At 41.8% G+C, this 144179-nt stretch overlaps 1 protein-coding gene and 1 non-coding gene across 3 annotated transcripts; both read right to left on the bottom strand.

The window, feature by feature from the left end:
- Positions 1-13130: 13130 nt before the first annotated feature.
- On the bottom strand, positions 13131-13198 carry LOC148038003 (small nucleolar RNA SNORD36). Its single transcript, XR_015690461.1, has one exon. It is a non-coding gene; the product is annotated as a small nucleolar RNA SNORD36 (small nucleolar RNA).
- A 42749-nt stretch (positions 13199-55947) lies between these two features.
- Positions 55948-115890, bottom strand: LOC148038002 (uncharacterized). 2 transcript variants are annotated; one of them, XR_015688827.1, is made up of 4 exons: positions 115124-115890; positions 113602-114829; positions 113373-113459; positions 55948-56567 (listed from the first exon to the last, which is right to left on the bottom strand). XR_015688827.1 is itself a non-coding variant. In XM_087667849.1 (3 exons), exons 1-3 carry the CDS (start codon positions 115343-115345, stop codon positions 56551-56553), a joined length of 1467 nt encoding a protein of 488 aa, XP_087523975.1. In that variant the 5' UTR covers positions 115346-115890; the 3' UTR covers positions 55948-56550. The 2 variants fall into 2 exon arrangements, 1 of the variants encoding a protein (XP_087523975.1); XM_087667849.1 differs by lacking the exon at positions 113373-113459.
- Positions 115891-144179: the final 28289 nt, after the last annotated feature.

Genomic DNA, 144179 nt, shown 5'->3' with positions numbered 1-144179 from the left:
AATCACTTAACTCCGTTAGCAACACTTACAACCAAAACAGTCATTGATAAAAAAGTATATTTTATTCATATGGGCATAGCCCTTCTGATTACAATTATTTAGGAAGATGGAACAAGCTGATTGCAGCTACGGGAACTGAGTAATAATATGGATTGGGGTCATGGATTTTCAGGAATCGGTAGGTCATAGAAAGCTTAGGGTATCCTTTCCTTTGATACCCATTCTTCTCATAACGTCCCAACACCTTGATTCGGTCGGCAAGGATTATTCAAGTTACTTCCTCGTACACATACTCATTCTGCTTGACCTTTCGACCACCGACATGTAGGGTTGCATTTGCATGAGCCTCAACAAATATGAAAGCTTCATGATCTTTAAGTCCTCCATCCACTTGATTCTCTTCAAGTTGGTTCAAAGGTAAGCAAGTCGGTGGGCAGCTATGTAATAAATTCTTGAATCACCCGTCCATCTCCGTTCCACGTACAGGGGTGAAGGATTGTAAATGTGGTCTAGGATATTCATCATACCTAGCTTTCTGAAGCACGCATTGCAGTCATAAACATAACCTGGAATACCAAGGATTTGTTCCATGCTTCGCGACTCTGCAGGCCACCATCGATAAATAAGTAAGTAAATATTCTTAACATCAACATTTGCTCTAATTCTCCCCAATAAGATTTCTTGTAAATATTAGATCCATTGGTTCGCTCTGATACCGACTATAACGTGTCCCCCTATCCACTTGTAGGACACGTCTTAGCAGCCCATCGGGAAGAGAGTCCAGAAAGCACCACTCGGCACTCCCACGGAATGTCACGGGGTTTGCGATCTAGGTCTTCCGGAGTCTGCCACGAAGTGGAAGCATTCTGACCGTTCCCACTTAGGATCGACCTGAATCAGGGTTTCCCTAATGGTCAAGTTCCTCGGAGGTAACTAGCATCGAGCCCCAGACTAACTTCTTTACGTAGAAACATCAGGGTCGAAGCGCATTTATACTGCACTTGGTTCAAGGAGAATGGGAAACGAGAGGGATGCGAAGCTTGATCTCTCTGCCCGTAAGGCATAGTCCCATTCCATTCCCCTAAAACAGTATAAATCGGAACTCTAGCTCTCTAGATTCTAGGTCATCGTTACCTTGCTATCAATTTCATTGAGAAAAGTTCCCGGCCAGCTAGGACCACCCTTCTGCAAGACGGACCCATGGTCACATCCATCACACTTTCCTCAGTTTACTTTAGTTGTCTAATTACCTACCACATTTAATTTGACAAGCAAAAAACATCTTCCTTAATTAGCCAATTATCACTAGTTCCTTCACGTAACTTAAGCATTGACATAGAAAAACAATTTCAAACAAGTTCCTTTTCAACATTTGATCTTTATTTATTAGTCTTTGGAATACATCATATAATCCAGCCTGAAGGCTATTCCATAATCTGCCCGAAGGCTAATCCATAATCTGCCTGAAGGCAATTCCATAATCCTCAGGGATCGCTATTCCAAGTTTCCGCCTGTAGACTAGTATGCTGGCCTCGAGATCCCATCTCAAGTCACATCGGCCTCTTGTGCAGGACTCGGAGGCAAGGGATTTACGGGCAGAGCCCCCCCTTGCACCCAAGCATCCTCCTGCTCCAAGTAGCACCTACGAAAAGCCCTCTCGCGGTGGGTTTGGTACACGTACCCGGCGCGGCTAACAACCCCCTTGGATAGGGTCAGGCAAACAATCGGAGGTAACTGATGCTGCCTCTCCCTCCAGGCTTTCAACCTAAAGCATTAGTTATTTTCTAGCATTAGTTCCTTCAGCAAAGAAGTACAAACAATGCTCCTAAGTGTACAAACACAAGAATTCCAGTGGTCGTTTGTACGGCCAACTACTAAGGCATGAATCCTTTTCTCCGAATGCATCCAGCATTCGATCCGGGATCAATTGCGACTTGGCAAGATCCCAAGGGTTTCGTAAGCTAAGTTGCTTGTTTACCCTTTTATCCTTGGGTTAGGGTTTATACCTACTTAACCCAAATTGTTTCCACCTTACGTTTCTTAAAATTAAGGACAATAAATCCTAGGCAACCTCGTTGCCCTAACTTGATTGGTCCATTGCTTGCTAGGCAATTCATAATTACCCTAACTTGGCAAATCAGCCTCACAGAAGGGTGATGTAGCAAGATGTCTACTCATCCTCTAAAAAATTAGACTTGTACTTAGAACTCGCCAGTCCTTGTTCTAAGGAGTGGCAATACTATTTTGTGATTTAGATACAAAACCATGCAACGTTGCAACTTGTTGCATAGGTGTCGCACCTATCTTGTGGGATTATTTCTCCCATCACACGGTATTTCTTGGTCAAGAATACCTTTGGTCAAGATGTAGGATTTGGGAGTCCTCTTGACCCAATCCAACCCTAACCCTACTAGGCCAATAACGTCTTGGCCCTAGGGTTCCTAAATTCCTTGCGAAAATCTAGCATTTGTTCATCCGATCATTAGGGTGGGGACCCTAGATCGTTCTTGCATGGGCGTTTCGCTAACCCTAACATTTTGTGAATGTGTGTAGGATCTTTGGGGATCTAAAATATTAAGTTAGTTTCCCGAGTACGATACTAGGTAAAATTTTATCGCGGCTTAGCTCTACCTAGCGCATTGAGGTGATCATCATTTAAGTTACACCATTACAAGTGATTTACCTAATTGATCTAATTGTCTTGCGACAATACTTTTCCTAAAAGATGTAAATAATTGCAAGATATAACATTCCATGCAAATATGCGATTCATAGACTTTTTCCTTCTATGCACCTATAAGTTCTACTATGATCGTTACTTTTCCTTGCCTAAACTATAATGATTGACAATTCAGTGCTAACTCATATAAACCCTACATTGATTTACATCAAGAACTATGCCTATAAACCCTTCGTTTAATGCGTTGAATTCAAGCTTTAATATGAAAATGCATCCTTTCCAAAATACAAACTTCGGTAAAAGAACTCCATGCATGAGCGAATGCCATGAGACCATTAATGATTTAACCTGTCCTTTAGCACTTAACAAACCTAAAATGTAACCATCCTCGCATGCACTTTGCAAGTTCATAATTCCTTTCCATGCATTGCGACAATTTGGACGTCATTCAATGGGTGTTTAAGATTATCCTCTATATGAACCATGACCATGAATTTACTTCATAAGTGCATCATGCGACATAAGCTCTATCCTTCTTAGCAGGATATCATCTTCTAAGTTATGCATTATATGTTCAAGATGATTGCAACTTGACCATGCAAGTGCAAACAATTTCAAATGCACAACATGCAGCTAAATCTAGTAAATCGGGCAAGGAAATAGATTTCCCAATGTATTTTAACTTGCCTACGTGAATCAAAGTCATGCTTAAATGCATTCTTTTCATGCGAGACTATTAACGGAACCTGGGCATTAGGACTCCGGACGTTGTCCACTCGTGTGCTCGGGGTGGAAGCCACTTGTGCGCCTCGCGTCTTTAGCTTCGGAGCCATTTATGTAGTGTATTTTCTTGCAGCAACTCCCCTTGGGTCACTTCCGCGTATCGGATCCTCTCTGTCCAAGATCTTATCCCCCACACGGCAGGACAGGGCTCTTGCAGATATAGTTTTAAGTAAACTCAGGGAAGGCACGGGAGAACAGGACTTATGGAGGCTTTAATTTAGAAGCTTCCAAAGAAGTTTCCAAGCTTCTGTGACCTGACAGAAGACGTGGAAAGAGAAGATGGTGATTAGGAAAATGATGAGGATGGAGGGGAAGCCAATGACAACGATGATTATGATGATGACGGTGGTGAGGACGGAGGCGACAGCGTGGCACAGCAGCCGCAGCAGTTGGCGGCGCGATGGTAGCAGTGGCGGGCGGCAGCAATGGCACGGCAGCTCCTTCCCCCTCTCCTCCCCCCCTCAAGCTTAAGGGGGGTTCTTATAGGCCTTTAAGGGGGGGGATAGCCACACACGTGGCTTACTTGCATGCCTCCTCCCCCCATGCTCTTCAAACACCACACCCACTCCTCTCACACTCCCTCTCCCCCGCCATGTATCGGCTGAGCGGGAGGGGTTTATAATAAAAAAATTTGCCACAATTTTAACCATTATCCCCTTTTTCCCCCTTGAAGAGGTATTCCCGTGCGGGCTTGCAGTCTTCAAGCCACGGCCTCTTATGCACATCACGGAGCTGGGGTTTTGCTAATGCACGCAGAGTAAGTAGTTAGCCAAAGGTCTTTTGTTGTAGGAAGATTATTTTAAACTGCTTTTTGCACGGGGTGTGCAGGGTCTAGGGCCAATTAATATTTCATTGCGGAAATATTACAATCTCTATCAACTCTTCCATAATCATATTCAAAAAGTGAGTACCTTGGTCACTTACCAACTCTAAGGGACTCCCAAAGTGGGTGATAATATTCTCGTACAGGAATGAAGCCACACTCTTAGTGTCATCTCATTTGAGAGCATTGGCTTCACAACACTTCGTCACATAGTCCATACATACCAAGATATATCAGTTATGCTTCCTTCTAATTGGAGGGTCAATTGGGCCCACAAAGTCGATACCCCACTTCTCAAACAACCTTAGGGGAAGGATGGGCTGCAATGGCACAGCACTAGATTTGGTAGGCTTTCCAATTTGCTGACAAGCATCACAATGTAATAGTCGCAAACATCCTTGTGGAGGGTTGGCCACCAATAACCCATGAGAATATCCTTTCCAGTTGTTGTTGCTTCTCCTGCAAAGTGTCTACCCTAAGGCTTGTCATGGCATGTTTTTTATCACTATCCTGATCTCATCTCCTGCAACACATCTCCCTAGCACTTCATCTTTCTCTCACTTGTACAATGAGCCACCTAGCAAGGTATAGGGAGTTGATTCCAATAGAAGCTTTTTCTTCTCTCTCCTAGAGATGCCAAGGGGATACTGTTGTGTGGCCAATAGGTTTGCAATGTCTACATATAATGGGGTTATTGTTTTGACCAAAAACAAGGAAGCATTAGGGAGGTCTAGATCATCCTGCTCCTCTTCTTCAGCTTGAGGGATCTGCGATAGATGACCGGCCAAAACATGGGAGCAACCAGGCTTGGTAACCACTTCAAAGTCAAACTCTTGGAACAAGAGTAACCATCACATCATTATGTCTTGCACGTTTGCCTTATTCATCAAGAATGACAATGCCTCATGATCCACATAAAACTTGAAGTGCACTGACAATAGGTAGTGTTGAAACTTGTCAAAGGAAAACACCATTACAAGGTACTCTAACTCAATCTCACTATGTAGTTCCTTTTCCAATCAGTGACCTTATAGCTTACATAGTAGATGGGTTGATCCAACTTTGAGGAGCCTTTCTACCAAAAGATTGCACCTAAATCTTCTACAAATGTATCAGTATGCACATGGATTTCCTTTGTCCAATCAGGAGGTTGTAGGATGGGCACTTCAATCACGTACTACTTCAGAGTGTTAAAGGCTTCTTCATAATCATCTCTCCAAATAAACTCTACATATTTCCTTAGGAACTTACGCAATGAGCTTCCTTTGTTACAAAATGTGCGATGAACAGCCTGTAATAGCCTATATGGCCAAGAAATCCCCTCAACTATTTGAAGTCATGTAGACATACCCCAATGAAATCATACACGTGATTTTGGAATGTAGCCATCATCACTCTTTGAAAGGTAGCAGGGGTGTTATAGAGCCCAAAAATGACATCACTTTGTAGGAATAGGTATTCCATTCTATTGTAAAGGTTTTCTTAGATTGGTCCTCTTTTGCTATCTAAACTTGGTTATACCCGCTAAATCCATCCAAGAAGGAGTAAAGCTCATGTCTAGCCACGGTATCTAACATTTGCTTTGTGAAAGGAATAGAGAAATGACTTTTCTTTATTTTGGAGTTCAACTTGTGAAAGTTCACACATTTTCATAGCTTTCCATTCTTCTTGGGTACTATCACAATGGGTGAGTCCCATTCATTATTGGTCATTAGATAAATGCACTCAACTTTTAAGAGCTTCAACAACTCTACTTTCACCAAGGCTGTGTAATTTTGGATTCATGCATCTCTATCTTTGCCTTACAGGTTTGGAATTGGGCTCAAGGTCAATGTGATGTTGACACACTGCGGTTCCTTTTAGATACTATTCAAACATGTCCAAGTTCACCTTCATCAGTAGGTCATGCAAGACCAATAGCTCCTCTTCTGAAAGATTAGTACCCACCTTTAGGTGACGTTTAGTGCCATCTTCATCCACAAAAGTTGATTTCTTTTCACCTTCCACTTCATGGATGAAGGTTCCATAGATTGCTTCTAGGTATAGATTAGACTCCTTCAAGGGAGTGGTCTCCTCATCTGATGCTCCATTGGAACTTATTTGTTCCTTCAATTGTGGTTCATTTGGCTCCTTAGGATGGTGAAATGGTATCAACATTATTTTTGATTTTATTTGAGATTTAGTTACCTCTTGACTCGAAGACTCATCTTCTAAGGATGCATCTAAGAACGTCACATAACACGAACCATCTAAGTTATGTTCAAGCTGCAAGACTGGTGCTTGTTGGCAAGGTGCATCATCATCGTCATCTCTTGAGAAGGGTAAATTAGGGTGATAATATCCACTACTAAAGGAAGGATTATTTTTTTAAATCCATTTCTTATAAATCCTTTCCATATAATGATATCAATTTACTTGTCTGAAGGATACCAAAGTCATTCTCTCCCACTGTATGGGATCTTCCACTTCTGTAGCCTCTAAGACTTCCTCCCCATTTCTATCCTCTTCCAGTTGGATAGATTCTTGCACTTTTCTTTTAAAATATTCTTCTTTTCTTTCATCATTGTCCTCTTCAAGCTTTGTGTTTGCCTTTGTAGAGTTTTGTAAGAGGAGAACATGTTCTCTACTTCGTCTTTTGCTTCTATCTCTGGCTCTACTATGGCCATGTAATAGGGAAAGCAGTGCCTTCATGCTTCTATCTCATTGTTAGAAGTAATTTAGGAGTCATTTTACGTTTTGACAGAAGATATTTACCCATTGACAAGGACTTCACTTATTTTGGGAGTTGGCCTACAGTGCCCACTATAAGAGACTGTGTCTCTATTTTCTTAGGAAAGATCTGATTGACAACCTCTTCATCTATTGATGTACCATCTATAATAACTTCATTGGAGAAGTCTGGTAAGACTTTGATAGATGTGATTCCTTACCTTTTTGCAATCCATACAACTTCACTACCACCTTGTTGGGTTCTCTACCCAGAGTCAGGGCTCCCTTGAACCAATCTATTCGTGCTCTTGCTTCAAAAAGCCATGGTCTTCCTATTAATAAAGGATATGAGGTCCCGTGGGAATTTGGTTTCACCACTAGGTAGGTGAAGTAGTAGTCTCTTCCTGCCATGGTCATCTTCACATATGGGAGAATACCCAAACGCTTAATTCTACGTTGGTTTGCTAGTTCGATGTAGGTTGCATACCTTGCAAGCCTAGATCCTTCATTGTCATATATGTCATTATGTTCATTGATGAGCCTCCATCAATCAATGCATCTATAATAAAACATCCTTCAATCCAAATACCACAATCTCTAGGGTGCCCGGATCCAAGAAGGCATCAGCCACATCCACTTCTTTTACTAGCTCTGGGGCCTTATTGGACTTGGTGGCAATTGTGGGAGCAATCCTAAGGCCATGTCTCTTATCAATATGCTTTTAAATTTCTTTGCATAGATGGGGGACAGCATCAACAAATATCTGAATATTAGGTTTGGTTCGAAGGTGTCCAGATCCTTGACCAAGGCATACTTTTTAATAGGATCCACAGCCTTCTCCAACCGGTTAGGGAATGGTGCAACGCCCACTTTTATCTTTCCTCTTTCTTCTATAAGCAAAAACATCTAAACTTCTTCTATTATTGGAGGTACTTCTACATTGTCTACCTCCTTGGGGCAAAATTAGTACCAAAATCTCCAACCTTTGGGCCAATATCTTGGGTTGTCATCTTGGATTCTAGCAGATCAAATCTCGCTTCTTCGTCTTTCTTCCTTCTATCATGCATCTCCTTCAGAGAGCAGATGTCTTCTATATGATGATTCTTTGTCAGAAAATATGAATAATAGGCTCTTGGAATAATTGATTTTCGGGTACATTCAGTGGCTAAATGTCCCACCTGATGGCACTTTCCTCACCATGTATTAAATCACAGCATATGTCTTCCACCTCCTGCAGTACTGGATATACTAGTGGTATTCACTTTCAGTGTCTGGAGTTGTTCCATAATCACATCCATTAGCTCTTTCTTGATGCTGCATGCAAATGAATTGGACAAATATTCCTTCAAATTTTCTCCTCCTAGAGTACTCATAGTAGGGTTTTGGGAAGTCTCTGTAATCACTACATAGAGTGGTTTGTTTGATTCAAAGCTCCTATTGGGACTATTGGTTTCTACTAGTTCGAGTTGGTAGGGTTCCACGGTTTTTATTGAGTTGCCATTGGGAGAACAGTTTGAGGCCACTATTGTTGTGGTTAAAACATCATTTGAGGCACTGCTATCTACGGTCCCATTGTGGATTCGGTGCATTGTATTACAACATTGTTTGCATCTGAGGGTATGGGTAGGGAATAATCTCTGAGACTTCATTTGGTGGATATAACATCCCTAGCATGGAAGGAGGTAATACTCTTTTTCTTGAAGTCATCGACAGCCTTGCTTCAACTTCATCATGTAGTCTTGTACCTTCCACTATAGCTTGCAAGTTGATTGGTCTTCTTAGCTCCACAAACTTACAAACTTCTAGTTGTAGGCCTCTAGAAAAAACTCCCTTTTGGATTCCTTCATCCAAGTTATGATTGGTCCACCTCTTAAGTATGGATTCCATTCTAAAGACATGTACTTCCACGTGTTCTCCAAAGGACTAACTTAAGTTCATGAACTCCTCTCACATTTTCTTTTTAAAACCTTCATGCCTAAATTTGTGACAAAAGGCCATGTTCAGGTCATCCCATGTGCCAAAAGTTCATGTTGCTTGTCTCTCATACCATTGAAATGTTGTGCCTTCAAAAGTGGCGGGAAATATTTCCTGGGATTCTAGCGTTGTTGACTACGCACACTACCATGAACTCAACTACATGAAGATCGAGGTCTTCGTTGTACTCTCCCTTAAAAATTGGCAACATAATTATATTCGTTGGCCAATCATCCACATTTCCAAGATGGATCTAACTTGGAAGGGGACCTTGGGTTCCATTAGGACTTCTATAAAAAGTGTTGCAAGGGCATCAAAGGAGGCTTCTGCTACTAGCTAGTTCTCGGCTTTCATTTTTACCTTCTCTCTTTGCACATACCTCTAGATTCATTCTAGTGCTCGCCTCTTGATAGTGTTATTCACAAGGAATTGGCTCCACCTAGTTTTCCTATACTCAACAGAAGGGACTCAAAAGGGCTTCAATCTCTGAGGGACTCTTGTGCCAACATTTCTTCTATCTCCTCCTTTTCAATATCTTTGAATTCGGCTTTCATTCCACTATAAAGGGGAAGATATTTAGTTTTAAAGGTATCAAAATTCACTCTTATAAGGATCGCCATAGTGTCATTGTCCTGATATTACCAACTTCCAAGGGTTTCAATAGCATAGGTGGTGAAGAACACTTTGTCTACTAGCTTCCCATTGGGTTGCTAATTGAACAAACAAAAGGTTGTCATTGCACCAAGCATCCCACTTTACTACTATGAATACTATCCTTCTTATTATAACAATGGCCTACAATATGACATGTTGTTCCACAATAATGATAAATAGTGCTAGAATCTTTATTTTGCCATCCACCTCTTCCCCTAGAGGTCTCCTTGGTTTATCATTACCATGGCCTCTTGAAATCTATATGTCGCCAAACCAGTGATTTAACCTATTTTTTTAGTTACCACAAGTACAACCCATACCATGGCCTCTTGGAGAGGATTTACTATGTCCCCCTAAACTTGGGTGAAATTCTTAGACTAGTTCACCACCTCTTTTAGAAAAGTCACCCTCCATGTTGATCTCTTCAATAATCATAAGAGATACCAACTCATTAAAATATGGAAGTGACTTTCATGCATGCACAAAATAATAAAGGATTTCTAGGTCTTTTCATTATTAAGGCCACCCAAAGTAGATAAAACCAAATTACCGTTATGTGGCATTGCATCAATAGTTGCTAAGACATTTGCAATGCTCCTCACATTTAAAACATATTAATTTATAGATATATTTCATTTCTTCAAAGTATTCAACTCGAGTTGAATCTTTCGCTTTTTTGTGTTTACTAAAAACATATTGTCAAATGTTGTCTAAGCTACATTCAAATTCTCTACATTTTTTATATGCCCTAATATTGTGTTATCACAATGACTGTGGACAACCAATAAATTACTTTTTTGTTATTTGCATTCCATTTTTTCAATGCCTTTAATTCTTCCACAATCTCATACGATCACTTAGCTCTAGTTCTTTTTCTTCACGTGAAACAAACTCATAGAGGCCTTTTCTAATAAGGAAGTTTGTCACACAAAACTCCCATGATGGGTAGTTATTCTTATCTAGCTTCTCTACTATTCTCACTCATTATGATAAAACCGAGTACCAAAAAAACAAGCGAGTATCCTACAATCTTCCAAAGGATGTGCATAACAATAAACCAAGCAACCTTTTTTACTAATTTCTCAACAACGCATATCACATGTATGCAAATAAGCCTTGTATTTGCTTCCTGAAAAACATCTTAAAACTTAAGATTTGAAATTTGTGACGTGCCCTTGAGAACGATCAACACAACTAAAATTATAGTATGTTCCAAAATTTTTATATGTAACCTTGTAGAGCTAAAATGAGGCCCCAATGGCCCTAGATGGCCAAAAATGCAGCAAGAATATCCTAAAGGGTCATAATGTAGAATATACATTATTCTACTTACACACCAAATCTTACATCAACCAATGATTTTTTCTCTACCTTGCTTTTGGTGCCTCCACAAGCACTATCCAAGGAAGGGTCACATTGTTTCCATCGTCTTGCTTGAGACCTTTGACTTTGCACCACTTCATCACATATGATTAGTCCATACCAAGATGTATATGTTCTATATTAAAGGGTTGATGGACCCTACAAAGTCGATACCCCATTTCTCAAAGGGCTTCAAGGAAGGATGTATTGAAGTAGTGTGGCATTGGTCCTGGTCAGCTTTCTCATCCGTTGACATGCATCACAGCACTTGTAGTGCTCATTAGCAAATTATGCAGTGTAATCCACCAATAACCCAAGAGTAGAGCCTTCATGGCCATTGCTTCTTTAGTGATGTGTCCTTCACATCATTCAACCTTTCACATGGGCTCTGTTGTGATAAAAAATGAAAGGGCCTCATGATCTACATAAAACTTAAAATGGGTCGATAGTAGGTAGTGCCAAAACTTTGAAAATTCAAAGTACCACCTCTAACCACTCCAATTCGATCACTATGTAGTTCCATTCCCTATTAGTAACCTTATGGCTTGCATAGTAAATGGGCTAAACTAGCTTTGAGGAACCTTTCTGGCATAGGACTGCATCTAACTCTTTGAGGGATGCATCAATGTACACATGGAATTCCTTTGACCAATCAAGAGGTTGTAGGATAGGCACTACTTCAAGGTGTTGAATGAATGCATCAGTGTTCACATGGAATTCCTTTGATTGATTAAGAGGTTGTAGGATGGGCACTTTAATCAAGCACTGCATCAAGGTTGTAGGATAGGCACTTCAATCAAGCACAATTTCAAGGTATTGAAATCTTTTTCAAATTTAAGAGTCTATAAAATTTTGCATCCTTCTTGAGTAGGTTGTGCAATGGGACTTCATTTTTCATCACAAAGTACGCAATGAACCTTTGATAATAGTCCAATTTACCTAAAAATTCCAACAACTATTTAAGGTTGATATGTTGGAGCCCCGAGAGGAACACCAAGGAAAAAGGAATTCTCTTGCAAGAAAATCTATCTTGTAACATCAACAAGCTTGTTTTTCATATTTCATATGATCACAATGAAGAAAAGAACACCAGGCACAACAAATCTTCATGCAGCATCATGTAGATCTCCCACGGTTTTAATAGAATCAACCATATTCTTCAACATCTTCACAAAATCCATCAATGGAACAAAGAAAACAAAGGAATACACCATCTTTGAATGGAAATACATCACATAGTATTCATCTTCAATATCTTCATAGTCTTCTCTCTCAATCTCTCATATACAATCACTCTGTTTCAATAAAATTGGCTATCTCTGACTCTCTCTATCTCACTCCATCAATCATACATCATATCCTCACTACAATCTCTCAAAAATTACTCTCAATAATCACTCTTAGGTCGTGGATACCCCTCCCAACAGGTATATCTGATATGAAGGGTCACCAGAGCCACTACAGTGTCTCTTCACAGCTCACTACTGTCACTTCACTCTAGTCTTCACTTGAGTCTTCAGCAGCTACTTCTTCCACTTCCTTCAGCTCTTTTACACTTGTATTCACCTCTTTCCAAGGCTAGAAAAATTTCCCAAAAGTCACACATACATTCCACAGAACACTTACAGAAGCATACAGAACAGTCTACAGAACAGTACCAGAACAGCTACAGTACAGAACAGAACAGAGACAGAACAGAAGCAGAAGCTCTACAGAAGACCTACAGAAGGTTACAGAAGGTCATCAAAACTTCATAACTCACTCTCAAACCATTTCAAACTCTCACAAACCATTCAATAAACTTTCTCAAGCTCTCAATCTTCATCAATCAATACTCCTTCCCTCCTTATAGAAGACAATCAGAACAAAACAGACCAAAACAGAATAAAATAGAAGGTATACAGAACCAATCAGAACCTATCAGAACATCATAGAACCATCAACAAATATCATGAACTTCCAAAACACAATCAATATCATCCAAAACACTCTCAATCCACTTCCAAATCAACCAATCATCCCATAAAATCAATCATTCAGCTCTCAAAAACAACAAAGATCATCCAAAAAACAAGTCATTTCAACACTCAACATATCCCCACACTTAATAAGGAAGCGTCCTCGCGACCCAGGAAAAAGGGAATACAAGTTCAGGGAAAAGCTCAACTTTGATCTTCAATATCTTTTCAAAAATAATCCATCCACCACGACCCCAACTTATAACATGTTTCTGATATAGAAATACAAAGAAAGGAAAACTCTTTACACATTAACACCTCTGATCAAACTAAAAATCACCACAAATTTGTAAAGGATATAAGAGTTTGCTTCTTCTTCATCAGCATCAGCTTCAATTCTCCATCCACGACCCCATCTTTACAAATCTCCAAAACATAGCTCGTACACAAAATCCAATAGGAAACCACCACGTTCATTTGACATACATGAACTCACAACACAAACGCTAATACACAACACAACCATCTGAATGACTTCTTCAAAAAGAGAGTTGTTCATTAGAAAGCTTCCACCATACATTGGAAAGGTATCAATGAAGATGATCCCTCTTAAAAGATTGATGTTGTCGGAATCGATCCATAGATAAGGATTCATCTACAAAGTTTTTAGGAGGATTTTGAAAAAATTGGAGACAGCACATCCTTTCCAACAGGACCAAGTATCTGCTAGGCAAACAGAGGGCATGAAAATACAATATCTCCAGCTGTTGAGAATCAATGTTTACATTGACATTCATGCACAACTTTGGAATAGGCTTTGAATCAGTATGAGAGTGCCTATGCATATACGCCAGGTACCAAGCAAAGTGAGCAGTTAATCTCACTGAGGGATCTGCAGACTGTGAATATTGTTGGGCAAAATGAACATAGTTTTGATAAGCTTGACTAGAAGCTGTCCATTCTCCTGGAATTACTGGCCAATTAATCGGCGGTCCTGTAAGGCAATCATCCGAACTCCATCCCCTTCTTCTGGAAATCTGAGTATCAAAACCGTCACAGTCACTAACCAACTGAGGTGGTTGAGATATGGAAGTGTTAGGAGAGGGTAATGGAATAAGGGAAAGTGGATGAAGGGAAGGATAGGAAAAATCATAAAAGGAAGAAAAGGTTAAAGAAGGAGTGGCAGAAATTTGTAAGGAATCACTAAGGAACGGTGTTAACTGAAAAATAGGAAATGTGGAGGGTACATTTATGAGGGGTGAAGGACAGGGTGGAGAAGGGAAAAATACCCTATCCTCAATAAAGGAACAGTAAGTGAAAATAGGAATTTGAGGGAAAGATGAAGGTTGGAAAAGAAGGGGTAAAATTACTGTGGAATTAGTTTGACAAAGGGAAAAATATATAGCATAGTGGTGAGCCAATTGTTGGTAATAGAGGAGGGTAGGAACAGAAGGTCCTAAGAGAGATCGTCTATGATAGGCATCAAAGAAGGTAGCATCAAATGGATTATGTTTTAAAAGATAGGTTAAGAGATCCATCCTCAGTTGGTTAGTACTCTGGGCAAAGGTAGGAGCTGTGTTTTGTCTTTGATTGAGGACCACCGAATCAATCATGGGATGCCACGAATTATCCTGACAATCAGCTACTTTGGAGGAATAACTTTGAAACATATCAGCTATGCGCAACTCCAAATGATTGACATATAGAACAGCCTGTAAGACCACATCCCCCACATACCATACCATATCTACCTCATCTGGAATTAACAAATCTCCTCGGAGATACATGTATGACATCAACATGGTGTCTGGCATGACAGAATCTTCAAAGACCATTCTGACTACCTCTGTCAACAACTCAGCAGACCAAGCCCCACTCCAGCCATCCTCTGGAAAAGGTAAATCCATCGTGGAAAGCTTCATATAGAAAACCATCTTCTGTAAGTGGTAGTGGACAAAGAAAGAATGGTCTGGTAGGACATATTCCTGAAACTGTTCAAAGGTAGACCATAACAAGTCCATTCTGGACTACAATCTTTCCACTTTGTCTTGGAATAGAGGGCACAAAGTATCCTGTCTCTGTAGGGCAGCCAAGTCCTGCTGTGAAAGAGAAGGAATTAATGGAACAGGAGGGCTTGGAGGAACAGAGCGGGACTGTGCAAGCTGATCTTGCAACTGCTGGATTTGGGAGGCTTGGTTGGCCACTATGTCATTAGCCATCTGTAAAGCTGAAAGCTTGTCATCTAAAAGAACTTGGAATTCTTTTGCTTTGCTGGACATCCTCTCCTTCTCTGCTGAAAGGCTAGTAACCTGTGACTGAGCCTCGAATAACTGGGTCTTCAATGAAGAAATCTCATCGCGTTGAGTGGCAACCAGTTGGGTTTGCTGTTCCATTTGCTTAAATAGATCTGCTAGGGTATCCTTAGCAGAAGCTAACTCAGATGTTGCCTTATGCAACTGGTCTTTGGACTGCATGAGCTCCTCATAGAAAGATGCGTACAGCTGTTGAACACAGGCTGTCACTGACAACTCAATGGAACTTTGAATATCCTTGCAGAGGAAAGGAATGGCATCTCCTGAAACGAGACTGTTCAGGGAAGGAACTGAGATCTCCAAGGATACTTCTCGATGTGCTCGGAATAGGTTATTGCAAGTGAGATACCCAGGGAGTTCACTGCCAGAAGTAGCAGGGATAGGCACTGAGGGAAGTACTGAAGGGGCTTTATCCGCTACCCTCTTCAAGCGTTTACGTTGTATGACCAAGGGAGGCGGAGAATCATCATCCTCAATGTCAATAGGTGCTGACTCTTCTGAAGGTGGAGGAGGAGGTACTGGATCTAATGGAGGAGGTGGAGGTACAGTCTTCTGTAAACCTGAATAGGTCAAGAAGACAGACAAATATGATCCATAGGTAACATTGGTAACATTACCCCGGGTGACTTTAACAAAATGCTGATCCATTTTAGTAAGGAGGTATGTGCTCCAATCAATAGCAACGCCTTTCAGCACCATCCTGGAAGCTGTGAAAAGCTCTTTGGACAAATAGTGGGATGGCGTTTTGGCAGGCATAAACCTGTCCTGAAGGAACTGACACATCGTCTTCCATACGGGATCAGTGATCATAGAAAAAGAAACTCCTGAAGAGTTTATCACCTTCTTAACATCAAGGACTTCCCTTGTCTGCTTCTGCAACAGCTTGAGAATCTCTTCATTAGAGAAGAGCTGACGAGTGGTCACAAAAGGTTCTCCTTTGAAGGGTAAAGACAGAGCCTTCCCTAAGCCTCGAGATGTCAATGTCATAGACATTCCGTGGACTACGCCTGTCTTCTTGCTGTAAGAGGCCAGGAACTCATCACATAAGGACGGATCCTCTGGAAGTAATGGAAAAGAAGTGGCCACAAAAGTAGCAAGTCCCGCCTTCATGAGGGGCTCAAAAGTAAGTAGGGACGAGTAATCCCTATTAACTAGTGGGATGTACTGGATAGGGGGAGGAGCTTGAGAAGGCGCCATTCAGATGGTTACACACACACCACAAACACAGACAATCAAGGAGAATGCCTGCAAAGCAACAGACAAAAACCAAGGATAAGAGAATTACCAATCAAATGTGACTCAACCTACTAACCCCAAGCAAACCACATCCTAGAAAAAATTTGACATGACCTCGAGACAAATGCGACCGAAAGCTTCATGCGATGCATCAGACAAACACCCTGAACCCCGTATCAAGCAAAAAAAGAAAAAACTGCATACCGTACCCGTAACCGTAACAAAGACAGGAAACCAAAACCATACCATATCCGACACATATCAATACGACATCTGTGATAGAACCAAGACTGGACCATGAAAATAACTCTAAAAACTGCGCAAACCCATCCCACGAGACACTTCATTAAAAAGGGAATTAAGTGCAGTGAGGGGGAAATTAATTTAATGAAGGGTTGATTTTAATCAATTATTAAAAATGGGTGAATTTTTATGAGGTGATAAACCTTAGCAAGAAAACGGCGGTTCCTTATTATAAATTTAATTACCAATTATTAGGTTAAGCGGTGCAGTTATTCGATTCCCGGACTTTGATTCCCGACTGGGTCTCTAAATGCAATTCATTGATTATAATTTAAAGTGATGTGGAGCGCTTTTTTGCCAGCGCGTGCTCATGTGACGGCTGGTTTGTTTTAATTAAAAATTAAAGTGCCTCTTTAGCGCACGTAGCGCGTGCTAAGTGAACGGCTGGTGGATTTTAATTAAAAAGTATGTGTGTTTTAGCGCGAATGCGCGTGGAAACTGTGGGTGAATTAAAAGGTTCATTTTAACAATTAATTTGTGATTAAGGGGGAAAATAAAAATAAATAAAGCACATAAAATAAATACCTGGAAGGGGTGTGTATGTAATGCAGGAATGCGCACGGAAGAGTTCCAGTAAAGGAAAAGTAAAGAGCACTGATGAAACAACAATGACAACACCTTAGCAGATGTGTTGATTTGGTTTGTGGTAGTTTTTTTAGTTTTATTTATTTTTGTATTTTTAGTTGTGATTATTTATGGTTGAATAAATGGAAAATGAGCAAGGGAGGTGAGGGAAATTTTGGAGAATTTTTTAGAAATTTTTAGAATTTTTTACCATTTTTGAAATGAATTTTCTACATTTATTGGCAATTTAGGGGTAAATTTAGGAAATGTGGAATTTTCAGAAATTATAGGGTAGGCAATTTCCAGCAGACAAAGTCCCAAAAATTGACAAAAGGCAAAAGGAATTTTAAGAAATTTTTTTGAAATTTTTTTATGGAAAAATTAATGTAGTGATTAATTAAGTCACCTAAATCACATTAATCAGATAAGTCAATTAGGCATAAGTCAATTAAGTCTGGTTAGTGGGATAAGTCATGTTAGTCTACCTAAAGCAAGTCAGGTTAAGTTAGTCAGCTAGGTTAGTCAGGGTAGGTTAGTCAACCTAACTAAGGTTAGGTTAGGGTTAATGGGTGGGATTAGGTTAGTTAACCTAACTAAGGTTAGGTTAGCCTAGTTAGGTTAGTCAATTAACTAGGGTTAGTTTTAACCTAGTTAGATTAGTCAATTAACTAGGGTTAGTTACTAGCCTGAGGGAGGAGGTGGAAGAGGAAGAGGAGGAAGAAGGGGAGGTGCATCGGCGGCTGTGGCGGAGTCGGCGGCGGCATCAGCGAATTCGGCGGCGGCGTCGCGGTCGACAGGCGGCTGTCCGGGGGGCAACGAGGGCAGCGGCAGAAGGGGGAGGGAGGAGAAGGCGAGGAGACTCGCTGGGGGGGGGGCGCTGGGGGGCGAAGAGGGCGGCGCGCGGGGGGGAGAAACGCCGCCGAGGGAGAAGACGAAAGAGTGGGGGAGGGTGGCGCTGTGGGAGGGAGGCGAAAGAGTGGGGGAGGGTGGCGCTGTGGGAGGGAGGCGCTGGGGGAGAAGAAGGAGTGGGGGAGGGTGGCGCTGTGGGAGGGAGGTGAAAGAGTGGGGGAGGGTGGCGCTGTGGGAGAAGAAGGAGTGGGGGAGGGTGGGGAAGAAGAAGGCGACGGAGGGGCGAAGGGCAGAAGGTGAAGGAGGGGAAGGGCGCAGAAGGTGACGGAGGAGAGGGAAGGGCAGAAGGTGAAGGAGGGGAAGGGCGCAGAAGGTGACAGAGGAGAGGGAAGGGCAGAAGGTGAAGGACGCAGGAGGAGAGAGAGAAAGAAAGAGAGAGAGAGAGAGAGAGAGAGAAAGAGAGGGAGAGAGACAAGCGGTTGGGGGGAAGGGGTGGGTAGTTAGGGGAAAGGGGTGGGGGGGCCCGTGGGGGGGGCCATGGGGTGGGCAGGTGGGGGGAAGGGTAGGGAAGGGTAGGGACAAGGGTAGGGTAGGGGGGTGGGCAGGGTGGGGACAAGGGTAGGTACCCCCGTCCCGCGCACATGCGCGGGGCGGGGTAAAAAAATTTACCGTGACGGGATTGAAAGGACGCTGGGATGACAGTACGGGTTACGCGGACACGACCGGGGCGCGTGGAGACTCGTAAAATCGAAAAAGGGCGCGTTCACGCGTAAAACGGGCGCACGAATACACGTAAAAATAAAGAAAAATTAATAACTCCCAATCCGGACGTCAAAACGAAATAGCGTAAAAGTGAAAAGTGGGCAGGACGACAGGGGGGAAACAAGGAAAATACGGGACGGGGGTTCCGGGAAGGGTAAAGGGCAGTCACGTGCAAAAAACACAAAAAATGAACCAAAAACGCAATTTAAAAATTAATATCGAAAGATCCGTGCATCGGAATGAGGTGCAGAAAAAAGAAAAACTGTGCAGAAAGATGTGCCCGACAATCCTATCATGTCAAAACATAATCCCGACTGAGAGAAGACATGTTCACATGGGAAAAACCCAAAAAATAAACCCGAAAATGGGATCGGAAATTAATATCGAACAAACCATTCACCGGAATGACATGCAGTAAGAAGGAAAAATGTCCGCAGGAAGGGGTGGCACAGGGTTATCATGTTAAACCGCAGTTCCGGTGGAAATAGGAGGGGTTCACATGTGAAAAACTCCAAAAATAGTCACGAAAACTCTTTTAAAATTTAATAAGTAAAAATCCAGAAGTCGAAAAAGGGTGGAGGAAAAAGGAAAAAGGTAGGGGAAGGCACAGGGGACACGGTTGTCAAATCAAATTGGAATTCCGATGCAAATAGGGCAGGTTCACATGGAAAAATGTCAAAAATACACACGAAAAAGTCGTGAAAACCCGGAAAATTAATAACGGACAAACCATGTATCGAAATGATGCGGAATAAAAAGGAAAACTGTCAAGGAAAAAGCACTAGTCAGGGCTATGACATCAGATCACGGTTCCGAAGCAAGAAAAGTGCGTTCACATGGAAAATCGTCTAAATTGCGTAAAATGCTTCAAAAATTAATAACTCAAAAATCGTGCACCGGAACAGGGGTAGGTAAAAAGGAAAAATGATCAATTCAATGGGGGGAACAGGGCTATGAGGTTGGATGAGGACTTTGGTGAACGTAGGGTGCATTCACATGGAAGGATCTCAAAATCAAGGAATGAAGGAAAACTGCAAGGGAACAGCCCCCAAGGGTGGGTGGAACATAACCGGAAGGGTGGAAAGGGATCCCATTAGGGTAAAAGCAAGTCATGGCATACATGCATGAGCAAGATAAGGCATATGCAGAGGGGTATGCAACATAGACGCACAGGGACGCGTCCCCACACTTAAGACTTTAACGGATAGGGTTAACCGAGCAACAGGGACCTAGGACCACGCCACAGACCATCCACTAACTTCCCCACACTTAAAACATGACCATCACTAAGAAACAGAAGTTGTAGGGTTAGAAAAACTTGGCCCGTTTCGTCAAGAATCAAGGTTGAGTATCGATGGCACGTCCAGTGTGGTTGTCGGCGCTGGAGGGACCAAGGCATCTTCTCGGCACACGTCCGTCATGGCAGGGACCACGCGGCAGCACCCAGGGAGGTAGCTAATGGAAGGAATCGCAGGAAATTCGTCAATGATGATGAGGGATACTACACTCAACTCACAGTCACTCAAAGGAGATGAAAGAACTGTCACTCGCCCCATGACTAATATCACTCGCGGAAGAATGATTAAAACCCATATCTCATACCCGGTTGAGGAATCGACAAAGGGGAATGGTGCAGAAGGAGTATGCCAGGGTGCACATTTGATGGTGCATTAGTGCGTCCCACCCGTCTGGCATAGGTGCAAGAAGGAAGGCAAGGGAGCCTTACAGTGCACTGGACAGAACAGGGTGGCATGGCTTATGAGGACGGCAAAGACCCATCCCGTGGGTGCATAGGGAAACGGGAACATACCTGACTCCAAGTGTCGTAACGTCCCTCAATCTCACCTCTCGGTAAATGATTGAAGAAACTCCAGTCACACTCAACCCACCCTCTGTCTCACGCTCTGTGGATAGATACAGGAGGGCAGCCTTTTCCTGAAACCCATTGATGTAATCCTCACAGTCACTTGTGCAAAGGTGGTATGCCTTGTGCGCATTTGATGGTGCAACTGTGCATCCCGCCCTGTGCCGGCATACGGTGCGAGAATGAAGGCCAGGGAGCCTTATAGTGCAGTGCACAGAAACAAATTGTGCTTTGTGCATTGAGAGGCCCATCTCGTGCATGCAACACTTCATTCACACTTCTCACCTCGCATTTGATTTGAAGGGAAAAGACTGGTCTCTCAACCCACCCTCTGTCTCACTCTCTATTGATAGATACAAAGGGCAATCGTACTCACTTCCCCATCCGGTTAGGATGAAAGCTCACATCACTCAAGGGGTTGTCGATGAAGATCGCGCCATCAGTTGTTGAAGAGGCATACCCAGGGAGGTAGCCATCAAATCGAACGTTGTATTGGACAAGAACATAGCGTCTGCTAGAGGACAGGTAGTCACTTTGCAGAGAGACCCAGGACACAGTGTACCAAGGGAGGCAGCTTCGGAATTGGATCCGAGGGATATCAATCAATGAATCCACTTTCTGGACTGCTGGGTGTTACCACCTTTTCCACAGCCAGCTTCTCGCCCAAGGGTGTTTACCACCTTTTCTTGGAACGAGGCCTACTATGACAGGGAATTGCTTCCTTTTCTCTCATAATAGATTTGTTTTTCTTGTTTTTTTTTTTTTTTTCTTCTTTGTTTTTTTTTTCTTTTTCTTATGTTCCCCTATTCCCGAGGGTGTTTCCACCTTTTCTCGAAGAAGAGGTCGGCATGATAGGGACCTAAGTCCTTTTCTCCCATGACCGATATGTTTTTTTTTTCTTTTCAAGATTAAGCAAGGGAATGGCAAAACTACCATTTGTCAGAATCCATCTCGCCACTGTCGCTGGTGGAAAATAGAGGATAAGAAATCAAGACTAGAAGGGGGGTTTGAGGAGATAGAGGGTTGCATCCACTTCATCAGGAGTGATTGAAGAACGGCAATGAGAAGTAGCATCATAACAAGTACAGTGCCGTGCCAACGAGGGAAAATATCAAGTGTCCGTAATTGTCAAGATCCCCAAGGAGAGAAGTACTTCTTCAGGCGATATCCATTAATCAGAAAGGGATCATCAGAGGCATCAACGGTCTGTACTTGGACAGAGCCATTAGGGTTGACTGCAAGTACCTTATAGGGGCCCATCCACAGCTGCTGGAGCTTGCCAGGAAACTTGCCAAAGCGTGAATCATAAGCTAGGACCAAATCACCTTCTTTGAACTCTTTGTGCTTGATGAAACTGTCATGGTAAGCCTTACGTCGGGCTTGCGTGGCTTCCATGCACTGTAGAGCCATCCTACGAATTTCGTCCAAACATTCCAAGTGCAGGAGACGGCATTGCAGTGAATCATCATCCCCCAAACGCTCTTTGATAGCCACTCTCAAAGAGGGTAGTTCCAATTCAACCGGAAAAACAGCTTATGTTCCATACACCAGCTGGAAAGGTGTCTGTCATGTTGCTGCTTTATGGGAGGTTCTATACGCCCAGAGGGCCTCTGTAAGTCGATCATCCCAATCACGACGATGTACGGAAATCATTCTTGTCAGAATCGAGCAGAGGATGCGATTGGTGACTTCGACTTCGCCGTTGGCTCTGGGGTAATAAGAAGTGGACTTGCGATGGCAGATCTTATACAACTCTGTCAACTCTTCCATGACTTTGTTGAGGAAATGAGTGCCTCTGTCACTTACCAGCTCTAAGGGACTGCCAAAACGGGTGATGATATTCTCGTACATGAACAGGGCCACGCTGTTACTATCGTCCCGCTTTAGGGCTTTAGCTTCACACCACTTTGTGACATAATCCGTACATACGAGGATGTATCGGTTCTGCTTCCTTCTAGTGGGAGGATCGATCGGACCGACGAAGTCAATGCCCCACTTCTCAAATGGCTTTAAGGGAAGGATAGGTTGCAGTGGCATGGCACTTGTCTTCGTGGGTTTCCCCATTCTTTGACAAGCATCACATCTTTTACAGTAATCATAGGAATCTTTGTGGATGGTAGGCCACCAATATCCCGCTAGCAGAGCCTTCCTGGCTGTAGCTTCTCCTGCAAAGTGACCTCCACATGGCTCATCGTGGCAAGCCTTCAGAACAATCCCAATCTCATCTCCTGCAACACATCTTCTGAGCATTTCATCTTTGCCTTTCTTGTACAAATGCACCGCCTAGCAGGGTGTATGGGGCTGATTCTAGCATGAGCTTCTTCCTTTCCCGACTAGAGATACCAGGAGGGTACTGTTGGGTTGCCAGCAGATTGGCAATGTCTGCATACCAGGGAGTTACAGTCTCTACCAAGAATAGGGAAGCATCAGGGAGGTCTGGATCATCCTGCTCCTCGTCTGCAGTTTGTGGGATACGCGACAGATGATCAGCCAGAACATGGGAACGACCAAGCTTAGTAATCACCTCAAAGTCAAACTCCTGGAATAAAAGGAGCCATCTCATCATTCATCCCTTCACATCTGCTTTGTTCATTAGGAAGGATAGGGCCTCATGATCCACATAAAATTTAAAGTGGGTGGATAGGAGGTAGTGGCGAAACTTCTCCAGGGCAAACACCATTGCCAAGCACTCCAGCTCTGTCACTGTATAGTTCTGTTCCCTATCAGTGACTTTTCGGCTTGCATAATAGATCGGTTGATCCAACTTCGAGGAGCCCTTCTGGCAGAGGACAGCACCTAAGCCTTCAATTGATGCATCAGTGTGTACATGGAACTCTTTCGTCCAATCAGGAGGTTGCAGAATGGGTGCCTCTATCAGACACTGCTTCAGAATGTGGAAGGCTTTGTCACATTCTTCTGTCCAAGTGAACTCTGCATCTTTCCTCAGAAGCTTGTGCAAAGAAGTTGCCTTTGTCGCAAAATGGGCTATAAACCTTCTGTAGTAACCCACATGTCCTAGGAATCCCCTCAACTGTTTGAGGTTGGTGGGTGCTGTCAGAGCTACAATCTTTTCGATCTTTGCAGGGTCTGTTGATATCCCTTGTGCTGAGATAATGTGGCCCAACAGAACTCCAGAAGAAACCCCAAAGATGCATTTGTCGGGGTTGAGGGAAATCCCATACTCCCGACATCGGTCAAAGCATTGTTCCAAATGTCCCCAGTGTTCACGGATCAAACTATAAACACAGAAGTCATCCAAATATACCTCAATAAAGTCGTGCAGATGATTTTGAAATGCGGCCATCATGACTCGTTGGAAAGTAGCAGGGGCATTGCAGAGCCCAAATGGCATCACTCGGTAAGCGTAGGTCCCCCATTCTGTGGTGAAGGTTGTTTTGGATTGGTCTTCTTCTGCGATTTGGACTTGGTTGTATCCGCTGAATCCATCCAGAAGGGAATAAAGTTCATGTCCTGCCACTGTGTCCAACAGTTGGTCTGTGAAAGGGATTGGAAAGTGATCCTTCTTTGTCTTGGAATTAAGCTTTCGAAAATCCACACATATTCGCAATTTTCCATTCTTCTTGGGTACAACCACGATGGGTGAAACCCATTCACTATTTGCCACTGGATAGATGAACTCGGCTTCTAGAAGCTTCAGCAGCTCCGCTTTCACCAATGTGGAATAATTCGGGTTCATTCGCCTCTGTCGTTGCCGTACTGGCTTGGCATCAGGCTCCAAGTCAATATGATGTTGACATATTGTGGGATCAATCCCTTTTAGGTCTTTGTAGGACCACGCAAACATGTCCAAATTCTCTTTCAACAAGTTGTACAAGGTTGACAACTCCTCTTCTGGGAGACTTCTACCTACCTTCAAATGGCGTTTAGTGCCTTCTGAATCCACAAAGGTTAACTGCCTTTCACCTTCTACTTCACGAATGAAGGTCCCGCGGACTGCTTCTGGGTAGAGATCCGACTCCTTCAAGGGAGTGGTGTCCTCATCTGATGTCCCACTAGAACTAACTTCTTCTTTTGGTAGAGACTTAGGTTGCTCCTTAAGACGTTGGAATGGAATTAGAGCTGTTTCGGGTTTGGTTTCAAGATTAATTACGTCTTGGCTTGAAGACTCATCTTCTGAAGATGACACATCCAAGAACGTCACATAACAGGGACCCTCTGATGCCTGTTGGGTTGGTGGGACTGGTGCTTGTTGGCACGGTGCATCATCATCATCTTTCTTTAGCAAGGATGGGTTAGGACGGCAGGAGCCACACTTAAAAGACGTCTTGTTCTTCTTAATCCATCCCTTATAATAGTTTTGCATATGAGAAGATCCATTTACCGGACCAAATGGTACCATTGCCATTCTGTCCCGTAGCATGAGCTCGTCTGCTTCTGATGCTTCTGGAACTTCTTCCTCGAATGTATCCTCTTCAGGTGGGATAGACTCTTCTGTTTCTCTTTCATAACCTTCTTCGTCCATTTCATATCCAACCTCTTCTGTCTCTGTCTCTGCTTCTGCCTCTGTTTCTGCTTCTGTCTCTGTTTCTGCTTCTGTCTCTGTAGGAGCTCTGTAACAGAAGAACAGATTCTCTATTTCCTCTCCATCCTCTGTCTCTGCTATGGCCATGTAACAGGGAGAGCAGTACATCCATGCTTCTATGTCACTGTCAGAAGTGATTTCAGAAGTCATTCCTGGTTCAGGCAGGAAGTATTCACCCATTGATAATGGCTTTGCCTCTTTTGGAAGTTGGCCTACAGTATCCACTGTTAAGGAATGTGCCACTGTTTTCTTGGGAAGGATCTGTTTGACAGCATCTTCGTCTGCTGATGTTCCATCCGCAACCTCATTAGGGGAGTCAGAAGATAATTCCAAGGAGGTGGATCCATGTCCTTTTTGAGAACCATACAGTTTCAGCACCACTTTGTTGGGTCCTCTACCCAAGGTCAAAGTTCCTTTAAACCAATCCGTCCTTGCTCGAGCTTCAAAAAGCCATGGTCTACCTAGTAACAGAGCATAGGATGTACCATAAGAGTTTGGCTTCACCACCAAATAGGTCAGCCAATAATCTTTTCCAGCCACAGTAGTCTTCACATATGGAAGAATGCCCAAAGGCTTGATTCTACTCTGATCCGCCAGTCTGATGAACCATTGGGTTGGTTGCACACCTTGTAGGCCTAGATCCTTCATCGTCACATCCGTCATAATGTTCACTGATGAACCACCATCAATCAGTGCATTTGCAATGAAGCAGCCTTCTATCCATGCGCCAGTCTCTGGAGTACCCGAATCTAGGAAAGCATTAGCCACATCCACTTCTTTTACAGGCTCTGGAGCCTTGTTGGACTTTGTTACTGTTGAGGGAGCAATCCTTAAACCACGTCTTTTTGTCAGTATACTTTTGAATCTTTTCCGGCAACTGGGAGACAACATCAATAATTTTCGGAATGTGAGGTTTGGTTTAAAGGTATCTAGATCTCTAACCAGATCGTATTCCTTAATAGGATCCACTGGCTTCTCTAACCGATTAGGGAATGGGGCAACACCCATTTTCATTTTTCCTCTTCCTTCCATCAGAGGAATTACAGGAACTTCTTCTGCCACTTGTGGCACTTCCTCCTCTTCTGTATCCTAGACCTCTGATCCTGCCTCTGTAACTGTCTCTGTAACTCTCTGTGGCACTGTAGGGCTTTGTACGGCACTGTTAGGCTCTGTTCTGTTCTGTTCTTCTGGTGGAAGATTGAACTTCATTGTTCTGGCAGGAGGGTTATTTTCTTTCTGGATAGGTGGTTCCTTCTGCTTTGCACGCGTGATGGGAGCAACTTCCAATTCCACTAAATTGGAGGTAGGCTCTTGGGCCTTGGACGGACTATCAGTAGCACTGTTTTTCACTGGGGCTGGGCTTGGACAGTCTTTTGCAGTGTGGCCTTCTCCTTTGCATCGACTGCATAAGGGCTTGTAATCCACTGACCTTCGAGGATTTGGACAATTTGGTGAGATGTGTCCCTTTTCTCCACATCTGTAACACTCCACTTCTGATCTCTGACCACCACCAGACTGTCTTCCTCTGTAACTTTGGGAAGGAAATCTTCTGGGTCCAAAATTAGGACCAAACTCTCTAGGCTTGGGTCCAATATCTTGTGTTGTCATTTTGGATTCCAGCAGGTTGAATCTTGCGTCTTCTTCCTTCCTTCTCCTATCATGCATCTCCTTCGGAGAGCAAATGTCCTCTGTATGATTCTTCCGCAAACAGTAGGAATAGAAGGCTCCAGGGATGGTTGGTTTCCGTGTACATTCAGTGGCTAAATGGCTTGCTTGATGACACTTACCACACCAAGTATTTGACCGCATCACATCTCTTCCTGCTCCTCCAACGTTGGATATGCTAGCAGTATTCACTTTCAACATCTGTAGCTGCTCTGTAATCACATCCATCAACTCCTTTTTGATGTTTGCAACTGAGTTGGATAAATAATCCTTCAAGCTTTCTCCTCCTGACGTACTGGCAGGAGGGTTTTGAGTAGTCTCTGTAATCACTGCATAAACGGGTTGGGCTGGTACAGAGGGGTCTCTGTTCTGGTTCTGATTCAGTGCTCCTGTTTGAACTGTTGGCTGTTGGCTCCAGTTGGTAGGATTTCATTGTTGCTGCTGATTTGTCATTGAGGAAATTGGTTGGGACCATTGTTGTTGTGGTTAAGCCATCATTTGAGGCATGGATTGTGGCCACTATGGATTTGGTGCACTGTACTGTGACACCGGGGGCATCTGTTGGTAGGGGTAAGGAACAGTCCCTGGGACTGCATTTGGTGGATACATCATTCCTGGCATCAGAGGAGGTAGGACTCCTCTTCCCGAATTCATCGCTAATCGAGCTTCCACTTCATCGTACAGTCTTGCACCTTCTGTTGCAGCTTGTAGTGTGGCTGGTCTTTGCAGCTCCACAAACTTACGAACTTCTAGTTGTAATCCTCTGAGAAATACTCCCTTTTGAATGCCATCATCTAGATTATGGTTAGTCCATCTCTTCAGGATGGATTCCATTCGTGAGACATAGGCTTCTACTCTTTCTCCAGAGGACTGACTTAGGTTCATAAATTCCTCTCGCATCCGCTCTTCAAAACCTTCACGCCTGAATTTAGTGAGGAAGGCCAACTTCAGGTCGTCCCATGTGCCAAAAGTTCCTGCTGCTTGTCTCTCATACCACTAAAACGCCGCGCCCTTGAAAGTGGCGGGGAATATTTCCAACCAATGCTCCGGGGTTCTGGCATTGTTAGCCACACACGCTACCATAAACTCTGCTACATGAAGATCGGGGTCTTCATTGTACTCTCCCTTAAAAACTGGCAATGGGACTACATTCGCTGGTCTGTCATCAATATTTCCAGGACGGATCTGGCTTGGAAGTGGACCTCCAGCAAGACGAGGAAGAGCTTGATGTGCCATTGGGACTTCTGTAAAGAGTTCCGCAAGGGCGTCAAAGGCGGCTTCTGCTGCGAGCTCGCTCTCGGCTCTGATTCTTGCTTTCTCTCTTCTCACGTACCTCTGGACTCGTTCCAATGCTTGCCTTTTTATTGCGTCATTCATCAGGGGGTTGACTCCACTATGTTGTTAGTACTCCACAGAGGGTTAACAGAAGGCCTCAGTCTCTGTAGGACTCTCTTGCCAACATTTCTTCTACTTCTTTCTTTTCAACGTCCCTGAATTCTGCTTTCATGCCACTACACAGGGGAAGGTATTCGGTTCTGAAGGTGTCAAAATGCATACGTCTGAGCATGGTGGTGGTGCCATCATCATAGTAATGCCAGCTTCTGATGGTTTCAATAGTGTATGTTGTGAAAAACACTCTGTCTACCAACTTCCAATGGGTTTCTAATTGAATAAACAGAATATTATCAGTACACCAAGCATCCCATGTATCTTGCTGTTGAGCGTCCACGAACAAATTCCAACTCTTTTCCTTCTTGTCTTTGTGAACCTCTACAGACCAAGACTCCTGAAGCTTATTCACAATCTCCCACTTGATGTTGTCTGGAAACTTCTCAATGAATGCCAAATCTTCCATGGATGGTCATTCTCTCTGTTTCTGCTCTTCAGTTTGTTCCCAAACAGTTTGCCACCAAGATGCAAGTTTCTGCTGCTTCAATAGGAAGAGGAAACTGTCCACCACATAGAGCATGCATCATGATGGTGATGTGTTTCCGCCATTGTGGGATGAACTTTTTGTGGAAAGTGGCTTTGATTATGAGAAATTCCAACTCTTCAGTGGAAGAAGGAATTTTACAAACATCCATTGAATTCTTCTCTTCTTGGCAATGCCATTTCCTTCATTTTCAGCCTCTTCTGATGCTTGTTGATGGCAAGTTTCCCCAGGTGCGCACCAAAAACATGGAGCCCCAAGAGGAACACCAAGGAAAAAGGAATTCTCTTGCAAGAAAATCTATCTTGTAACATCAACAAGCTTGTTTTTCATATTTCATATGATCACAATGAAGAAAAGAACACCAGGCACAACAAATCTTCATGCAGCATCATGTAGATCTCCCACGGTTTTAATAGAATCAACCATATTCTTCAACATCTTCACAAAATCCATCAATGGAACAAAGAAAACAAAGGAATACACCATCTTTGAATGGAAATACATCACATAGTATTCATCTTCAATATCTTCATAGTCTTCTCTCTCAATCTCTCATATACAATCACTCTGTTTCAATAAAATTGGCTATCTCTGACTCTCTCTATCTCACTCCATCAATCATACATCATATCCTCACTACAATCTCTCAAAAATTACTCTCAATAATCACTCTTAGGTCGTGGATACCCCTCCCAACAGGTATATCTGATATGAAGGGTCACCAGAGCCACTACAGTGTCTCTTCACAGCTCACTACTGTCACTTCACTCTAGTCTTCACTTGAGTCTTCAGCAGCTACTTCTTCCACTTCCTTCAGCTCTTTTACACTTGTATTCACCTCTTTCCAAGGCTAGAAAACTTTCCCAAAAGTCACACATACATTCCACAGAACACTTACAGAAGCATACAGAACAGTCTACAGAACAGTACCAGAACAGCTACAGTACAGAACAGAACAGAGACAGAACAGAAGCAGAAGCTCTACAGAAGACCTACAGAAGGTTACAGAAGGTCATCAAAACTTCATAACTCACTCTCAAACCATTTCAAACTCTCACAAACCATTCAATAAACTTTCTCAAGGTCTCAATCTTCATCAATCAATACTCCTTCCCTCCTTACAGAAGACAATCAGAACAAAACAAACCAAAACATAATAAAACAGAAGGTATACAGAACCAATTAGAACCTATCAGAACATCATAGAACCATCAACAAACATCATGAACTTCCAAAACACAATCAATATCATCCAAAACACTCTCAATCCACTTCCAAACCAACCAATCATCCCATAAAATCAATCATTCAGCTCTCAAAAACAACAAAGATCATCCAAAAAACAAGTCATTTCAACACTCAACATATGTGCTATTAGAGCTGCAATCTTTGCAATCTTCACTAGATCTATTGTAATCCATTGTTTAGAGTCTATGTGGCCCAAAAATTGGATCTTTTCTAATCCCTTGTGTAGAGTCTATTTGGCCCAAAAGAACTCTAGAAGATATTCCAAAGATACCCTCGGTAGGGTTGAGGGAGATCCCATATCCCTACATCTATCAAATCACATAAAAGTCATATATGTAAACTAGACTAAAGACATAAAAGTCATATATGTAAACTTCAATAAAATGATACAAATGATTTTGGAAAGTGGCCATAATCACCGATTGAAAGGTAGTGGGAACATTGCACAATCCAAACAGCATCACCCTATAGGAGTAGGTTACCAATTATGTTATAAAGATTGTCTTGGATTGATCTTCTTCTATAATATGTACATGGTTGTATTAGTGAATAACAATATTTCTTTGTTTTGAAGTTAACCTTTTGAAAATCCACATAGATACAAAGCTTCCCACTCCTCTTGGGAAGAACTATAATGGGCAAAACCAATTCACTATTGGCCAGTGGTGGATAAGTGAACTTTGCTTCTAAAAGCTTCATCAACTCAATCTTCACCAAAGCTAAGTAATTAGAATACAGTCTACATTAATGTTTCCATAGTGGCTTGGCATCAGGATCTAGGTCGATGCAATGCTAATATACAATGGCATCTATCCCCTTCAGATCCTTGTATTACCATGCAAACATGTCCAAATTGTCCTTCATTAGACCACACAATATCACTAGCTCCTCTTTGGAAATACTAGTGCCCACTTTGAGACGATGTTCCATTTCATCTACATCTATAGAGGTCAGTTGCTTCTCACCTTCCACTTCTCTTATGAATGTGACTTGCATAGCTCTAAGGTATAGGTCAAAATCCTTCAAGGTGGTTGTCTCTTCATCCAATGCTCAACTAGAATTGGCCTCTATTACAAGAGGCTTGACTCTTTTGATGCCAAGTGGAGCTAAAATGGAATGAGAGTTGTTTCCAAACTTTACTAATGGGACCACTTCTTAACTAGAGGATTCATGATGCATCTAGGAATATCACATAAGAGGGAATATCTAAGCCTCTCTACTTTCTCAACTTTGGTGCTCTTTGACACAAGGCATCATCAACATCTTCCTTTGTGAAGGTTTGGTGTTCAAGGAGATAGAAACTATTGTGATAAAGGAAAACTTATTTTGTTTGATCCAATGTGCATATGCCCTCTACATGCCTTGGAGACCATTAATCAATCCAAAGGGAACCATCATCATTCTATCCATCATCGTGTAGTATTCATCTACTACTAAAATCACTATGACTTCTTCATAATAAATATCATTTTCTAACATTATGGATTCCTCTTCTTCAAATCTAGACTCATCCTCTTCAGACTCCATTTCTACTTCTGGAGAGGCTCTTTAAGAAAAAAATAGCCTTTCTCTTCCAAATCCACTTCTATTTCTAGCTCCAAATTGGCCATATGACAAGGGAAACATTACATCCACCATGCTTCAATATTTCAAAAGCTATTCTTGCATAGGTAGGAGGTATCCACCCATTGAAAAAGACTTTGTTTCTTTGGGTAATTGGCTTATAGTGCCCACTGTCAGGGACTGCACCTCAATTTTCTTTGGAAGGATTTAGCTTATAGCCTATTCTTTTGTAGAGACTCCATCTTTTGTTTCTTTGATAAAATCCAAGGAGACTTCTAGGGACATGGATGTTGAGAAATATGTAATCACACCCATGTGACAACCTCTTTGTATGAGCAATGGGCAAGGAAAATACTAGCACTCTAGGAAGAGGTCCAGAATCCCATAAGCACAGTGGTGCTGAATGCTACCTATGGAGCTTCTATAAAGCATTTGTACTTGACTATCACTTTCACAATTTAGTAATTCAATATCATGATGCTTTCCTCTTTCAGTTAGTGTCATTGTCATTATCAGTCCATTACAGAAGATTATGTTTATGAGTCCAAGCTTCCAACTTGGAACCTAATTCACTTTTGTAATAGTCGTCTACTCATTGTCTATCTAACATTAATCTAGCCTTCATCTTCCATCCACCATAGTCCTAGCATGCTCTAGATATGGCATTTTAACATGGTATGTGAGCTTAGCTGAGCGTGGCATAACTCCCTTCTCTGCTCTCTCAGTCCCTCTTAACCTCTAGTCAGCTCAAATCCAGCTCATGATTCCATTTCTCACTTTCATCTCCACTTGACCTTGTGGTAGCCATAGCCAGCAACCATAGCCAAAACAATACCTATCTACCTTGGAGCCTCTGTTTCTCTTCAACCATGCCATATCAGCTCATGATTTCTTATGTGGACCTCCTTCTCTGCTCAAGGCACTCCTCAACATTACTCATTGCAAAGCTCAACATTGTGATTTTACCTGTTTGCTGTCCGTTTTTGTGCCACTTGCAATTCGTACATCCTAGCTCCCTGTGTGCAACACGATCTTGTCCATGACCATAGGGATTTGGAATCCCATTATCCAAGCTTCATTTTCATTTAAAAAAATTGTAAATGATTGAATATACAGCCCACACAGAGAGAAAAACCAAGCCCATGTTCATAGAAACCCTAAAATTCCATAGCCAACTCACTTGAAGCTTCATCTTTCCCTCATTTTCTCTCTCTTGGAACTCAAATCAAACCTCTACCACTCTAATCCACTAAGTTACTAAATTTCCCAACAAGATTTACCCTCCAAGTGAGCAAGAAAAGATTCAAGAAAATATGAAGCATCCATAGCCACCAAGGTCAAGTTCTTATTCACTTCATTTTCTCATAATCCACTATCACTCTGATCTATCTAGTGCTTCATTCAAATCAAAAAGGGAAATGATAAATCAGGGTGCTCAAAGTCAAGAGCAAGCTCAACAAGAAGATCAACATTAGCAAGTCTTATCAAGAATAGTATATCTTGATACTACATAGTGTGTTTTTCACACTACCTTCACTTATGTTTTTGACACATTGAAGATCAACTTGGTTACCCATTATTCACAGATTTGAAGCTGATTCCTAGTCATACTAATTCCAAACATGAATATTTTTAAGTGGATGCCTCTCATGAAGAGTAGCATTACTCTTGCTGCTCATTTCAACTACATAGAAGACTTGTTTATTCTACTTGCAGGGATGGTTGGTTTTACTTGTTTTAAAGTGCAATTGATGAATTTATTTGAAGAATTTGAAGAATTTTCATCTACCTCGGACATCATACAAAGCTCAAAAATGATGTTATCTTTTCTTGAGTGAGACATGGACATGAAGACCAATGCAAGCAAAGACCATAAAGAAGAAGATCAAGAAAGAGAAGACCAAAAGGACCATGAAGAACAAAACCAAAAGGTTACAGCAAGCAAAATGGTGGAGAAAAATAAGAAAAATAAGAAAAATAAGATCCAAAAGAGCAAAGTAAAGAACAAGTAAAAAGAAGACCATGAAGACCAAAAGAGCTACATCAAGATTATTTGTTATGCTCATAATGACATATCTAAAAATGCTGAAAACCACAAAGGCTTGTCGATCCTTGACCCAAAATTTTAGTAGACTTTGTATTGAATGTACTTGCCATTTATGCTCCTGACATACGCCCTGTAAAACTCCTCATGTAAGCCTATGCATAACAACCCCTACACACTTAGTGAGGCCTTGTAGCAACCCCTAGATGTTAACCATATTTTTTGGCACCCAGCCCTTTTTGCAATAGCTTCCTCTAGTGTTTACCATGTTTGTGGCATACCCACACTTAGCAAGGCTCTACTCATGACAGTCTTTGTACACTTAGTGCTTTCTTTACGGTTGTGATTGAGGAGGGGTGTTGAGAAATATGCAATCACACCCATGTGACAACCTCTTTGTATAGAGCAATGGGCCAGCATTCTAGGAAGAGGTCCTGAATCCCATAAGCACAGTGGTGCAAAATGCTACCTATGGAGCTTCTATAAAGCATTGTACTTGGCTATCACTTTCACAATGAGTAATGCAATATCATGATGCTTTCCTCTTTCAGTTAGTGTCATTGTCATTGTCAGCCAATTACACAAGATTGTGTTTATGAGTCCAAGCTTCCATCTTGGAACATAATTCACTTGTGTAACAGTTGTCTACTCATTGTCTATGTCCACATGAATCTAGCCTTCATCTTCCACCCAGCCATGCTCTAGATCCGACATTTTAACAATGGATTCATTTCCCTTTAGAGGGTTGTACAACTTCTAGAATACTTTATTTGGTCCCCTCGCTGTTGTTAAGGATTATGGTTCCTTTGAATCAATCAGACCTTGCCCTTGCTTCAAATAGCCATGACCTTTTCAATAGGACTGGATACAATCTTTTGTATGAGTTAAGCTTCACCATGAAATACGTCAGCCCCCGTTAATCTCTTCCTACCAAAGTGGTCTTGATGTAGGGGAGGATGCCTAGAGATTTTAACCTACTTTAATGCACTAGTCAAATGAGCCACTGAGTAGGTTGCATGCTTTGCAATCCAAATCCATTGTCACATTTGTCACTATGTTTAATAAGAAATCTCCAACTATCAATGCATTTTCAATCAATAAGACACCCTTCAATTCATATGCCGATCTCCCAGGATCCAAGAAGGCATTGGCCACATCCACCTCCTTCACAAGTTTTGGAGCTATGTTAGATTTAGTTATTGATGCAAAATTGGTAATCCTCAATCCATGACTCATTATTAGAATACTTTGAATCTTTTCTGATGGATAGAGGATAACATTAATAGATGTGTCAAGTTAGGATGGAACGTGTCAAGGTCCTTGATCAGGTCATACTCATTTATAAGTTCCATTGGTTTTTCTACGTGGCTTGGGAATGGGATGATACCCATTTTTATCTTCCTTCTCTCTTCAAGAGTAGACTATAGTCTTACCTTTCCTAAGAGTGGAGGTAGGTCCACCTCTTCTAACTCTTAGACTTCCTGCTCCACCTCCTATATCAACTCTAGATTCCCACATTGCACTAAAGTGCTCTGCATTGTACTAATCTGTGTTGTACTATTCTATGGCTCTATGGTACTCCAATCCAATACTGACAACAAACAATGCATCCAATGATGCCTCAACCACAATAGCAATTGTCTCAGACAGTCCCATAGTAATAACGATGGAATCCTACCAATTGGAGTTAGGAGAAATCAATGCAAATAGGATCTTTGAATTAGATTTAAAATAGAGCCCCTCTAGATCAAACCATCATGTGCATGCAATGTGTGCAGAGACATCCAAAAATCCCATTGTAACTGCATCAAGAAGAGAAAGTTTGGAAAGACTACTTTGTCAAAATCAATTGATGATATTAAAAAGGAATTGATGGATGTAATGACATAACAATTTTAGACCCTTAAGGTGAATATCTCCAATGTTTCTAATGTCATAGGCTTGGTTAGATATGCCCTTAGGTCAAACACATGGTGTGGAAAATGCCATGGAAGATTTTGCCATTGAATAAACCTAGAAACCAACTATTCTAGGAGCCTTTTGTTCCTATTTTTTGAGGAAGAACCATACTAAATATACATACTCTCTCAAGGAGATGCATGACAAAAGAAAGAGAGAAGAAGAAGTAAGGTTTGATTTGTTGGAGTCTAAAATGACAACCGAAGACATTGGATCAAAGCCTAGAAAGTTTAGGTTTGACTTTGGCCCTAGATAGTTCCCATCCCAAAGTTGGAGAGTATGATAGTTTGGTGGTGGACAGGGTCCAAAATGGAATGTTATTGGTGCAAAGAAAAATATGGTACTATATGTACCTATTGATAGGGGTAGAATATAGTCCCAGGAACTAAGTTGAGCTTATGCACAGCTCCTAGCATTGAGGGAGGTACATCTCCTCTTCCTAGATTCATGCATAATCTCATCTCGAATTTATCATACAATTTGGCACTTTCTACTACATTTTGCACATTGGTTGATCTTCTTAGTTGCATGAACTTCCAAAACTCTGGTTGTAGTCCTCAAAGGAACACTCCCTTATATATTTCCTCATCTAGGTTGTAGCTAGATCATCTCTTCAGTATCAACTTCATCCTAGAGACATAAGTTTCAATCCATTCTCCAACTAATTGAATTAGATTCATGAACTCTTCTCTCATCCTCTCTTCAAAGCCTTCATGCTTGCGCTTGATGAGGAACACCTGATTTAGATCATCCCATGTGCCAAAAATTTCATGTTGCCTATCTTTCATACCATTGAAATGTTGCACCCTTGAAAGTGGCAAGGAATATTACCAACCAATGCCCTGGGTTCATAGCATTGTTGGCCACACTCATTACCATGAATTGTGCTACATGAAGATCAGGGTCTACATTGTACTCTCCCTTAAAAATTAGCACATGGGACTACATTGGCATTGTCACCATTAATATTTCCAAGGCATATCTAACTAGGAAGGGATCCTTGTTTTAGTTGTGCAATTGGGACTTTTGTAAAAAGTGTTGCAAGGGCATCAAAGGATTATTCTCTTTCTTTTTTTTTTTCACTCTATCCTTTGCTTTCTATCTTCTCATGTACCTTTGAAGACATTCCAATGCATGTCTCTTTATTGACTCCATCAAAGAATTGGTACCATCTAGCTTTTCACCAATCCACAAAAGGGAACAAAGGGCTTTCTTACTATAATTAGCCTTTGGAGAACTCTCTAGCCAACATTTCCTCAACTGCAAAGGAGAAGGAAAGAGGTTTAAAGTTCTCAAAGCTCATTTGCCTTAGGATAGTCATTGTTCCATCACTGTGGGTGGTAATACCAACTTTTGAGGGTTTCAATAGTATAGGTTGTAAAGAAAATGCATATTGCCAACTTCCACTAAGTTGCCAATTGGATAAACAAAATATTTTTAGCACACCACACACCCCATGTATCCTACTATTGGGCATCCACCAAAAGTCTCCAACTCCTCTTCATTATGTATTGGGGGTAAAGGCGCCTCTGCCTGGCCGCCTGTGTATTACTACACTGACAGTACCCACCACTAGACAAGGCAGGGGGCGAGCGCCTATCACCATCACTTTATTCGTTATTCTTTTCGTGATAGTTTGAATAAAGGAAGGCCTGGTCACACATTGTGACTGTTGGAGTTCCCAGTTGTGTCTCTCTCTTCTTGCTCTTGCGCTCCGCATAGCTCACTTCCAATCAAGCTTCGATCCTTCTTACCTTACAACTGGTATCAAAGATTTGGATTAGATCTTGATCATGGATCTTGGCCTGGCATTACTTCAACCCGGATTGAAGACCTAGAGCTTCGAGCTTCAATGCAAGCCATGGCTTCTTCCCCTCGAGGTAAGATTTCATCTCACGCCTCTCCCCAACCCTCATAGGCTCTTTGTAGGTGGTTCTTGACTTCATTGGGAACCTTGTATTCCCCCATTTGCCCCCTTATCCTCAGTATAACTAGCAGGCCCCATAGTCAGCTCACGTTTTTTTTGCGCCTGTTTCAAAATCTGGCTCAAAAATCCTATTTTTTCTCGTATCTCGGGCATTTGGAACCTGATTTAGGCAAGATAAGAGTCTAACTTGGGGTTTTGGAACACTCCAAACGCGATGGCGATGTGAGAACTACCAAATTCTAATCACAATATTTTTTGCAACATATCTGAGTTAATTTACAACAAGAAAATGTAATGATCTTAGCTTATGTAATGCTCTCGAGGCTTGGTATTTGATGCACAGATACTCTGGGATGTTTGCCCAATGTTTTGAGATGCTTTGGGACTTGGTTTGAGCTTCCATAGCTCGATTTATGCAGGGATTTACTATTGTGCATTGTTTGGGCAGCAAGGTTTTATCAGGGACAGCTTATGCAAAATGCTCTTTGTTGACATTGGGGTGTCCTATTGGATGTATTGATGCTTGGTCATCATGGTTTATGCCGGATATGCTATTTGAGAGCTATTGAGCCTTAATTTGGATGGGGACACTTCGTTATTGGTTGGGATTTATGCTATCTTGGTTGACAAGTTATTTTACCTCCAGTTTGGTTATGCCTATTGGTTTCGGGCTATGTCTTTGGGATATGCAATGAAGTATTGACTTTCGGGGTACAACATCGAGCTTGTCTTTGGTTCTAGATCTTCATTTGAGCTTGAGCTCAGCTTTGGAATGCATTTGATGCTCCATCTTGGATGTACATATGGCATGTATGTTATCTATGTCTAACCGGTCTTGACATGCTTGGCCTATGCCACTACTACATGCTACTTACATTGTTTGGAGCCAATTGCTACTAGTGCCTTGTCTTGGCTTGCATCTGGCTTCCGAGAACTTACTTAGGATATTTCTTGGCTTGCCAGAGTTGTATTTGGGATACAGTTGATGTCTATGGATGCTCTAATTGAAGGCTACAGAGCCTATATGCTCATGATGTCTTATTGATATCTAGTCTTGGATCTTTCATCACTGGTGCTCTCATATGCCCTTCTTGAGCTTCTTGGCTTGATCCATACAGCTTTTGTACTAGTGGGAGTATCGTTGGATGTTTGACAGACATTGAGCAGGTGGTTTATGCTATTGAGCTTTGAGTCTTCTAAGTCTAGGATCTTCTTCACTTGGATGTTGCATGATTGATATGTCATGGTCTGCATACATGTACTTGGGCTGATTTGGGCTTCGCACTTACTGAGCATACACCTCTTTGTGTCAGGTCTTGCCAGTGTTGTGTACATTTTTTCCTATTACACAGGGGGTGTGCTAGCTTACTGACAGATTCGTTTGACATGCTTGGGTGTTTGCTCAATGTCCGTATGATTGTCATATGTCGATTTATGCCCGCTTGATGCTGGTTATGCTTTGATAGTTCGTGGTTGACTCGGTGCATTGATTTTTCCTACAGACCAGATGGTTTTTAAATTTAACTAGATATCTAGAATATCTTCGGCCAGTTCTAGTGGTCATAAAGTCAGTGTCTATGATAGCTTCTGGTTCAAGTATTTCAGTCTCTTCCTCTAATAAAGCTGGGTTTTCATAAACAGGGTGTATAGGTAATTGGCCTCTAAATGGTCTCAATAAACTAATGTGAAATGTGTTGTGAATTTTCCAATGAGGTGGTAATTCTAACTTGAATGCATTGTCATTAATTTTATGAATGATCCTAAATGGTCCATAGAATCTGGGGGCTAATTTCACAACTGGATGTCTATCTACACTTTGTAGTCTACGTTTTTCTATTCTTAGCCAAACATAATCATCAACTTTGAAATTCATTGCTTGTCTTTTCTTGTTGGCTTGTTTGGTATATGATTGCTGGGCTTTAGCAATCATATCTTTAACCTCATCAAAAATAGTGTTATGCATACTAGCAATATCATCAGCACTTTGAATTCTATTTGACAAAGATGCAACAGGTGTAGATAATCTATATCCATAAATCACTTCAAACGGTGCTTTCTTTGTAGATGTGTGTGGTGTATTGTTATATGAAAACTGTAATAAATGCAAATGTGTGTCCCATATTTGTGGTTTAGAGATAGTATATGCACGTAAAATATCTAGAATTGTGCTGTTAGTGGCTTCTGTTTGTCCATTAGTTTCTGGATGAAATGTAGATGAGAAATCAATCTTTGTGCCTAGGTTAGCAACAAAGTAATCCAAAAGTTGTTACAAAATCTAGAATCGCGATCTGAAATAATAACTTTTGGCAATCCATGGTTAGTGAAAACAGTTTTCAAAAACAACTGTGCTGCTTGTGATGCTGTTAAAGTTTTCTTACATGGAATGAAATATGCTTGTTTACTGAATCTATCTACAACTGTCCAAATAATATAATGGTTAGATTTCGTATTAGGTAAACCAGTAATGAAATCCATAGAAATTTGTTCCCAAGGTTTAGATGGAATAGACAAAGGCATAAGTAATCCATACTGTTTACCATGATGTCTCTTAACTCTTTGACAAATCAAACATTCAGAAACAAAGTTAGATACATCAGCATCCATATGCGGCCAATAAAAATCTTCAGTTAACGTATGTAAGGTAGATATGATACCTCTATGACCTTGATATGGGGGACAATGAATTTCATTCAAAACAAAATATCGGAATGGAATTGTAACACACAATCTCTTTTCATAAAACATAAATCCATCATTATATGACAATGAATCAATAGGAATCAAATTATTTTGAACTAACTTATTCCAATCAGCATGAAAAGTAATATCTTGATGATAAGTATCTTTCATAGCAATCAAAGAATCAAAAGATATGATAGAAATATTATGAATGGTAGGTCTTCTACTCAATGCATCAGCCACTACATTTTCTTTTCCGGGTTGGTATTGAATGATAGGATGAAAACTTTGAATAAAGGAGTCCCATTTGATATGACGGTCAGAGATTTGAGGTTGGCTAAGTAAATGTCTAATACTTTGCTGATCGGTCTTAATCATAAATTCTGAACCCATTAGGTAGTGTTTCCACTGTCTTAATGCTTGTACAACTGCTAATAGTTCTTTGTCATATGTGGAATATTTCAGTTCAGAGGGTTTTAGCTTACAACTAGAATAGGCTATAGGATGATTGTCTTGCATAAGTACAACTCCTAAACCTAATCCACTAGCATCGGTCACTACTAGAAAGAATGGTCTATTAATATCAGGAAACTGTAGAACAGGGGCATGGGTTAATGCATGTTTCAGTAAGTCAAAGGATTTTTGTTGATTTTCGGTCCAATGATAAACAATTCCTTTCTTCAAAAGTTTGGTTAATGGTAAAGCAAGTAATTAAAAATTATGTACAAACTTCCTATAGAAACTAGCAAGACCAAGGAATGAGCGTAACTCATGCACGTTTTTAGGTACAGGCCAATTCAATATTGCATCGATTTTCTTAGGATCAACTTTAATTCCATCAGATAATACAATATGGCCTAAATACTCAATTTCTATTTTAAAGAATTCACTCTTTTCAGGATTTGCATACAGTTGATTTTCTTTCAATAACTGAAAAACCAATGACAAATGCTCATAATGTTCTTTCTCATTTTGACTAAACACCAAAATATCATCAAAGAAGACAATTACACAATACTGATGTTTCAGAAATATACGGTTCATCATTCTACTAAACGTAGCAGGTGCATTAGTCAATCCAAATGGCATCACTAAAAATTCGTAATGACCAAAGTGTGTTCTAAATGCAGTCTTGAATATGTCAGACTTATCTAGTCTCACCTGATGATAACCAGACTTAAGGTCTATTTTACTAAATATAGCAGATCCTTGCAGTTTGTCCATAAGGTCATCAACTCTAGAAATAGGATACCTATTCTTTACAGTGATCTTATTTAAAGCGCGATAGTCAATGCACATACGATAGGTATTATTATTTTTCTTGACTAACAGAACAGGTGCACCGAATGGAGAACTGCTAGGTCGAATAAATCCTCTATTTAGTAATTCCTCAACTTGACTCTGGATTTCTTTTTGCTCTATCTGGTTATGCCTATATGGTGCTTTGCAAGGTGATTGTGTGCCAGGGATCAAATCTATCTTATGGTCTTCTAGACGTGAAGGAGGTAAACTAGGTGGTAGGTCTTCTGCAAAACAATCCTTAAAATGTGCAAGAAATTCTTTATGCCTAGGATGCATATGATTTTCCTTTACTTGCAATTCATTCACCCAAATGAGATAGGATTTACTACTCTTGCGTAATGCACGTTTAGCTTGAGTATGCAAAAGCAGTGGAAAAATATTAGATGCATGCATACCATATAATCTAATAGATTTTCCTTGAAATTTAATATTCATTGAATGTGTGGAATAGTCTATATCTGGGTTATGCTGGTGACGCCAAGGCATACCTAAAATAATGTCACTCGACTGTAATGGAACAACTAAGAAATTTCTTCTTTCAGTGTATTGACCAATTTGAATCTCTAAATCTTGCACTTCCTGTGTACCATTATACCTAGTGCCTAAGAATGCAGCTTTGATGCGTAATGCGTAGGTACAGTCTGTAACTTCAATTCCTTTACTAATTTTGCTGAAATAAAATCATGAGTGCTACCGTCATCATGCAAAATAATCTTTTCCTTTCCATGCACGAAACATTTCATAGTCAATAAAGAATGTGGAGTAGGCATACCTAGTAAAGTATCGGAAGTAGTAGTAGTGTCGTCCTCATCTTCAGTGAAATCAGGCATATCTTCATGTTCGTCTTCGTCCATTGCTCCAAGGTAGTTGATATGGGCAGGTGGCTTCTTTGAATGACAATTTGCTGCTAGATGTCCAGGCTGGTGGCATTTATAGCATACTATTGGCTTGGCTTTGGTTACATTGTTTGCAATGGCGGGAAGTCTAGGTACATTAGGATTTGGCTATGGAATAGGCTTAGGGTTTTGATTGACATTGGATGGTAATGCAGGTGGTTTTGCCCAATTTTTGCGGAAAGATGATGAAGAGAAACGACCTGGATTAAATCTTCTAAAGTTGGAATTGAATTGTTTAGATCCATAGTTACCATTGGCTTGGAATTGCTGTGGACGTCTGTCTCTACCTCGTAGCTTATCTTCAGTGTCATGAGCTAGTGAAATGGCGTCTTCAAGAGTAGCAGGCTTGAACATGTTAACTTCAGCGTAGTAATGCCCAAGGAGTCCAGACATATACTTACGCTTGTGTGTCGCTTCAAGTACGTCTTCAAGCATGCGTAGCTGGAGTAATGCATTCCAAAAACACTCTATATACTGAGGAATAGGCTCACGATCCCGTTGCTGGAGAAGATCCCATTGCTTAATAGCTTTCTCATGAAATTGTGGTGGAAGGAAATTCTGCATGAACTTCTTCTTGAAATTATCCCAAGTATCAAGACAATCTATGCTCTTGTGTACTACAGTCCACCAAAGAGATGCTCTGTCTACTAAATGATTAGTAACACACTTGATTTTATCTTTTTCTGCATAGGTTTCCTCATGGAAATAGTCATCAAACTGACTAATGAATGTTAGAACAGTTTTTCCTTCTCGTATGCCATTGAAAGTACGGAATTTGAAACTTCTTTTACTTATCTTTGATTCATTGCGGATGGTTTGAGCTTCAAGAGTTGCGTGGATGGTACGTCGAATAAGATCTTCAACTTGAGGTTCTTCTTTGTCAGTAGACGCTCTTTGTAAATTTGCCAGTTGAGCTTGCAATGCTTGCCTAGCCCTTCGTTCTTCTTCCAATTGTATCATGATTAAGTCCAACTTTTGCTCCATCGTAGGCTCAGGTAAGTCGCCTTCAGCCATAAGATCATCCATATGTGGTTCTGTCATCCTGCAAAACTCAAAATACCTTTCTCACTCAAAATCAAGTTAGCGGGATGAGCGTAGCTCAAGTTCGGGAATACAAGGCTTATGTGTTTTTGGGTATAGCTTTCTCAATCTTCGGAAAATCTGCGATTTATCCTTCTTCGTATGCTGAAAATGCTTCAGCAAACCTGCATATGGATAGAGTACGTTCCAATGAACAACTTTGCAGTTCAGAGTTTCTGCACAGGAACAATCTTTCTAGGAGTTTTGAGCACAAGTCAGTTCTGACTCCAGTTGACTAGTCTGACTTGCAGAGTTGCAGACTTATGTGACTTGCAGAACTTAGTCGATTTAACTGACTTGCAGAATTTGACTTGAAGATACTTGCTGAATCTGAACTTTGCAGACTTGCAGTACTTGCTGGATCTGAGAGACGTGTGTCTTGCAACTTAGGTAACTAAGCTTTTAAGCTTAGCTTAAGGAAAAATCGTAAATCGTGGGGGGGGGGGGGGGGGGGGGGGGGGTTTGACGTCGCGATCAGAGACCTCGCGGGTTGAATTCGAAGCTTTTAAGCTTTTTAAAGCTTATAAGCTTTATTATTAAGCTTATTAAAAAGATTGGCTATGGAGGATTTCTCACTGTTTTTCCACGACATGATGAAGGAAAGTTGGAAGTGGTCCTCCGCCTCTGTAGCCCGGTCCTTCGTGATCCAATGATAGAAACAGGGGTTCTTGATCGCCAGAAGTCTGCCTGTATCAACGGTTCGCGACGAGATTGACCGTAGAGCCCGATCGTTCCAGGAGCTCCGCATTCGCACGAGATGGGTAGCGATTGGAAGCTCTTGATCTCAGCTCCGCTCTAATACCACTAGTGCGCAGATCGGACGTTGTATGCTCGCGTAGTGAATGCTGGAAGGTTCCCAAGAACAATGAACTTTACTTTTTGCACAAGTTACAAGGTAAAAAGCATGAACAACAAGAGCAAGAAACCAATTGGGTGCAATCTCCCCCCATGCCTTGTGTGAGTGCTCCACAAAGCATGTATTTTATGTATATTTCATCTTCATGCTCAATAATAGTCCAATTTACAAAAATATAGCAAGCTTTTAGCTTTTGAGTTTGCTTTAACACAAAAATAGGAATAAAGCTAATGGACGGTGCCCAAAGAGTCTGGCACGCCCAATACAATGTCCAATTAGAAATAACATAACCGCCCACCCATGCGCATATAAAATAATAATAAATAATCTATGCCTCAATAAATAGGCATGAAAAAATATAGGCGTGGCACCTATCAGAATATAATCCATAAATCGAATACTCGCTATCCTCCAATGCTTTCCTCCGCCACTACTGCTATCTCTACACATCAACTGAAGCATTCACAATTGTTAGTAAAATAATACAATTAAACCGACAAAAGTGAATACCTAGCAGTCTTCAGCTACATAAATAAATCAACTAGTTAGAAATAAATCCTAACCTTAATTTATTACGAGTGCGCACTCAAAACTCATAAACGTTTATTAATTTAATATGCATTTTGCGGAATCACCCGCTATGGAATCACCCATGTACACACTAAATTAATGAAACGCCCGAAAAGGACAGGCGTCCCCATCAACTTCTCGCACAAAGAATCCACTTTGTGTATGAGTCCCGGTCATCAAAGTTTACGGAATCCATCATAAAACCTCACGGAATCCACCGTGGCACGGAATCCACCGTGAAATATGCCTCTTGGCATCAACTTTTAATGGTACTTGGTGGGGAGCATCATTAGCTATTAGTTCGTGATCATTTTGCATTGGTTTTTGTAGTATTTTTGGTTATTTACAGCACAAAAAAGCAAGTAGTTTTGAACTGTCTGCACTATTTTGGACTGTATTATGGGTTCTTCTTCCACTTACAATGCTATCTTCAACATCACTAAGCTTGATGGTATGAATTATGTCTATTGGAAGAGCCAAGTTTGGCAGGTATTAGTGCACAAATCGTAGACAAAAGCCATTAAGGATGCATGGCGAGCAGCTTGAAACTATGACTGATGACGAATGGGATGAGCTTGATGAGTTATGCAAGTCCACCCTCATCTTCTCTCTCACTGAACAAGTGTATTACAATGTGGTTGAGGAAGCACAAAGTGCTTGGCAACTTTGGGATAAAATTAAGAACCTCTATGATAAGAAAAGTCTACCAAGTCAAATGTATTGGCTGAAGCAGCTTATGGACCTGCGCATGAAGGAGAATATGACAATGTTTGCTCATTTGAGCCAGTTCCATGCTATTCTCAAGAACTTTACTTCGCAAGGTAATACCTTTAATGATGAGGTTACTCCATTGTTCTTGCTTGGGACTCTAAGTGAGTCATGGGATGTATTCCGCACTACCTTATGTGCTCCTGCTACTATTTTGAACTTGCCTGGTGCAGAGAGTCTCTTCTGCAAGAAGAGATCAATCGTAAGAACTTGGATGCCTCTCGTGTGTTGTATGCTTTGACTGTTAGAGGCAAAGATGGTGATGGCAAGAATGACCATGGGAATGGCCATGGCAGAGACTCGTAGAAGTCTAGGTCTAAGTTGCGTGCTAAGTCGCGCAGCAAGTCTCCTGGGAGAAATGTTAATGTGACATGTCATCATTGCGGCAAAAAGGGTCATATACGCCCACAGTGTCATGAGTTGCCCAATGAGAAGCACAAAGAGAAGGGGAAAGACAAAGTACCAGAAAAGTCCTTTGATCGCAACATTATGCCTGTGAAATCTAGAGTGAAAATCAAGGAGATAAATGTCATGCAGACTGATGACTCCGATAAGGAGTACATACTTGCAGCTAGTTCTTGTGATGCTACGTCATTGACGATGTTCACTCTATGTATGCGTAGTGCTGGCTTTTGGATTCTGGTGCTTCATTTCATGTTACACCATGTAGTGAGTGGTTCCACTCCTACCGCACTGTCTCTAGTTCAGTTCGCTTGGGTAATGACATGTCACTTGCTATTGTTGGCATTGGGGATGTACGGCTGCAGTTCTCTACTAGCAGTACTTTTCTGTTATAGGATGTATGTCATGTATCTGCACTTACATGCAGTCTTATGTCTGTAGGGGACCTTGATGATGCTGGGTTTCATGTTTCATTTGGGGATTCTACCTGGAAGATCACACGTGGCAGACTTGTGCTTGCTAGAGGTGCCAAAGCTAGTAGCCTCTATCCTCTTGCAGTTGATGGTTGAGTCCTCTGTTGACCATGTTTTGTCAGTGGGTTCCATCCCACATGTATCTCGTTGGCATGCCCATTTGGAGCATATGTCCTTGAAGGGAATGAAAAGGCTTTTTGGTTTGCAGTATTACCACCCCTTGACTACGCATGTTTTGATTCATGTGAGCATTGTCTTTATGGCAGACAGACTAGGAATACACATAAGAAGTCTGGTAGGACACGCATGAGTGAGCCCTAGCATTGGTACATTCAGATGTCTATGGACCCATGCCATGTCAGCCTATGGGTGGTGCAAAGTATTTTGTGACATTCATTGACAATTTTTCACGTAAATTTTGGGCTTACCCCATTAAGCTTAAGTCTTATGTATTGGATGTATTTCAGAGATGGCTTGCATTTGTTGAAAACCAAACTGGGCATAGGCTAAAATGCCTTAGGACTGACAATGGGGGAGAATATGTGTCACGTGCTTTTGAGCAACTATGTGATGAGAGGGATATTAACCGTCAATTGACCACCCCCTATACCCCACCCCAGAATGGTTTGGCTGAGCAGATGAATAGAATTATCCAGGAGCGTGTACGTAGTATACTTAGCCATGTAGGCTTACCACATAGTTTTTGGGCTGAGGCAATCAATACAGCTATGCATGTCATAAATAGATCACCTTCTAGTGGTTTGGATTTCCAGGTTGTAGAGGAGGTATGGACTGGAAAACCTCCATCTTATGTGCATCTACGTGTCTTTGGATGTCAGGCATTCTGCCATGTGCCCAAAGACAAGCATACTAAGTTGGATGCTAAGATTGTCAAATGCATTTTCCTTGGCTATGGAGATGCAGGCGAGATGGGTTACCGCCTCTTGGATCCGCAAGTGCGGAAGGTCATCCGTAGCCATGATGTAGTCTTCCATGAAGACAAGATGCATAGGCAACCTAAGAAGGTGGTAGAGATATGCAAGTTTATATTCTAGGAGAAGCCACATGCTCCTACACAGCCAATTGGACAGCCTGCAATAGTAGCTGGTACACATGGCGAGGGTGTTGGACCAGCCATAGAGCCGTGAGACGGTCTACTAGAGATAGACATCCACCTAATAGATTTGAGCCCTCAATGCATTATATCTTAGTTACAGATGCAGGAGAGCCTCTCACCTATGATGAGGCTATGTGCAGGGGTGGCACTCACTCCTGGGAAAGGGCTATGCAGTCTGAGATAGACTCCCTACACAAGAATATGACTTGGGATTTGGTTGCACTGCCTCAGGGCAAGAAGGCTTTGCCATGCAAATGGGTGTACAAGCTAAAAAGTACCCCTTAAAATCCCAAGCCAGATTATAAGGCAAGACTTGTTGCTAAGGGTTTTAAATAGGAGCATGGAGTTGACTTTGATGAAGACTTGGGATTTGGTTGCACTGCCTCAGGGCAAGAAGGCTTTGCCATGCAAATGGGTGTACAAGCTAAAAAGTACCCCTTGAAATCCCAAGCCGGATTATAAGGCAAGACTTGTTGCTAAGGGTTTTAAATAGGAGCATGGAGTTGACTTTGATGAAGTCTTTTCTCCTGTGGTCAAGATGACCACCCTATGCTTGGTTTTGGCCTTAGTCATGCAACTTGACTTGGACTTGTACCAGATGGATGTCAAGACTGCATTCTTGCATCGGGATTTGCATGATGAGATATACATGGAGCAGCCTAAGGGCTTTGCAAAACCTGGCATGAAGCACCTAGTGTGCAAGTTGAAGAAAAGTCTTTATGGCTTGAAGCAGGCACCTAGGTAGTGGTATCATAAGTTTGATGCATTTATGCAGTCACAGGGCTATAGTAGAAGTGCTATGGATCCGTGTCTTTACACGAAGAAATCCCGCGATGGCTCATTAACTTATTTTGGTACTTTATGTGGATGATATGATGATAGCAGGGAAAGCTCATGATGAGCCGGATGCTCTTAAATCTCAAGAGCTTTGAGATGAAGGATTTGGGACAGGCCTCTCACATTCTTGGTATGCGCATTAAGCGTAACAAGCATCAGGGGGACTACTCTACCTCTCACAGAGGGAGTACATTCATAAAGTCCTTGAGCGTTTCCGCATGCAGGACGTAAAGCCTATTGGCTATCCATTACCTTCTTATGTGAAGGTTTCACAGGCCGATTGTCCGCAAACGAATGAGTAGAGGACCGAGATGGTCAAGATCCCGTATGCATCAGCCGTGGGTAGTTTGATGTATGCCATGATAGCCACTCATCTAGATATTACCTTTGCAGTTGGTGTTGTGGCACGCTATATGGCTACACCTTGAAAAAAGCATTGGGATGTCGTAAAGGGTATCATGAGATACCTGAAGGGCATAGTAGATATATGTATTTGCTATGGTAGCCAAGATACAGGAGTTGTGGGGTACACAGACTCTGTTTATGCAAGACATGCAGATAGTAGGAAGTCCACTTCCGACTATGTCTTTACCTATGCTGGAGGTTCTGTTTCTTGCATGTCTAGGGTTCAGAAGTGTACGCTCTCTCTACCACTGAGGCCGAGTATATTGTGGCCACTAAGGCTTGCAAGGAGGCCATATGGTTGGGCTATTTGGTTCATGACCTTGGGATTGATACCATACCTACACTGCAATTGGATTCTACGAGTGCTATTCACATAGCCAAGAATCCGGTCTTCCATGTGAAGATGAAACACATTGAGGTGAGGTATCACTTCATTTGTGGGGTCATGGAGGACAAGTTTGTTGACCTTGTCAAGATCTCCACTGACAAAAATCCTGCAAATCTGCTCACGAAAAGCCTCACTACTCAACGCTTTACCTTCTTGAGGAGATTGATGAGCGTTGGATGAGATGACGTTTTTCCTCGTCCTGTTGTACATCTATACATTGTACTCTCTTTTCTTTTTCTTTTCACTCCTCACACTAGGGAAGATTTACCTTTAAGTGGGAGGTTGTTGGGGGTAAAGGTGCATCTGCCTAGCCGCCCTTGTATTACTACACTGACAGTACCCACCACTGCACACTGCAGGTGGCAGGCACCCGTCACCATCACTTTATTCGTTATTCTTTTAGTGAAAGTTTGAATAAAGGAAGGCCCGATCACACATTGTGACTATTGGAGTTCCCATTTGTATCTCTCTCTCTTCTTGCTCTTGCTCTCCGCCATAGCTCACTTCCAAGCAAGCTTCGATCCTTCTCACCTTTCATTATGTTTGTGAACTTGCATTGACCACAACTCTTGAAGCTTCTTCACAATCTCCTACTTGATGTTGTCTAGAAAATCCTCAATGGACACCAAATCTACCACTGCCAACCACTCTCCTTGCTTCTGTTCTTTCAACTTATTTCCAAACAGTTGACTATGAAGATGTAAGTTTTTTTAGCTTCTTTTTTGCCAATGAAACAATCCATCGTTCAAAGCTTGCAGCAAGATGGAATTATGTCTCCTCCATTGAGGAATGAACCTCTTGTAAAAAGCTACCTTTCTATAATTATTATAAATTCATCCTTGATTATAGAGCTCCTACTAGTTTTCATTGCTCCTTCTTTTCCAAACAATGTTATTTCCTTCTTTTTTTACCCTCTTGGAGTGCTTGTTGATTGCAATTTTCCCTATTTGTGAACCAAAACATGGAGCTCTCAAGAGAGCAACATGAAAATTGGGTAAGAACTACGAGAAAATATTTTTTGTAACACCAATAAGCAACCTCTTCATCTTCTAATAGAACCACACAAGGAAAGGAGGAATAAAATTGCACACATCGTCATAGAATATGTCTCCCATAGTAATAGATTAGCAAAATGCATCATATTCCTCATTTCGATGAATAAATAACAAAGAACAACTCATCCACAATAACATATGGATGGAAAATGATCACATCATATTCAAATCATATCTTCTACAATGTATCCATATCTTTCTTCTCTCACAATCTCTCACAAATACAATAGATCAGTCACCAAAAAATCACTCTCTCTCGCAATCACTCTCTCACATGGTCTCACACAAAGACACAATGGAATAATGATCCATAACCCTCTCTTGTTCATAGAGCCACCCTCTAAAGGGTATGTTTGATATAAAGAGGCACCATGACCCTTCATATAGAATCATTTTTTTAATAAATATAAATTTTGGGATCCTTATATATATATTCTAAGATCTAGATTTAGGACCATTCAAAAAACAAGGCTCTGATATAAAGAGATGTGCCTTAATGTTGCCATTCTCAATCCTATACCAACTAGCCTAGTATATTAGCTTGCTATTGCAAACAACAAAGGGGCAACATGGCACCCTTGTCTAATGGATCTCTTAATGGGGATGGCAATGTTAAAAATCCATTATTCAAGACCCTAGAGGTAGCATTTTTAAAGAGGACTCTTACAAATTTGATAACTCTCCTATCTATTCTGTTAAAACTCCATTATTCAAGACCCTAGAAGTGGCATTACCAAGAGGACTCTTACAAATTTTATAAATCTCCTATATATTCCTTTATCGCTAGATATTGGAAGATAAAAGTTCCATTCAAGCCTATCATAGGCCTTGTTAAACACAATTTTGAAAATATTAAAGTCTCGATTGATGTCTTGAGCATGCACCATTCTTCCCAAAGGAAAATGACAGAGTCAAGGATGTACCTACATTTGATCAATCCCTTGTGTTCTCTCCTAATCCATTGGTCAAAGTGGCCTAAAATTCTCTTGGCTAAGAATTTTTTGGATACCGTACATGCTAAGGTAAGGTAAGTAATAGGCCTCTAGTTTTTACCCAGGTGAGCTTTATCAATTTTTTCATGAATACTCTTAACCAAACTAGCATTAGTATTATGAGGGAGAGTCCCATGCTAGATATACTCTCCCCAACACTTAGTAGAGGGGAATGATTGGGTCTTTAAGACTTGATAAAATTCATTAGGTAAACCATCTAGACTAGGACTTTTCTCCTCCTATAGAGAATATATGTTGTCACTTACTAGGAATTATTATCATCTAGAAAGGTATCTATGGAAGGGAAAATCATAGCTTTCTTACATTTAGCTATCCTAGCACTAGCGAGTGTTTTATTCTCACTATTGGAGTGGGAAGAGGTGAAATTTTTGGCCAAAAATTCATGAGCTACATTTGGATTTTGTTCTTGGCTAGAAGCATTTATCCCATCCTCTTTCACCAATAAAGGGATAATCTCTCTATCCTTTTTCTTCTTGATGAGATTAAACATTTATTCTATGCCTTCTCTTCTTGATGAGATTAAACATTCCTTTGGTGGGATTATCTATTCTACATGAGCTGGACTAAATTTATGAACTACATTTGGATCTTGTTCTTGGCTAGAAGCATTGATCCCATCCTCTTTCACCAATAAAGGAGCAATCTCTCTATCATTTTTCTTCTTGATGAGATTAATTATTTCTTTGGTGAGCTAATCTATTCTACATGCCTACTAGTGTCAAGCTCAATAATTGGGCCTCAATGACCTCTTTCTTTTTAAGTTCCATCTTGAAATTAAGAAAAGATGATTGAACATTAGGGTTCTTAGCATTGATGACCCTCCCTAATCCACAACATGGAGCATATTTGATAGCTCTTCTCTCATTTCTAATCTAAAAGCCATGTTCTTAACCTCATCAAGAAGCCTCAAATCTGATGTATAGCTGCATGGCATGCATTATAAGGGGAGTGAAGTGTTTAAAACAATTATCCCATATACATTTAATTTTGTTCTTAACATTCTCCAATTTAAAGAGGCTAGGATTACTATGAAACCTCACAAATTTTATTATCTTATCTTGGTTGGACAGATTGAGTTGAATTGGCCAACCACCAAAAAAGAAAAGTCCTTCCGCACCTTCATGGAGTATCTTATAATGGTGGAAAATATCCCATAAGAACTTTTACAATTCGTCTAAGAATATGGTTACCTAGTATAACCAAACCTTTGGAGACATACATGTCATTGATGTCTTCCACCATAGTAAAATATAATGGGGCACTAATTGTTAGAGCTACGAGGAGAATGGATATTGTCCGTGTGTGTGTGTGTGTGTGTGTGTGTGTGTGTGTGTGTGTGTGTGTGTGTGTGTGTGTGTGTGTGTGTGTGTGTGTGTGTGTGTGTGTGTGTGTGTGTGTGTGTGTGTGTGTGTGTGTGTGTGTGTGTGTAGAGAGAGAGAGAGAGAGAGAGAGAGGACACTATGTTTGTGGTGCCTCCAATAGCTCTCTTGTGAGTCATACCTTGTTGTCTTATCACTCAAAGAATAAAGAATGAGTTTATCCATGTCTAGTTAGGGTTAGCGAGTAAGATTAGCAATCGGCCACATTGGCCTTTACCCCAACAACCTCATACTTAAACATCAATGTCTTTAAGGGAGACAAAAAAATAAGAGAGGAACTTTTTTTCAAACATTTGAGAAACTTTCCAACTCCTATAAAAAAAATTGTTCAAGTAAAAAATAAGAAATGTTTTGGCCTCACATGATAGAGTGCAATATTTTTTTGAACATGTTAATACAGGAAGTTATAGACTTGCACCTACTATCTTTTTTTTTTTGCTTCTATCTTAAGAACCATGAGTTTAATGTTGTCACTTGATATCTTTTTTTTCCACTATCTTTAGAAACATGAATTCAATAGTGTGTTGTGCAGTCTTTCAATGCAAATTTTGTCTTTCTAAAGGCAAGTTATCTATTCGTTAGGGTTTTTTTTCTTTTATAGAGAAAAGGAATATTAACAACATTTTTTACTAAAAGATAGCAATAAGAAAAATTTCGTAGGAGGAGAGAGAGCAAGAAGCTATGGAGGATACATGTGATAGAAAGGTTTTTTATTTTCTTCACAAGACTCCAAGTTCAACTCCATCAGGTCAATGTTGAATGTTCCTTTCAACTTTTACGAGCTTTTGGTGAATCTTTTTTATAAGCTTTATTAAGGTTAACAATAAGATTATAGCAAGCGTACATAGAGCCTTAAAATTGCTCTTAATCACATCTCCCTAGGTATTCTCCTCCTTAGCTTGGGACTCTCACTTTTAGGGGGGCATTATTAAGCTTATAATCATTGGTTTCATTGTAATAAATCATTACTAGCAAAATAGCGCTAAGTTTTGATTATCCTCTCCTTATTGCAATTTTCTAGGCTAGTATGCTAATGTGGACCACTCTCTTCAAACTCATCAGGGTTGTCCACATCCTTAAGGAAATCCCTAATAAAGTACCCTTGCTACATGAAGCATTTTAAAAATGAATTAAGCAAGCTTTTATATATCAATTCTTGGTTTTATACCATATTGATAAGTAATTTCTAAGGTCTTGTGCACTTCTTTGTTAAGATCAAGCTGCTCTACCAAGATCCAGGGGTGCAATCTTGGGTTAACTAGGGTCACAAGCTTTGGCTCCAAATTGCCCAAAGGGAGGCTATGAGTTTGAAATATTGATGCCAAAACATGCACCCTAAAGGGCTTTGATCCTATGAGATTGATAACCATTGCCCATGCCAAGGGAAAGCTCTTTAAGATCCATTGGCCATGATCAAACCTTTGCACCCTAAAGCTTCCTAATTACTCTTTAACCAAGACTTTATATTTTGTGCAAGAAGATGAGCCATATGGCAAAGTCTTATTAGGGCTCTTGCTCTATAAGGTGATATCCTTTGATTAATACCTCAAGAGGGTGGAGCCTTGAAGATGGTTGAAGTCCATTGTCACTAATCTAAGGTCCATAAAATCTTGCTTATACTCTTCTTAAGCACTGCATGTGATGCATTTTGGACAGCAATATCAATGTTCCAAAAAAATACTCTACCTAGATCACTTGAGAAACAAGTGACATTTTGTCTTGCTTTCAAAAAATTTTAGTTTTCACTTCAAGATCATGGTTAACAAGTAGTCTTTTGATCCCAATCTATATGGTTCTCATTGAGTAGTAATTTTTAAGCTATGAAATAATTGTATTGGTTCTAGTGGTTCTAAACCGTGAAATAATGATATTGTTCAAGCTGGTATGTATTGAGCATTATCTGAATCTTGGTACATGCAGGTATCAACCAAACTCGTGTGTGTGTGTGTGTGTGTGTGTGTGTGTGTGTGTGTGATCAATTTTCAAATTGTGGAAATATGACCACCAAAATGTAGAATATTCTATTGAACTACAAATAATGTAAAATTTGTACATACTATAAACCCAGCATCACAATGAAGATTAGGAAGGTGAATTCAGCTCTCTAAATAAACACCTCCGATAAGGGCATATGCTTATACAGTGGTTAGATGGACCAGAAACTCACCATTTTGAAACAAATAAAATTCACAAGTGCTTTACCTTAATGCCAAACATGTTGCCCTCTTATCTCTCCAATTGTAACTAAAAGCTTTGATGTGTGCCTCTTTGTCCTATACACCTTTGAGGCATCCGAAGGTACGGTAATCCAACTTTCTTTCTTTCTTTCTTTTTGGTACTCTCTCTCTCTCTCTCTCTCTCTCTCTCTCTCTCTCTCTGTCTGTCTGTCTGTCTGTGTGTCTGTCTGTCTGGGTGTATCTTGGGATTATTCCTGTGTGTCTGTCTGTCTGTGGGTGTATCTTGAGATTATTCCTACCACATTGAAAACCCCTCTTCCTCAATCTCGCCTTGTTTAGCTAGCAGTGTTCCTCCCAGCATTTAAACTTGTCCAATGAACTGATTGTTATTAGTTTCAAACTGGGTTGGTAAAAACTGGATTGCCAATCCAAATCCTGGAAAGGCTTTCCCAAAATGGTTGGAAGGAAAGCAAATTCACCTCATCAGTAGACATCAGTCTTTTTATAATTTGATAAGAGATGAGAATGCCCCTCCTCAGATGAGAAGGATGTGCGTGCTTGCACAAAAATCCCCCTGCCCCCTGCAGGTATGAGTGCATCATGCAGACGCAAATTGATTTGATTTCAATGTGTGCCCAAATACGTTTTATCTTCTTAGCATGGCTGGTGCTTCGAGATCCTGCAGGCCATTACCATGGAGAACACTGTGCATCATTATCATATGTGATAGATGTGTCAGACAATTGAATTCATCATGCGCAGACCCCAACACGTGCAATTTTCGCATAACAAAGAAGAGATTTGGAGCTTCAAACTCCCATAAATGGTCTTGATGAGTATCTAACAAAACTTTGCTTAATTCACGTCTGAGTCCATTCCATTACAACCTGGAAGTGGAGAAATTATAATGAAGAAGATACATGAGTTTAGCCCAACCTGAAAGCAGAACGAGGGGAAAAATTACTAGTTAAGTTTTTTTTTCCTTTTTCTTATAAGCTAGTCCAATCCTGAATACTCCAACAATCTGTGAAACCCAAGTGGCTGGCTTCACCCTATGCTACAGCTATGCAGCCAGTACAAAACTCATTGAATACCCTGTGAAATATCTAGAAACACTGAAACCAACTACCCATCCATCGGTTAATGTTGTCATAGCTCAACTTGCATGTATGGTATTTTGCCTGCCAAAATAACTCCAAGAATCCTGTAGAGGCTAGAACTTTACATTTAGTTACCCATAATCTCTCTTAATCGGAGCTCTTTGATTCATTGGGAAAGAATCTCCGTTGTGACAAGTTCCGTCCTGAAGGGTGTGAGACTTGGGGAAAAGCAATCTCAAATGTGTAGCTTTTTAACATAATCAAAACCTTTTGCCTAAAAATCACACAACTGCTCCAATGCTCTAAACCTCCCAGTAAGAAAAGGTGAAGCCCACTGATCAAGCAGCAGGCACACCTGCATACAACCACAAATTGTGAGGGGAATAGCCTAGTATGTTTATAAATACATAAGAAGCCAAGTTGACTGAGCACTCATACAAAAGACACTTTTGAAAATTGACGAGGGAAAGAGAAACTTACACTTTTGCCAAGGACAAAAGGGTGTCTAAGAACATAACTGTTGGATCTCAGCAAAACGTCACATTTCAGGTTTCACTTACACACAATCATGGTAAGTCAGTAGCAGCATGTATGCCATACACTACGTATGGGCAGGAGATCCTAGACCTATGACCAGGGGCTACTCCAAAATTTGCACAGCTACTTTGCAGGATTAAGAGCATCAAGATTGCAGTTATGTATGCCTACGTTTACTTCTCAATCTATTGGAATTGATTCCTCTTTTGAGCATGGTAGGGGAGATACTCTTGATGAAAGTAACTTTTGGTATATGCGTCCCAAAGAAGACACGTACTTTTACATGAACTCCAGAGCAGGTAAGCAAAAGATGAAAGAATCTCCTGCGAGTGTTCCTTCTCAATCTTTTCCTTCAAATTCGTTTACTGCTTCTCATGGTCATTTTGAAGTCGGTGCTGCTTCATCTCATTTTGACGCATTCACTTCTCCTTCCACACCTCAATTCTCATTCCCATCCATGCCACTCTTTTTACGCTACATCTCCATTTCCATTATTAACTTCTTCATTTCAGTCACCACACGTGCCATTCCACACTACACCAAGGGTTTCACAAAACATAGGCACATCCTTTAGGACCTCTTCTTTTCCACATCCAAGTGGTGCGAATGTACATTTGGGGAAGGCTAGACCTCCATCACACACATTTGAGATATCCCATGCCTCGGACACCTTCCTAGGCATTCCCGAGTGTGGATCAGCTAGTACCATAGTTTGCCTCCATGGCTTTACCTAGTGGACCTACTAGTCATTCTGTTGTGCCACAACCAACATTTGGGCAAGGCCTCCATATTCTAGTGCCTCCACCTCCATGGCCACCTTATGGAAACATTCATGATCCATAGCCTCCACCACCGGCACCATATGTGTTGGGTGTAAAGTCCCTTCGTCTCCGTGTAAATAGACTTACGGGTGTGAACACACCCTTAATGTACCCTAACATGTAAATACATTCTTTTTATTCTTTGTGTACCATCACATCGGTACACCCATCTCTGCGTTCACTCTTCCTCTAACTCTCAGCTCATCTCTGTTCTTTAGCTAACGCTTGACCTTGCACACCATTGCGCACTCTCACACCCTTCAAACTGGTATCAGAGCTTCAGTGAAGGTGTGCGCGCTTCCTGAAGTCAAGGCGAGTCAGTTTCAGCTCACGCGTGCGAAGAAAATAGCAGGTCGTTTTTCAGCAGACGGCTGCGTGCGCATCGAGGTGACACATTTCAGCAAGCTGTCACCTCCCACAGGTCAGGTCGTCAGTTTTCTGGTCTGCATTAACAGGCGATAGGCAGGCGACAGCCTTCACAAGTCAGACGACTGCAGACAACAGTTCCCAGGCAGGCGATAGTCAAGCAACAACAGACGATTGCAAACGACAGCTCCCTGGCAGGTGACAGCAGACGACAGGCAGGCGACAGCTCACGAGGACAGGCGCAGGCAGATTTGTTAGGCGACAGGCACGCGGGATAGGCGGCTGGTCAACGGCTGATGTTTTTGTCACGATATCAGCAATTCACGTCAATTTTTTATTAATTTTGCAAGGAGACCCCTTGCTCACTGACCGGGGTTCGCGTGCTCAAGCACAGTTCGCAAGTTTGTGCAGATTTAGGCACAGAAATTTGGGGCTTTTTCAGATTGAGTACTGCTCATGCAAGCTTAGCTGAGTTAAATTTCTCAACGTTGGACCCATAAAATTTGGGGCTTTTGCTGTATTGGCGAAATTTTGGTCAGGTGAGTCAGATTGGCTGACATTGGTGCACAATTGGACCCGAGAAATTTGGGGCTTTTGCAAAATTTTGTGAAATTTTGCTAAATTTGCCCGTTTTATGCTTTCGGGAACATGTGTTAATGCAATCGGGGCAGATTGATAAGTGAAATTTTGGGGTTTTACTGAAATCTGTGGATTTTGGCAAAGTTAATGCGTGAAATGCACTTTGGGAATATTTCTAAAGCAATCTTGTTGCCATAAGCAGAGTGATTTGAGCATTCTTTATCTCCCGCTTGTGCGATTTTGGAGAAATTGCAGAGAATTCTTGGTGTTTTGGGGTATCATAAGTTGATACGAGCACATATGTATGCAGTACACATGTTGGGCAGCTACCATTGAGTTGATGTATTGCTGATTATTCATGTAGCAGCAGTCTTAGCGATCATTTGCAGATCTGGGATTGGTGCAGATGTATTTATGGTTATATTGCTGAAGTGGGAGTTATCTGGCAGTGATGTATGCATTTATTGTATGCTGAAATTGCAGTCATACTACTGAAAGTCATTCATTCTACTGTTGTACATGTACTTGGACTGAATCTTGCTATTATTTGCTGAAAAACTGGGCTGAAATCAGCTGAATATTCAGCTCATTTTTGCTTACATAAATTGCAGCATTGAATTTCTGGTGTATTGCTGAGAAATGGCTGCAAATGCTTCTAGCGGCAATGACACAAAATCCCTCTTTGGAATCAAGAGGTTTGATGGCACTCGCTTTGACTTTTGGAAGGATAGGATGCAAGGCATTTTGTTTCTCAAGGACTGTGAAGATGCTCTCTTGGAGACTAAGCCTGCAGCTATGACAGATGTGGATTGGGCTAGACTTAATAAGAAGGCCATTGCATACATAAAGATGGCAGTGTCTGATGACGTACTTACAGACATCAAGCGTCTTGATACAGGTTATGCTATATGGAAAAAGCTTTAAGGATACTTATGAAAATACAACTCCTGTTAATCAAGTACATCTTATGCGTAAACTTGTGAACATGGAATTGGATGAGTCTAAGCCAGCATCTGAGCATTTGAGTGCTTTCACAGGGATTTTGAGTCAGTTGCAAGACTCTGGTTTGACTGCTTTCGATGATAAATTGAAAGCTATTTTCTTATTGATGACTTTGCCTAACAGCTGGGAATCCTTGGTTGTGTCACTTAGCAACAACCCTGCTTTGACTTTTGATGGTGAGGTTCAATCCTCAATGAAGAAATCAGAAGAAAGTCTAGTGGTGAAAGCAGTGGCTCAGCTTACTATGTAAGAGGCAGGTCTAAAAAGAGGGGTAATGCAGCCAATAAAGGGAAAAGCAAAAGCAAAAGCAAGGGCAAACAGCAGGATGTCACATGCTATGAGTGTGGGCGTAAAGGGCATAAAAAGCCCGATTGCCGGTACTTCAAGAAAGAGCAAGAAAGAAAGAAACAGCACGGTAAGAAAAAGAAAGATGATGACAGCTTTTCCTCAAAAGAAGTTGCAAAGGCAAATGTTGCATCCAGTGTGGTCATTGAAGAGCTTCCTAACACTGAAGAGATACTTGTTGTAGCCTCATGTAATGATGCAGATATTATGGCAGCAATAGGTGATATGCACATCACCAAAAAGGAGGTAATTGATGCCTTACTTTCAGCTCATGATGAGCTGTCACAATCATGGATAGTGGACAGCGGTGATTCTTTTCATGTTACCCCCTCTTTGGAGTCATTTTCTGAATATACTACAGGTTGCCTAGGCAAGGTTTACTTGGGTAATAACTATACATGTGAGATAGAGGGTGTTGGCACCATTCACTTGGCTCTTGAAAATAGCCAAGAGCTGATTTTCTAGGATGTCAGATTTGTACCAAGCATAAAGAAGAGTCTACTATCAATTGGGCAACTTGATGCTAAAGGGTACTTTACTACATTTGGTGGTGGATCTTGGAAGGTCCATAAGGGCTCTATGCTGATTGTTAAAGGCAGCAAAAGGGGGACTTTATATTACTTGCATTGTAAAGCATTACCTGGCAAGTTCTTGGCCGTGGCTGAAGTCCATTCACAGATGGAGCTTTGGCACAAAAGACTTGGTCATATGAGCCAGAAAGGCCTTCAGGTTCTCTCCTCTTTAGGGAAATTTGATGTAAAAGGCTTTAGTCTAGAATTTTGTAATGATTGCTTATATGGAAAACAAGTGAAGTCTCCTTATTACTCCGGTGTCGTTAAGAAGTCTAATGCTCTTGACCAAGTACACTCTAATGTGTGCACTATGCTTGTTAATTCGTATGGCAGTGCATGGTACTTTGTTACTTTCATTGATGATTTCAGTAGAAAGTCATGGACGTATGCACTTAAGAGCAAAAAGGAAGTGTTAGATTCTTTTAAAAAATTTCATGCTTTTGTTACCACACAAAAAGGGCTTAAGTTGAAAGCCATAAGAATAGATAATGGGGGTGAGTATGTCTCAAAAGAATTTAACAAGTTTTGTGAGATGCATGGCAATAAGAGGGAGTTGACAGCCCCTTATAATCCTGCATCAAATGGCATGGCTGAAAGATTTAACTACACACTTTGTGAGAGAGTTAGATGCATGTTGTCCACAGCTAATCTCCCGCAGCAACTTTGGGGAGAGGCTCTTAAAACTGCAGTTCATGTATGCAATCGCTATCCCAATCATGCATTGGAAAATGGCATTCCTGAAGAGGTTTGGTCTTGCAAACCTACTTCATATAACCATTTGCGTGTCTTTGGCTGTGATGCCTTTGTGCATGTACCTGTAGAACAAAGGACCAAACTAGACATGAAATCTATCAAGGGCATCTTCATGGGATATGGAGATGAGGGAGAGATGGGTTATAGAGTTTGGCTTCCTCAGGGCAGGAAGATAATACACGGCCGAGATGTAGTATTTAATGAGGCAAAGTTGCTGAAAAATGCTACACATGGTGATCTTGACAAAAAGAATGTCAAATTTCAGCATGAACATGTCAGAGTGCAGCGGTGCGGAAGCGTAGGACTGAGAGAGAGAGAACGCAGAGAGAGAAGGGAGAGAAAGAGACAGAGTACACTGAAGATCTGCTGTATAAAGAATGCTGAATACAAAGATATACACGGGCGCAGTGCGCTGGACTGCGTGTCTCCACCTCGACGATGCGACCTGCTGTCCACCTCGAAGTCTGCTGCAGTCTGCACTGTCTGCTGTCTGAAATCTGTGAACAGAGACAGAAATCTGCACGGCACCGGTCTGTAATCTGCGACAGAGAATAGTGGGCAGACTGCTGGAGTCGTCGGCAATAAATAGGCGAAAAACCACCTAGAACAGGGCGCAGAAAATAGGGCGCAGCCTGGTAAAATCGGCTGCAGGCAGTTGGACTGCCACGTGGCAGTCCGACTGCACAGTCCGACTGCAGCTGCTGGTCCGACTGCAGCTGCTGACTGTGCAGCTGCCTAACAGGCTATGATCTCTGACACCCCCTCTCAGAGCCTGGATAGGGCAGAAGCCTGAGGGATCTGGAATGTTGCCGAAGTAGAGCCTGAGGAAGCGCCTTCGTAAACAAATCTGCAAGATTATCCTCCGTCTTGCAATACTCCACAGTGATGGTCTCATCCAGAAGCTTTTCTCGGATGAAGTGGTACTGGATCTCAATGTGCTTCGTCCGGGCATGAAAAACAGGGTTCCTTGCCAAGGCAATGCAACTCTCATTGTCACATCGCAGCAATGTAGGACGAGTCTGGGGGCACCCAAGCTCCTCCAACAATCTCCGAAGCCACACAACCTCGCATGTGGTGGAAGATGCGGCCCGATATTCCGCCTCAGTAGACGAAAGGGCTACCGTGGGCTGCTTCTTGCTACTCCATGAAATAACACCTGCACCCAAAGTAAAGTAGTAACCTGTTGTAGACCGCCTGTGGTCCACGTCACCGGCCCAATCCGAGTCGCTCCAACCTGCAAGTACAAGATCTGACCCATCTGTCCCTGCGGGGTAATGAATCCCCAAATCAGACGTCCCCCTCAGATACCGAAGTATCCTCTGAGCAGCCTGTCAATGCACCGTCTTAGGTTCACTCATGAACCCTGCCAAGAGCCCAACAGCAAAACATAGATCAACCCTGGTGTTGAGAAGCCAAATCAAAGACCCTATCAATTGTCGATAGCGGGAAGCATCCGCCAAAGGAGAAGCTGAGTGGGAAGTGGCCTTCCAGTTCGGATCCATAGGAGTAGAGAGGGCCCGGCAATCTTCCATCTCAAAAGACACCAAGAGCTCCTGTACATATCTCTGTTGGGAGAGAAAGATCCCCCTCTGAGACTGAAAAATCTCATGTCCTAAAAAGAAATGGAGTAGCCCCAAATCCGTCATCTCGAACGTCCGATGTAAAGCTGACTTTGTCTCCTGGACCTGCTGTGCATCATCACCTGTGACAATCAAATCATCAACATATAATACAAACAGCACACAACCATCCTCGGAAGTGTGAACATACAGCTGCGGATCGGCCTTGGACCGCCGATATCCCAACTGAGTCTGGAGGAACGAATCAATCTTCTCGTTCCAAGCTCGCGGGGCCTGCTTGAGACCATACAGGGCCTTCTTCAACCTGTAGACTTTCCCATCTGAAGAACCAAAGCCAGGAGGCTGCTCAACGTAGATCTCCTCCTTCAAATCACCATTCAGGAAGGCCGACTTCACATCCAGCTGATAAACAGGCCATCTCCTATGGCCAGCCAAAGCAAGAACAGCTCTAATGGTTGCCATACGAGCTGTGGGGGCAAAGGTGTCATGACAGTCAATCCCTGGGCGCTGGGCAAAACCCTTAGCAACAAGGCGAGCCTTGTGCTTATCCAAAGTACCATCACTGAGATATTTGGTCTTGAAGACCCACTTGACTCCAATCACCTTCTTCTTCGGGGGGCGTGGCACAAGTGACCAAGTGCCATTCCTCTCAATAGCCTCCAACTCAGCTTCCATAGCTTTCTTCCATGGGGCGGACTGTAAAGCCTCCTTCACGGAGGTGGGCTCTCGATCCTGCATAACTCGGGACATCAAACAATAATTGGAGCACACAAGCTCCGAAGAATGCGCCTGGTGCCTCTGTGACCGCCGCGGACCATCCTGCGGTCCCCACTCCTCAGGAACCCCCTCGATCCCTGAATCACGGAGTGTGTCACGGGCCCAGCGAGGAGGAGGCCGAACCTCCCCTCGTCGTTCTCCATCAGTAGAAGACTCTGGAATGTCCACCGGTGGTAACTCCTCAGAAGGATCCGGTGGAACAGTAGACTCTGTGTCAGAAACAGAATCATAATCAAACGGCACAGGCTCCAGTGGAACTGTAGAAGGAGCCAAACTCTCCCCTGGATCTCCAAGAACGGGATGCTCCTCACTCATTGAAGAAGCCGGAACCTCCACAAACCGCACATCACGGCTAGTATATACATCCCGCTTGACGGGATCATACAGTCGGTAGCCTTCGGACTGGGAGCTGTAGCCAACAAATACCTGTTTTCGGGAAGCCGCTTCAAATTTGTCACGGTGAGCCTTGGGAATGTGAACATAGGCATCACACCCAAAGACCCGAAAGTAAGAAACATCTGGCTTCGTCCCAAAATAAGCCTCAAATGGAGTCATCCCTTCCACGGCCGAAGTAGGGGATCGATTAAGGATGTGGACTGCAGTAGCCACAGCCTCGGCCCACAGAACCTGAGGGGTCTGTCGGTGCTCCATCATGGTGCGCGCCATCTCGATCACACTGCGGTTCTTCCGTTCTAGAATACCATTTTCTTGAGGAGTATTAGTATTGGCAAACTCCTGGTGAATTCCTCTATCTGCACAAAACCGAGCAAATTCATTAGACACAAATTCACCTCCCTTGTCGGATCGCAAGGTCTTCAACTTCCGGCCTGATCGGTTCTCCTCAAAGAGAAGCCAATCCTTGAAGTGCGAGAAAGCTTCTGACTTTAGTACCAAAAAGTAGGCCCATGCCATCCTGCTGTAGTCATCCACGATCAGCATGAAGTACGAGCTCCCACGCAGGGACTCATTCCTCATAGGGCCACATAGATCCGTAGATACTAACTCCATTGGTGAAGTAGACCGCCGCGAAGCGGTGTGGGGAATGGCATCTCTATGCTGCTTCCCCCGTATGCAGGAGACACATGGCTGCTGGCTCACCACTATATCCGGCAACCCTCGAACAAGCTGTCCCCGTGATGCCTTCCGAAGATAGTCATAGTTCAGGTGACCAAACCTAGCATGCCATAATTCAGACTGTGACTGTGAGGTAAGAAGAAGAGTAGAGAGGGCAGTGGAAGACTTCAGTTTGTAAATGCCGTTCTCCTCATATCCAGATGATAGAACCTTCCTCGATTCACGATCAAGGACTCGCACTGTAGAACTGTCAAACTCCACCAGAAGACCAAGGGAGCAAATCTTATGGACTGAAAGGAGATGGTACCCCAATCCTGGTACATGCAAAACCTCTGAGGTATGGGTGCCACCTCGTCCATCCGGAATAAGCTGCATCTTACCCCGACCTGCAATAGAAACTGAAGAGCTGTCTCCAATGAGAACCTGCCCACGCGAAGGTCGCAGCTGGGCAACACCATCTGATGAAGGAGTCATGTGCCGTGAGGCACCACTATCAATAATCCACTCTCGAGATTGGGAAGCCGCCATCGCAGCATCAGAAGCATTCGGTGAAGCGTCCTCAATGACAACTAAGTGTAGAAATGCAGCTGATGAGGGTGCAGCCACCGCTCCAGAATCCTTGGTTTCCTTCTTCGTGGTGTCCTTCGAGTCTTTGTCAGGGCAATCCTTCTTCCAATGGCCAGTCTTTCCACAAATATGGCATGTGGAGTCTTTGTCCTTGTCCTTCTCCTTGTCCTTCTTGGACTTGTTATCCCCCTTCTTCTTCTTTTGGTCCTTCCCCTTCTTCTGAGAGGCTTGACCTGTCAACGCCTCCGTCTTGGAAGCATTCTGTCCCTTTAACTGTTCCTCTTGGTCCAAGACCATAGGAACCAACTCTTCCCACCGAAGAGTAGACTCTCGCCCCGAAGCAATAAGGGCAGAGTAAAATGTACCGAATCGTGGCTGCAACTGGGACAAGAGTGTAATCGCCATGTCTTCGGAGGAAATTGGCTTCCCCGCATTCTGAACCTGCATCTGTAGCTGCCTTAGCTTGTTAATGTGTTCCCTTAGCGAAGAAGACTTATTGACGGACAAGGTCCGCATCTGTACCTCCAAAGAAACCCTCTTCATCAGGGTCATCCGATTGTACATTTGATCAAGCTCCAGCCATATCTCACGAGCCACTGTCAAGTGCTCGATGTGAGCGATCACGGCTGTAGTGCAGGATAGAAAGAGAAAGGATCGAATCCTGGCATTCAGTTTGTCCCAATGAGACTGGGCCTTGGCCAACTCCGCACGAGCATCGGAAGAGAGTTTGGACTCATCTCTTACCGAAGGCCGGTCAATATCTTCCTATACCAACTCCGCCAAATCATAGGACTCCAGAATGGCCAACATCATAACGCGCCAAATGCGGTAGTTGTCGCCATCGAGCTTCTGATCTGTAGGAAGAGCCGGTAGGACAGGCACCTTCCGGTCCATAATCGCCTGGAACTCCAAGTCCATCTCTGTAGACATCTTCACCTGCAATGCCTTCTCAAACGCAAAAGCAGCCCCCTCTGACTGAGTAAACTCAGCCTGCTAAGGCTCTTCCGCGTCCCGAAGCTTCTTCACCCGCCGGAGGCGATGAAAAAGCAAAATCTGCACTTTTAGGTTGAAAACTCAAACTTTCTCCGCGTAAAACAGCAGTAAACAGCAGCGAATCCACCACCTGTACTCCTTTCCTGTGCGCCCACACTCGTTTCAGCCTTGTTCCAAGGCGCAGCCCTCCTGTCTGCCCTTAAACGCAAAAAACGCAAATTTGTGTCGCGATGGAAACTCCTCTTCAAGTTGATTCTGCGCTCAGTCAGCCCTCAAACACTACTCTGATACCATGTCAGAGTGCAGCGGTGCGGAAGCATAGGACTGAGAGAGAGAGAACGCAGAGAGAGAAGGGAGAGAAAGAGACAGAGTACACTGAAGATCTGCTGTATAAAGAATGCTGAATACAAAGATATACACGGGCGCAGTGCGCTGGACTGCGTGTCTCCACCTCGACAATGCGACCTGCTGTCCACCTCGAAGTCTGCTGCAGTCTGCACTGTCTGCTGTCTGAAATCTGTGAACAGAGACAGAAATCTCCACGGCACCGGTCTGTAATCTGCGACAGAGAATAGTGGGCAGACTGCTGGAGTCGTCGGCAATAAATAGGCGAAAAACCACCTAGAACAGGGCGCAGCCTGGTAAAATCGGCTGCAGGCAGTCGGACTGCCACGTGGCAGTCCGACTGCAGCTGCTGGTCCGACTGCAGCTGCTGGTCCGACTGCAGCTGCTGACTGTGCAGCTGCCTAACAGGCTATGATCTCTGACAGAACAGCCAGCCATTAGCTGAAAATTCTGTTCCTTTTGATGCTGAAAATGAGTAGCAACCTATTGCGCTACAGCCAGAAGATCATGGACAGCAAATAGATGCACAGGATGAAATAGGATAGCAAGAAGAACATGCTGAAAACAGATTACAGCAGCAAGAAAATGCTGAAAATCAGCCACCTGGTGATGGTGTGCACATTCCTCAAGATGTAGGTCCACTGCCTGATAATACAGATCATTGGGTAAGACGGTCTACACGTGTCAGAAGGCAGCCACAGAGGTTTCAGCCATCTTTGGATTGCATTTTGTTGATTGATGAGGGTGAGCCTCTGACATTTAAAGAGGCACAGTCATGTGAAAGCAAGAGAAAGTGGGAGCTTGCTATGCAAGAAGAGATGACGTCTCTATATGCGAATAACACATGGGAGCTTGTAACTTTACCCAAGGACAGGAAAGCTATTCCTAATAAATGGGTTTACAAAGTGAAATGTATTGATGGGAAGCCCAAGTATAAGGCACGGCTGGTTGCTAAGGGCTATACACAAAAGGAAGGCATAGACTTCCAAGAGGTCTTTTCACCCAGTGGTGAAGATGACTACGCTCCGTGTTCTGTTTGCTCTCACTGCATCCTTGGATTTAGAGTTGGATCACATGGATGTGAAGACTGTTTTTCTTCATGGTGACTTGGATGAAGAGCTGTACATGAAACAGCCAGAAGGATTTGCTATTCTAGGAAAAGAGCATTTGGTTTGTAAGCTAAAACGCAGCTTATATGGGCTGAAACAAGACCCTAGACAATGGTACAAAAAATTTGATACCTTTATGCTCAGCCATGGATTTAAACGCAGTCATGCAGATCACTGCTTGTACACTAAAAAGGCTGATGATGGCAGCCTTACTGTGCTGGTTTTATATGTGGATGACATTTTGATTGCAGGACAGCATAAGAGTACTTTGAATGCTCTTAAAAGGCAGCTAAGTTCAGCCTTCTCTATGAAAGATTTGGGGGCAGCTGAACACATTTTGGGCATACGCATTAAAAGAGACAGAGGGCAGCATTTGTTGTTTCTCTCACAGGACAAGTACATCAACAAAGTACTTGACAAGTTTAATATGGCTCATACTAAGCCTCTTGGTGTGCCTTTATCGCCACATACAAAGCTTAGCAAAGCTGATTGCCCTAAGGATGATGCAACTGCTAGTGCCATTAATGGTATACCTTATGCATCAGCTTGTGGATCTTTGATGTATGCCATGGTTGCAACTCGCCCTGACATTGATCATGCAGTGGGAGTTGTTAGCATATTTATATCTAACCCTGGCAAGCCACATTGGGAAGCAGTGAAATGTATCTTCAAATACTTGAAAGGTACACAAGAAAAGTGCATATGCCATGGAAAGGGTACACTAGAGTTGCAGGGATTTTGTGATTCAGACATAGCAAGAGATCTTGACACTAGGAAATCTACCAGTGGGTATGTTTTTACTTTGGCTGGTGGGGCTCTTGGTATTCAAGATTGTAGAAAATTGTGGCACTGAGTACAACAGAGGCTGAATATATTTCAACCACAGAAGCTTCTAAGGAAACTATTTGGCTTAGCCGTCTAGTCAAGGATTTTGGTCTTTCTTCACGTACACCAGTGCTTGGTTGTGATAGCCAGAGTGCAGTATGTCTGGCTAAGAATGCCATGTTTCATACATGTACCAAACACATAGATGTTCGGTATCACTTTATTCGACAGGTCTTGGATGATGGTCTTGTCACACTGACTAAGGTCAAAACCCAAGATAACCTTGCAAATGTTCTCACTAAGTCTCTTGCAAAGGCTCAGCATGAGCATTGCATTCGTTTAGTGGAATTTGGTTAGCTTAAAGGTACCACTTCAGACCTTTAAGTGGGAGGTTGTTGGGTGTAAAGTCCCTTCGTCTCCGTGTAAATAGACTTACAGGTGTGAACACACCCTTAATGTACCCTAACATATAAATACATTCTTTTTATTCTTTGTGTACCATCACATCGGTACACCCATCTCTGCATTACGGGTGTAAATAGACTTACGGGTGTGAACACACCCTTAATGTACCCTAACATATGAATACATTCTTTTTATTCTTTGTGTACCATCACATCAATACACCTATCTCTGCATTCACTCTTCCTCTAACTCTCAGCTCATCTCTGTTCTTTAGCTAATGCTTGACCTTGCACACCATTGTGCACTCTCACACCTTCAATATGGACTCCTAGAACCCATTTCTACCTACCCACCACCTCCTCTTCCTTATTATCCCCCTCAACCTCCTCCTTACCCTTATTACCCTTCTTATTTGACACCTCATGGTTCATCTTTCTCCTCAGCCAAGCATGCTTTTTGTGACACGACTCGTTTCAATGGGTCTAACTACACCACTCAATCAAATCCGATGAGGCATGTTCTCAACTCTCAAAATTTATGGAGCCTTGTTAAGGGGTTGGAATCCCAACCTGATCCCTCACTTGTTCCACATGAGGTTGTCCACTCATGGATGCTAGGATTGCCTCCGCTGTAGTCAATTTGATGCAAGGTCTTCTCCTTGAGTTTCACTCCCAATTACAACACTTTGGCCTAGCATCCGAACAATAGCTACACTTGACTAGTCGCTATGTGGCTACGGATAGGACTCATCATATAACACTTGACTACGAACTTCAAAAACATCAAAATCTCTGACCAGGATGACCTCAAGGTCAAGTTGGCTGAGTATCAATGACTTCTAAGTTCTTGCTGAATTCTCTACTGGGGGGCCCTAAGTCCTTTGATAACCATGTCGTGTTGTTTCGAAATAAACTATTGAATAAATACTTCCATTTTGCACAACATGTGATCTCATGGCCTACCATGCGAGTGTCAACGACTGCGTTATGCTCAACTATTCGATCAATTTCATAGTACTTCCTCTTTAGATGAGGCCCTCATTGCTGTCAAAAGATAACGTACCAGTGAGACAGTAGGGTTGGCAGGGAGGAACACAAAGTGACCTCAGCAAACATGGAGAAGAAAAGAGAAGAGAAGAGAGAAGAAACTCTGATGAATGGAATGATGAAGATCTGAATCATGGAGTGAATGTGATACAAGGGAACAAGGATGCCGTAGCATAAGGAAGATGATGAAGACAGCCACGAACCACGAACCACGAACCGCAATGTCCTCCTAAAGGGGTATGAGGATAATGGAGAGGCTAGAGAGAAGAGGTGGCAGAATGAATGAATCGGCCATGAGGAATGAATGAGAGAGTGGCCTATAAATAGGCATAGTCAGTCTAGGATGGCGCCCCTTTTTGGGGCTGCAAACCCTAAACACAAACCCTAAACGCAAAGCGCAAAAATGCAAAAACGCAAAGTATGGGTGAAGGGTGACGTACCAGCGAGACAGTAGGAGAGCACAAGACTAAAAACGAAGGCAGGACAGCTTGCAAGAGAGAGAAAGACTAAAAACGCAGGCAACAAAACTATGATGGTATGGCAGGTTGTATGGCAATAAGTCTGCACAGGAACGACAGTCGCCTAGTTGGAATCAGCTCTAAATTGCGTAAAGAGGACTCGAAATCAGGCGCCAGCTGATGGAGACAGCAATGGACAGCTTCGGCTGAGATGTCCTCCGCGAACGGGGTGTGAGTAGCAAGCTGAAACACCTGAAATCTACAAAAACGAGATTTTCATGCAGCGGAAGACGAGAAGTGGATGCCAAACCCACCACCAGTCTTTGACTTCACTGGAGTGGAGGATCTTCGCAGCTAGGTGAGCAGAACCTGGCTCTGATACCATTTAAAAGATGACGTACCAGCGAGAGAGTAGGGTTGGCGGGGAGAAACACGGAGTGACCTCAGCAAACATGGAGAAGAAAAGAAAAGAGAAGAGAGAAGAAACTCTTATGAATGGAATGATGAAGATCTGAATCATGGAGTAAATGTGATACAAGGGAACAAGGGTGCCGTAGCACAAGGAAGATGATGAAGACAACCACGAACCACGAACCGCAATGTCCTCCTGAAGGGGTATGAGGGTAGTGGAGAGGCTCGAGAGAAGAGGTGACAAATTGAATGAATCAACTGTGAGGAATGAATGAGAGAGTGGCCTATAAATAAGCATAGTCAGTCCAGGATGGTTTTTGGGGCTGCATACCCTAAACGCAAAACGCAAAAATGCAAAAACGCAAAGTGCAGGTGAAGGGTAAAGAGTTTCTAAACAATTGCATCTTCTCAAAATGGGCAACAAGGGAAGGGCAAATAAAACCAAAACCAAAATCAAGCTAGTGAGTCACAAGGAACCTTCTAGTCTTCTCTTAAACCTAGGTAGCAAACTGTACCTAAGAAAAATAGATATGTCAAAATCTCAATGGCAAGTGTCGATCAAATGCAAGAGGCAAACAGCCAAAACCCAAGAATCAAACCCACACCATTCAGTCAAGAATTTTCCAACAAGGCAAAGTGGTGGCAACCAAAATCAAGGGCAGTGGCATGGTCAGAGGCCCACACTACCACCAATCAACCATCACAATCAACATCATTTCTCAACTCCAAAGAGCTTCTCTAACTGGTCTACCGAAGCCCACCTTGTTTCTTTAGAGACATCCAAGGATACAAACCTCGTCTATATCTATGAGTTCTCTCTTGATGAGGTGATTGCAGAAGCCCACTCTTCGCAGCCTAGCACTTCTTCTCGCGCTTGGATTGTGGATAGTGGAACCACACATCACGTGACCCCATCTAGGATATTTTTCTCCCCCAAGCCCTGGCAACCGAGTGTGTTCAAATTGGGAATGACTCCTCAATCAAGATTCAAGCTCAAAGTCACATCAATGTTGTTGTTGAATACGGTTTGGATCTCACTACGCGAGACAATGTATATCCCCCACCTTGGGATGAGCTTGTTATCTGTTCAATAGCTTTGTTGGTTGGGTTGAGCAGTCTTTACAATGACCACAATTGAGGTCCTTGACTCTCAAATTGGCTTAGTGGTTGCTCGCAATGAGACACAACCTAATGGCCTCTACATGATGACCCGGTTTCTTTCTGAGATGACAATTGAGGGCTTGGAGTTCCAGTGCTTCCAAGCTTTAGCCACTGCACGAAAGCCTACAAACAATGAGGAACTTTGATATTACTACTTGGGGCATCTCAGTTACGACTCTCTTTACGAGATGTCTCGTCGACAGATGGTTGAGGGCCTTCCATACCTAAAATTGTCTAGAGATATTTGCAAAGCTTATCAAGTAGGGAAACAACACCATACTTCCTTCCCTCAACCGTCCACACATAGAGTTGAGACATCCCTGAGATTGATCCATGTTGATCTTTTGCCGACCGCCTTGAACAACAAATTGTACTTCTTTTCGGGAGTGGATTATTTCTCTCGATACATGTGGGAATAGTTCTTAAAGTATAAATCAAATGCATTCACCTATTTTTCTGCACGAGTGTTGATGGTTCATAACCCAAATTGGTTGTCATGTAAATTGTATGAGGAGTGACAGTGATGGTGAGTTTACCTCCCATAAGTTCACCAAGTTTTTGCAAGAGCATAGCATCTCTTGCCAGCTCACCCCCACTAGCTTCCCTTCTCAAAATGGAGTTGTAGAGTATAGGAATTGAATAGTCGTGCACATGGCACACTCTATGCTATTCATAGTAGAGCTCCATGTGAGCACCTTTGGATTGAGATTATTAACACTTCAATGTACATCCTCAACCAGTACCCAACTATAGCGGTCTCCCAAATGACCCCGTATCAACCATTCTTTGGCTCTCGACCTATAGTGTCCCACTTCAGAGTCTTCAACTATCGTGCATACACGAACACTCCTCATGATAACATAGAAAAGCTCACTCCTCAAACTAATCTCCTTATTTTTGTAGGATATCCCTCAAAGGTGAAAGTCTTTCATTTGTGTGATAGTATGAAGAGAGAGCCTTTTTATGAGAGGAATATTGTGTAATCTTCAATACTGGTCTCTGAGCCGATTTCTCAGTATACACCACCAAAGATAGTACCTTCTCAGCTGAGTCTACTATCCGCTCCTAACCTTCCCGCTGATTCTTCAAACCCTAGATCCCCCTCCACAAGACTCGTTACCTCGTTGGTACCTACAAACCATGCAGGATTCAAGGATCCTTTTACCAGATTCCACTCCGGAGGGCCCTAGAAGATTTGCTCAACTTGCCACTCAAGCTTCATCTGCATCTTTGTTTACAACAGACTAAATAGCATTTTCTAAGCCACAAAGTTAGCAAGAGGCTCTTTAGCATCCCCAATGGTGCAAGGTGATGGAAAAGAAGCTAGAGAGTATTGATCGAAATGAGACTTGGACTTTGGTGGATCATCCGAGTCACAAGAAAGTCATCATGACCAAATGGATTTTTAGGACAAAGCTCAAAGCTCATGGGACTTTAGGCAAGTACAAGACTCACCTTGTCCTACATGGTTTTCGATAGAAGTAAGGTATTGACTATGAAGAGGCCTTTGACCCTATTGTGCAATTATCATTCTGTTTGTTGGTCACACTAGCCGCTCACCACAGTTAGCCAATCTACTAGATGGATGTCAAAAGTGCCTTTCTGAATGGTATCTAGAGAAGGAAGTCTAAATGGAGTAGCCATCTGAATTTCCTTCTCCTGAAGGTCTCTCATTTGCAAAAATCCCTCTATGGGCTTGAGCAAGCACTCCGGTCTTGGTTCCATAGGATAGATGAGTTCCTTAAGACTCATGGATATCATTCTACCCCTTATGACCTAAAATTTCATGTCCTTACCACTTCCGTGGGGACCGGCCACATCTTGCTATACATAGATGACTTACTTATCACTAGCTCAAATTCTACTGTCATAGTGGAAATTAAGGCCCAACCTAGTGCCACATTTGAGATGATTGACCTCGGTCAATTGTTTTATTTTTTGGGGATGGAGGTAGTTCAATCAGAGGAGGATAGTATTTGTGTCGTACCAGAAGTATGTCTTCAATTGGTAGAGTATTGCACAAATCAAACACGACTTGTGGCTACATGTCTCAATCCCACTCTCCACTTATCAAAGGATGCTCTACCAAGGAAGCTTCATTGGTTGATTCACACACTAGGCCAGATTTAGCACACTTGGATTTCTTAGTCAATATTTCACTACACCTAGGATGTCACATTGGACTGCCTGTTTATGTGTTTTGAGATATCTTTGGTGTGTCAGAGTGAAGCAGGGCAGAAGAGTAAGACCAAGACAAAAAGCGAAGAAAGAGAGGAGAGAGAGAGAGAGAGAGAGAGAGAGAGAGAGACAATTGAATGCAGAAAATCTACAGGGAAGAATGTTGTATAAGGATGCAAATATGTACACGGGTGCAAAGTGTATGCGTATGTCTCCACCTAGAAGATCTCTCACTCTATGAACCCTGAGGACAGTCTCCACAATCAATAGCCTGAAACTTGAGATCTGAACTGTCCAAGTGTGTGGAGACTAGGCAAAATAAATAGCCAACAAGAAATGCAATATATAATGCACGTCAGCTGCATTAAATGCAGCCAGCTGTACAGCAGCTGTCCGGATTGCAGAAAATTGTCCAACCTGTCCCTGCTATGCCTCATGGCACCTGCGCTGCGACATCACCGGTACGGACTGTCACCATGTGACCTACCTGGTGCGACTACAGAAAACTACTCAGAACTAGAGTTGCTTGTCCAAGGAATGCCAATCTCTAACACCCCCTCTCAGATCCTAGACACAGCAAAAGGCTAAGAGATCTAGAGTGCTATCAAAGTAAAGCCTGAGGAAGCACCTTCGTAAACAAGTCTACAAGATTGTCCTCTATCTTGCAATAGACCAAGGTAATAGTCTCATCTAGAATCTTCTCCCAAATGAAATAGCACTAGATCTCAATGTGCTTCAACTGAGTATGGAACATAGGGTTCCTAGCCAAGGCAATGCAACTCTCATTGTCGCACTAGAGAACAGTAGGACCTTTCTGTAGGCAGCCAAGCTCCTCCAAGAGCCTGTGAAGCCACATTGCCTCACATGTGGTAGAAGATGTCGCCCAATACTCCGCCTTAGTCGAAGAAAGGGCAACCGTGGGTTGCTTCTTGCTGCTCCATGAAACAGCACCAGCACCCAAGGTAAAGCAATAACCTGTCGTGGACCTCCGATGATCCACATCGCCAGCCCAATCTGAATCACTCCATCCTGTAAGTACCAAGTCCGCATTACTTGTACCTGCTGGATAATAGATCCCAAAATAAGGGGTCTCTCATAGGAACCACATAACATAAGTCAAGACGAGTATTGAGAAGCCAGATCAAGGAGCCAACCAACTACTTGTTGGCAAGTAGCATCCACCAAAGGAGAATCGAAATGAGTTGTAGCCTTCCAATTCGGGTCCATAGGAGTCATAAGAGACTTGCATCCCTCCATCTCACACATACAAGAGCTCCTACACATACCGCTGTTGGGAATTAAAGATCCCCCTCACACTCTGATAGATCTCATGACCTAGAAAGAAATGAAAAAGTCCCATAACCATCATCTCAAACTTCTCATGAAGTGTTGCCTTTGTTTGCTCGACCATCTTGGCATGGTCACCTATCACAATCAAGTCGTCCACATAAAGGACAAACAACACACAACCTCCACCTGAGGGATGAACATAAAGTTGGGGATCGGCCTTGGAACGCCGATACTCCAATTTCTCTTGGAGGAACGGGCCAATCTTCTCATTCCAAGCACCGAGAGCCTGCTTAAGGCCATAGACAGCCTCCCTCAACCTGTACACCTTACCATCTGAAGAACCGAAACCTAGAGGCTATTCAACATAGATCTCCTCCTTCAACTCCCCATTCAAGAAGGTAGACTTCACATCCAACTCATAGACCGGGCATCTCCTATGGCTAGCCAAGACAAGAATTGCACAAAGAGTAGCCATCCAAGCTATAGGAGCAAAAGTATCATAGAAATCAATGCATGGGTGTTGTGCAAAACGTTTAGCAACAAGGCAGGCCTTGTGCTTGTCCAACGTGCTATCATTGCAGTACTTCATCTAGAAGACCCACTTGACTCCAATGATCTTATGAGGAGGCTTCGGCACAAGGTACCAAGCGCCATTCCTCTCGATCGACTCCAACTCCTGCTCCATTGCTCTCCACCAATGATCATGCTATAAAGCCTCCTTCACAGAGATGGGTTCCTGATCTTACATGGCATGAGTCATCAAACAATAATTAGTATACAAAAGCTCGGTGTGTTGGAAATAAAGGCCTCGTACCTTCTAAATGTGTGAACACACCCGTAGCACTTGTACTTACACATATATGTCTATCTAAAAACCTAAAGGTACACACTCGTCATTGTACCTGAAAACGTGTTCACTCTCTAGTCTACTCTCTCTCACTCTTTGTCTCTCTCACTACGCGTAACGACTGTCTGCGTCAATCTCCGTGCCTAATTGGTCCCTACAAACTGGCATCAGAGCGTAGAGTGCACGTTCCCCAAGGTCAAAGGTAGCTCACATACAGCAGCTGAGACAGCTCACGTACAGTAGTTGAGTGTGTGTCCGTCGCCAGACAAGAGAAAGGAAACAGTCGTAGGTGACCAGCGACACGGGCAGGACCAAGCGACTTGTCCAGCGTGGACCAGCGGGCAACAACAAGTGTGACGGGCAGCAGTCGCAAATAACTGCACTTCGTGTCTAGCACTACAGCCTGGTGGCAACAACCAGACCAGGTCTGAAGACACGTTGCACGCAACACCAGACGAAACGGGCTGCAGGCGATAGTCTTCAGGTACGTGACAGGTCAGCGGCTGACTGGCGACAACTTCCAACTTGCAAGCAACAGCTCCCGTGGTATCAGGCGGCAGTTTCTGCAAGGTGACAGGTCACGATAGCAGGTGGCTGGCCAACGGGAGCAGATTCGTCATTTTCCTTTGCAAATTTTTTAAATTTTTTCAAAGGTTCCCTACAAACAAGCCCTTTGCTTACTAATGAGCGTTTGTGCGTGTAAGCATTGTTAGGATTTTGGGCAAATTTAGGCCCAGAAATTTAGGGCTTTCCCCGAATTTAGGGATCTTAACGCAGAATTGGACAATCTGACTCAGAAATTGCAAAGTCAGTGCACATTTGCCCAGGAATTTTGGGATTTTTCACATTTTAGTGAAATTCTTTCAATTTCACTGAAATTAGTGCACGCAGGACTTGGAAAATTTGGGGATTTGTCCAGATTTGATGCGAGCAAGATGCAACAGTGAGATTTGTCTCGAAAATTGCAGGAATTTGCGACATTTTGTCCCCGAGATTTGGGGCTTTTATGTACATGCGCAAATTGGGCTGAAATTTACCCAATTTCTCAACATTGATGCACATTGGACCCCGTGCAATTTGGGGCTTTTGCAGTTTGGGCAAAATTTGTGCAGCATTTGGTCATTTTATGTACATGCAGGTTGAATTCCGTGCAATTTGGACATCAACACTTGGTAAAATTTGGGGGTTTTGCTGAAATTGCTCTATTTTGGCAAAACTGGCCTATCCTATGCATGACAGAGGAAATGCAGATGTGTGGTTGATGCTTTGAGCAAAAAATTTTGGGGCTTTTGACCGTTCGTGTCAAATTTTATGCCCGTGGGTACATGTACAACAGAAATTGCAGCTGAAATTTTGGGATTCCTCATGTAATATGATGCACATGCCCTTGGAACAGCTGTAATCAGTTAGATAATGTTGTAGCACATGGTTTGGTGCTTCTGAAAATTTAATTACAGATCTGAAATCTGTGCTTCTGCGTGGTCATTTATTGCTGATTGGTACTTGTTTGTACCTTGGTCACTTGGGTGTACCTTGGTCACTTGGGTGACAGTTTGGGCCTGCATTTGCTAGTTTTTTTGTCACATTTGGGCTGAAAATCATGGGTGGCAGCAATGACAGCAGTAATCTGATGCAATAAAGAAGCTTGAAGGCACACATAACTTTGCAATTTGGCAAAAGCAATGCTACAATATCCTCTTACAAAAGAAGCAGGCAAAGCCGATCAAAACCCAAGGGGCAAAGCCCGCAGACATGGATCAGGACGATTGGGATGAGTTAAATGAGCTTGCACGCTCAACCATAGAGCTATCGATTTTTTATGCCTTGCTCTTCAACATTGAAGGTTTGGATTCTGCATATGCTATATGGACTAGACTGGAAGAACTGTATGCACAAAAGAGTGCTGCAAGCAAAGTGTATTGGCTGAAAAAGTTTATGGATTTGCGTATGAAAGAGGGTACAGCAATGTCTACTCACTTAAGTGAGTTTAACTCCATTTTCAGCCAGCTGGTTGCCTTGAAGTTCATGATTGATGAAGAATTTAAGGCTACTTTCTTGCTTTACACTCTACCAGAGAGTTGGGATACATTCACGACTGCTATGAGCAATTCTAATGTAATCCTTTTGTATGTTGATGTAGAGAGTGCTCTACTTATGGAAGAGATGAATCGGCAGAACAATGCATCCAATAAGTCTTCCAGTGCTTTGCATACTAGGGGCAAATCACAGCAAAAGGGCAAATATGATGGCAAGGGACACAATAAATCACGTGGCAAAGATATTGAATGCCATCATTGTGGCAAGAAGGGTCACTTTAAACGTGACTGCTACAAATGGAAGAAAGAGAAAGGAAAAGGCAAGAAGACAGATAATAGCAAGGAAGAGAAGAAGGACAGTCAGCCTAAGAAGAGCAGTGTAAAAATTGAAGAGGTGAATGTAGTCACTCATGACAGTGATAGTGGGAGTGATGTACTCTTTGTCTCTTCACACTTTGGTGCACATGCTTTACTTGCAAATACAGATGATGATATGCATACCTGGATTCTTGATTTAGGTGCTTCCTTTCATGTCACCCCTCATCGTGAGTGGTTTTCCGCATATACAGGGGGTCGACATGGTGTTGTCCATCTTGGGGACAACTATGCATGCGAGATTGCAGGTATTGACAGTATGCAATTACAATTTCAGCATGGCTCTGTCTTTACACTTCAGCATATACGGCATGTTCCTCAGCTCAAGAAGAGCTTGATTAACACAGGGCAGCTAGATGATGATGGTTTTCATACCACCTTTGGTGATGGAAAATGAAAGATCTATAAGGGACCTAGGGTTATTGCCAAAGGTTGCAAAGATACTTTGTATCCACTTCATGTATCTGTTAGAAGATGGGCATAGAAACCCACTGTAAGCAAGGGAGTATAAGGGTAGATGGGTGTGAATAGCCCTAAGGGCAGGGGAAACCCTAACCCTAGCTGGCAAAGGGCTATATAAACAGCCTATGGGTCACTATCACTTGTGAGAGAGTGTATCCAAGTTGTACTCTATGCAACTTAGTAAGCAAGATTTCATTCTTGTACTTTGAGCTCTTCTCTCCCTCTTGTGCACACATTTTACTGCTGCAAACTCTGATTTTAAACATGGTATCAGAGCCATCTCTGATCTCCTCAGCTTCCCTCAGCATCAGTCATCACTAAGTGCACACTAGCTGTCATTTTCTTCACTCTACCCTTCTTTCCTCCATAGCTGCCTGCAACCTACCTCCATTGGAGGACTTGAGGAGGACAAAGGAGGCCATATCAGCCTGAGATTTCTTCTTGAGACTTCTTCCCCACATCAGGGCGCAGCTCTCTGTAAGCTCAAGCACTGACATAGTCCACGCGTGAGGCCAGCATTGCCAACATTGGAAAAACGACGCAGTTTCTGACAGCGCAGAATTCGGGCTGCTGTACACGCAGCAGGCGGCGCAATCCGTACGGCTATCTTGGGGCTTTGATAGCCCCCCAAGTGGGCTACCCTCAGCTAAGAGGGCTCTGAGAAATTCTCCCTGTGCTGGCTGCTACAAGCCAAACCCTAACTGTGTTTTTTGGGCAGCCATAGCCAACAAGCTCCAAGCTTGACATTTTGGGATTTTTACACTCTGAGCTTCATTAACAGTGATTCTAATCACTGAAGCAGAGTCTCTGAATCCTATTCCAGAGTCTAAAGCTCTTGGGCATGATTAACGGACATCACCAAGTATCGAGAAGCCGACTTCAAACCGGGTTCCATTCAAGCACTTCACTAAGCTTGACAATAGTGTTCTCTTAACACTAATCATAAATCATCAGTTGAATAGCTTGCTGGACATTCACTAAAACCAGTGAGTTTTTTATTCCTCTTCATACATTGTTGTAAGGTTATGTGTAAAATAAACACATAAACCATTATGCACAAGAAGTGTATTGCATACCGTAAGTGACATTGTCTCAAGTACTTTGGTCAGTAAAATCAATAGCATGAGTGTTATCATACTCTCCTCAGAGTCATCAGCAACAAGCATTGAGATCATAGACAAACCGTGTCCAACACAAGCCTCATCCACTAAGCCGTACCACAAGGAGGAGCCTGAAGTCCAGTCTAGGTTTACTTCATTAAAACCTAAAAAGACTATTAAACCACGGAAGAAGTTTGCATATAAGAAAGGACCACCAAAGTCATACCTGGAAATATTACACTTATATGATTTTCAACCTTTCTCTTCATTACAACTTTGACTTCACTTTGTCTAAATTGCTTCCGCATTCAGTGAAAGGTTTGTAAGGGACTAGACACTGCCCTTGTCCCAACAAGTGGTAAGACCTTCCCAATGACTACAACATATGCTGATGTTCGTCCTCAAATTCGAAAGTTCGATGGTAAGGATTTCCATCCATGGCAAGTACTTATAAAATACAAAATGATGGAGAGAGGGTATTGGCCTCTTATTCAGGGCAATAGAGTTGTAAACTCTACAAATATGATTGATATAGAGGATGACCAACGGGCTCAAGCAATCATAATGCTACACTTAGATGAATCCCTGATTCATCATATTGATCAACTAAACACTGCTAAAGAAAAATGGGATGAGCTTGAAAAGCTCTATGGAGCCACTGGGAAGAATACTAAAATCTTCCTTAAAATTGAATTCTTCAGCTTGGAATACCGTTCAGGAGAAGATTTGGGAAAATTCATTTCTCATATGAAGGGACTTATGGCACAACTTGCTTCTGTACAAGCTCCAATACTTGAAGAAGATGCCATTGCTATTCTCCTAAAAGCTGTAAAACAGGTGTTCCCTACTCTTGTAACCACTCTCACAAACATTCCAGATCCTACTTTGGCAAGTACCATTCAATCCTGTTTGGATGAAGAAAAGAGGAACCACAAAGAAAGCAGCAACAGTCAGGCAACTTCAAATTCCCGTGAACAAGTATTGGTTCATACAGTTCTCACTAAATGTTCTTTCTGCAAGAAAAAAGGACATCTTGTAAACAACTGCTGGAAGAAGTATCCCGAGAAGATGAAATGTAACAAATGCAAGAAGACAGGGCATATAACAAGTAAATGCCCCAACACTCCTGAAATATCCAAAGAATTGGTAGCCAACTATGTCTCCAATTCATCTGAAGATCGACTGTTTTGACTATTTAAATCATCTACCTAGAACAACCTTGTAAGCCTGATTTATAAAGGCATCCAAAAAGGGGGGGATCTTTTACATGTCTTGTAATCCAATGCCACCCTGGCATTGAGGGGGGGTGTTAGAAGATGGGCATAGAAACCCACTGTAAGCAAGGGAGTATAAGGGTAGATGGGTGTGAATAGCCCTAAGGGCAGGGGAAACCCTAACCCTAGCTGGCAAAGGGCTATATAAACAGCCTATGGGTCACTATCACTTGTGAGAGAGTGTACCCAAGTTGTACTCTATGCAACTTAGTAAGCAAGATTTCATTCTTGTACTTTGAGCTCTTCTCTCCCTCTTGTGCACACATTTTACTGCTGCAAACTCTGATTTTAAACAGTATCTAGTGTACGTGACCATGTTGTTGCCGTGACCGAGCAACCAAGCGTTTCTTTGTGGCATGGCCGATTGGGAAACATGATTCAAACAGAAATGAAAGTGCTTTCTCATTTGGTTACTTGCCTTGTCTTCGTTATGCTGATTTTGAGAATTGTGATCATTGCATTTATGGCAAACATGCACAGACGTCTCACAAAAAGTCTCTTTCTTTGAAATCTTCTCCTCTAGAGTTAGTGCATTCAAATGTATCTCAAATGCCAATATTATCTTTAGGGGAAAAGAAATATTTTGTCACCTTTATCGATGATGCTACACGGAAAGTATGGGTTTACCCTATTCGTAGCAAGGATGAAGTGCTTGACAAGTTTAAAAATTTCTTGGCATTGGCTGAAAATCAAACAAATAAGACACTTAAGTGTCTTCGCTCTGACAATGGTGGGGAATATGTGTCCAAGGCCTTTCAAGCATTTTGTGACAGCAAAGGGATAAAGAGGGAGCTCACTGCCCCTCATAATCCGCCCCAAAATGGAGTTGCAAAGCGTATGAATCGGACCATACAAGATAAGGTCCGTACGATGTTATCTCATGCTGCATTACCCCATGGTTTTTGGGCAGAGGCTGTTACGACAGCCGTTCACTTAATTAATCCGTCACCAAACAAGTCTTTGGGGGGGGGGGGGGAGTTCCCCAAGAAGCGTGGTCAGGCAAGCCACCTTCATATGCTCATCTGAAAGTGTTTGGCTACGAGGCTTTTGTGCACATTCGTAAAGAAATACGCAACAAACTTGAGCCAAAGTCTTGTAAATGCATTTTCCTAGGATATGGTGACGAGGGTGAAATGGGGTATAGATTGTGGGATCCCGAGAAAAGGAAAGTAATATGCAGCAATGACATTATCTTCCGGGAAGATCGCATGCACAAACAGCCCGAAAAGACTGAGGAGGTCCGTAGGGTTGTATTCCGGGAAAAAATACATTTTGGACAGCAAAATGTGCCCGCTGTTTAGCAGCACATACCTGTTGTAAATGAACTTGTAAATGCTGGAAATGATCAACCAGCTATTGTCCATGTAAATGAGCCATTACATGTGCAGGAACAGCGAGGACAGCAAGCTGTTAAGGCTGATTTGCAGGCTGAAATGCCAGGACAGCACACTAAAAATGGAAATTTGCAGGATCAGCCAGCAAATAATAACCATTGGGTTAGGAGATCATCCTGGGCTACTAGACAACCTAACAGATTTGTTCCTGGTGCAATTAATATGGCTGAATATGTCATGTTGACAGACTGTGGTGAACCATCTTGCTTCAAGGAAGCAATGGACAGACAGAACAACAAGAAATTGTATAAAGCCATGCTGTTAGAGATGGAATCTCTTGAAAAAAGTGGCACTTGGGACTTGGTGCAATTGCCTAAAGGGCAGAAAACCCTTCCATGCAAATGGGTTTACAATATGAATGTCACTTCTGGTTCCTCACCAAAGTACGAAGCAAGATTGGTTGCAAAGGGGTACAAGTAGAAGCATGGAATTGACTTTGATGAGATTTTCTCTCTTGTAGTCAAGATGACTACATTGAAAACCATTTTGGACTTGGTTGCAGTTGAGGATATGGAGCTCATACAAATGGATGTAAAGACTGCATTTTTACATGGTGATCTGCATGAAGACATATATATGCAGCAGCTTGAAGGGTTTGTTGAACAAGGGAAAGAAAAAATGGTATGTAAACTCAAAAGGAGTTTGTATAGGCTAAAACAAGCACCAAGAGAATGGTATCATAAGTTTGATACATTCATGCAGTCCCAAGGCTTTCATAGAAGTCATGTGGATCACTGCTTGTACACCAAGAAGGCAGCAGATGGCAGCCTGATTATCTTGGTTTTCTATATTGATGACATGTTGATTGCTGACAGGGATACTCATGCCTTGGATTCATTGAAGCAAGGTCTTCATGGCAGCTTTAACGTAAAGAATCTTGGTGATGCAAATCACATTCTTGGCATGCAAATACTCAAAAATAGATCAAAAGGCTTACTCTATTTATCTTAGCAGAAGTATGTCTCCAAAGTTTTGCAACATTTCAATAGTGGGGGGGAGGGAGGGAAACAATTGGGGTTTGCTTGTACACCAAGAAGGCACAAGATGGCAGCCTGATTATCTTGGTTTTGTATATTGATGACATGTTGATTGCTGACAGGGATACTCATGCCTTGGATTCATTGAAGCAAGGTCTTCATGGCAGCTTTAACGTGAAGAATCTTGGTGATGCAAATCACATTCTTGGCATGCAAATACTCAAAGATAGATCAAAAGGCTTACTCTATTTATCTTAGCAGGAGTATGTCTCCAAAGTTTTGCAACATTTCAATATGGGGGGGGGGGAGGGAGGGAAACAATTGGGGTTTCATTGCCTCCATATGTGAAACTTAGTGCAGAGGACAACCCTACATCTGATGATGAGAAGGTTAAAATGGCCAAGATACCATATGCTTCAGCTGTTGGCAGTTTGATGTATGCTATGGTTACTACACGTCTTGACATTGCCTTTGCAGTGGGAGTGGTTAGCAGATACATGGCAACCCCTGGCAAGAAGCATTGGGATGCAGTTAAAGGTATTATGAGATACCTCAAAGGCACAAAGGAGTTGTGCATCTGCTTTGAAAAGCAGAAGGCATCTGTTGTTGGCTTTACGGATGCAGACTATGCTGGTCATGCAGACTGCAGAAAGTTCACTTCTAGGTATGTGTTTACTTTCACAAGAGGAGCAGTCTCTTGGATCTCCAAGCTACAAAAGTGTATTGCATTGTCTACTACAGAGGCAGAGTATGTGGCTGCCACTGAGGCATGCAAGGAGGCTTTATGGCTTTCACGTTTGGTGGGAGAGCTTGGCATCACAAAGTTACCTTCTCTCCATTGTGATAGTCAGAGTGCTATCATGCTAGCACGGAATCATGTCTTTCATGTAAAGACAAAGCACATACAAGTAAAATACCACTTCATTAGAAATGTACTTGACAGCAAAAGCATTGAGCTTGTCAAAGTGCATACAAATGATAACCCTGCAGACCTTCTCACGAAGGGTCTTCCAACAGAGCGGTTTGCTCATTGCCGACAAATGATGGGAGTTGGATAGATATATGTATTTCAGCTTTGTACATACCTAGACTTAGCTGATTCTTTTCTCCTCTTAAGGCACATTGCCTTTAGGTGGAGGTTGTTGGAAATAAAGGCCTCGTGCCTTTTAAATGTGCTCGGGTGTGAACACATCCTTAGCACTTGTACTTACACATATATATCTATCTAAAAACCTAAAGGTACACACTCGTCATTGTACCTGAAACCTATTCACTCTCTACTCTGCTCTCTATCTCTCTCACTGCGCGTAACGACTGTCTGTCTCAATCTCCGTGCCTAACTGGTCCCTACACGGTGTGGTATGTTTGGTTCCTCCAAGAACGCCACATGCCATCCTACAACTGCCACTTCGCAGGGACCCCCTCAATCCTTGCATCACAAAGAGTGTTAGGAGTCCAACAAGGGGAAGGCCCGATCTCGCCTCATCGCTCTCCATCTACTGAAATCTTTGAAGGCTATTTGCAAGGGCTCAATCGATGAGTCCAATGGCTGAAAACTAAGCTCCCCATCCAAAGAAGAGTCCTCGGAAGACCTAGGCTCAAAAGGGACAGTTGCTGGCACCCAACTATCACCGGGATCTCCAAGAACAAGGTATTCCTTATGTCATGAGAACATGTGTTTTTGAAACCTCACTTAACATGTGGATTAATTTTTAATCACGTGATTAAGCAAATGATACACATGTGAGATGCAACTGGAGTTAAAGTAAATTCAAGAGCCCGGGATCCGAAGAAATCACAGGATGTCAAAGGCAAAAGTTGCTATAAGTTATGCCTCACAAGTACTTGGTGATATCTGGTGCCAGTTGTTGGCCTAGGTCATCCATTTGGCCATAAGTGTCACTTGGTGACACTAGAGAAGTGGCGTTTAATGATACCTAACGCCAATCTGATAGTCAAAGATAGCGCAGAGACACTCGCGAATGGAAGTTGCCTAGCCAATTTAATTATTGGCCAGTCAGATTATTTTTTAGGATAGTGAAATAATTATTAGATTAATTTTCAGTATTTTAAGATTGAAATTTAATATTTAATTATAAAAAATGCTGAAAAAACCATTTGGGAAGGTTGCCACTTATGAAAAATGCCCATGCAAGATTGAAAAACGTCTTTACAGACTGAAGAGAGGCATTTCTATAAATTCAGCCTACAAGAGAGAGAGAGAGAGAGAGAGAGGAGACTGCTAGTCTGATTTGCAGCCCTTGGAAGACCTTCTGAGGCAGTCAAGGACAAAAGAAGACCAATCAACAGTAGAAGACAATATCTACAAGCTGTTGAGGCAAAGCAACAGTAGTAAATGATTGATTTTCTTCAGTTCTTTGCATCTACATGCTGTTGTGGCAGGGCAACAACTGCACTTGACTGATTTTCAGTCATTCTTCGCAACAAAACTCTGAATTTTCTCTCTCTATAGCTTTCCCTCTCATCTCCTAGCCATTTTACAACCTTGCTTCGAAGATCTCAGCATTTGGACCCTTGGAGGCTGAGAAATTGCAAATTTCACTACTGTAAACCCTAATTTATAGCAGAAATTAGAGTTTAGCAACAACCTTAGAAAGCATGCCAGAAATTGGAAGCTCCAAGACTTGGATTCAACAAGACTAAGGGTGAATTTCAGCTGAATTCACGTGGAGAACTAGCCAGCCATTGAATTTGGGGCATTTCCATCGTCTATGAAGTGAGTGAAGGCCAAAGGAGTGCCCGAATCAAGGGGCAAAATAGATTGAAGACTTGCTAGTCACTTTGGATAGCAAGGGGGAGTTGAAATACCGAAAGGGATTGGGAGAATCCCATTGTAAGTCAACTTTTTCTTCAATATAGCTAAAGAAATACCGAAAGGGGCGCCAATTTTGGGGCCAATCGAGTGTGCATTGTCCAAGATCAGTAGGTAAATTTGTATTTTCAGATTTGCATTTATTGTTTGCTGCTGTATTTAAGTTGTAATCAAGGATTTACCACCCTATCCGAGGAGGAAGGCTGGTTTCATGGTTCCATTGCCAGGATACCACTCAATCCCTTGATTTGGTGGGCCTGAGGCGCCTAATTGCAAGCCAAAGCTTTGTGCTAGTGCTGATTTTTACTCTCAGCTGAGAAATTACAGCAATATGTCTTCATACAGTGAGATGGACTCAAGCAGTGATGATGCCTCTCAATATGAATGTTCATATGGAAATGAACGAAATGCAATGTCTGACCTTGGACAAGGCTCAGACCATGGACAGCAAGCTGAAAATGTTACTGCTGGGCAAGATGCACGGCCTTCAGGACATAAGGAGGCTGATGACCAGCTAAGTGAAGAGGAATTTGATGACCAGTTCAAGAATCGGATGAGGACAGCAGCAAATCTCTTTGCTGAATTGGCAAAGGATCCTTAATTTACCCGATTTTTGAATGCTCCAAAGGACGGGAAAGGCAAGAAGAAGAAGACGTCCTCTACACCTTCAAAACAGCAAGATGCACTGAAGAGAATGCCAAACCCTTCATTTGAAGCTCCCAAAGATGCTAATGAAATAAAACAGTTGGTACCTACGGGGCAAGGAATGCAAATGCAAGGCCATCACAAAAGTGCCAATCCAATGGATCTTGGACAGCCCAGCGCGCATGCTATGATGGGGCAGCCAAGATATTTTGGTGGAAGCATGATTTTTCATGCTATGGTTGGACAAGAACCGCATATGGGAATGTATAGCACAAATTTCTATGGTATGCAACAACCAATACATGGAGTGTAAGGCCCAATGTATTCAAGTATGGCTGGAAATATGCAAAACCTTATGTATGGCAACATTGGCTTGATGCTTGGGGCACAAAGTAGCATGTTTGGTACTGCAGTTGCACCCCCGAATACTTATGGGGCTCAAGGAATGAATGTTGGTCATGCAAATGCTCTGTTTCACGTTGGTTTTGATGTGAATTCAGCAAATGCACCCTTTTTGCAGCAGCCGGTGTATGACAACTTGACACCCAAAGGGGCAGCAAAAGACTATAATGAGGGTGGAAAAGGAGTGAAGTTTGAGTCCTTTAGCAGTGTACAAGATAGGCTGAAAGCTTTGACTTTCATTCAGCAATTTGATGCAGCCTATTCAGGGGGGGGACTTCACGGAGTCCTCAAAGATTCGAAAGGCAGTCACTTTCTTGAAAGGGGTGGTCCACTCTTTAGATGCAAGGTAAAACACCGTCAACGTGGGTACAATTCAAGCAAATGTTTGCATCGAATTGGTTGACAAGTACCTTTGAGGTGGACATCATGACAGCTTGGAATAAGCTGGATGCTAAGGAATGTAAGAATTTAGAGCAATATAATAAGAAGTTTTGGGATGCATTGCTGCCTATTACTTCTTATCGCCCCGTACCCCTTCATGAGCAAGTGGAAAAATATGTTTATGGGCTGTCCAAAGGAATCAGGGATTTTTGTATTAAATCCACCGTGTCTAGCATGTCTCAGCTTATAGAGACTACTGCTACAACCGATGCTTTGTTGTGTGGGAAGGATTAGGGCTTCCTAGAGAGTGGAGAGAAGCCGAATAAAAAGTTATTTAAGGCTAAGAAAAGGAGCAAATCTGAATATCAACCTAAAAAGAGAGCCAAACAATAAAGAAAGGGCTTGAAAACATAGGCACAACGTAGGGAATTGATGGCTGCGAATAAATGTTCTATTTGTGAACAAGAGAGTCACATTGCAAGGGACTGTCCCAATAGGTAGTAAGCTGGAAAATCAGAAAATCAAGGAGATTCTAAAGGAAAGAAGCCTAAAACATCAGTGGGATTGGTGCCTGATGTTTTTAGTGATTAGCCCAATGATAATGCTACTAAGTTGTGCAAAGCATGGGGCAAAATTAGGAATCAACATGCATTGATTTTCTTTGATAATGGTGCAGGAGCCAACTTCATCTCTGTTGACATGGCCGCCAGTCTAGGTATCAGAGAGGATGAGATGAGACCCATGGGGAAAGTTGGAATGGCATGTAAAGGCCCTGCAGACCTTGTCACACTGCTCATTGGAAAGCTTTGGTTGCACATACAAGGATATGTGGACAATGAAGAGTTCTTCATTGCTCCACTTGAGGGTTGTGATATATTGCTTGGTATGCCGTGATGTCACCATATGCATGCAATGATTGATTCTCATGCAAAAAAGATCACTATTCAACATAAGGGAAAGGTACTCACACTTGATATAAAGTTGAAATATGAATTTGTCCCTGTTGTATTTGCAGCTGTCATTTCTAAAGTAATGAGAAATCATCTTTCAGCATACTTGGTTTTTACTAAGGATAAAGATAATAGTGAGAATGTTGGAAACATGTCTAAGTTAGAAAAGGATCGCATGTAATTTCTAAAAATGTATGCTAATTGCTTCTCTCAGTCACTTCCAAAGCTGCTACCGCCTGAAAGGCCAGAAGATAATGGCATAGATCTTATCCCTGGAAGTAGCCCACCTAATAAGCCACCCTACAGAGTCAGTGCAGCCCAACAGAAGGAGATTATAACTCGGGTAAATGAGCCGTTAGAAAAAGGGTTGATTCAGCCCAGCTCGTCTCCTTTTTGTTCTCCAATGCTTTTGGTGGAGAAAAAGGATGGTTCATGGCATATGTGCATTGATTATCGTGCTTTGAACAAGATCACAATAAAGAATTGTCCAATTCCTCAGATCTATGATGTTATGGATAGATTGCAAGGGGCAACCATATTTAGCCGTATAGATTTGAAAAGTGGGTATCATCAAATATGCATTAGACCAGAAGATATGCCTAAGATAGCTTTTAGGGCATCTTTTGGATTGTATGAGTTTCTTGTTATGCCTTTTGGACTTACAAATGCTCCTGCCACTTTTAATCGAATGATGGATCGTATCTTCAGGCCACATAGAGGATTTGTGGGCACTTTCTTTGATGACATGATTGTCTATTCAAAGAACGAGGAAGAGCATAGAAAACACTTGGATATGGTATTTAATGAACTATGTGACCATAGGCTAGTTACCAATGACAAGAAAAGTGAATTCTTCTTGCATGAAATCCACTTTTTGGGGCATATTATATCGGCTGATGGTATTCGCATGGACCCTGCAAAGGTTGAAGCAATACGATCATAGCCACCTTTTAGGAATGTGCATGAGATCTACAGCTTCTTGGGTTTATGTTCTTACTACAGGAAGTATGTACGCGGGTTTGCTGAAATTGCATCTCCATTGCATGCCTTGTAAAAGAAAGATATGCCATTTAGATGGACAGCAATGGAAATTTCAGCATTTGAAAAGTTGAAGAAAAAGATTACTTTGGATCCTGTGCTTGTGTTGCCCGATCTAAAAAAGTCATTCATAGTTTAATGTGATGCATGTGGTAACAGCATTGGGGTTGTTCTTATGCAGGACAGCTGAGTTGTGGCTTATAAGAGCCAAATTCTCCACGATGCAGAAAACAATTTGCAAGTCTATGAGAAAGAGCTCTTGGCTCTAATTCATGCACTGCCTACATGGAAACATTATTTGTTGGGGGCTGATTTTACAGTGTAGACAAACCATCAAACTTTGAGGTACTTTTTGACGCAAACAAAGTTGTCAGAGAAGCATATGTGATGAGCAAACTTTCTCTCTATGTTTCATTTTCAAATTGTACATATTGATGGTAAAAAGAATATTGTGGCTGATGCATTGTCACGTAAGCCACAAATTTCAGCCGTCAGCATGGTTTATCACACTGAGTTGGATGCCATGAAAGAGCAATATGTTGTTGATTCAGACTTTGCTAATGTTTATGATCAGCTTTGCAATGGCCAAAGGTATGAACACTTTGTGCTAAGAGATAGATTTCTAATGATGCATGGACGACTATGTGTCACAAAGAAATTAAGGCCTAGAGTTATCACTAAAAGTCATGTTCCTCCGTAGGCAAGACACAGAGGTATTGATGCCATGGTTAAGACAGTGGAGCATTTCTTTTATTGGCTAGCTTTGAGGCATGATGTAGAACAGTTTGTTAAGACGCATCGTATGCCAAAAGGTAAAGCACGATAGACAAAAGTTGCCGGTTAGCCTTGGCAGAGCATTGCAATGGACTTTATTTTTTAGCTTCCTAAGACACCTACAAGGAATGATGGGATATGGACTATCATTTGCAGGTTTAGCAAACAAGCCCATTTCATTCCAGTGAGGAAGAAAATAAAGGTTGATCATATGGCATGATTGTTTTTGTAGCACATCTTTAAATATCATGGTATGCCAAAGTCGATCATTAGTGATCGAGACCCCCGAATGACCAGTTTATTTTGGAAGCGCTTGTTTGAGAATATGGGTACCACGCTGAAATTCTCATCATCCTTTCATCCGCAGACAGATGGTTAGTCTGAGGAAGCAAATTCCACAGTGTTAGATCTTCTAAGGTGCTATGTTTCAAACCACAAGACACAGTGGGAGCAATATTTGCCCTTGGTTGAGTTTGCTTACAACAACACAATGCATAGTTCTACGGGCAAAGCTCCATTTGAGGTGGTTGAGCATAGCAAGAAGGTACCACCTATTCTGCAAACTAAGGATAAGATCTTTGAGGCTGATCGTTATGTGGAAAACTTGGATGTGGCCTATGCAAAGATAAAATATGCACTTCAGAGATCGCAAGAAAAGCAAAAGAAAACAGTTCATCAACATAGACGTGCTTTGCAGTTTGCAAAGGGTGATTATGCATTACTACATTTTGAAAAGGCAAGGCTGAAAAAGATGAAAGGAAGAGAAAGATTGTATCCGAAGTTGAGTATGAGATTGTAACCAGCCTTCCTTCCATGGATGGGTGGTGAATCCCTGATTACAACTAAATTACAGCAGCAAACAATTAATGCAAATCTGAAAATACAAATTTATCTACTGATCTTGCACAATGCACACCCGATTGGCACCAAAATTGGTGCCCCTTTCAGTATTTCTTTAGCTTTATTGAAGAATAAGTTGAATTACAATGGGATTCTCCCAATCCCTTTCGGTCTTCCAACTCCCCTTGCTGTGATGAATCACCAACACGTCTTTAATCCGATTTGGCCCTTGATTCGAGCAATCAATTGGCCTTCACCCGCTTTGATGGAAATGGAAAATGCCTCAAATTCAATTGTTTGCCCGTCCCTCCACTTGAGTAGGCTAAAAACAGCTTCACTCCTGTTCAATCCAAGTCTTGAAGCTTCCAATTTCTGGCACGATTCTCGAGGCTGCTGCTAAACCCTAACTTCTGCTGCATATTAGGATTTACAGCAGAGAAATTTGAAATTTCTCAGCCTCCAAGGATCCAAATGCTAAGATCTTAGCAAGGCTATGAAATGGTTGGGAGATGAGAGGGAAAGCTATAGAGAGAAAATTCAGATTTTTGTCGCGAAGAATGACTGAAAATCAGTCAAACGCAACTGCTGCCCTGCCACAACTACTTGTAGATGCAAAGAACTAAAGAAAATCAGTCATTTACAGCTGTTTCTCTATCTCAACAACCTATAGATGTTGTCTTCTGCTATTGATTGGTCTTCTCCTGCCCTTGGCAACCTCAGAAGGTCCTCCAATAGCTGGAAATCAGACCAGCAGCCTTCCCTCCCTCTCTCTTGCAAGCTAAATTTATAGAAATGCCTCTCTCCAGCCTCTAAAGACGTTTTTCAGTCTTGCATGGGCATTTTTCACAAGAGACAGCCTTCCCAAATGGTTTTTTCAGAATTTTTCATGATTAAATATTAATTTTCAGACTTAAAATACTGAAAATTAATCTAATAATTATTTCAATGCCCTGAAAAATAATCTGACTGGCCAATAATTAAATTGACTAGGCAACTTCAAATCCCCAGTATCTCTGTACCATCTTTGACCATTAGATTGGCGTTAGATAACATTAAATGTCACTTCTCTAGTGTCACCAGCTAACACTTATGGCCAAATGGATGACCTAGGCCAACAACTGGCACCAGATACCACCAAGTACTTGTGAGGCATAACTTATAGCAACTTTTGCCTTTGACATCCCGTGATTTCTTCGGGTCCCGGGCTCGTAAATTTACTTTAACCTCAATTGCACCTCACATGTGCATCATTTACTTAATCATGTGATTAAAATTAATCCACATGTTAAGTGAGGTATGTCCTCTAACAGAGATACTATGGGCCCTTCTAGGTGTTGGAGAAGATCAACAATGTGACATATCGGCTGAAATTACCTCCAAATTGGCAGATACATAATGCCTTTCACATCAATTTGTTGAGGCCTTTTCATGGTGATGTGCCAAGGACATGTCTGCTGAAATTCAGCCTGAGGTTAAGGAGCTAGATGAGATTTTGGTACCTGAGCATTTTGGCACATAAGGAAAGAAAGGTCAAAGGTAAAGTTTCCAGGAGATACTTGGTAAAATTTTAGAATTATTCGCCAATGGATACCACATGGATGTAAGAGGATGACTTGGCAGACCATCCTCAGTTGTTGCAGCTTTACCTAGATGCCTTTCAGTTAGAGCCGACTTCAATTCGGGCTCCGTCAAGTTCAACAGAGCAAGGGTCCGGAGTATTGCCTAATGCTCAAGGGGGAGGTAGCACTTCCCCTCCTCCAATTATGGACAGCTCTCGTATGTAGTGGATCTTGAATGTATTCAGCATGCATTCAAGGCACTACGCTGACAGTATGTTTGCCATGAGATCACTACTTAGTGTACTAGTCACTGTGAGATGTATGCATATGAGTACGAGTTTCACCCGGGCATTAAAACTATACTTTTACATTGGCTTATGAACAATCTAGCATGAACTTTGCCTCAATTTTGAGACAAAAATTCTAATCAGTTTCAACTCAATTTTTCATCAGCTTGAGAACCGTTTATGGTCACTTTTTGGATCAGTTGTGCATCAGTTTTTGCACTGATTGCTAGTCAGTTTTTGCAATGAGTTTGTGATCAGTTTGGGATCACATTTGCAACAGTTTGTGATTAGTTCTCAGATCAGCAAGTGATCAGTTTACGATCAGATTATGCTCAGTTTTCAATGGTTTACATCTAGTTCCATGGACAATAGCATATGTTATGATTCCATTGATGTTTAGCCATGGTTTATGCTTGGTTATGCTATGCTATGGTTTGGTTTTGCCAGATGAGTTGGGCTCATGAGAAATAGACATGTCACATGATAATTTGGCAATGTTTTTGAGATTCTTTGTGAGTCTTATGTTATGTTATGTTGGCTGGTAATTTTCCGTATATGTTGGGCATATGGAATGGTTGAACAGCAGTGCACAATGTTGTGTTGACTATGATGCCCTATGGAAATTCCAATGTAATACTTTGCTTTTGATGCATTTGGTAGTGCAATCGAGGACGATTGCAAGGATTTCAAGGGGGAGGGCTATCATAAGGACATGTATTTTTGAAACCTCACTTAACATGTGGATTAATTTTTAATCACATGATTAAGTAAATGATGCACATGTGAGGTGCAACTAGGATTAAAGTAAATTCACGAGCCCGGGAGAAATCACGGGATGTCAAAGGCAAAAGTTGCTATAAGTTATGCCTCACAAGTACTTGGTGGTATCTGGTGCCAGTTGTTGGCCTAGGTCATCCATTTAGCCATAAGTGTCACTTGGTGACACTAGAGAAGTGGCGTTTAATGGTACCTAACGCCAATCTGATAGTCAAAGATAGCGCAGAGATACTCGCGAATGGAAGTTGCTTAGCCAATTTAATTATTGGCCAGTCAGATTATTTTTTAGGATAGTGAAATAATTATTAGATTAATTTTCAGTATTTTAAGGTTGAAATTTAATATTTAATTATGAAAAATGCTGGAAACCCCATTTGGGAAGGTTGCCACTTTTGAAAAATGCCCATGCAAGACTAAAAACGTCTTTACAGGCTAGAGAGAGGCATTTCTATAAATTCAACCTGCAAGAGAGAGGGAGGGGAGGCTGCTGTTCTGATTTGCAACCATTGGAGAACCTTCTGAGGCAGCCAGGGACAAAAGAAGACTAATCAACAGCAAGAGACAACATCTACAAGCTGTTGAGGCAAAGCAGCAGCAGTAAATGACTGATTTTCTTCAGTTCTTTGCATCTACATGCTGTTGTGGCAGGGCAGCAGCTGCACTTGACTGATTTTTAGTTATTCTTCGCAATAAAACTCTGAATTTTCTCTCTCTATAGCTTTCCCTCTCATCTCCCAGCCATTTCACAGCCTTGCTCCGAAGATCTCAGTATTACAAATTTCTCTACTATAAACCATAATTTATAGCAGAAATTCAGATTTAGCAACAGCCTTGGGAAGCGTGCTAGAAATTGGAAGCTCCAAGACTTGGATTCAACAAGGCTAAAGGTGAATTTCAGCTGAATTCAGGTGGAAAACTAACCAGCCATTGAATTTGGGGCATTTCCATTGTCTATGAAGTGAGTGAAGGCCAAAGGAGTGCCCGAATCAAAGGGCAAAATAGATTGAAGACTTGCTGGTCACTTTGGATGGCAAGGGGGAGTTGAAATACCGAAAGGGATTGGGAGAATCCCATTGTAAGTCAACTTTTTCTTCAATATAGCTAAAGAAATACCGAAAGGGGCGCCAATTTTGGGGCCAATCGAGTGTGCATTGTCCAAGATCAGTAGGTTAATTTGTATTTTCAGATTTGCATTATTTTTTGATACTATAATTAAGTTATAATCAAGGATTTACCACCCTATCCAAGGAGGAAGGCTGGTTTCATCTTACTCCCCTCTGTGGCTAGAACTTCCATGAACCGAATATCACGGCTTGTGTAAACATCCCACTTAATGAGATCATACAATCGGTAACCTTGAGACTGTGAGCTATAGCCCATAAACACCTATCTTTTGAAAGCTACTTCAAATTTGTCACACTGTGTTTTCAGGATGTGAATATAGGCGTCACACCCAAAAACCTAAAAATAAAAAACATCTGGCTTAGACCCAAAATACACCTCATAAGGGGTCATACCAACAACAGCGGAAGTAGAGGATCGATTAAGAATGTAGACTACAGTAGCCACAGCCTCAGCCTATAGATGCTGAGGTGTCTGTCGATGCTCAATCATGGTACAAGCCATCACATTTACACTGAGATTCTTCTGCTCCAATATGCCATTCTCCTAATGGGTGTTCATACTGGAAACTCCTAAGGATACCACAATCTGCACAAAAACAAGCAAGCTTATTAGAAACAAATTCTCTGCCCTTATCCGATCGTAAGGCCTTCAATTTCCGTTCCGATTTGTTCTCCTCAAAGAGTAACCAATCCATAAAGAGGGAGAAAGCCTCCAACTTCAACTTTAAGAAATAAGCCCATGTCATCTTGCTATAATCATCCACAATTAGCATGAAATAAAAGCTCCTAAAGGGACTCCGTCCTCATTGATCCACAAAGATCGATAGAAACAAGCTCCACGGGTGCTAAAAGCCATCTTGAAGCGTTGTTGGGAATAGCATCACCAGTTTACTTCCCACAAATGCAAGCTACACAAGGCTACTAGCTCACCACAATATCTGACAAACCTCAAACAAGCTGTCCCTTAAGACGCCTTTCGTCAGTAATCATAGTTTACATGGCCAAACCAAGCATGCCAAAGCTCAGACTGAGTTTGAGAGATAAGAATAAGAGAAGTCAAGGAAGAAGAAGACCGCAACTTATATACTCCATTCTTCTCATAACCTAAAGCAAGAACCTGTCTCAATCCACGATCAAGAATCCGAAAAGAATCCACATCAAACCTGACCAAGAGGCTGAGGGCACAAATCTTGTCCATCGAAAGTAGATAGTATCCCAAAACTGGCACATAAAGCACCTCGGATGTATGAGCACCAACTTGCCCGTCTGGAATAAGATGCATGCTACCCCATCCCTAAATAGGGATATAAGAACTACCACCAATGAGAATCTAGCCATGCGAAGGCTGCAAATAAGCAACATCTGCTGCTAAAGGAGTCATGTATTGGGAGGCACCACTATCAACAATTCATTCCCAAGTGTATGGGGCCATCAATGCAGCATTAGAGGATTTCAAGGTTGATGCCTCAATCACCTCCAAGTGGAGGAAAGGAACTGATGAGGGAGAAGCTACCACTCCAGAATCATTTGAAAATTTCTCCTTCTTCTCCTTGTCGGGGCAATCCTTCTTCCAACGATCTATCTTGCCACAAATGTGACAAATGGACTCCATTTCCATGTCCTTTGGTTTGTCCTCCTTCTTCTTTGTTTGGTCCTTCCCCTTCTTCTCAAAGAACTAACCAAGCAAGGCCTTAGTTTTAGAAGCATCGGTCCCTTTCAACTGCTTCTCTTTGTCCAAGACCATAAGAACCAACTCCTCCCATCGACAAGTCTTAGACTGCCCTAAGGCAATCAAGACGGAATAAAAACCACTAAAACAGGGCGGTAACTGTGAAAGAAGAGTTATCACCATGTCTTCAGTAGTGATCACCTTCCCTATGTTTTGTACTTGCATCTAAAGCTACCTTAGCTTATTAATAAGCTCCCGCATAGAAGATGGCTTGTTGGCACTCATGGTCCTCATTTACACTTCCAAAGAAACTCGTTTCATGATGGTCATGCAATTATATATCTAATTAAGCTCCAACCATATCTCCTGGGCCACCATCAAATGCTCTATATAAGAGATCACAACTATAGTGCATAAGAGAAATAAAAACAAGCGGATGTGAATACTGAGTTTGTCCCAATGTGCCTGAGCCTTTGCCAACTCCAACTTATCACTTGAAGAGAGTCTAGACTTGTCTTGTGAAGAAGGACGATGGATAGCCTCCGTAACAAGCTCCGCCAAATCATAGGACTCCAAAAGACAAGCATCATAACCCACCAAATGCGGTAGTTCTTGCCATCAAGCTTTTAATCTGATGGAAGAGCTGGTAACACAGGTACCTTTCGGTCCATGATCACTTGAAACTTTGTCTCGGCCTCAAAAGACATCTTCACCTACAATACTTGCACAAAACACAAAAAGCAGGTCCCCCTTTCACTGTGTGAATGCAGCCTACTAGGACAATTTGCTGCTCATCCTGCTCCTTCACTTGCCGGATGCAATGAAAAGGTAAAATTTGCACTTGAAAGCCCAAAACGCAACCTTCTTCCTTCTCAAACAGCAAAAATCAACAGCAGCTTCAGCAAATCAGCTCCTTTCTCACACACTCACACTCGCCTCAGCCTTGTTCTGATTCACAACCCTCCTAGTCGCCCTTGAACACTGAAAATGCAGCCTTGTGTCACATGAAATCTCCTCTTCAAGTAGGCCCTTGGTCAGTCCTTTAACGCTCTAATACCATGTAAGAGTGAAACTAGTGCGGAAGCATATGACCAAGACAAAGACAGAACAAAGAGAGAAGGGGGAGAGAGAGAGAGAGAGAGAGAGAGAGAGAGAGAGAGAGAGAGAGAGAGAGAGAGAGAAAGAAAGAGACAATGGAACGCAGAAATTCTGCAATGAAGAATGCTATACATAAGGATGCAAATATGTACACGGGTGCAGATGTATGTCTGCATATGTCTCCACCTCAAAGATCTCACACTCTGTGAACAAGGATAATCTCCATGATCAGTAGCCTAGAAACCTAAGATCTGAACTATCTAAGTGTGTGGAGACTGGGCCAAATAAATAGCCAACAAGAAATGCAATAAATAATGCAGGTCGTCTACATTAAATGCAGCCAACTATACAACAGTTGTCCGACTGCAAAAAACTATCCGACCTATCCCTACTATGCCACATGGCACTTGCGTTGTCTGCTGCCTATTGACATAACCGGTATGGACTATCTGCCACGTAGACTGCCAGGTGCGATTGTAGAAAACTACTCAGAACTGAAACTACTTGTGTCTAGGAAAAGCCAATCTCTAACATGGTGTATCTATTCTTATGATTTGACATACACACATGGTTTATGCTTATAGGATTACACTAGTTTTGACTAGATAGGAGATCTCAACACTAGGCGTTCCCAAGGCAGCTACCTCCTTTTCTTGGGCATGGCTCCTATCTCTTGGTTAAGCCATAAGGAAACCATGGTGGCTTCCACAGCCAAGGCGAAGCATCAAGATTTTTGTCCCTTAAAATGCAGGGAATGATGCTGTAAATGATCAGCAAGATCTTACCCATGATGACCCACAAATTCAGTAAGAACATGTGCACCTGGAACAACCTGAACCAGTAATACAACAAGCTGTTAATGCCGATTTGCAAGCTAAACAGCTAGTAAATATTGACCACTGGGTCCATTGGTCGACAGACTGCAAAAACAACCAAATAGATTTGTTCCTGGAGTAAACTATGTGGCTGATTATGTCATGTTAAAAGATTGTGGTGAGCTGTCATACTTCAACGAAACAATGGACAGACAAGATAGTAAGAAATGGAAAAAGGCAATGCTATCAGAGATGGAATCTCTCATGAAGAATGGCACTTGGGATTTGGTACATTTGCCAAAAGGACAAAAAGTGCTACCTTGTAAATGGGTTTACAAAATGAAAGTCACCTCTCATTCTTTGCCCAAGTACAAGGCACACTTAGTTGCTAAAGGGTACAAGCAAGAACATGGAATTGATTTTGATGAAATCTTTTCTCCTGTAGTCAAAATGACTATTTTGCGAACCATCTTGGGCTTGGTTGCATCTAAGGACATGGAACTCATACAAATGGATGTAAAAACCGCCTTCTTACATGGTGATCTGCACGAGGAAATCTAAATGCAGCAACCTGACGATTTTGTTACAAAGGAAAAAGAACGCATGGTATGTAAACTCAACAAAAGTCTGTATGGGCTGAAGCAGGCACCACCCGAATGGTATCACAAATTTGATACATTCATGCAATCTCAGAGATTTCATTGCTCTCCAGTTGATCACTGCTTATATACCAAAAAGGCAACAGATGGCAGCCTTATTCTCTTGGTATTGTATGTGGATGACATACTAATTGGAGGCAAGGATGTTCATGCCTTGGACTCCTTGAAGCAGAGTCTACACAATAACTTTGATATGAAAGATCTTGGTGAGGCAAATCACATTCTTGGCATGCGTATACTCAGAGACAGATCAAAGGGTCTTCTTTATCTCTCACAACAGGAGTATATTACAAAAGTTCTACAATGTTTCAATATGGAGGGGGGGAAAGCTATCAGTGTACCATTGCCTCCATACGTGAAACTTAGTGCAGATGGCAGCCCTACATCAGATGATGGGAAGGCTAAAATGGCCAAGATACCCTATGCTTTAGCTATTGTTGATAGCTTGATGTATGTTAACATCCTAACATTGCATTTACAGTGGGAGTGGTTAGCAAATACATGGCATATCCTAGCCAAAAGCATTGAGAAGCAATGAAGGTTATCATGAGATACCTCAAAGGCACAAAGGATTTGTGTATCTACGTTGGTAAGCAGAAGTCATCTGTTGTTGGTTTCACAGATGCAGACTATGCTAGCCATCCTGACTGCAAGAAGTCTACTTCAAGATATGTGTTTATGTTCATACGAGGAGCGGCCTCTTGGATATCTAGACTGCAAAAGTGTATTGCACTGTCTACTATAGAGGTAGAATATGTGGCTGCTACAGAGGCATGCAAAGAAGGTTTATGGCTTTCATATTTGGTGACAGAGCTTGGGATTTAAAAGGTTCCTATCCTCCACTGTGATAATCAAAGTGCTATCATGCTAGCACAAAATCTTGTCTTTCATGCAAAGACAAAGCACATTCAGGTGAAGTATCACTTTATTAGGGATATACTTGACAACAAAGACATTGAGCTTGTCAAGGTACATACAGATGATAATCCTGTAAACGTTCTTACGAAGGGTCTTCCAGCTGAGCGGTTTGCCCATTGCCGCCAGATGATGGGGGTTGGATAGTGTATGTGTCTTTTAGCTTTGTACATACATAGACTTAGTTGATTCTTTCCTCTACCTTCAGGCACGTTGCCTTTAGGTGGGAGATTGTTGGGAATAAAGGCTCACCGTGCCTTTTACCATGTTCAAGTGTGAACGCACCCTTTCACTTTTGTACTTTATATATATTCAAAACCTAAAATGTGGTACACAAGTCTTTGTACCAAACATCAAGTGTCATGCTCACTCTATTACTCTATTGGTCTCAACTCTCTGCACCTTCACTCTTAGCTTAGCTCACAAACAGCTTGCACAATAGCAAGAAGACAAGAAGGATAAGTAGTCATCAAAGCCGAAGTGCCCACACTATGGAAAAAAGTAGTCATCAAAGCCGAAGTGCCCATACCATGGGAAAGGCACTCATCCGAAGGAGGAAGTATTGGCAAAAGTACCTCGTTTGAAGCCAAGCACCAAAGATGGTGCTAAGGATCTGAAGGCTACAATGGAAACTACAGAGTTAGTCTTCATTCTTTTTCTTAAAGGTCGAGGACACTAAACTTGCTTCTTCCACATCAGAGAAGCCATTAGCAATGCTTCATCCCATATGACTTATCATCAAGACTGGCTTTCGGACCCTCATTCCAAAGGGATTTCCATCACCATTAGCAAGAATTCTTAGGTATCAATTTGAGAAGCAAGGACCATTGCGCTTCTACAGGATCATTAAGGATCTTCTGTTTAATTTTTATATGTTCCTGATTTGGAATTTTCTCTCTTGATTTTTCATAATTTGATACAACTAGAGACTTGCGTGATGTTTACCCAAGAAGCAATTACCGTTGAAGATGTATCTAGACATGTTGTGCTACGGACATGTACTTAGGAGGGTGGGCTCTACAAGCTCACTGCCTTGCAACATAGTCTTCACACAAGCTTGGGCTACTTGAAATGCCTATTATGGGCGCCCAAATTTTGATTCCAGTCGATAGGTGTCACAAAAGATGTTGGTGGAGGGGCTTCCAAATTTTCCCCCATCAATATGCCCTAGATGCATTCGAGGCAAGCAACATCAATAGCCTCATCCACATGTTGCCTCTCAAAGTGCATCTACTCCGCTTAAGTTAGTTCACACCAACTTGTGCAAATCTATGAGCTCAATCTCCCTCTGGAAGGCCAAGTATCTAATGCTAATTGTTGATGATTTAGTAGGTATGTGTAGCCCTATTTTCTACATTACAAAAGCGAGGCATATTCCAACTTCTATGACTAGAAGGTGTTTGCTAGAAAGCAAAATACTTTAAAAGTTCGAGGGATTCAAGCTAACCATGGCAACAAGTTTTGCTCTAAATTATTTGATGGGTTTTGTAAAGCACGGTATTCAACCAGAGTACTCATATGCAAGTAAACCATCAGAGAATGGTGTAGTGGAGCATGAGGATCAAACCATGCTAGAGATGTCCCATTCAGTGCTAGAGCATCGTGGACTACCTCATTCGCTTTGGGGTGGGGTGGTCATTGATGTGGTTCACATCCACAATAGATCTCTAACATTTGCCTTGAAGGATATGACTCCATACCATGCTTTTTTTGGTAAGAAGCCTTCAGACTCTCACTTCCACATATTTGGATACAATGCATATGTTCATGTGGACCAAAAAGAAAAAGGGCAAGCGCAATGTGAAGTTAAAGGTCATCTTTATTGGATATAGTATGACCACGCCTCCTTCACCAAGTATTTCTACTCCTTTTCCATCTCCTCAAGTTTCTTCAATGGTATTGAGCCATTAGAGGGAGAGCCATCTTCTTTTGATGATAGAGATACATCTTTGCCCAATGAGGGGAAGTTCCTTATCCAAAAAAGGTGCTTCATAAGTACATGAGGCTTCTAAGTCTTCACCGCAGAAGGATTAGCATGTTGTTTTCCTCAATGGCTTAGACAGCTTATGCAAGATTCAAGAATTTCCCATTTTCCCAAGACACCAATAGGCTTACACAAATCCACCAAACTACATGCCAAGCAAGGTAGTTCACTATGTGTGAACTATGCTCTTATATCTAGGATAGGATATATAAAGTGGACAAGCACAAAACTAGGTTTGTTGCCAAGGGTTTGTGCAGAGGGTTGGCTTGGATTACTCAAAGACTTTTGCACCAACAACTCATATGTCTACTATACAGGTTATGCTCTTGCAGCCCATCACCATTGGCTTGTTTTTCAAATGGATGTGAAGCTTACCTTCTTGAATGGTGAGCTTGAGGAGGAGATTTATGTTGATCAGCCTCTTCGTTTCCATGTGCAAGGTAAGGAGGATCATATCTATAAGTTGTGGAAGGCCCTGTATGGCCTTAGCTTTATCATAAGGTTGAGGGTCAAAGATGTGTCTTAGTCATTCTTCATGTGAATGACCTAATCATTACAAGGAGTGATTCACAAGAGGTGGATAGGATGCAAAAGATTCTTCACCAAGAGTTTGACATGACGGATCTCACGATTCTCCACTTCTTCCTCAACCTTAAGGTTTATCAAATGGCATAGGGCATTTTTATCTCGCAAAACAAGTACATCTCTAAGCTACTTTTGGAGTTTGGTATGGCTCAATGTAAGCCTATTTCTTGCCCCATGGACCAAGAGTCCAAACTTGTTTTAAACCGGAGATGCCCTTCCAAATGCCACTCAATATAGGTGCCTTTTCAACTCCTTAATATGGCTTATTCATACTCAGTCAAAAGTCCTTTTGCTGTAGCACCATTGTGTTCTTTCATGAAGGCTCCTATGCAAGCTCACTAGAGAGCCACTTTGCACATGTTGGGCTACTTACACGGGACAAAATCCTACATAGCCACCAAAAACCTTTCGTCCTATCTCATGTTTCGAGGTTGTTAGCTACCTTGAGGTTTCGAGGTTTTGAAGAATATTATTTATGATAATTAAAAATACTATATATTAGCAATATTAGAGGAAGAAAAATAGATCCCTATATAGTATTACTAGAGGAAGAAAACAAATAAACACAAAGTGTACCGCAAACACTAAGAGAAGAAAACTCAAAACAAGAGTGGAAAATGATGAACACTGAATCATCCTGAAAAAATCATACTGATACAATGGAGTTAAGCTCTAAGATGATTGGATTGTCCTAGTTGATCAGCGACAGCACCTATAGGGAATCTACATAGTGAAGGGAGTGAAACACAATCTTCTAGGCAGCAAAGTATAGAAGTAAATGCTGAATGGTGAAGGACAGCTATGGAGGGAGCATGCCGTCGAAGTGGAGGAAGAAGAAAATCAGCAACCACCAGCTCTAGATTGTGTGGGACAGCAGGGCATCCTGCAACAGGCTGAAACACAGCTGCAGGATGATGGCCTGCAGCAAAACATAGGTCAGCCCACAGCTAGAAGCCATGTGTGTGCCCTACTTATAGGCACTAGGCAGTCTTGTGGCACCCTAGAATGTGAGCGACCAACCCTCTTTACGGTTGAAAGTGTGAAACCAAAAGGAATTAAGGAAAAGAAATGAACTTAATGAATAGGTTTCTCAACACCCCTCTCAAGCCCAAAAAAAAGCCATGAGGTGAGAGAGAGAGAAAGAAGGTCCACCCTGTAATCCAAGTGTTCCACTTGAAAGAAGACTTGTAGTGATGAGCAATAGGGTGAGCTCTTATAAGAGGCCCCAAAACTCAACCTCGGGAGAGAAGCCACAAGCTCCATGTCTCTATGTTGGTAGGAATGCTAAGGCCCACAGCCATCAAGTCATGGCCAAAACATCGAAGGCCCAAAACTAGGTAGAACCTATAGATCTAGGGAATCAATAGGTGAGATGACAAGGCAATGTCAACCACCCCAAGAAGGTAAAGGGTTTTGGATAGAGTATGTGAAGGACAGCACAATTAGTAGGGATCTCCTCTAAAGCTAGAGAAATGGGATCCCCTTTTGAAGTTCAACCAAGATGATCCCCCTTTGAACCCCCCTTTGAGAGAGAGAGAGAGGGGGGGGGAATCTAAAAACTCATGGATCACGACCTCCACCTGCAGCAGCTGCATTTCAGCTTACTGCACGCCACCCTACTATCCTACACCATCCAAAGCCGGAGGTTGTTGATTTTCTTCTTCCTCCACTCTGATGGCACCTAAGGACTATGTTATGCTCCCTCTACAACTGCCCTTCACCATTCAGCATGTATTTCTACACTCTATTGTCTGGAGGATTGCACTTCACCCTTCACTATGCAAATTCCCTACATGTGCTGCCACCCCATCAGCCAATTCATGCAATCATCTCAAAGCTTTGCTCTATTGTATTAGTATGTGGAGATGCTTAGAGAGCTAAGGACCCTCTTCATCAATGAAGGCAAAGCTTGCAAGATCGACAACACTCTTAGATTTTCTCCTATTTCCATTGCACCAGTGGGAGGACACCATTATCTTCTCCGTCCCACCCTCCGTTTCTATGTTTGACACATTGGTGCTATGGCTTTTTCCAAGGCAAAAGGACAAACCACTAGGTGCTCCTCTTGTTGCAAGAATGGTCATACCACTAAAGATTGTCGTCATCAACCTTTGCTCCCTACCCCATTGAAGTATATGCATCTTACCCTTAGTACACCTTGTGCCACATCACCATTCTGGGCCATAGAGATCATTTTGCATTGGCTATCAAATTTTTATGCTCAAGGCAATAAGACACACGCGATGTGCACTAAGCCCTTGTGAGCAAAAAAGAGACTCTAAGACCCCACGAGGTGATAAGCCCTCTTGGAGACCACCACAATACACTATGCAGGGTTTCCCCAGTCATTTTCGGGTCCAGTGGCTTCCAAGGCCAAAGCTTTTGCAATCCACTCCACCAAGAGACAACAGCTAATGGGTAGTCTACTTCAAGAGACCGTGGTTGTTTGACTCCTTCCACTCCATTCTCTCCACCAAGAGACAAAGGTTGTTGCCCACCCATGGCTCCATAGAAGCTACCTTTTCCCCTCCTCCCTTGAATGGCTCCAAAAATACAGACTCTGATGCGAGCATCAAGGATTTTATGTGTGATACCTCTCCCTCCCATCCCTCTTCTACTCAGGTTCAAGCAACCACCTTTGGGAGCTATCTAGCTTCTATTACCTTGCAGCTCTAGATACCTTCTTTAGCATCGTTGATGGCATTTCCTTTGTCATCAAACGCTCAATGACCTGCAGCGAAACACATGTCAGCCCTTAGCCAGAAGCCGTGTGTCACTAAAGAAGGAACCAGCTACAAAAACGCAAGTCAAATTTGGACAAAATGTGGTCACAAGTAGGAGGGGAATCTGTCGCCAACCAACTTGAAGGATGTGGACAGCTAGGCAACCTGATGTGCTCCAAAACACAGCCTACAAATGAAGAGACGAGTTGCTTTGTAGTAGACAGCAAGGAAGACCCTCCGCGAACTGTAATTTCCTCCAAGTCGGGTTGTGAATAGCAATGGAGAGGCTAAGGAGTGAAGAGAATAATAATAGATGAAGAGAGTGATCTAATGGATGTGTGTGATAATGTGTAAGAGTCTGTGGCCTATTTATAGCAACTAGGCAATCTCATGTGGCGCCCCAAAATGTGAGCACCCAACCCTTTTTGGGGCTGTAAGTGTGAAACCAAAAGGAATTAAGGAACAAAAATGAAATAGGTTTCTCAACACTAACTATGATCCTACGGAATCATGTATGGAGAGAGAGCCACTCTCACTGGCTGGATTATCTTTAATTGGACTAGAGATATCAACTCTCAATGCTCCACTACAGGTTTCGCTTGCTCCCTTAGATTGGGAGCCATCTCATGGAGTGATAAGAAGCAACCTACTGTAGCAGCATCTTCTATGGAGACAAAGTATTGTGCCCTTTGTTTTATAGCATAGAAGGTAGTTTGGCTCTGCTAGTTGTTGCGGAAATCAGCTTTCCATAGATTAGACCCACTCAATTGCGCATGGATAAGCAAAGTGCCCTAGCTTTGGCTAAGAATCTTGTGTTTCATGCTTGAATGCAGCACACAAAGGTGTAGTATCATTTTGTTCGAGAGGGAATCATGGATTCCAAGTTAGCGGTGGTCCACTATCCCACAAAGGACAATGTGGTGGATCTCTTCACAAAACTTTTGTCTCTAAGCTTCCATGTTTCATCACATCAATCTCAAAGGGGATAAGCCTATTTTATTTCAGTTTATCATCTCCTAATTGTGAGCTCCATCAAAGTTTGACAGAGACATTGAAGTTCTAACTGTTTTCTGCTGATTCTAGAGTGTGATTTCTGTGCATTACACTCTAAGTGAGTACTTTAGTGTGTTCACACTGGCTCAGGTTAGTTTCCAGCTCGGTGCATTTCATTTTTAGTGGCTGGAGGCTGTGTTCACACAGGCCAAATGGGGTATTGACAATTAGCATTTCTTGATGACTTTTCACCTGATGATGCAGTCGGCCAGCATTTTAGGCCTCTCCAGATAGCAGTCAGCCAGTTTCTTCCTTCTTCAGCTATCTATAACCGATCTTCCAATGGCTACTCATTCATTCTTTTGTAGATTGCAATACATTTTGATATCTAGTGGCTCTCCTCCATCATCTCGTGCTTCCTTCCATCACTAGCCCGGTCCAACACCCTCATTAACACTTCGGGCCACATGCAAGAACTGATCGGTCCACATTGTATTCAACAAGATGCACACTTTATTCTTTCATTGCAATCTTTCTCTTCCCTTCTCTCTATGTTCATGTTCTTCTTCCATTGCACACTCTTATAGGATCCACCATGCAAGGAATCCCTCTTTTGTTTGTCCACTACTAGCCCAAGAAACATGTCTGGCATAATGTCCCCAAAATGAACCAACTTATACTTAGGTCACCGATGCCTCTGTTGCAAGTCTTACCATTATAGAAGCTTTTATTTGAAGGCACATATGAGGCGTCATCATGGACATTGGGGTCCAAAATGTGTTGTAGGTGATAATAAATAATGGTAGCAGTTGTGTAGCCAGAAGACATACGCTTGATGATGAGTTTCTTACCATCACATAGACTCCATATGCTTCACATTGCCTTGACTTACTTATTGAAGATGTTGGTTAAAAATCTTGGGTGGATAATATCTTCAAGACAACAAGAAGTATGGTGAGATAAGTCAATAATCACCAACATATTTCACACCAGCAACACACGAGCTATTCAAGCCTTTTGCTCCAAGACTTACTTACGTGTTCATTGCATTGGAGAGGCTTATACATGTCCATCCAAATTTGATAAGGACCATTGCATATCAAAAGTGGCTCACATAGAGTGAAAAAGAGTCTCCAAAGACATGCACATTTCGGCATGGTATCTTGGATGAGAGCCAGTGGCTTGAAACGGAAGAATTAGTGAGTACTCTCACTTCCATCTACACGAACTTGTGCATCACTAGCATGGAGGGTAGTACTCTACGCGTACATAGATTAGATGTCATAGTTGGTATATATGTGAGAGTGTTCCATGGCACCACAAAGACTATGTAGCTGAGGAGCTTCCTAGTCACACTTCATCTCCTCTCTGTGCCACTCTAACAATCATCTCCTATGATAATTAGAGTACTATTGCACTAGCTGGTAAACCCATCATCAATCTACGAATGAGGCAAGTTGACATGAGTACCACTTCACCAAAGAGTAGATTGAGCTAAGTACCATCTGCATAGAGTTTGTGTCATCATCAAAAGACTTTGTAGATAACCTAATTGAGCTGGTCAACAAACCAATTCTACAGTACCTTCTATTGCGGATCAGTATGGGGACTCCCCCCTCTTCTACTTGAGATTGAAGGTGAGGAGGGGCTCCCTCTAGTTTTCTCTTACACTTTAGCGAGGGGCGGTCTTATTCTCTTAGTGGTAATAGGATTTTGATTACATTTTGCTTCATAGACATTATTTTTGCATATTGTATTATCATCTACATCATAAAGATTATTATGATTGTAAAACAACGCTTGGGCAAGTAAACATTTTCCCTCCGAGAACACTTTCCAAGTGGCACCATTGCATAGCATTTTGCATAAGTATAATGTCTCGTATTGCCTTTTACATTACCCCATACATTGATATTATGTTCTTGTAAACATGCATTTATATGCATTTATCCCTTTTCAGTCAAAGAGTGGATGGCTCTAGATCCATCATATTTGCAGCAGCCACTCCCATGGCAATCTCCTAGGGCAGTTTCTTGCTTTCTTTACCACATACTCCCCATACCTTTTCTTCATCATTGACACCCGCTAGTGGTCAAGATAGTTTGTTTATTTTGTGATGTATTGGATCTAACTATCCCTTTCATTCTCCCCTTGGTACACAAATAACTTGATAGGACAAAAACCATTAATCAAACACTCCGAAAACAAAAAAAAATAAAAACAAAAGTTCAATGTGATTCCATCCGCCTTTGCATGTCATGGTAGGCCACTAGGGAGCCGAAGAGTACTCTTTGTCCGATGCCTTGGCCTCTCTAGGATGATCATTTGGGCTCCCTTGGTAAGATAATCATCGCCTCTGTAGTCTTGATAGGCAACTAGGTAGGCGACAAGCATCCTTTGCCCAATGCCTTGGCTATTTTGGGGTGGAACACCTTGGGGTAAAGAAAAAACTGGGCTTGAGCTATCTTGACAGCCCCTTCCTGGCTCCTGTTTGAGAGGGGATGTTGACCTTAAAATGCATTATAAACTGATTAGTTTTTAATTATAACCCCAAAACTCAAATTATCAAACTTTCACTAAAAAAGAAATGTATTTCTAGAGAGTGTTTGTGTCCCATAAGCCAAACCTTAATTTGGAGGGACCCACCCATCTATGAATAGACAAGTTGCCCACCACACAGCCAATCTTGTTTTGCACATTGTTGGTGCATCTCTCTGCTGTCCACGCCCTGTTCGTAGAGGATATCTCAATTTGAGTTGCTATTCATTGTTGTCCATCATCAAGTACCTCCTGCCCAACCTCTTCCACCTACTGGCGACCATTTCTAGCCTGCTACCATCACCTAGACTATTGCATTTACTATTGATCTTGCTATTCCTACCTGCATTTGGACCTGCACAGCTACCACCAACTGCTGATGTCATCAGCCTGTCAGCATTTTGCTATTCCAAGCCTGCCATGTATCATTGCTGCCTATGTTTTGTAGTCTGCAGCCATCACCAGCCTGCCACATAATCACTACAGGCTACATTTGCATATTTCCTGCCTTCCTCTGCTTGTCTAACATTGATCCACCTTCACACAGATGTGTTTCCTACTAGACACCTTTAGAGGCTGCCTACTGCGTTTTGGGATCCGTCAGACTACAACACACTCTCCAACTCATACTCTCTGCCTCGGTCCTAGAGGCACGAGATTTCAAGGGTCAATATTCAATTTGCATAGTGTGTTTGCTGCATTGAGCACTTTCTTCTTCAGTGTTCATGACTTACCCTAACCCTAACAATTTTCTTTATCAATCAGTGCTTTGTCGAGCGATTGTGTTTGTTATGTGTAGGCAAGTATTTATTTACAAACAACCCCCATGTGTTTCATCTTGTTGGAAAAGATCGAGTTGCCACCAAGTGCAATGGCACTATGGCTGTTGGTGTTTTAAGGGAATGCTAGGCCAAACAGACAGAAATGCAGGATGTATGACACATAATAAGCACAATCACATGAATGCTCAATGAAGAAGAAAGAGTATAGAAATGAGATGGTTACATGAGGCATCAAACCTCCCTGATGAATGGTCAATGAAGAAGAGGATGTATAGGAATGAGATTGTTACAATGGGGCCTCTAGCCTCTTTGTCTACAGGACCGAGGCAAAGGTAAGCTGAGACAAGTGTCAAAGATGCAGAGAACAGCTCAGGGAGTGTGTCGTAACCCGAGACGAATCCAAACACAATAGCTGTCCACCTATGGGACTTTCATTGAAACAGTGTTGCTATACCACCTAGAGATGCAATGACAGCAGAATACAGCAGTGTTGATGATGTGGCAGCCTCTCGGAGCAGTCGGAGTAGTCAGCAGCACTTATAATCTAGAAAGAAAATACAGCCTTCTAGAGCCTCTACACAGCACAATCACCCCCGAACATGTTGGCAATGACAGGCTACAGTCTGAATAGCAGTAATTCCACCAGCAGAAGCAAGGATGATGATGTGACAGGCTGGCAATGGCAGCTAAAGAGGGCAGGTAGCAAGTACAGAAGGGCTGAATGATGGTGATGGCTGTTTTGAGAGGGCAGAAGGGCTGGCACTGAATTTCTGATGGAGGGTTGATGAAGAGGGTAGCTAGTTGGGTGATGAATGATGAGGAGGAGGAAAGAAGTGGGATACCCATATATGTCCTTCTAAGGGTGTCACTTTTAGATTGCCTAAGGGTCTGCCAGGTTCACAGAGGCAATAGATATCTTCTTTTGGATCACCCAAGTGAATAGGTCTTATGTTTTTTTTTTGGGGGGGCAAAAATGGTGGTAGGATCTCTGTAAGGACAATCATGTAATACAGGTGCCAATGCAAAGATCTGATGAGGTATAGACAAAGTAAAGCTATTAGTGTTGTGAATAGTTATTGTTCCACATGTGAATCCAAGATTCCAGGTCAATCACTCTATGAAGAGGAAAGAGGAAGAAATGCTTGCATACAATGGAAGGGTTTTTATCTGGAGGGACACCTACTTTCATAGGTTTTAATCCATTCCAAACTCCCTGTTTCACAACATATGGTGCAATTCAAGGAGTAATGCAAAATGGGAAGCACAAATGTAGCAAGAATCACGTGAGTAGTGCCCTCACAAGGGAAATATTCAAATGCTCAGGTGCCTTATATAATGATGATCATCCTAATGCAATGATAATACAAGGAGATGATGAAAATAGAAATACATACAAAGACCAAGTCCCTGTAAGTACCAAGAGAAGAAACAACCCCTTTTCACCATCAAAGGTGGAAAAAGTAAACACCACCTTCTCACCCCATCATATCAGTGTTGCAGGGAGGAGGAGAAGCATCTGATGAAGACGATTGAAGTACATGTCTCAACCAGAAACCTATGAAACAAATGACCTTCATGGAGCTCCAAAGAAGGCTGTGACTCAGTCTCTAAGGGGGAAAACCTCCATGCTAGTCCAAGAGAATGAAGTCAACCAAGGGAGAAGACGCCATGGGAGTGCCAATCTATGCATACACCCATAGGCAAGGGAGGTTTAGATCGTCACCTCCCTTTTGCACCCAATATACCTGGACCTTTTCAGCTGCACAAAGGGTCAAGACATTTTTGAGTTACTTGATGACACCCTAGAAGAATTGAGAACGGTTTGATATTAAGCCCCTGTTATTGTTGGATGGCTTCAGATTGACTGCTGGTTTGAATCGTGACTTAATTTAGCACAGCTTGATATTAAGCCCCTGTAATTGTTGGACTCCTGCTCTATCCTAAACATGGGACAATCAGGGGGGAGGGAGATGGTCTTGGCTGATTAATATGTTACCAGTATTTATTTTATGATATAAAGTTTTAGTCATTGAGTATCTGAGCTAGGGAAACCACTGTTCATACGAAGACCTTGGCAAGTGTAACATCAGCCCTAGGGAAGTATGTGCCCACCTGAGCTCCATATTCTCCATGTAGCACAGGGTCAGCTCAAAGCAGTTGTGATTTTAATTAGGACTTAACTCTTAGTTGAAGTGGGGGCTAAGTTTGCTTTTCACCTCTGGGAGAAAAAGGAAAATTCACTGGCTTTTGAACAGTTGGAAGTAAAAATGAGAACAGAAAAGTTTGATTGCAGATCTCTCAAAATACCCACAGAGGCATTTGTCCCAAGCCAAAGAACATCAGGTCTGCTTGTGCTGGTGTCTTCTGCAGCCCAGGGCAAATTGCAACTGACTTGGACTGCAATTGCCCAGGGGGCATAAGAACTGAATCAAAAAGGCTCAATAATCTTTACACCAGCTCCAGATTGTATCAGGAATGTAACAGAGACATCCAGCATCTAGCGCATGGATCTGGAACTTGGAACAGGTTTGTTTTAATAGCTTTCAAGCTAAGTTCACAATGCACAGCCCCAATATCTTTGGGGGGGTGGGGTCTGTCCCCATCAACACTGGTGTTTCATATACAAACTGGTTAGCGTCATTGGTCATTTGTTAATGATGTCTCTTTAGTTCTGCATGAGAACGATGGGAGTTTACAAACAACTCAGTAGAGAAGATGAGCATGATGGCTTCATTGGTGTTTAAACAAACATAACACCATTGTTTCTACCTAGAAAGCTAAATGCTGCCAATGGGCTGACCACACAACTCTGCAGTCAAAGTACAAGAGAGACACATTAAGAGGTGCTGATTGAAGCCTCTAAAAAGCCCATCAAGTCTGAAAAGTCTTGTATACATGTTTCGGCATGCCCCATAGCAACTGATTTAGTGTTTGTAGAATGAAGGGCAAGTGACTGAAGACCCTTAACATCTCAATAGGTCTCATAAGCTTTGTTCTGGCATAGCAACTGATGCATGGTGCTGGTAGAACGAAGGACAAGTAAAACACAGTCAAAAAAGTGCATTTTTTCCTTAGTGTTTTGTCCAAAGTTCAACAGGCATGGAACTGGGAAAGCCATCAATCACTTTACCAAGTATCATTATTAGCTTGCTAGGGAGCAACAAGATGTACGAGAATGCTGCAGATCAATTTGCTGGGGAGGCATCCATCTTTAGGTCTACATGTATAAACAGTACTCACATCAAAGGTAGACAGATGTAACAGCAGCAAGAACATTGGAATATGCTGGGCCAATCTAAATCACTGCATCAAACTTCATAACTTTCCGCATGCCATTGTAACACTCAGACAAGACCTACCTCGATGAGATTGCCTTCCAGATGAATATCCACCACTGTATCCTCCAGCAGCTTCACTGCTATTACTATTAAGATTATATCCAAGGACGCCTGATCCAATACCAGATGAGTTGAAACCATCAAATCCAGGTGACTTCCTTGCGGTCTCCCCATAGTTGGAACTGTTGTATAAGATGTCTCCATATCCCCCATTGTATGCACCAGTCCCAGAAGCAGAACCTGAAGCAGAACCTGAACCTAATGCAGAGCCATATCCAGCCAATGAGCTTCCATACCCACTGCCTAATGAGCTCCCGTAGCTGCCTCCTCGCCCTGCATATCCAGCACTGCTTGAGCCATAGCCACCATCACTGCTACCATAACCAAGGCTGCTACTACCATATCCAGTAGCACTGCCAGGACTTTGACTAGAGCTCCAGGTTCCAAATCCACCATAGCCACTCAGATTAGAGCCACCACTACCAGTGTATGGTGAGCTTCCTGCCCCACCATAGCCAACAGTTCTGGTGCTCCATACATTTCTTCCAGGTGTGCCACCGCCATACGCACCACTGGCTGCAATATTACCACCATAGCCTCCTCGGTTTCCTCCATAGAGACCACCAGCATTGGGTGCACCTCCATAGCCACCTCCACCAAAGCTTCCAGATCCTCCATAGGCACTGGCATTGTAACCTGGATTTATATTAACATTGAAGTTCCCGCTTCCTGCATAACCTGCAGCTCCATAAGGTGAGTAACCACCACTCGGTGAGACGCTGTATCTGCCATCCATCCGAGCTCCATAAGGAGCTATGGGACTGTTGAAACCTTGCCCATACGCTCCTGCATAAGGTCCTCTGCTAAGTCCTGGGCTTAATCCTGCCCCATTGTTCCGAGTGGCCCCAGATGACAACTCCTTTGGAATTGCACGTTTCACCTCCACCAGTTTGTCCTTCAATTCATGAAATGCTTTTTGAAGCACTTTATCCACGGCATCCTCAGAAGTATATGTGATAAAGCCAAAGCCGCGTGGCCTTTGGGTGCTATGATCATACATAACAACTACATCAGTAATGGTACCAAACTGCTCGAAATACTTTCTGAAGTCATTCTCTGTGACACTGGCCGCTAAACCACCCACAAAAATCTTCTTTGTCCTAGCTTGATTAGCTGGCATGAGACTGCCATTGTTGCTCCTAAGTGCATTCTGTTGTTCCTCCCTTGGTACAGCCTTTTTGGCCTCCACCTAAATCCGATCAAAACAGCAGGAAACCTTTCAGATGGTGGATGTAGTGGCATCATACAGATGGTCTTCGACGTGACTTGACAGCCAGATATAGGGCAAGATCTCTTGGCAATGCGCATTGGATAATAAAGATGCATCCATTTCATGATAGGTGAGCTAACCATTTATGCAACTTGAGAACAGAAGAGTTTGCTGGACACCCAAATCCAAGGCAGATCCACAATGAAAAGATCGATGCATATCCTTAGACCAATTAGCAATCAAGAAGGCAATCAAGGAGAAAAGCTTGCATACCGTTCGTCCATCGATGGTATGCTTCTCTTGCACCACTCTGTCTGCAACAGATGGGTCAGCAAAGACAACAAATCCGAAGCCTCGAGCTCGCCCGGTCGCCCTGTCCTTCATGATGACTGCCTCCACCACTTCACCATATGCTCGGAAGTAGCTTTTAAGCTTCTCCTCTGTAGTTTCCCAAGAAATGCCACCAATGAAGAGCTTCCCCACATCAGAGTCCATCACACGCACGCACTCTGATGCAAAGAAACAATGGAGTGGGGATTGAATCCAGGCACACAGAGGTGGTGGGTGACTGGGTGGGGTGGGGTGGATGGATGGATCTTTTCACTTCAGAGGATATCTTTAGAAGAAGGGAAGAGCTCCAGATCGGAGTCCATAAAGCAGATCGAGCAGCGAAGGTGAGCTCTGATCTGATGGATTTGGTCTGAGACAATGTGTGAGATTGGGGGGAGAGAGAGAGAGAGAGAGAGAGAGAGAGAGAGAGAGAAGGGGAGAGGGAGAGGGAGAGGGAGAGGGGGGGGGGATGATCTGCCCAATTGAGTGATTGGGTGAGGCAAAAAAGTAATTGGGTCAAGGAAGAAGAAGAAAAGGAAGGGGGGGGAGTGCAATGCTGTCAATGTGTGTGTGTGTGTGTGTGTGTGTGTGTGTGTGTGTGTGATCGGATGAGTGCACCAGAAGGGCCTTAAAGCAAAAGGCGAAAGGTGGAGAGAGAGACAGAGGAGTTGTCTCCTCATCTCTCTCTCTCTCTCTCGTATATGAGATGTTTGCTACCTTCCTTCCATCCTGCCATTTGGTGTGTCGTCTTCGATTAACTGCCTTCCTAGTGGATATACATCCGTTTAATTAAATCTAATCGAAATACACTTTTCCTCCCCCCCCCCCTTCCCCCCTCTCTCTCAAATTCTAATACGTCCAACATCTTTATACGCATATCACTCGCTAGCCATCGTTATTGATGGGCTAGCACTTCGTTGCATCTCAAATCTTGGCCTATTTATATACCATATACCATATAGAATATAGGCAAGTGATAAACCTCGATCTCTTGTCACCACATAGGGTTCACAAGAAATTGAGGTTTAATGTAAAGAAATTTGTAGATATAAACGTCGTTCTCTTCTCCTACACAATGTTCATAAACAGGTGACGCCTAATGTATACATGAGCTATAATAATCTTGCAAAGACTTAAAATTTTTGAAATTGTTTAATGCTTACAATTCATGGACTTTTTATTTATAAGCATGGCAACCTTACAAATCTAATTCAAAAATCCCTCTAGGACCATAAAGATATGTAATCTTGATGAATACTTGAAAATCGGTGACCCAAAATGTGGGAGGATAAAGCAATGTTGTTAGGGGGGCATCACTTTCTCGCTCTCTTATAAGTCCTACGCTCTAAACATTCACCAAGTTGCTTCATATGCCCACACAAATATGCTCATTCACACACAATCATATATTGATGGGGGTAGTGATGTTTTTCACTTTGAGGATGAAGATGACTGTGTTTGTAGAGCACCCATGCCATGCTCATACTTTTAAAGACAACAACTCACATTTAAGAAGCAAAGGTAGAGAATTGACTTACCAATGTTCTAGTGTTAGGTTTTCGACCTTTGGCATATTAGGTGATGGAGCCTTAAAACTCTCATTCATGAGGAACATTAATATTACAACACACGATAAGTAACACAATGCTATATTTGTTGAAACGGTTGCTTCATTTGTTGAAATGGTTACTCTCAGCCTCTCTCACCTTTGAATCTATGAATGTTCTAGCTCGATGGTGTGAAAATTGGGTGTTGTAGTAATGGTGGTGTATACACCTACTTGTTCTATGAAACCTCAAGCATCCACATTTGTAATGCGTTGCAAAAAACCATTGTGCAAAAAAATTCAATGATCTTAGAAAGAGACTACAAATCATGATCCATCATCAAACTAGGTAGGAAATGAGAATGATCAATCAACTACATTGTTGGTCATTAAGGCAGCCCAATCCAAGGACAAACATGTCTCAAAAAGGAGACATGGTTATTCCTTTGCAAGACCATGCAAACATAAGTTGGTTATGCTGTTGTGTCACATGCACAATCTCTTTCAACTTACTATTTTTTATTGTGTTATTTGATCGAGAGGAAAAACAACATGACCTCTTACCTGGCATTGTGAGAAACACATTAAAGATGGCTCATCTTGTCTACCTTCTCTTGATTTTAGTCTACGAAAGAATGCAAATCATAGTAAGAATGTCCTTTAATAGAGCCTTAAAACTAGCCAAGCCTACATTTTTTACCAAAAAAGGGTAACTCTATCTTCTTTTCTATTGACTCATGACAAATGGTTTCCCCAATCTTTGGTCTCAATGAAAATTTGTAGAAAAAACACATGTAAAATAGCAATATAGATCCCTTATTTGATAAATAAATAGCAAAGGTTGAAGTCGAATTGTAGAATGTGAGTTCTAAAGCAAATTAGAGTGTAAACAAGTGGGGGAAATCAAATCACATGGGACATAACTATAGCTGACCAAACAACACTAAGTTGCCCCACATAGTTAATTTGTTGTTAGGGTTAGACTTTAAAAGCTAGATTTACACTGACATTGTTTTCATTATAATCATTAGCATATCGCACATGGATGTGCCTTAAGTGATCTTTGAATGAAAGGTTTTTCCTAAGGAATGTGGAAGATCAATGATAATTCATTGAGTTAAATTGAACTACTTGAGAATGTTCACCCTTAAAATAAAGGACAAACTAGCTCTATATGTCACTATCCCACCATCAACAAGTCATGGACATCGAAGAATGTATGGCTATTCTTCGTTCTTATTTTAGCTACTCAATTGTTTAGCCTATATGATGTACATCATGATATTAATAGTATCAACTATTCTAATACAATGAATTTTGGCACCCATCCTTGCTTTTTAATTATTAATACTTGTGGATTTTCTTCAAAATACTCATTGGTTGGTTGCTATGGTTGCCCCAACGGCATAGACATTAAGGTCCAATGTAGGTGGACTAGGGACTCTTACGTTTTGGTTGCACGGTAATAATATGTCATGTCATGATGAATATTTGTACTTTTGGTGAGGAATGAGAAGGAAAACAACATCCTTAACTCACACAAAGCTATGCACTCACCTTGATGTGAAGGTAATAATTCACATGAATCATTCACAAGCATTCACCTCCAAGGTAGTAAGAATTTGCCTAAGTCACTAGCAAGCATCTTGTGTCCAACTTAGGTATGGCTTTGTACTATGTGTGAAGTGTGATGCTATTTTATCCACACAACTAGCAATATGAAATATTTTATAAATAAAAATTTGCCTCTAAGTAAACACGCATTTTCTATGCCGTTTTTCTAAACTTGTGTGTCTCATTATCTAGAATGCCTATCATAATGTTGCTCAACGACCCAATGTGCCAAGGCATAACTTTTTCTTTTTTGTGAACAAATGTGACATTTTTGTAGCTCTATGTTGTGACATCGATCTTCATAATCATTATTGGGCTCTTCTTGGTAAAGTGAATAAATATATAGCCAACATGTCTATATAATTTTGTACGACCGTGAGTAACCCTTCTTGATGATAATGGTAGCAAAAGCAATTGTCAATAGTTTTAAGGAGAAAGAATCACAATCAAGCTCAATTGATTTTTTACCATGTCATTTTTGAAGAGGGACATCAATTATGTTTTTATTCCTTGCATGGCCTTGTAGCAAAGTTATTTTTCTACTAGAACAATCGACGTCCATGTGAATCCCAAAATAAAAGACCAAGTTGAAGCATGTAAAGGAGCTTGAGAAAAAACACTTCACAGGAGTTTACAATCAAGATTTTGACAACATTAGGTGACAATTTTGAAATTGTGACCCTCACCATCCCAATTTATTTTGTTCATTCATTCTCAACTTCTCTCCCACCCCTCCCAACATGCATTGCATAAGCATGTCCTTAGATCTTGAGCTTTTATAAAAATATAAATGCACATGTATTTATGTGTGCATACACGGGTGGGTATACATACATGTGCTAGCATGCTTGTGTACATATGTGTGTGAGTGGGCATATTTGGTCTTACATAACATGGTACAAGAAGTTCCTATTTAGCCTAATATTTATACATATGTAAATAAATTTGCAATGATTACACTTTTCTTGATGTTGACCATAATGAACCTCGGTTTTTGGTTATCAAGTGCCCAACGTTTCTTGACTTGGTGATGATTGTAGCTTTAGTATAGATGAACTAAGAATGTACAATTTAACCATATGTGTGTTGGAAATTCTAACATGCTTTTCAATTCCTCTAGCAAAATATATGTGCATATTTTTTATAGATTTGTGTACCTAAAATGATGTTTTTAGTGCTTCTTTTGAGGGAGAAGAAATGGAGGAGAGGGATGAGATTGTTCTTATATGTAATGTCCTATAGCATCTTTAGGGTTACGTAGTTCATGCATTCTTAAAGAAGGTTGTTTTATGTTACTTTAGTAAAATCACCTATTAAACTAAGTAGCACTAATGCTACCTTTTATTTACTAATTGTAGTGTCAAGTTACTCGTAGATCCTTCCTTACAACTTTATAGGATTTGAACCCCTAACCATGTGAAAAAAGTTAGTGTCTCTCTCTTTGATATTCAAGCATAAATGATCATGCATCAAGTTCCTCAATTTATATGTTCTCCATCATCAATGTAACATGACTATGGTGGCATTCATATAATCTAGATTTTTTTTCAATGATTGCCTTGACATGACAAGCTTGTTTCTAAATACACACCATAAGGTAATAATATTCTTGTTGGTAGTCCACTTCTTTTGTCATGACATTTATGAAGTTGTGAGATAAACTCTTAGCTTTGTGTCTTAGTATTCTAATATTTCTTGCTCTTTCCAATGCTTAATCACCTTCATAAATTTACGAGAAGGACACCCATTTGATAGTTTTTGGTAATATTACTTTCAATTAATGTCATTCATTTAAGGTTAGAGCGTAAGTGTGGCCTCACATGACCCAAACACTTCAGACATACCAACTACATCTATAGTCTGCTAGATATGTGCATATCAAATAGTGTTGAGTTGTGTGTGTGTGTGTGTGTGTGTGTGCACTTGTGCTTTATGATGCTTGAATGCAAATATACTTTTCTGTTCCAAAGCTTTGTTTGGACAACTTCTATTTAAATACCATAAGTTACAACTTGTAGATGCCCACTACTAGAGTTTTACATCATATTACATCATGTAGCTCTCAATAGTATGTTCTTACATTGAACTTCATAGTATACAGTAATAACTTGATCAATTTCAAATAAATGGGGGTGCGGTGTGGGGGGGTGGCAAGGGCAAGTGGAGGGGGGAGAGTGTGTGAGTGAGAGAGATTCTGTACATACCAAAATACAACACTTTAGGTCTCCAAATGCGCTCATCTCTCATTATATCTATCTCCAAATGAGCTTTTTGTGCAACAAATGCCACACTTTTTTTAAATGGTGAATAGCTATTATAGCTAACACACTACAATAAACAATTTTTTTATCTTCATCATGTTAAGTTCATGTTAAATCATTACTTATCTTATGCAAAACGATTATATAGCACTCATGAAAATTGCTCAATTTGCATTGTTTGTCCCTTAAATCAATCCTTTCTTAAAACTACAAATCACATTCTCCCTTCATGTTACTACAAACTTTGATTAAATGTCCAATATGTTGAGAACATCATAGACTCAATACATGTGCATAAATGCATAATGCAATGAATGTCATCCCTTAACTTGTGTTGGATTAAGGCAATGAAAATGCATAGAATTAAGGAAATTTAATGTTGTTTTTAGATACATGCTATCTTACGAAGCCACCCTTCTTTGATGATTCCTTTCCATGTTATCCTTTGATGGTCATCTACTTCCTAACATGTGAGACCTATGTCTCTTTAAAAGGGCTTTCTAGTCTTATACTAGGGCACTAACATGTCAATTATGATTCCCAAGTCCAATATTGATTGTAAGCAATTACAACCCGTAATGAGCAAGTTGTTTAGGCTTCAATATTATATAGTCAACTCTTAAATGTTAGGGGAATTTGGCTCTATGTATTCTTACCCATAACTCATAATTATGGTCACCTTATAAGCCATTGCTAATGGTGCTTAACAACATGTATTGTCACAACACATGTAGCTTATGTGATCATATGACAAGACATAATATTATATCATATGACTACAACAATTGACTCACATGAAGCAATGGCCCATAATGTTGTAAGAAACAACCTATAAGATGCCCACCTCTCTTTGCTTAGCTTGAAAGTGGTGATGCTCCAAAGTTGCTAGTGATATAATCTTTGGGCATGCACCACCTCTCTTACAACTAGAGCATAAAAAGCATCACAAAGGCAAGCTTATTTTAGATGTTCCTTTTGGAGGCCTTTCTTGGATCTTGACATCCATAGCAACAAGCGTTGCTGCAACCTTGTCAATATCAACATCACTGATGTAAAGCATTTCTCCAAGCTTGATCGACTAAAGAACCCTTTTGTACTTTCATTTGATAGTACATAGCTTTAGAATCATTATCCCTTTCTAGTATTGTTTTTTCCATCATTAATCTTCTTAGCTACCAAGTTGTTTTGCTTGTAGTCACAAGCCTCCACATCATGGATAAGAACATGGTAGCTTTCCTAGTGCATGTATGGCATGCCTCTCCATTTCTTTCTAATGCTAATGACAAGAAGATGGCCATCTCTAGGTCACTTTTGACACTTGAGCTTGCCCCACCATCATAGCCTCATCTATCAAATGTAAGTTTAGATTCAACAATGTACTCTTTTCAATCTTAGAGGGGCCACTCGTAAATATGTAAGTCTATCATGTGGGTTTAAAATAATAGATTTTTTATTTTAAAATTAGACCTTGAACTCACTTGATAGTAAACATATAGTGAAACTCCTTGAGACATAAAAATGGTTGACATACAGACAAGTATGCCACACACACACACACACACACACACACACACACACACACACACAAAGAGGAGACTCAACATGGCTTTGCATGGGGCAAGGGGGAGAGAGAGAGAGAGAGAGAGAGAGAGAGAGAGAGAGAGAGAGAGAGAGAGAGAGAGAGAGAGAGAGAGAGAGAGAGAGAGAGAGAGAGAGAGAGAGAGTGTGTGTGTGTGTGTGTGTGTGTTTGTGTGTGTGTGAAAACTTCTCCCTATGTAATCATTGCATCATGCTACTGCACCACCAACTTTGTGACCCTTTAGCCCCAACTCAATCCACCTTGCCTACGATGTGGCCTATTAATGAGTCCTTTGTTGGGCCTCAATCAGTAAAGGTATTTGCTCTTTCCCCATCACACTCTTAACTAACTCTAGTGTATCTTTCGTTGTATCGTCTTATAGAGGTGGTTTATTGTCTTCTCAACTCAAGGTAGGTATTGTGTAATTAGAAGGAGCGGCTTGCACTTTACACATTGGCATGGGGTCCATGTGTTTTCAACTAATAGGTGGGAGTTCAATCATGGGAAACATTTTGTTGGCCATTGTAAATGTTTATAGAAATTTACTTTTTAAAGCCTTTGAAAATGTGTCTAATGGTGCATCTCAATCAGTAGACACAATACTGATGAGATGATGGGTCAAATCTCATTACTTATCTTTGTGAGAATGTTAGGTAGAGATAGCCTTGAATTATTTACTATAACTAATAATGCATGCTTTTGACATAGCCTTAACTCATTAATGCACATGTATTCTTTTGTGGTGTCCATGATGTAAGTGTTACTACTGTGTAGCCTCCCGCTTGCAAAAAGGTTGTATTAATAAGTATATTTTGAAGCGTATAGCTTTTAATGGACTATATTTTTTACCAAAGTAGAAATGAGTATGTAACCTCATTACTTATTAAGATGAGAGGTAGAAGCGAATGCAATTAATGACAAATTAGAGGATGAAGCCTCAAATGAAGGATTACAAAAAATAGACTATCACCTTGAAGGACATCTCAAAGAGTAGATTGTGATTGAACAAGGCCCAAAGAATGTAGCATTATTTTTTGTCAAAGGTTAGAGTCAAAATGAACTCAAACGTACAATGCTAGAGTCTTTAGATGTCCTTCACTATAAAAAAGCAAGACTTGACTAGCTAGATATGCAATATTGTACAAGATAGAAGCAAATATCACTCATGGAGTAGACAAATCAAGAAATGAATCTTAGAGTCCAACTCAAAGTCTTAAGTGCATATAGATAACAATCTAGAGACCCCTTAAGTCTTTGTCAAGGCTAGAAGGACAAAGGAATTTACCATGCCACTCGTGTCATCAAAAACTTAAGTAGTTAAGGAAGAAAAAATAAATTAAGGTGAAAGATGAAAAGAAACCCAATGATCTCTTGAGAATATTTACCAAATTTTAAAAAGGAGATTGATGTTGGGGGTAAAGGCGCCTCTGCCGTGCCGCCCCGTGTATTACTACACTGACAGTACCCGCCACTGCACACTGCAGGTAGCGGGCGCCCGTCATGTCACTTTATTCTTTATTCTTTTAGTGACAGTTTGAATAAAGGAAGGCCCGGTCACACATTGTGACCGTTGGAGTTCCCATTTCTTGTCTCTCTCTTTCTTGCTCTTGCTCTCCCGCCATAGCTCGCGTGCAAGCTTCGATCCTTCTCACCTTTCAACTGGACTTTGATGAAGTCTTCTCTCCTATGGTTAAGATGACTACCCTGCGCTTAGTCTTGGCTTTGGTTGCATAGCTTGACTTAGATCTATATCAGATGGATGTCAAGACGGCTTTTCTACATGGGGACTTGCATGATGAGATCTATATGGATCAGCCTAAGGGCTTTGCAGAACCTGGCAGGGAGCACCTAGTGTGCAAGTTGAAGAAGAGCTTGTATGGCTTGAAGCAGGCACCTAGGGAATGGTATCATAAGTTTGATGCCTTTATGCAGTCACAGGGCTACAGCAGGAGTGCTATGGATCCGTGTCTTTACACGAAGGACGCCCGTGATGGCAGTTTGCTTATCTTGGTACTCTATCTTGATGATATGCTGATAGCAGGGAAAGCTCATGATGAGCTAGATGCTCTTAAATCTCAGCTGAAGAAGAGCTTTGAGATGAAGGATTTGGGACAAGCCTCACATATACTTGGGATGCGCATTAAGCGCGATAGGCATCAGGGGCTTTTGTATCTCTCACGGCGGGAGTACATTCATAAAGTCCTTGAGCGCTTCCGCATGCAGGATGTAAAGCCTATTGGCTGTCCATTACCTTCTTATGTGAAGGTATCACAGGCCGATTGTCCGCAGACAGATGAGCAGAGGGCCGAGATGGCCAAGATCCCTTACGCTTCAGCCGTGGGCAGTTTGATGTATGCCATGATAGCCACTCGTCCAGATATTGCGCATGCAGTTGGTGTTGTGGCACGCTATATGGCTACACCTGGCAGCAGACATTGAGATGCTGTGAAGGGTATCATGAGGTACCTGAAGGGCACAGCAGATATGTGTATTTGCTATGGCAGCCAGGATACAAGGGTCGTGGGGTACACTGACTCCGATTATGCAGGACATGCAGATAGTAGGAAGTCCACTTCTGGCTATGTATTCACCTATGCTGGAGGGGCTGTCTCTTGGATGTCCAGGGTTCAGAAGTGTACGGCTTTGTCTACCACTGAGACCGAGTATATTGCAGCCACTGAGGCTTGCAAGGAGGCCATATGGTTAGGCCGTCTAGTTGCTGACCTTGGGATTGATGCTACACCTACACTGCATTCGGATTCTATGAGTGCCATTCAGTTGGCTAAGAATCCAGTCTTCCATGCAAAGACGAAACACATTGAGGTGAGGTATCACTTCATACGTGGTGTCGTGGAGGATAGGTCTGTTGACCTTGTCAAGATCTCCACTGACGAGAATCCTGCAGATCTGCTCACGAAGAGCCTCACTACTGAGCGCTTTGCCTTCCTTAGGAGGTTGATGGGCATTGGATGAGATGTCGCCTTTCCTCATCCCTTGTACCTATGTACATTTGTACTGTCTTTTCTTTTTCTTTTCTCTCTCACTAGGGCAGATTCGCCTTTAAGTGGGAGGTTGTTGGGGGTAAAGGCGCCTCTGCCGTGCCGCCCCGTGTATTACTACACTGACAGTACCCGCCACTGCACACTGCAGGTGGCGGGCGCCCATCACGTCACTTTATTCTTTATTCTTTTAGTGATAGTTTGAATAAAGGAAGGCCCGGTCACACATTGTGACTGTTGGAGTTCCCATTTCTTGTCTCTCTCTTTCTTGCTCTTGCTCTCCCGCCATAGCTCGCTGCAAGCTTCGATCCTTCTCACCTTTCAATTGAGTAGTAATAATTCCAGGGGCAAAGCTAGAAAGGTGTTACTAATGAACCAATAGAAGGACATGGTAAGGTGAAGGAAGTGAACTTGGCTGAAGAGGGTAAAGCAACCTAATCCATGTTCATAGTAGCCAATGACCTCATTGAGGAGGAGGAAACCACATTATTTGACTCTCTTAGATCATTTTCAAACATGCTTTCCTAGTCATACGAGGACTTAAAAATGAATATTCATAAACATAATTTCTCACACAATACCAATGTATCCAATAGCGGCCACATCTTATTATGCCTAGATACATGCATGCAGTTAAGGCAACCTCCTCAAAGAAGGGTTCGTCTATGAGATCAAGCACATTGATTAGATATTATCCATTATAGTGGTACTAAGGAAGAACAATAAAATGTGAGTGTGCATAAATTACAAAAAAGTGTTGCCTCGAAGAAGAGAGTAATAACTACTTGCTCATGTATACAAAGCATATACTCATGTGGCAAGCAAGGAGGCCTATAACTTCATTGATGGATTTTCCAAAAATAATCAAGTACAAGTCCACCCAGAGTATAGGCACAAGATAGGCCTTTGTTATCAAGTGGAGAGTCTTTACATCCACTATCATGCCCTTTGGGTTGAGGAGTACACCTCAATGATTTTTCAATGCAAGATGTATACTATATTCCTAGGACACATTGAGGAGACATTGAGGAAGTTTCTAGACGTGTCTGTCAAGGAACATTGTGTCAAATTTGGTTGGGGGAAAACCTAAATATATTAACATAAGTCTTAATAATATAGACTCTCTTTGAGCCCCTTAAAATTCTACTTTTGTAAAAGGCTACATTCTAGGTCATGTGGTGTCAAGGAATGGAATTGTAATAGATTTTTCCAAAGTAAAGGTTATTGCAAATCATCAACATCCAACCAACCCCAAGGATATCCAACACTTTCTCAACTATAAAAGCTACTATAGATGATTTATTCTAAACTATGCTATTATTGGAAGACTTCTATATAAATTTCTTGTAGTCTTTGAATGGATTAAGAAGTGCTGACAAGCATATGAAACATGAAAGGTTCTTATATAAATAGCAATTTTACAAGTCTAGGATTGAATAATTATGTTTCATACTGGTATTGATGCTTCTAAAATTTCTATAAGAGAGGCCTTGTGCTAGCTTGATGAATGTAATATGGATGTCCCTATAAGCTTCACAAGCATGCAATGCACCAATTTTGAGACGAATTATTCAATGATAGAAAGGGAAGGATCAGGAATGATTTATATCATTACAAAGTTTAGCATTATCTTTTGGCAACTCTGTTTACTTTGTTTGTGGACACATAGCATGATGGGTTATGCTTGAGTTTGATTTTGATCACACAGAAAAGCAAACATCAATATATAGCACACCACATGTTAAGAATTGAAAGCAGAAAAATGACAACAAAAGTTATGAATGATCTTTTAGATGCCCACTTGTTCAATACCACTCAAGAGGTAAAAATCTTTCAAGTACATATCTAGCCCTCTTGATGAAGGCACAAATTTCAATGTATTGGCAATATGATGCATGGATGAAAATTAGATTTCCCGACTTACTGCTTATAGCTACCACTATCAAGCTGTATGGGGAAAATACATACTTGTTGTTGTGAAAGTGTTGGATCTTGATGAATATGGAAACTGTAAGTGTACTCGTCCTATTTTTTGTTTTGCAAAATAGAGAGGATGATGGGAGAGACACATTGCTTGGGGCAACTTTCATGCAACATATTAAGTTCATCATCAACTTCAATGCCTAAATAGTTTACCTAAGCTTGCTCAATGTCAAATTATCATAGCTTTTAATAAGGGAGATCTAGCACCCAAAAATTTAATAGAAGACCACCCTAAGACCTACCAAAATTGCTAGTAAGGGCGATAATGATGTGTTCATAGACATAATCAAAGCACCACAAGAGAAATGAAAAGTAGTGAGTCAAGTCCTAGCTCCAAAGAAAATAAAAACTTTATGGGGCCAAAAATTAACAAGGCAATAATGAACTCCATGCTTACTAGGAAACCACAAAGGACACCACTTCACTAAAGATATCACAAGAGAATTGGCACAAACTCACATGAATTCACAATTTTCTCTCACATGCTCAAGGATATTACATTGGAAATAGGTGGATTTGGCTATTAAACCTTTAAAAAAAATTGCATCATGCAAATTAACCACATTTTAACTTCATAAACTATCAAGCCACCTCAATCAACCACCGAGAACCATCAAAAGTGCAATATGTACCACGGATTAAACCAACATAGAAAAAAGCATACAAGAAGACAAAATAACATTGTGGCCATCTATGATAAAGATATAGGCAACCTCAAATGCATACTTGTAGCAACTCCTTGCCACTGCAAGGTCAATCCTAAAAAAACAAGTGTTTATAGTCAAAACACCATATCACTAAAAACAACCTCAAATGCATACTTGTAGCAACTCCTTGCTGCTGCAAGGTCCATCCTAAAAAAACAAGTGTTTATAGTCAAAGCATCATCTCACTAAAAATGCAAACAAAAATAGCTCCTTGCAATTGATTCTTCAAATCTTTGGAACTTGAGGACAAAGATACCAATGAGAAGAGCTACAAACACTAGTCCCTAATTGTTGCTAATGCTTCTACAAGCAATTGACAAATACGGACTCCCTCCAATCTAACTATCGATACAAGAAAAGAATAACCTTAAGTACTACTAAATCTTCTATGAAGGACTATCGTGCATACATTATTGAGTGGAGGCACCTTAATGGATATTTACAAGCTATTACCATTGACAAGAGCCTACTAGATGCATCTTTCCTTCCTTAAAACAATAATGATGGAGATAGAGGATGTTGAGCCCACTTGTTTTGAGGATGTTGTTGGTCATACTCATTGGGATGCAGCAATGGATGAGGAGATGGCTGCATTAGAGGCTAATAAGACTTGGGATCTAGTATCATTGCCGAAGGGCAAGAAAGCTATTGGATGTAAGTGGGTTTATAAGATTAAGCACAATGTAGATGGTTCTATTAGTAGGTACAAAGCTAGGCTGGTTGCAAAAGGCTATGCCCAGACATATCTATCCTTTGACATTGAGTTCCATATCTATCATTCTGTTGCATAGAACTTAATGTATAGACTATGATTATCTCAACTCGAAACTCTCCATACCGTTGCACATGCTCTATGGACAAATGACGTTTTCGATGAATGGCCAATTTGCATTGCGTGCAAGGACATGGGACATGTTGATTGAGCCAAGCCTCACGATCACCACCATGTTGGTCGTGAGTGCTAGACATCTTGACTACGATGTAATGGAATGATAATTTAATAAAGATTCTATATTGTATATTGGGACCACTCCACTATATATATTTCAGGTCTTTTTTTTAAAATTTTCATACCTATCTCTTTGAGTTCGGCTCTAAACTTATCTATCTTTGAGGTCGGCTCTAAACTTATCTATCTTTGAGGTTGGCTCTAAACTTATCTATCTTTGAGGTCGGCTCTAAACTATGCTCACACACATACATTTTCATACCTACATTGCAAAGAATAAAAACTAACACAAGAAAATTTTTGAAAACACTCGCTTCCATTTCTCTCTCTTTCAATACTTCCTAACCTACATTGCAAAGCAACACAAAGATGGAAGACAAACCAACACTTTCTAACTTACATTGCAAAGCAAAATAAACATTGTAAAGAAACCAAAACAGGGCATACCGTCGTGCTCTCTTCTTCTTCCACGACCTCTTCATGCGGGCGACGCTCCTCTCCTCGCGTGCGGCTCGCGGCTTGCTTCCTTGCTCACCTCTCTTGCTCACCTCCCTCTCTTGCTCACAATCCTTTCTTTCTCTCTGCCTTCGCGCGCTCATATGAAAGAAACGTTTGGGTTTCGGCGAAATTTTACCGCAGTAAGTCGTCGCTATTAGCGTCGGTATCTGCATCTTTAAAAACATCGGTAAATACTAATGCAAATACCGATGTTTTTAAAGACACAGATACCGACGCTAATACTGAGGCTAATACCGACACCGAAAAAAAAACGTCGCTACTTAGCGTCGCTATATGTGTGTAGCCTTGTAGTGTAGCATATGACTTATGTGGAAATAAAATCATGTGCTAGCTAGTCATACATTAATTTGATTAGCAAGCATGATATTTCTTATCTTGTGCAAGAAGTCCAATACTTGGCTCTTGAGGATTTTGAAGGCACTTAGAAGTTCTTGCACACTTGGTAATCCAAGGTATGGTTAGAATAGATGGAAAAGGGCATATGAAATATTAATTCACAAAAGCCTAAAAGAATGAGAACATTCTAACCAATGGGATACTAAGAATTGTAAGGCACTAGGAATTGTACAAGAACACTTGGGAGACTCCTTAATTCATCATGTAACTAGGTGTCCCTCAGCTATTGAAGCATGTGAAAGATTCCAAAGGCTTTTGGGGGCCACCTCTAAACACTTACATGTTAGTTTTCTTAGTAAGTTCTTTGAGTTTACTATGCAACCTCAACCTACGATGACTAAGGATTTAAATAATCTTGAAATTCTAATCACACATAGTTATCTAGCATAGACAAGGACATTGAGATAGTTGTGAAGATTGTCATGCTTTTGAACAACTTGCCTCAGGATACCTAAAGCACCCTTGATCAATAGAGAGAATAGAATGAAATAATTATTAATCTCAATTGAGATGACTGTATGAGGACAATTTTTGAACTACCATAAATAGATTTATACATGCACTTTTTAACTTGATCATTGTTCTAACCCACTCTCCATATTTTTACCAAATGAGGGGATTATTTCTACATTCAACAGTTGGATTGATCCTTTCTAAGGCTACTCTTCCATTGCTTCTCCTTTCAAAAGACACCATCTTGTCAATAAAAAATCTAGTCACTCATAATAGTACATCAACATGAATGTGCATTAAAATATAAAATAGATTCACACATGAAATCACAAATGAACCTCACATTCCTTTCTTTAATACTTAATCATTCAACATAATCACAATATAAGTTTATATAATTGACAACAAATATATAAGAGTCATGGTACATATAGGAGTCGTAATAATACTATAATTATCCAAGATTCCATTGGCATTGTGATATTACTCATTGCAATTATTGGATTTACCAATTTTGGCGGCATAGTTGTCCTCATGTGTGATGGCATTAGCATGATTTGTGTGTAATCAACCATGACCATCCTCTAGCTCTCTTGTGCCATCATAACCATAATCATCTCTCTATTTTTGTAAATGCACAATATATCTCTCTAAAACATAGAGAGATATGGATCTCATGCTACAGTCTATTATCCCTCATAATTGATTGTTGCAAGAGAATCTATTGTAGCATACATAATATGTTTCATGGTTTTAAATGTGTCATATATCTCTCTAAAACATAGGAAGATATGGATGACATGCTAACATTTATTATCTCTCATTATTAGTTGTAAGAAAATCTATTGAAGCATACATAATATGTTCCTTGGTTGTAAATGTGCCATATATCTCTCTAAAACATAGAGAGGTATGGATCGCATGCTACTGTCTATTATCCCTAATCATGATTGGTTGAAATACAATATATTGAAGCATACATAATAAGATATTACAAAGTCTTTTGGCCTACTTATGGATTGCATGCATTACATCAAGAGGTACCACTGTCTTGATTCGCCATGGAAAGTAAGAAGTAAACCACACAAGTGTAACCTAAGACTCCCAATGTTCTAGTGCACCAATCTCGCTATCCTAGTAGCTGATGGATTGATTTCCTCTTATGTTTGGGAACGGTATATCTAGTGCCCACGTTGGGATGAGGTTTCAAAATTCCTCTTGATTCTTTCCAATTTCTCCTTTCTTTTCTATCTAACATCTATTATTATATCCAAGGCAATGGATTCATCATGTGCACTTATAGTGGGTGCTTGCTCTTGTGGTATTAGCTCCATGGTGTGGACCCAAATGGGCATGTACTATTTAGTTTGGGAGGAAATGAGCCTTCACATGTTGCCACTTCAATTTAGTCTATCTCAATAGATGCAATGAGAGATTCTAAGAGGCTGAGGACACTTAATCGAAGAAAGAATTTGCGGGGAGAATGTTTTCATTCTAGTGGATAGTGGTGGCACATGCACTTTCATTCAAAGATCATCCATTTATCAATTGAAGTGTCTTCCCATTGATTTGTAGCAATCAGTTTAGGTTCAAGTGGCCAATGCGGATCTCTCTGAATCTCGCGAGCTGGTCTGGAGACATGCGTGCGAGGATGTCGTGCAACTCCTCATTGCTCATCCCTCAACTCATCCTAAAAATGTCACCTGCACAGATAAAAAATGATGTTAGAATATTCAATTTAAATCATACAAAGCACATTAATATAAATCATTTTAAAAAAATCTCTCTTAAAATGCATATCTTATGTACCTTTATAAGAGATTGGTCAACGAATTGATTAAGTGGATGCTCCAAGTATGAAGTATCCTATGGTCCCATGTTAATCTCCTGACACAACTCCGCATACACTGGAAGGTTGATAGACATGTCACCACAAAAGAATGAGTCCACCTCGTTCTCAAAAAAATTCTTGGACTCCTGTATTTCCATCATTGTTAGCCGATGCTGGCTCCAAGCTTTCGACGGCCTCCACCCCTTGCAATATCGACCCCTCTATTTGCATATTATCTTCATCTATGCTCGGAACATCACTTTGATCATATACTCTCGCACTTCGGGGAGTTGAAGGTATAACATACCACCATTGAGGTTGTCGAGGGTTTGGATAGAAGATTACCTGTTCACAAACACGTACAAGAGAGTTCAAACCATTGTGACATAAACCATGTCGTAATACAATTAGCAAGCAAATGACTCTATGCACTTGGTCACAATGGGCCGGGAACACAAAGGTGTCGCGCAAATCCGTCCATTTTTTTTCTGAATCTATTTCGAGAAATCCAGATGGACCTCGTCGAATTGTTGCTCCAGCTCCTCCAAGTACTACTTTGAACCATTGCACATCGAATAGTATCATGGAGAAGCTACGGTAATCCACCGTAATAATACTTTGCAAATTTCCAAAATACTCCATCTCATCCACAACCGTGTTTGGATCCATTGCTCGTCATGGGCTCTCTTGCTCGAACCTTGCCATGACACCACAGTCCATTGTGGAGCACATTTTGTCAATACGCTCCACGCGAAAATACTGTCCGTGCGACCACGTTGCACTATATATTTTGTACTGTACATTGAAACACTCAAATTAGATGTTGCATATAAAATTTAGATACGACAGATTCTAAACCCCTCATCACCTTTGGACTACATCCCCTCGAGAATTCCCACTCCTCCATTGAGACCTCTGTTCCTTCGCGAGATGCTGCGGTCAAGGCTCCATGCAACCATCGCATTGACATAAACCGCGGCATCTCCTCCATGCCTTCGAGATATCAAATCGGTCCATGACGCGTACTACGCCGAAATTCAGCTCGCACTTCCTCTCGATCTTGCCTTGCAATCTGGTACTTGGCGAGCCACGTCTCCATGGAGGCATGGTGCAACATACAAAAGCGATTCACCTTCTCTTCCATTGAGGCATCCATTCTTTTTTCTACCCCATTTCCAACCACCACATCTCCAGTCAGTCTATCATCGTCCTTCATCATCCATAGCATTTCATTGTCTGGTTCCACTGTTGGTAGCCATTGTGAAATATGCACTAACGCCTCTGACACCAACCAACCTTCGGCCATGCTACCTTCTGGCCGAGCTCGTTGTCGCACAAAGCCTTTCATGAACCGCTCAAAGAAGAACATCCATCGCATATGGACAGGTCTAGAAATCTCCACTTCATCCACAAGATGCACAAGAAGGTGGATTTGTATCGTGAGCATGCTAGTGAACAGGTAATTTCTCAAAGAGACAGACCGTCTCCACTGCTCCCCACCTCACGGATTCAATAGAGGACGTCTTAATCTCTTTCTGTGAGATCCATTGCACCAAAGTTGGCAACTTGTAAATGGCCCTGCGAATTTCTGGAGTAAGGCATCCTGCGATCGGGATCGATAGGACAAACTGCCACAAATGAGAAAGCATTATGAATAATGGCCACTTTCCAAATTGCAAAATACCCACGCTAATTACAATCCATTCGTAGCACAAAGCTGACATATCTTATGCAAATCATGGGATTTTAGCCCCGACAATTGGTCTCGTCTTTAGAAAATGCGGACCTGAGAGAACGCATCATACCCGTCGGAGTGCGGATAGACTTGATTACTTGCTTCACAATGCGCTCTTATTTAGTGGACAAAACCCAAGGAGCGCTAGGAAGCTGCACACGACCATCAGCACTCGACTGCGGCCAAAGCGCCTCCATCTTACCTACCTCCTTCAAATCCATTCGTGCCCCTATAGTGTCTCTCTTTCCTGTGATGTGGTCCCATAGCAAGCTACCCACATTCTTGAAAATATGCATGGGATCCAACAAGTGGTTGACCTGTAAGTGGGTCCAATATGGCAACTCATAGAAAACTGAGAAACGTCGCATTCCATTTGGATGTGATTCCGCGTGGACCATTTTCAGCTCGTACCAGCTTGCGGCATTCATACGTGTTGGAGGTCGTCCAAGGAAGCCTTCCTTGAGTTCATGATCCTCCGGCAAGAAAGCGGCGTGTCCTTGATATACCATCTTCTTCATGGTTCGTGACCTTCGGGAGTCTAACTCTGGCCCGCACAATGGACATGCATGATAACCTGAGATAACCAGACCTGTTCCAACACCACGACCTAGTGAATACTTGATTGAATGAGATCAAATTAGATATTACCAGCGAGAACGGATGCCTGCTCACCTAAGCACTCTCCCAATCCCGAAAAGTCATGCATTGTCCACATGAGAATGGCTCGAATATTGGCTAACCGCCGACCATCACGCCTGCTCATATCTTGCACAGTGACCCCCTCCTCCCAGAAAATCTTAAGCTCATCGATTAATGAACGAAGATACACATCCATATTTTTTACTTTGTAGCGGCCTGGGATGAGCAAGCTAAGGATGAGATGTCATTTCTTCGTAGAAAGCCATGGAGGGATGTTGTAGTTGAAAAGGACTATAAGCCACACACTGTAAGAAGTTGAGCACAGACTGAATGGGTTCACGCCATCCATTGTGAGACCGAGCTGAAGATTCCTTGGCTCTCACGCAAAGCCTGGGAAGGTAGAGTCAATGTGACTCCATGCGCGCGAATCCGCTAATATTCGTTGAACTCCATTTGTGGACCTATTCTACACATGCCACGTTGTCAAGCTTGCCATGCCGGATGTACGAAACATGTGGTTTATACGAGGGATGAGAGGAAAGTGTCTGAGAACTTTTTGAGGGATGGTTTACCCGTGCAAGTCCTGTCGATACCTGTGAGCACCACACTTTGGACATGTCTCCATAGTCTCATATTCTCCTTGAAACAGTATGGAATCGTTGATACATGCATGGATTTTATTGTAGTCCATGCCAAGCTTCCATAAAACATGTCGTGCATCATCACGAGACTCAGGGATGGTATTTGCAGGTGGTAATATATGATATTTCAATAACCTGAAAAAAATCATAAAACACCTTGAAAAAGAACAAATGTTTGTAATAATAGTGTCAAAAAAAAATTCAATGAAGTCTATGTGCAAGGTACCTGAATAACTTGGTCACAGTCGTATCGCTCCACCCGTATTTTTCTTGCACACTTAAGAGTGCAAGCAGTGTCTTCAACCGAGATACTCGATACCCATCATATAATGGTATGGATGCTTCTTCTCTAAGTGGATCAGAAGTCTCGACATCCATGGGAATCAATGTATTGATCATTGCCTCCATCTCAAGCTCCAAGATTGTAGGTAGGTCTGGAAGGTTGTCTGTCTCCTCTGGCATTGACGGTATAGATTGGCCTTGCGAGTGGTGGATTGGCTCCTGCACTCCATCCATCGCATGCCCACGAACTCTTCTAATTGGCCGCAAAGGGTGCACTCCCCCTTGGGACGAGATATCACCTCCCTGGATAGGAAATTTTCCAGCAAGACCCAATCTTATTGTATATGGTTTTCAATTAGCTTGCGAGTACAATGCATGATTGATATTAACTTCAAATTAACGTTTGCTGAAAATCCGCAATCGCCTGATCAATGATCTCAGATTGAAACTCACCAAATCGTCGTACGTGTTCTATAGACAATCGGCGTTTTTGTCTAATTGCCAACTTGCATTGAGAGTAAGGACATGGGACACGCTGATTAAGATACGCCTCGCGATCTTGAACAATAAGACCTTCTTCGTTTTCCATCTTATCTACATTACAGCAAACAATTTAATGACTTGTAATACAATTTGGGAAAACGAGGCCCAAATGGATAGCTCTTCCATGTATGTCAAGTTGCAAGTTGACCATAAGCTCTTTCTTGAGAGGTTTTAGCCTCTGCAAGAGATTGAGAAGCAAATTTTGTAAAACATTGAGGTTGATATTGATGCATCCATTGTGTTGAAATCTAAACTTCAAGATATAAGAAATGCTTTGCTGATTGATGTAAAGAATGCATGGGACATAGTAGTTGAGAGATTTATTGATGTTATATCTCGGCCATATACCATGCTCAAGGATTTGTTTGTCTCGGTAGATAATTATTCATTATTGTTTAAAAAAAAAGCATTGGTTCATAAGGTTCATGAGTTGAAGACTAAATGTTTGGACTTGACTAAAAGATTGGATAATGCCTTAGATGGTAAAAGGAAAAGTGATGAATATGTTACTTCATCATTGCAACAAAAAGATTGGTGATAAGGATGCTATGATTAATGAAGTTCTTCACGAGGTGAATATAGAGTTGAAGGGGATGGAACACGATTCTTCTTTGGAATTTAGTGGTGATCAGTCAATTATTGAGGTGTCTTCTTGTATGGCCATTATACCTTATATACCTAGCTACGGTCTCTAGGTTATGTACTTTGAGTATCTTAGAGGGGCTCTACTAGGATTACTTATACAACTGCACTAGAGGTCTTTGAGTATAAGTAATCTTAGTCAACAAAATTTATGAGCATCATTGAGGATCTCTTAGTCTAATAATAAATCAATCTCAACAAAAACCATCTTAATAATGTGGTTTTTTTGTCCTAGGTCCATGTATAAAAATTAATGCCATCTATGAAATTTATCAACTATAGTTATAAAATTTATTAAGGGATTCTTCTTCTATAGCAATACTTTTGGGTTCATTTTGATAAAGTACCATAATGAGCATTAGCTAGGGTATCATTTTCTTTTAGTCCTTTCCTTGACTAGTTGGCATGATTACTAATTTGTTATGCCTATAAAGTTAATACAAAAACAAGGAATTATGCATATCACAATTAGATCCCCTACTTGGACATTATGAAGGATATGACCAATTTTAAGCCATCTTAAAGAGTCACAATGTGGGTGGCCCATGGCAAAGCACATTGCATACCATTATTGATAAGTCTATTATCGTGCATCTTAAATCTCCTAATTAGACTTTATAAAGTGTATGACCAATTTTTAGCCCTCTTAAGGAGTCGATGTAATGGTACCCATAAAAAAAGCGAAGTGCATACCATTACCATAATCATGGATACGTTATCATTCCAATATATACACACACAGGTGGACTACATCTTGAGTAGACAAAAGCTATCAATTTTAGTAGACATACATCTCCATAAAGCTATCCATTTGAGTATACATCTCTTTCTCTTTCTCTCCCTCTCTCTCCCTCTCCCTCTCTTTCTCTCTCATTTCCTCTCCCTCTCACAATATATCCTAACACTCTCTAAAAGCAAAAGGGAGAGGGAGAGAGAGAATGCACTCTCCCTCCCTCTCCCTCTCCCTCTCCCTCTCCCTCTTTCTCTTTATCTCCCTCTCTCATTTCCTCCCCCTCCCTCTCCCTCTCCCTCTCTTTCTCTTTCTCTTTCTCCCTCTCTCTCTCTTTCTCTCCCTCCCTCCCTCTCCCTTTCCCTCTCTTTCTCTCTCATTTCCTCTCCCGCTCACAATATATCCTAACACTCTCCAAAAGCAAAAGGGAGAGGGAGAGAGAGAATGCACTCTCCCTCCCTCTCCCTCTCCCTCTCCCTCTCCCTCTCCCTCTCCCTCTCTTTGTCTTTGTCTTTGTCTTTGTCTTTCTCTCCCTCTCTTTCTCTCTCATTTCCTCTCCTAAACAAGCAAAAGAGAAAGTGATTTAAACCTTAAACAAGCAAAAGAAGGAGAGATGGAGACTCACCGATGAGATATGGCAAGTGTGGGGCGGCTCCTCTTTGCAATGAAGACTTCTCCTCTCCTTCGCGAACAACGGCGGCGGCGGCGGCGGCAAGCCTTCTTCCTCTCCTTCTCTCACGATGGTCGCTCTCTCCCTCGCTCTCGCTCTCAAAACACAAAACGCAAAATAAAGCCGCGCTCTGTTTCGGCCCGCTTTTTTTCCCTATGGACCGTCGCTATTTGCATCGGTAATTGCGTCGTAAAAAGCGACACAAATACCGATGCAAATAGCGACGCACATACCGACGCCGCTGTCCGCCGTCGCTATAAGCTCAACTCCTTGTAGTGTCAAAGGTTCACTTTTGTAGAAACACTATATTAGGGAATTTGGAAATTCCCAATATAGTTAATATTTGGCCACATGGTCAAATCTTGTCCCCTTACTTGAAAGTGGATTCTACCTTGATTACTATATAGGTTGTCTTTCCAAGTCCCACTTTGAAGGATGGTTTAAGATTTAACCACATGGCCAAATCTTTATACCTTATTTAAAAGTGGGACTTTGGGAGATTCCCAAATTCTCTAATATGGTGTTTAGAGTAAAAATTATGAAATTATGGTAACTTGATAGCTCTAGGTATGGATCTTATTGATGTTTTCTTAGGATTTGGTTAGCTAAACTAGTTATGTAAGATAACCATAGATTTATCTTAGCTGTGCATGGAGATTTTGAGTCATGGATAGCTTGTACACCTAGAGAGGGCTCAAAGTAGACAAAGTTTCTAGCTTATCACAATAAAGCAACTAAAAAAAGAGTTTAGAAAGTGGTCCCAACAAGGGATGTAGCTCTTAAATATATATTAGAGGAGTACAAAGATTTGTTCCAAGTGTTTGGAATTGTTCCTCCAAAGAGAGCAATGGATTGTCCTATTGATTTGAAGCTCAACTTAAAGACTGTCAAAAAATCTTCTCATAGCCTTTCTGAGAGCAGAGTTTTGAGCCCGGGATGTGCCTAAAATTTGCCAAAAAATTTGGAATTTAGGGGAAAAATATTTAACATTGAAGGCGGCTGTTGAAACTAGGACGATTTTAAGCACCAAGTGAAAGACGGCTTTTAAAAGGCACCCGAACGATACTTGTGGATTTTTGATAAATTTTCAAACTGCTGTACAGGATGTCAGGAGTTGCCGCTCAATGCGGGATGTCAAGCCTGACGCCCAGGATTTTTCAGATCTTGAATCGGAGCCAGGACGGAGAAATGTCCACAAAAGGGTCAAGATGCAAAGAGGTGGACAAGTTTGTGACCAAAATTGGGTGTGTCTTTTGGAGCCTTTGATCCCCCCCCCCCCCTCCGCCCCCCCCCCAAAATTTATGCACCAAGATGGAAAAAATGTGAGGATGAAGAAGGCGACGTGATGCAGAGATGCGCCGAATTTTGCGCTTGATTCCATCATGATGATGATTGCAGGTTGTAAACAGCCTATCCAATTGACAATGGGGGACAACTTCTCCTTCCTTGCTGATGCTATTACCGCCCTTCACGCGAGCAATGGCTGTGGGAATGAAGAAATCTAATTCTAGTCTTTCTCTCTCCTCCCTCCCTCTCTTCTATATGGGTTGTTCATGTGTTCTCTCTTGAAGAAGGAATCCGGGTGGAAGAATGAGGAAAGTTGTGATGAAGATGCTGAAGAATGAAGTGCAGCATTGGATTGAGAGCTATGGAGGCTCCGTCTGCTAGTTATGCATGCATTCAAGGTGTCTCGGGTTATGAAAAATATGGTATGAGCATTTTTATGAAGGAAAATGAAAGATTTTGGATAGTTTATGATGATAATTATGTTCTTATTGGATGAAAATTTGTGTGAGTGTTGTTTTCATTACAAGCAATTGTTGTATATCAGAAAATTCTGAGTTTGCAATGATTTACATGCTTTATTTAATTTCCATAAGCCCGAAAAGCGCGTTTTAAGTGGTAAAATGCTAGTTTTTTCCGTTTCGGGTGGGGGAAATATGTTCCCATGGGGGAAATATGGAAGATAAATTGATTGGTAACATACTGAAGTGAGTGGGATTAGAAAAAAGAGAAAATAGTATATTTTATTGCCAAATAAATGAGTGGAAAAAATAGAAATACGACTTGGAAAAATAAGAAAAAATATAATAATTGTTTGTGGATATATGGTAGTGGAAAAGCATGAGGTTTGGCCTCAGTTTGCCCTATCTCCTTGTAAAATTTGGTGATTTATCGCTTTCTATACATAAAAAAACCATAAAATGAACCTCTACACCTACGCAACGAAGCAATACCTAAACGTAGGGGGTTGGGATGTTTGAATGGTGTGATTTGCGTGCTGATTGGTGCTGATTTTCTGATGCACATCATGTCATAGAGTTTCGTGTTATGTTAATTAAGAGGATAGTAGTACGAGTTGTCTCGGTACTATCCTTTCACCGCTACAACGGGTTAGTGAATAATGCATTATAAAGCCTGTTTGTGCACCATCACATTGCTGATTTTCAAATGATGTTTGAACACTTTAAAAATCATTCACTTTATATATTATGCATGAAGATCATGATATCAGAATATAAAACCTAGATGCATAGCACCTGTTTTCAATGACAATGATCCACGTTGAGTGTGGTAAGGCATCTTAAGCTGTAGGATAGACGTTGGTTCTTGGGGGATTATTTGGTGAGGAAACATGGTATATCTCCTGGAAAAATTTTAAAATGAAGAGTGGAGTAAGTTCGTTTGTTTTATATGTTGAGTATCGCATCAAGGGGATAATCCTTGCGATGTAGGAGAGCTGCAATAGGGCCGCGATGTTTCTACCAAGAGGTTTCCTCCATGTATGTGATTATCGTGGCATTGCCAATGTGTATGGATTCTCCCTCTGAGGAGTTTATAGAAAGGGAAACGTTGGACTACAAAACTATAAAACTATAAATGATAGATTAGGGCAGTTTAGTCATTTAGTAGTAGATAGACACTCCTGGTCCGCAAGGCCGTGAGGGTGTGTTTGTCTGTTATGAGCATGAGGTTCGGCTAGTGCCATAGCCAGTGCTGGCCCATTTTAGGTCCCATTAGTGGTGCGTCTACCGGGACCTGCCAACAAGTGGTGGTTCTCGAATCTAGGGTTTTTAGGGACCAAAAAGTTTGTTTATATCCTATGACAAGGACCCTCAAGCCGAAGTACAAAAAGCAGAATGTGCTGAGAGGGCTAGATAGCGATTGGAGATTCTAAATCGCTATTCTCTTCAAAGGAGTAGCCCGATACGCATAAGAGGAAGTGGTCTTAGTAACCCAACTGCTGCACATAGTCCTTTATGTGCAGAAGGAAGCACAAGTTCTTTCTCTCTTCCACCACGTCAACCCACTTCAAGTGAGGGTGTAATTCCATCAGTTCAAGCTCCTATTATTAATCAGATTGTCGTTATAGCACAACCCATTGCAATTCCTGCAGGGACGCCGGATCTGCCAGCTTTAGTAGTTCCTTTTCCCATTTTTAATGGGTTAGCTGAAGAAGACGTGGAGTTTCACATTTGTGAATTCCAAAGATTAATGTTTAATTACCATATCCAAGATGAGGGACATCTTATGATGTTATTTAACATGACATTAAAAGGAAGGGCTGCAGTGTGGTATCATAGCATAGAGACTGGAACCATAACCACAATAGATTAATTTTATGCAGTTTTTTGAGGAGAATACGCCCCTGAAAGAGGTGGCCAATATTGGTTGCGTGTTTTGAATGTAACACACCAAGATCCCCATGAGAATGTGAAAGCTTATGCCAAGAAGCTTAAGGAAGTGTTTCGTAAGTTACAAACTTACATTCCTATTTTGCCGGCTGCCCAATTGCAATATTTCTTGCATGGATTAGATTTCAATATTCAGGTGCAATTGAGTAGTGTGGCTTTGGCTGATATAGACACCACCATCATGCGGACAGAAGGAGTAGAGTCACGACTACAAACGACCTACTCCTCTCGAATAAACCTTAATGTGGGTTTAGTACCTCGAGGCAATTTACCAGTGACAAATGAAAGTCAAGGGATGCCTATGAATAACCCTAATGGGAGAGGAAGCATGGTTCAAAATGTACCTTTGCTGCCAGCTCCTCCCAGTGTGACTATGCCTATGGCTAGTCAGTTGGCTCCACCAAATTTTGGAGGCCAAGTTTCGAACCCTAATGTTGTTCCTGTGAGTCAACAACCAATGCCCAATCAAATTGTTAGGCCAATGGAATGATGGATAGATGATCAGGGCTATGAGTCGAGTGCCTTTAATATCCTTGGCAAAGTTAAGGATATAATGAAGTACTACACTGACATGATTTCTGAACAATATCGGCAAATAGCTATTGACGTCAATTTCCTGAAGAAGTAGCAAAATATGATAGGGAGTCGACGCCTTGAAGAGGGTGGTCCCTCAAGATTTAGCTGTAATTGGTGTGGCGGACAACATTTCCCTAGAAACTGTCCAAATGTTAATGTGATATTTGTGGGAAGTTAGGCCATTTAGCCGCTACCTGTTGGAGTAAGATTAGTTCCCTCCAATAAGGGAGTAAACAGCCAGGTCCAATTAATCATAGAGCGCAAGGTAATAACCTCCAGCAAAATGATAGACCAAGACAAATATTGCAAAGGGAAAAGACCACTATAGAAGAGTTGCCACAAGGCAATGGAGTCAGCCTTATCGAGGTTGTACGCGTCAATGGCGCTGAAACCTCTAACCTATGAGCCGTGACAAGAGGCCAAAAGGCTAAAGAGGGTGATAAAGATAATGTAAAACTGGTGGAGGAAAACCCAAAGCAAGGGGATAAGGGGACACAAGTCCTGAATCCTGGCATGGAAGGTGGACCTCTAAGGCCTATTGACAAAAGAGTTGATCCTAAGAAGGATGAGGAAGTACCAAGAAAGAAGGCAAGAGCTAAAAGAGAAGCACCAAAGCCGGTCCCAAGACCAAAAGAAAGGATGGTTTGGCGAGAAAAGAGAGCTTTGGCTACCTATCATGATTTTGATTTAGCAAGTTCTGTGTGCGAAGTAAAACCAGATGTAAACCTCTTATAGTTGATTAAATTATCTCTAGGAGTACGCAAGGAATTCAAGAAGATCCTGTGCATTGGGTATATTGTAGAACCTTTGGGCATAGCACAAGTAGGGGAAGATTGGTTTGAGCATGCTGAAAAGAATTGCCCTAGGGTTCCAGCATACGTGGATGGAATATTAGTAGAGCATGCTATTGTAGACACTGGGTCCTCTGTCAATATCATGAGTTCAGAGTTGATGGAGAGGTTGGGTTTGGGCATCCAAAAAGATAGCTCTACCCTTCTTAGAATGGCTGATGATAGTCTAAGACAACCAGAAGGTTGCGTTACTAGAGTCCATGTTACAGTTGCAAGTGTAGAATGCTTCTTGGACTTTAGGGTAATAAGATTTGCAGGACGTCCTAGCTATCGAGTCCTGCTAGGTAGGCCTTGGATCTTACGAACAGACTTTCAAGTCGATATGCCCGCCGGTCGAGTGGTTCTATGTAGAGGCGTAAATTGAGTAATAGTCGATGCTTACCTTGAGTCTCCTCAGAGTGAGAGAGCTCCTTTATCCTCTACTGAATTAGAAACAGCAGATGATCCATCTGGTAGTGAGACATCATCCAACGATGAATCTAAAGAGGGGTCCACTACAGATGATATTTATCAGATAGCTCTAAATGAGCCGATAGAGCTGCAAGATAGGATAAGAGACGCGGATGTGATTGAGTTGGACCTTGACACACCGAATGATTCGCGGCCAATTAAATTAGGTTCCATGCTCAAGTAAAAAGGGAGGACTATGTGTCCTTGATTCAAGAATTGCCCGACATCTTTGCTTGGAGTTATGACGAGCTGAGAGGCATTCCTCCCAGCCTGGCTATTCATACTATTCCTCTAAAAGAAGGCAGTCGTCTTGTGTGTTAGAAAGTAAGGCATATGCCTTTTGAATTGAGGGATGGATTGTTTGAGGAGTTATAGAAGTTAAGGAAAGCTAGTTTAAATTTCCCTGTACAGCACACGGAATGGTGTTCACTAGTTGTTATCAAGAAGAAGAAAACCAACCAAATTCGATTATGTGTAGATTTTAGAGAGTTGAATAAGTAGACGGTTAAGGATTACTACCCGTTTCCATTTATTGACCAAATTTTGGATCAATTAGTGGGTACGGAGATATATTTGTTTATGGATTGCTTTGCGGGATACAACCAGATGGCAATTGCAGAAGAGGACAAGTTGAAAACAAATTTCATTACTGTCTTTGGTACTTTTGCGTACCACGTGATGGCCTTTGGATTGTGCAATGCACTGGAT

The sequence above is a fragment of the Lygodium microphyllum genome, chromosome 3, assembly GCF_053477565.2.
Source record: "Lygodium microphyllum isolate KBCC chromosome 3, Lygodium_microphyllum_v1.1.10, whole genome shotgun sequence".
Taxonomy (NCBI): domain Eukaryota; kingdom Viridiplantae; phylum Streptophyta; class Polypodiopsida; order Schizaeales; family Lygodiaceae; genus Lygodium; species Lygodium microphyllum.
The sequence above is the reverse complement of the archived record's forward strand: the minus strand, read 5'-3'. Positions and strand labels throughout refer to the sequence as shown.

Coding starts and splice junctions, on each gene's coding strand:
- LOC148038002 (XM_087667849.1), bottom strand. CDS start 115,345: ATGGACTCTGATGTGGGGAAGCTCTTCATTGGTGGCATTTCTTGGGAA. Junction 114,830..115,123: donor ATACCATCGATGGACGAACG/GTATGCAAGCTT, acceptor GATCGGATTTAG/GTGGAGGCCAAAAAGGCTGT.